The following is a 129,939-nucleotide window of genomic DNA, read 5'->3' as shown; positions in this document are numbered from 1 at the left end:
AGTGCCATTACGTATTGCTATATCATAATCAATTGACAACCCAATGGTAGGTCCAACAGTGAGGTTGATCAGGTACATCTACTACACTGTGTGGTAATACCTAAACACGACAACACAGTCGTGGGTCAACATTGGGGTTGATCAAGGTACATGTGCTACTGTATGTAAGGCAATATCAGACTGAGATCACGACAACCCAATGGTAGGTCAACAGTGAGGTTGATCAGGTACATGTCCCACTGTACGTGACAATATCAGAACACGACAACCCAATGGTAGGACAACAGTGAGGTTGATCACAGTACATGTCCTACTGTATGTGGTAACATCAGAAGATCACGACAACCCAATGGTAGGTCAACATTGAGGTTGATCAGGTACATGTCCTACTGTATGTGTCAATATCAGACTTGAGATCATGACAACCTCAATGGTAGCTTAACAGTGAGGTTGATCAGGTACCATGTCCTGCACCACGTGACAATATCAGAACACGAGAACCCAATGGTAGGTCAACAGTGAGGTTGATCAGGTACATGTCCTGCACCACGTGACAATATCAGGAACACGAGAACCCAATGGTAGGTCAACAGTGAGGTTGATCAGGTATTACGTCCTACTGTGTGTGACAATATTAGACTGAAATCACGACAACCCAAATGGTAGGTCAACAGTGAGGTTGATCAAGTACATGTCCTGTACTGTATGTGACAATATCAGAACACGACACCCCAATGGTAGGTCAGCAGTGAGGTTGATCAGGTACATGTTTCCCACCACGTGACAATATCAGAAAACGATAACCCAATGGTAGGTCAACAGTGAGGTTGATCAAAGTACATTTCCAACACCACGTGACAATATGAGAACACAACCCAATGGTAGGTCAACAGTGAGGTTGATCAGGTACATGTCCTACTGTATGTGGCAATATCAGAACACGACAACCCAGTGGTAGGTCAACATTGGGGCTGATCAGGTACATGTCCTACTGTATGTGCAAATATCAGACTGAGATCACGACAACCCAATGGTAGGTCAACAGAGAGGTTGATCAGGGTACATGTCCTACTGTACGTGACAATATCAGAACACGACAACCCGATGGTAGGACAATAACAGTGAGGTTGATCTGGCGCATTTCTACTGTATGTGGCAATATCAAAACACGACAACCCAATGGTAGGTCAACAGTGAGGTTGATCTGGTACATGTCCTACCGTATGTAAGCAATATCAGAACACAACAACCCAATGGTAGGTCAACAGTGAGCTTGATCAGGTACATGTTCAACACCATGTGACAATATCAGAACACGACAACCCAATGGTAGGTCAACAGTGAGACGTTGATCAGGTACATGTCCTACACCTACGTGACACTATCAAAACACGACAACCCAATGGTAGGTCAACAGTGATGTTGATCTGGTACATGTCCTACTGAATGTGACAGTATCAGAACACGGACAACCCAATGGTGGGTCAACAGTGAGGTTGATCAGGTACATGTCCTGCACCACGTGACAATATCAGAACACAATAACCCAAGGGTAGGTCAACAGTGAGGTTGATCAGGTACATGTCTTCCACCACGTGACAATATCAGAACATCGACAACCCAATGGTAGGTCAACAGTGGGCTTGATCGGGTGTATCGTCACCAGGTACATGTCACTACTGTATGCGTACGCGACAATATCAGACTGAGATCACGACAACAACCAATGGTAGGTCAACAATATCAACAGAGGTTGATCAGGTACATGTCCTACTGTATGTGGCAACATCAGAAACACGACAACCCAATGGTACGGGTCAACATTGGGGTTGATCAAGTATATGTTCCCACCATATGTGGCAATATCAGAACACGACAACCTAATGGTAGGTCAACATTGAGGTTGATCAGTACATGTACATGTCCTACTGTATGTGTCAATATCAGAACACGACAATATCGGAACACAATGGTAGGTCAACAGTGGGTTGATCAGGTTGATACTGTATACATTGCAGTCCACATGGTAGGTTAACAGTGAGGCACCAGGTATCAGAACACTCATACAGAACACAACACCCAATGGTAGGTCAACAGTGAGGTTGATCAAAAGCATGTCCTACTATGTCCTAATATCAGACCACGACAATACTGATAGGTCGTGAGGTTGATCATATACATACATGAGATAATATCACGAGATCAACCCAATTAGGTAACAGTGAGGCTCAACAATCCTGAGGTTGATCAGGTAATGGTGTCCTGCACCACATGTGACAATATCAGAACACGACAACCCAATGGTAGGTCAACAGTGAGGTTGATCAGGTACATGTCCTACTGTGCGATAACATTAGACTGAAATCACGACAACCCAATGGTAGGTCAACAGTGAGGTTGATCAAGTACATGTCCTACTGTATGTGATAATATCAGAACACGACAACCCAATGGTAGGTCAACGGTGAGGTTGATCAGGTACATGCTCTGCACCACGTGACAATATCAGAAAACGACAACCCAATGGTAGGTCAACAGTGAGGTTGATCAAGCTACATCCAACACCACGTGACAATATGAGAACACGACAACCCAATGGTAGGTCAACAGTGAGGTTGATCAGGTACATGTCCTACTGTATGCGACAATATCAGAACACGACAACCCAATGGTAGGTCAACAGTGAAGTTGATCAGGTACATGTGCTACTGTATGTGGCAATATCAGAACACGACAACCCAATGGTAGGTCAACAGTGAGGTTGATCAGGTACATGTCCCACTGTACGTGACAATATCAGAACACGACAACCCAATGGTAGGTCAACAGTGAGGTTGATCAGGTACATGTCCTACCGTATGTGACAATATCAGAACACAACAACCCAATGGTAGGTCAACAGTGAGATTGATCTGGTACATGTCCTACCATGTGGCAATATCAGAACACAACAACCCAATGGTACTGGTCAACAGTGAGGTTGATCAGGTACATGTTCAACACCATGTGACAATATCAGAACACGACAACCCAATGGTAGGTCAATGTGATGATCAGTACATGTCAACATCAGAACACGACAAGACCCAATGGTAGAGTCAACAGGCATGGTACATGTCCCACTGAATGTTACGACACATCAGAACAGGACAACCCAATGGTAGGTCAACAGCTGAGGCTTGATCAGGTACATGTCCGAGGTTGCACCACGTGACAATATCAGAACACGACAACCCAATGGTAGGTCAACAACAGGTGATGTTGATCAGGTACATGTCCTATTGACCACGTGACAATATCAGAACACGACAACCCAATGGTAGGTCAACAGTGAGGTTGATCAGGTACATGTCCCACACCACGTGACAATATCAAAACACGACAACCCAATGGTAGGTCAACAGTGAGGTTGATCAGGTACATGTCCTCCACAACGTGACAATATCAGAACACGACAACCCAATGGTAGGTCAACAGTGGGGTTGATCAGGTACATGTCCTCCACTGTATGTGGCAATATCAGAACACGACAACCCAATGGTAGGTCAACAGTGAGTTTTGATCATGTACATGTCCTACTGTATGCGGCAATATCAGAGCACAACAACCCAATGGTAGGTCAACAGTGAGGTTGATCAGTACATGTCAACACCACGACAACATACTGTATGTGGCAACATCAGACAACAACCCAAAGGTAGTGGTCAACAGTGGGGTTGATCAGGTACATGTCCTACTGTATGTGGCAATATCAGAACACAACAACCCAATGGTAGGTTAACAGTGAGGCTGAGCAGGTACATGTCCCACACCAAGTGACACTATCAGAACACAACAACACAATGGTAGGTCAACAGTGATGTTGATCTGGTACATGTCCTACTCTATGTGATAATATCAGACCACGACAACCCAATGGTTCGGTCAATTGTGAGGTTGATCAGGTACACGTTCTGCACCAAGTGACAATATCAGACTGAGATCACGACAACCCACTAGTAGGTCAACAGTGAGGTTGATCAGGTACATGTCCTGCACCACGTGACAGTATGAGAACACGAGAAGCCAATGGTAGGTCAACAGTGAGGTTGATCAAGTACATGTCCTACTGTATGTGACAATATCAGAACACGACAACCCAATGGTAGGTCAACAGTTAGGTTGATAAAGTACATGTCCTAATGTATGTGGCAATATCAGAACACAACAGCCCAATGGTAGGTCAACATTGAGGTTGATCTGGTACATGTGCTAATGTATGTGACAATATCAGACTGAGATCACGACAACCCAATGGTAGGTCAACATCGAGGTTGATCAGGTACATGTCCTACTGTATGTGGCAACATCAGAACACGACAACCCAAGGGTAGGTCAACATTGGGGTTGATCAAGTATATGTCCTACTGTATGTGGCAATATCAGAACACGACAACCTAATGGTATGTCAACATTGAGGTTGATCATGTACATGTCCTACTGTATGTGTCAATATCAGACTGAGATCATGACATCACAATGGTAGGTCAACATTGAGGTTTGCTAGTACATGTCCTGCACCACGTGACAATATCAGAACACAACAACCCAAAGGTAGGTCAACAGTGGGGTTGATCAGGTACATGTCCTACTGTATGTGGCAATATCAGAACACAACAACCCAATGGTAGGTTAACAGTGAGGTTGACCAGGTACATGTCCTACACCAAGTGACACTATCAGAACACAACAACCCAATGGTAGGTCAACAGTGATGTTGATCTGGTACATGTCCTACTCTATGTGATAATATCAGACCACGACAACCTACTGGTAGGTCAATTGTGAGGTTGATCAGGTACATGTTCTGCACCAAGTGACAATATCAGACTGAGATCACGACAACCCACTAGTAGGTCAACAGTGAGGTTGATCAGGTATATGTCCTGCACCACGTGACAATATGAGAACACGAGAAGCCAATGGTAGGTCAACAGTGAGGTTGATCAAGTACATGTCCTACTGTATGTGACAATATCAGAACACGACAACCCAATGGTAGGTCAACAGTTAGGTTGATAAAGTACATGTCCTACTGTATGTGGCAATATCAGAACACAACAACCCAATGGTAGGTCAACATTGAGGTTGATCTGGTACATGTCCTACTGTATGTGACAATATCAGCCTGAGATCACGACAACCCAATGGTAGGTCAACAGTGAGGTTGATCAGGTACATGTCCTGCACCACGTGACAATGTCAGAACACGACAACCCAATGGTAGGTTAACACTGAGGTTGATCAGGTACATGTCCTCCTTTGTGTGACAATATTAGACTGAAATCACGACAACCCAATGGTAGGTCAACAGTGAGGTTGATCATGTACATGTCCTACTGTATGTGGCAATATCAGAACACGACAACCCAATGGTAGGTCAACAGTGGGGTTGATCAGGTACATGTCGTACTGTATGTGGCAATATCAGAACACGACAACCCAATGGTAGGTCAACAGTGAGTTTGATCAAGTACATGTCCTACTGTATGTGGCAATATCAGAACACAACAACCCAAAGGTAGGTCAACAGTGGGGTTGATCAGGTACATGTCCTACTGTATGTGGCAATATCAGAACACAACAACCCAATGGTAGGTTAACAGTGAGGTTGAGCAGGTACATGTCCTACACCAAGTGACACTATCAGAACACAACAACACAATGGTAGGTCAACAGTGATGTTGATCTGGTACATGTCCTACTCTATGTGATAATATCAGACCACGACAACCTAATGGTAGGTCAATTGTGAGGTTGATCAGGTACATGTTCTGCACCAAGTGACAATATCAGACTGAGATCACGACAACCCACTAGTAGGTCAACAGTGAGGTTGATCAGGTACATGTCCTGCACCACGTGACAATATGAGAACACGAGAAGCCAATGGTAGGTCAACAGTGAGGTTGATCAAGTACATGTCCTACTGTATGTGACAATATCAGAACACGACAACCCAATGGTAGGTCAACAGTTAGGTTGATAAAGTACATGTCCTAATGTATGTGGCAATATCAGAACACAACAACCCAATGGTAGGTCAACATTGAGGTTGATCTGGTACATGTGCTAATGTATGTGACAATATCAGCCTGAGATCACGACAACCCAATGGTAGGTCAACAGTGAGGTTGATCAGGTACATGTCCTGCACCACGTGACAATACCAGAACACGACAACCCAATGGTAGGTCAACAGTGGGGTAGTCAAAAGTACATCTCAAGTGACAATATCATCCTACTGTATGTGGCAATATCAAAACACGACAACCCAATGGTAGGTCAACATTGAGGTTGATCAGGTACATGTCCTACTGTATGTGGTGAGTCAATATCAGAACACAACAATCAGAACACAACAACCCAATGGTATTTCAACAGTGAGGTTGATCATGTACATGTCATACTGTATGTGGCAATATCAGAACACGACAACCCAATGGTAGGTCAACAGTGAGGTTGATCAGGTACATGTCTCCCACAACGTGGACAATATCAGAACACGACAACCCAATGGTAGGCCAACAGTGAAGTTCATCAGGTACATGTGCTACTGTATGTGGCAATATCAGAACACGACAACCCAATGGTAGGTCAACAGTGAGGTTGATCAGGTACATAATCCTACACCACGTGACAATATCAGAACACGACAACCCAAAGGTAGGTCAACAGTGAGATTGATCAAGTACATGTCCTACTGTATGTGGCAATATCAGAACACAAGAAACCAATGGTAAGTCAACATTGAGATTGATCAGGTACATGTCCTACTGTATGTGACAATATCAGACTGAGATCACGACAACCCAATGGTAGGTCAACAGTGAGGTTGATCAAGTACATGTCCTACTGTATGTGTCAATATCAGAACACGACAACCCAATGGTAGGTCAGTAGTGAGGTTGATCAGGATATGTATCCTGCCACCACGTGACAATATCAGAACACGACAACCCAATGGTAGGTCAACAATGGGGTTGAGCAAGTACATGTCCTACTGTATGTGGCAATATCAGAACACGAGAAGCCAATGGTAGGTCAACAGTGAAGTTGATCTGATACATGTCCCACTGTATGTGGCAGTATCAGAACACGACAACCCAATGGTAGGTCAACAGTGGGGTTGATCAAGTACATGTCCTACTGTATGTGACAATATCAGAACACGACAACCCAATGGTAGGTCAACAGTGAGATTGATCAGGTACATGTCCTGCACCATGTGACAATATCAGAACACGACAACCCAATGGTAGGTCAACAGTGAGGTTGATCAGGTACATGTCCTGCACCACGTGACAATGTCAGAACACGACAACCCAATGGTAGGTTAACACTGAGGTTGATCAGGTACATGTCCTCCTTTGTGTGACAATATTAGACTGAAATCACGACAACCCAATGGTAGGTCAACAGTGAGGTTGATCATGTACATGTCCTACTGTATGTGGCAATATCAGAACACGACAACCCAATGGTAGGTCAACAGTGGGGTTGATCAGGTACATGTCGTACTGTATGTGGCAATATCAGAACACGACAACCCAATGGTAGGTCAACAGTGAGTTTGATCAAGTACATGTCCTACTGTATGTGGCAATATCAGAACACAACAACCCAAAGGTAGGTCAACAGTGGGGTTGATCAGGTACATGTCCTACTGTATGTGGCAATATCAGAACACAACAACCCAATGGTAGGTTAACAGTGAGGTTGAGCAGGTACATGTCCTACACCAAGTGACACTATCAGAACACAACAACACAATGGTAGGTCAACAGTGATGTTGATCTGGTACATGTCCTACTCTATGTGATAATATCAGACCACGACAACCTAATGGTAGGTCAATTGTGAGGTTGATCAGGTACATGTTCTGCACCAAGTGACAATATCAGACTGAGATCACGACAACCCACTAGTAGGTCAACAGTGAGGTTGATCAGGTACATGTCCTGCACCACGTGACAATATGAGAACACGAGAAGCCAATGGTAGGTCAACAGTGAGGTTGATCGGCAGTACGTCCTACTGTATGTGACAATATCAGAACACGACAACCCAATGGTAGGTCAACAGTTAGGTTGATAAAGTACATGTCCTAATGTATGTGGCAATATCAGAACACAACAACCCAATGGTAGGTCAACATTGAGGTTGATCTGGTACATGTGCTAATGTATGTGACAATATCAGCCTGAGATCACGACAACCCAATGGTAGGTCAACAGTGAGGTTGATCAGGTACATGTCCTGCACCACGTGACAATACCAGAACACGACAACCCAATGGTAGGTCAACAGTGGGGTAGTCAAGTACATGTCCTACTGTATGTGGCAATATCAAAACACGACAACCCAATGGTAGGTCAACATTGAGGTTGATCAGGTACATGTCCTACTGTATGTGGCAATATCAGAACACGACAACCCAATGGTAGGTCAACAGTGAGGTTGATCAGGTACATGTGCTACTGTATGTGGCAATATCAGAACACAACAACCCAATGGTATTTCAACAGTGAGGTTGATCATGTACATGTCATACTGTATGTGGCAATATCAGAACACGACAACCCAATGGTAGGTCAACAGTGAGGTTGATCAGGTACATGTCTCCCACAACGTGGACAATATCAGAACACGACAACCCAATGGTAGGCCAACAGTGAAGTTCATCAGGTACATGTGCTACTGTATGTGGCAATATCAGAACACGACAACCCAATGGTAGGTCAACAGTGAGGTTGATCAGGTACATGTCCTACACCACGTGACAATATCAGAACACGACAACCCAAAGGTAGGTCAACAGTGAGATTGATCAAGTACATGTCCTACTGTATGTGGCAATATCAGAACACAAGAACCCAATGGTAAGTCAACATTGAGATTGATCTGGTACATGTCCTACTGTATGTGACAATATCAGACTGAGATCACGACAACCCAATGGTAGGTCAACAGTGAGGTTGATCAAGTACATGTCCTACTGTATGTGTCAATATCAGAACACGACAACCCAATGGTAGGTCAGTAGTGAGGTTGATCAGATACATATCTGCCACCACGTGACAATATCAGAACACGACAACCCAATGGTAGGTCAACAATGGGGTTGAGCAAGTACATGTCCTACTGTATGTGGCAATATCAGAACACGAGAAGCCAATGGTAGGTCAACAGTGAAGTTGATCTGATACATGTCCCACTGTATGTGGCAGTATCAGAACACGACAACCCAATGGTAGGTCAACAGTGGGGTTGATCAAGTACATGTCCTACTGTATGTGACAATATCAGAACACGACAACTCAATGGTAGGTCAAGATTTAGGTTGATCAGGTACATGTCCTGCACCATGTGACAATATCAGAACACGACAACCCAATGGTAGGTCAACAGTGAGGTTGATCAGGTACATGTCCTACTGTATGTGACAATATTAGACTGAGATCACGACAACCCAATGGTAGGTCAACAGTGAGGTTGATCAGGTACATGTCTTGCACCACGTGACAATATCAGAACACGACAACCCAATGGTAGGTCAGCAGTGAGGTTGATCTGATACATGCCCTACTATATGTGACAATATCAGACTGAGATCACGACAACCCAATGGTAGGTCAACTGTGAGGTTGATCTGGTACATGTCCTGCACCACGTGACAATATCAGAACACAACAACGCAATGGTAGGTCAACAGTGAGGTTGATCAGGTACATGTCCTACTGTATCTGGCAATATCAGAACACGACAACCCAATGGTAGGTCAACAGTGACGTTGATCAGGTACATGTCTCCCACCACGTGACAATATCAGAACACGATAACCCAATGGTAGGTCAACAGTGAGGTTGATCAAGTACATTTCCTACACCACGTGACAATATGAGAACACAACCCAATGGTAGGTCAACAGTGAGGTTCATCAGGTACATGTCCTACTGTATTTGGCAATATCAGAACACAACAACCCAATGGTAGGTCAACAGTGGGGTAGATCAGGTACATGTCCTACTGTATGTGGCAATATCAGAACACGACAACCCAATGGTAGGTCAACTGTGAGATTGATCAGGTACATGTCCTACTGTATGTTGCAGTATCAGAACACTACAACCCAATTGTAGGTCAACAGTGGGGTTGATCATGTACATGTCCTACTGTATGTGGCAATATCAGAACACGACAACCCAATGGTAGGTCAACAGGGAGGTTGATCAGGTACATGTGCTACTGTATGTGGCAATATCAGAACACGACAACCCAATGGTAGGTCAACAGTGAGGTTGATCATGTACATGTCATACTGTATGTGGCAATATCAGAACACGACAACCCAATGGTAGGTCAACAGTGAGGTTGATCAGGTACATGTCTCCCACAACGTGACAATATCAGAACACGACAACCCAATGGTAGGTCAACAGTGAAGTTCATCAGGTACATGTGCTACTGTATGTGGCAATATCAGAACACGACAACCCAATGGTAGGTCAACAGTGAGGTTGATCAGGTACATGTCCTACACCACGTGACAATATCAGAACACGACAACCCAAAGGTAGGTCAACAGTGAGGTTGATCAAGTACATGTCCTACTGTATGTGGCAATATCAGAACACAAGAACCCAATGGTAGGTCAACATTGAGATTGATCAGGTACATGTCCTACTGTATGTGACAATATCAGACTGAGATCACGACAACCCAATGGTAGGTCAACAGTGAGGTTGATCAAGTACATGTCCTACTGTATGTGTCAATATCAGAACACGACAACCCAATGGTAGGTCAATAGTGAGGTTGATCAGATACATATCTGCCACCACGTGACAATATCAGAACACGACAACCCAATGGTAGGTCAACAATGGGGTTGAGCAAGTAGATGTCCTACTGTATGTGGCAATATCAGAACACGAGAAGCCAATGGTAGGTCAACAGTGAAGTTGATCTGATACATGTCCCACTGTATGTGGCAGTATCAGAACACGACAACCCAATGGTAGGTCAACAGTGGGGTTGATCAAGTACATGTCCTACTGTATGTGACAATATCAGAACACGACAACTCAATGGTAGGTCAAGATTTAGTTTGATCAGGTACATGTCCTGCACCATGTGACAATATCAGAACACGACAACCCAATGGTAGGTCAACAGTGAGGTTGATCAAGTACATGTCCTACTGTATGTGTCAATATCAGAACACGACAACCCAATGGTAGGTCAGTAGTGAGGTTGATCAGATACATATCTGCCACCACGTGACAATATCAGAACACGACAACCCAATGGTAGGTCAACAATGGGGTTGAGCAAGTAGATGTCCTACTGTATGTGGCAATATCAGAACACGAGAAGCCAATGGTAGGTCAACAGTGAAGTTGATCTGATACATGTCCCACTGTATGTGGCAGTATCAGATCACGACAACCCAATGGTAGGTCAACAGTGAGGTTGATCAGGTACATGTCTTGCACGACGTGACAATATCAGAACACGACAACCCAATGGTAGGTCAGCAGTGAGGTTGATCTGATACATGCCCTACTATATGTGACAATATCAGACTGAGATCACGACAACCCAATTGTAGGTCAACTGTGAGGTTGATCTGGTACATGTCCTGCACCACGTGACAATATCAGAACACAACAACGCAATGGTAGGTCAACAGTGAGGTTGATCAGGTACATGTCCTACTGTATGTGGCAATATCAGAACACGACAGCCCAATGGTAGGTCAACAATGGGGTTGAGCAAGTACATGTCCTACTGTATGTGGCAATATCAGAACACGACAACTCAATGGTAGGTCAAGATTTAGGTTGATCAGGTACATGTCCTGCACCATGTGACAATATCAGAACACGACAACCCAATGGTAGGTCAACATTGAGGTTGATCAGGTACATGTCCTACTGTATGTGACAATATTAGACTGAGATCACGACAACCCAATGGTAGGTCAACAGTGAAGTTGATCAGGTACATGTCTTGCACCACGTGACAATATCAGAACACGACAACCCAATGGTAGGTCAGCAGTGAGGTTGATCTGATACATGCCCTACTATATGTGACAATATCAGACTGAGATCACGACAACCCAATGGTAGGTCAACTGTGAGGTTGATCTGGTGCATGTCCTGCACCACGTGACAATATCAGAACACAACAACGCAATGGTAGGTCAACAGTGAGGTTGATCAGGTACATGTCCTACTGTATGTGGCAATATCAGAACACGACAACCCAATGGTAGGTCAACAGTGAGGTTGATCAGGTACATGTCTCCCACCACGTGACAATATCAGAACACGATAACCCAATGGTAGGTCAACAGTGAGGTTGATCAAGTACATTTCCTACACCACGTGACAATATGAGAACACAACCCAAATGGTAGGTCAACAGTGAGGTTGATCAGGTACATGTCCTACTGTATGTGGCAATATCAGAACACAACAACCCAATGGTAGGTCAACAGTGGGGTTGATCAGCAACGTACATGTCCTACTGTATGGCAATATCAGAACACGACAACCCAATGGTAGGTCAACTGTGAGATTGATCAGGTACATGTCCCACTGTATGCTGCAGTATCAGAACACTACAACCCAATTGTAGGTCAACAGTGGGTTGATCATGTACATGTCCTACTGTATGTATCAGCAATATCAGAACACGACAACCCAATTGTAGGTCAACAATGGTGAGGTTGATCAGGTACATGTGCTACTGTATGTGGCAATATCAGAACACGACAACCCAATGGTAGGTCAACAGTGAGGTTGATCAGGAACATGTCTCCCACAACGTGACAATATCAGAACACGACAACCCAATGGTAGGTCAACAGTGAAGTTCCCATCAGGTACATGAAACACGACTACCCAATGGTGGCAATATCAGAACACGACAACCCAATGGTAGGTCAACAGTGAGGTTGATCAGGTACATGTCCTACACCACGTGACAATATCAGAACACGACAACCCAAAGGTAGGTCAACAGTGAGGTTGATCAGGTACATGTCCTACTGTATGTGACAATATCAGAACACAAGAACCCAATGGTAGGTCAACATTGAGATTGATCTGGTACATGTCCTACTGTATGTGACAATATCAGACTGAGATCACGACAACCAAATGGTAGGTCAACAGTGAGGTTGATCAAGTACATGTCCTACTGTATGTGTCAATATCAGAACACGACAACCCAATGGTAGGTCAGTAGTGAGGTTGATCAGATACATATCTGCCACCACGTGACAATATCAGAACACGACAACCCAATGGTAGGTCAACAATGGGGTTGAGCAAGTAGATGTCCTACTGTATGTGGCAATATCAGAACACGAGAAGCCAATGGTAGGTCAACAGTGAAGTTGATCTGATACATGTCCCACTGTATGTACTATATGCAATATCAGAACACGACAACCCAATGGTAGGTCAACAGTGGGTTGATCAAGCACATGTCCTACTGTATGTGACAATATCAGAACACGACAACTCAATGGTAGGTCAAGATTTAGGTTGATCAGGTACATGTCCTGCACCATGTCAGAACAACAACCCAATGGTAGGTCAACACAGGTACATGTCCTACTGTATGTGACAATATTAGACTGAGATCACGACAACCCAATGGTAGGTCAACAGTGAGGTTGATCAGGTACATGTCTTGCACCGACGTGACAATATCAGAACACGACAACCCAATGGTAGGTCAGCAGTGAGGTTGATCTGATACATGCCCTACTATATGTGACAATATCAGACTGAGATCACGACAACCCAATGGTAGGTCAACAGTGAGGTTGATCTGGTACATGTCCTGCACCACGTGACAATATCAGAACACAACAACGCAATGGTAGGTCAACAGTGAGGTTGATCAGGTACATGTCCTACTGTATGTGGCAATATCAGAACACGACAACCCAATGGTAGGTCAACAGTGACGTTGATCAGGTACATGTCTCCCACCACGTGACAATATCAGAACACGATAACCCAATGGTAGGTCAACAGTGAGGTTGATCAAGTACATTTCCTACACCACGTGACAATATGAGAACACAACCCAATGGTAGGTCAACAGTGAGGTTGATCAGGTACATGTCCTACTGTATGTGGCAATATCAGAACACAACAACCCAATGGTAGGTCAACAGTGGGGTTGATCAGGTACATGTCCTACTGTGTGTGGCAATATCAGAACACGACAACCCAATGGCAGGTCAACATTGGGGTTGTTCAAGTACATGTCCTACTGTATGTGGCAAGATCAGACTGGGATCACGACAACCCAATGGTTGGTTAAAAGTGAGGTTAATCAGGTACATGTCCTACTGTATGTGTCAATATCAGAACACGACAACCCAATGGTAGGTCAACAGTGAGATTGATCAGGTACATGTCCTACACCACGTGACAGTATCTAAACTCGACAACCCAATGGTAGGTCAACAGTGAGGTTGATCAAGTACATGTCCTACTGTATGTGACAATATCAGACTGAGATCACGACAACCCAATGGTAGGTCAACAGTGAGGTTGATCAGGTACATGTCCTACACCACGTTACAATATCTAAACACGACAACTCAATGGTAGGTCAACATTGAGGTTGATCTGGTACATGTCCTACTGTATGTGACAATATCAGACTGAGATCACGACAACCCAATGGTAGGTCAACAGTGAGGTTGATCAGGTACATGTCTCCCACCACGTGACAATATCAGAACACTACAACCCAATTGTTGGTTAAAAGTGAGGTTGATCAGGTACATGTCCTACTGTATGTGACAATATCAGACTGAGATTACGACAACCCAATGGTTGGTTAAAAGTGAGGTTGATCAGGTACATGTCCTACTGTATGTGGCAATATCAGAACACAACAACCCAATGGTAGGTCAACATTGGGGTTGATCAAGTACATGTCCTACTGTATGTGGCAATATCAGACTGAGATCACGACAACCGAATGGTTGGCCAACAGTTGGATTTATCAGGTACACCCTCTATACTACGTGTCACACTGAACACACGACAACTCAGTGTTGGGTCAAAATAGGTCCTCAGCATTAGCCTTGGTCGATAGAGACGATCGGGTTGTCAGGCCTATTACTTTGGTTAATAGCATGTCTTCGCAAGCAGAAAAATACAACATGCAAATACTTTGCCTACGTCAAAGCATCTATGTTCTTGAAATGTAACCTTTAGACTTTCCAGCGCTTGATCTATAAAGGACCTTTGAAGATTTAACTTCCACAGACGCAAATGTAAGGTGTCAATTCAAAAGATGCAGCATATTCCTACGAAACACTTTGGCAGAGGATTGTACATGTTGTTGATTTCAGTGTAAAGAAATTGATTTGCCTTTACGCTTGATAGTCAACATTGATTGATATGATGTGCAGTTTACAGTTTAGTATTTATACATTTTGAACGTAGATATGTTTTTTCTTGATTCAAGTAACATTTTCAGTATTAATAAGAAACCTCTCATACTCTCACAGCACTGTGACCGTTTCTGCGTCGGCATCTGCCGCTACTGGGGACGAATTCCAGTTCGATGTCGTAATTGTCTCCACAGAAGAGCGTGTGGTCAGGGTAAGTGTGACACCTGCAGGAACGGTTTGTCAACGTCATGACCAACAGACGCTTGTCAGTCTAAGCACCAACGTGTGCTTGTTAGTTTAAGCACCAAGAGATATTTGTTAGTGTAAGCACCAACAGATGTTTGTCAGTGTAAGCACCAACAGATGTTTGTCAGTGTAAGCACCAACAGATGTTTGTTAGTGTAAGCACCAACAGATGTTTGTCAGTGTAAGCACAACAGATGTTTGTTAGTGTAAACACCAAGAGATATTTGTCAGTGTAAGCACCAACAGACGTTTGTTAGTGTAAGCAACAACAGATATTTGTCAGTGTAAGCACCAACAGATGTTTGTTAGTGTAAGTCAATGTAAGGGCCTATAGATAATTGTCAGTATATGCACCAACAGATAATTGTCAGTATGTGCACAGATTTTTGTCAGTTTAAGCGCTACAGAATAATGATGTATGTCGGTTGTAGTTGTTGGAAGAAAGATACTTGTCGAAAATGTTTCCGAGACGTTTAGGGTTACATGCATTTTCAGGAAGAAGATGACACCATCCCTTTCTGCAACGTCACCTCGGTGACAGGTAGTTGTGACGTCACAATGCTTGACCCTTGTGTGTGCAGCCAGTACAAGTGGTCAGGGTCTGCTGAAATCAGAGACGATGGGTTCGGACTCTACCAAGTGACCGCTTCTATTAATGCAACAGGATCGTTCCGACACGACAATTTCACCCTTGGTTACAACGGCACCGTATCAGCTACCATCACGTAAGCAAAACCCAATTATTGGCAGTCTGTTTAATATGACGAAAAATGAAACATACAACCTTATTGATGACAACTTCTTGTTTATTGCATGAAGCGACGTTTCGATGTAGATTGCTTTACCTTGATAACGATGTAAGAATCTGCATCGAAACGTCGCTCTATGCAATAAAGAAGTTGTCATCCATAAAGTTGTATGTTTCATTTTTCGACTCACCAACTTCTAGAAGGCCGATCAAACAATGTTTCACATGTGATCACAGGGATCTCTTTGTCCAGATTGTTTCACAGGAATAATGATATGTCCAGGGCAGCCATTACTGGTCACTTGTCATCAATGCCAATTTCTCACTCGAAGACATACTCCCAACAGTGAAGTGACTGGACGTTTTAATCATAAATATTGAAACAAGTGCTTTTTCCGGCAGGGGCGACTGTTGTAAAGCACTTGTCTACATCATCGCTGTCGACCTCGCCAGCAACACCGGTCAGTGTGTGTTTGATCTCGCCCCAGGACTGACGAAGCCATTTCAGTCCTGCAAGCCAACAACTCAGGTTCGTCAACCAAGTAAATCCAGTAGAAATAGATTGTTTTATTTCCTCCTAAATCAACATTCATATTATTGATGGAAGGAGATACTTATATAGGCGTTTTATCAATACATTGTTCAAAAGTCAGGTCCAAATAAATGATGAAGAATATGAATTTACATTATAACAATGTGCGTATATTCATGTAATACAGATATGTATGGTTCTGTGTGTCCTGCTCTACAGCCCCCCGACGCCCGGTCCAATGAACTTGTTACCATCGTCGCTGCTGTCGGAGGTGTTGGACTCATCATCCTTGTGCTTGTCATCACTGTGGTCATTGTCGTCATCAGAGGCAGAGGAAGGAAGAAGACCGCTGGTTGATTTTATCACCACAGTCTTTGAGTAACGGGTTTACCGACCTACAAACCTACTGACTTCATGTAAATATGCTTACAACTTGATAGACTTCTACGTGTCTTCCTCTTTTAAATCTGGATTGTTTCCCTTCCGGACATCCTGGGAATTTACTTTTAGACCTGTTTACACTTTCTGTTTGTAATGTTTGTTTTAGATCTACTTATGCAGAGAACATTTGTTCTATTCTGATCATTATTACATTCTTAAAGATTTGTATGCAGTATATATATACTTCTTGACGGATTAAATTCTTATCTATACTGTAATTCATTTGTTGTCATTAATATTGGAAACATCTTTCATTACCAGTAGTGTGTCGCAACTGTCAGTCAAAAGGATAATGTATAGGATAAGGTATTCTGTGCTTGGTTACCCGGAGAAAATGTACACCTGTGTGAAATCAGAGTTGTGTAAAGCCATATCCAACAATATTTCAACAATATGGACAGTGAAGTATGTGAGTATGGACCAGGTAATCCAGTGATAGTTGAAATTAGCATCCATCTGCTGAATGACCTGGTGAATGACCTGGTGAAAGACATGGTGAGTTACCTGGTGAATAACAGGGTGAATGACCTGGTGAATGACCTGCATAAGGTCAGACTGACCATTTAATCCCGTTGGTCACTTCTTAGGACGCCCTTGGGTTGTTGAATATGTGAACCGTACGGTGTGAAAAGTGGACGAGTGAGTGGGTTGTTATATAAAAGGTTATGATAAATGTGTAATACAAAGTTTATGATATGACAGTTTCCCTTTCTCCAGTCATATCAACCCGAGACTACCATATCAGGCCTCGGGTAGTCTCTGGCTGATATACCTGACGAGAGGGAAACTGTCATGGCATAACTGTTTTATCATATACCACATGAGGGGACGTTACTCTTAAATAGACTAGGCTCCGTCTATTGAAGTTTCGAGCGTTTGCGTGTATTCATTCCATACCTTTTAGTAGCCAGACAGTACGGCTGATATGGATTTTCATCCCGGGAGGTCAGTGTGGATCTATTCCGACAGCCAGTATTGTATGTGCAAAATGGTCCATATTATGTATTCATAGGTATGTGATAAAGAAGTTACTGCACCAATACCAGGGTATTTTACCAGAATAATCTCAACAAATAAGATTCTGTATGAGTGAGTGAGCGAGTATGGTTTTACGCCGCTTTCAGCAATATTCCAGCAATATCACCGCGTTTACACCAGAAATGGGTTTTACACATTATACCCATGTAGGTAATCCAACCCATTTCATACGCTGTATGAGAAACCAGCGTGTGAGAAGCCAGTTCACTGTGTTGAACCATAAGGCTGACCAAGGCTAGAACCGACTCAGCGACATGAAATAACACTTTACAATTAACTAACGCGTCAATCCCCCACGAAGCGTCATCTACACATAAACCGCAAGTCTGCGGATACGGACTCTACTCTGCAATACAGGAACACACATTGCCATTTACTTACAGTAACATTAGCAGGTGAACACTGCGATCCCCTCCCCTTTTTACATTGTTTCTGGTGAGATTCAGCAGTGTTGAGTGATGTTACTCTGTTCACATTCAGAGTCAAGACGTGTAGAGGTTTCTAGAACAGTCAAAATATCTAGCGTAGTCTAACCCAGAATGTTAGGGAACGTTCTGGACCAGAAACTTCTGAAAGCTTTGACAAATATGACTCAATGGCGCTGTGACACACTGACGTCAATATGACTTCACAGATCAATCTTTCTGTATCTCGCTAGTGGACGTGGTAATGGCCTTTAGAGATATTGCATATAGTCAAAATAGTGGCTTCAGCAAGCTCTTCAGTACTTTAGGCAGAACACAATCTTGTATTTAAACGCTCAGTGAACGTTTGGTTCATCGTCAGATATAAGAGATGGACATGTTGCTGAGGATGGACAAGGTGATGACACCGACCTTTCCATCGTGCGACCACTGACTTATATTGAACCGAAGGAACAAGATGACAACGCAGGACTGACCCAACCACGTCAAGGTCGTTCTGCTCAGTGCAAACATGTGTATAGTCTCAAGTAAGCAAGAATAATTACGAAATGCGGCGGCCATCTCAGCCTGTTACGACGTGAACCAAAAGAGAATCGTCGCTCTTCAAAACCAAATGCAAGATTTTGTTCATACAAAATGGTGTTTTTGTAAGATTGTATCTTTTTATCAACATGTTTTTCAATCCAATTTCATAGTTATTACCAACATCAGTGTGTTTTCTGATGAAAAAGCATATCGACCAAACGCACCTAAAATGGCAGACGTGGTAAAAGGTTCCGTATGACATTCGTGAAAATGAAAATGCACGTGCATATCGTGACAACTCTAGCAATGAGAGCGAGTCCCAAACTAGTCAGAAATCAGTTTTGCTTTGACACAATTGCCATGGCACGACTTACGAGAGTTCAGAGGAACGAAAACGATTGCAAGCTGGCCAGACTGCACGGAGCGTAGCCAATCATTTTAATGTTCACGTTAGGACAGTTTACCGACTGCAGTGGGCGACCTTCAGTAACATCATAACGTCAAGACCGACACCATCTGCAGGATCGTTTCCTCAGAGAGGCGGAAACAGCACGCCATACCATTGGGACTTACAACAGACCCATCAGTGCCGATACAATGCGTCGACGTTTGCGCGGGTGAAACCTCTGCTGTCACAGACCATATCGTATCGTAGACCATATCCAGTCCTCACTGCTCATCATCGCTAAAACCGACTGCAATGGGCAACAAGTCAGCATCGAAATAGGCGTTATCTACAATGGAGAACTGTGCTTGTTATCTCACAAAAGCCGATATTGTGTTTCGACAGTTGATGGCAGAGTGAGAGTATGGTGAAGGCGTGGGGAACTGTTTTTCAGGAGTATTGTTGAAAGAGACCCATGGGGTGGTCCAAGCATAATGGTTTTGGGGTGCAATCGGTCTGAACCAGATAGTTAGACTGTGGTGTCCCAGAATCTCGGTCCAGGATGAGGAAATAACGTGACAGCTGCTCGCTATACTGGTCATATCATAAGACCCTACGTTGTACCACAGTTTGGACGTTACAGAAATCACATCTTTCAGCGAGACAACGCTCGTGCCCACACTGCCAGAGTAGCATTGGACTTCCTAAGACAACATGGCATTCAAACCCTACAATAGCATGCACTCAGTCTTGATTTGAGTCCCATAGAATAGAGAACAGAGATTCAAAGAGGGCTGAATGACCTCCACCCAAGGCCGACAACTGAGGCTGGACTCGATCAGGCATTTCACAGAGTATGGACCCAAGTGCCTATGGCCTCCATCAACAGGGTAATTCATTCCATGTACAGACGATGCAACGCTTTCATTGATGCCCATGAGGCCACACACACTTTGGGGTATCGGAATGGTACCATGTTTGGTGATTTTGTTTGTGTGAACTCTAAATGTGATTACCGAAAATGTGTTCACCATAATTGTCAAGTTTGAACTCAGTCCTCTGTTTTGGTTGTTAATTAGAGTGAATTAAAGTGTCTGCTTTAAGAAACCGCTGTCGGTGCGACATTTCTTTTTTGGGGTTCAGTAAACTTGCAGCCGTTTGACGTGCACCTAGATACAGAATTACTTGTAAAATCAGACAAAAAATGTCTTCGTACATCATAACAAGCCAACACACTTGCAGTGTGAAAACATTCATATCACATTCACTGGATTGTCTGATATGTCACGCTTTGAGCTTGCAATGTGCATGGATAAACGTGCAATATAAATGGACAATTATTAACATTATTATATAACATGTTCGCAAAAACGGGGTTCATTTCTTTACTGAAGTATGCTTTCTCAAGAATTGTTGATCTGCCGATCGATTGTACTTATCTACTCTATGGTTCTGAAATACGTGGGTTGGACTATTCTAAAGTTATAGGCTTTCCTTAAGCTTACCTCAGAGCTAAAATCTCCAACACCCAGCTTCATGGTACACGAATGAAGAGAGTGCCATTAAGTCTTCAAACTGCCAAAGGAATTGCATATATGGCATAATATTGTATTGAAAGTTATTCGATATAGATAAACGTATTGTACAAAATTTATGATGGCTGTATAGAGCGATTACCGGAGTATTTCTCGCACCTGAACATTTTCATAACGAATGGATTGCCCTAAGTGTTGAACGACAGCTTAAGGGGTGATTTTACACAAACTGAGGAGCGCAAACTTAACTAGCCCGAAAGATAACCAATATCAATTTGTCAAACAACTTCCATCTCCCAGCAAATATTTGTTGTGTCCAAGATTTCATACTGTATTTCAAGATACATAACCACAAGTAATAATTTCCCTGTCCATTCAGCCCTTTGTCAGGGACCTCCAGAAAGCGAACTAGAGTAATACATGTAATGTATGTAAACCAGCAACTGCAGTCGATTTCCCTTCCGTCGAGGTATTCAAAGAAGAACGAAATTAGGACAAGTAAAGATACTTGTGCTTGGCAATATTACATTTGAATGCATCGCTCTTGTACCGTTAGTGGTGCTTTATGGAGAAACATAACGTTCTCAAGTTAGACATGCTATCAAAACGTGAAGACAATTTAACGCATGCTTGTAAGAGGCGATTAACGGGACCTTTTGGTTAGGCCCGCTGACACACGTCATCGTATTCCAAATGAGTAGATCGATGATCAAGTTGTTGATCACTGGATTGTCGGGTCCAGACTTGCTTACTTACAGACCGCCTCCATGTAGCTGGCATTTTGCTGATTGCAGCGTTAAAAATCAATCAATCAGTCATACCTAAAACTGTTGAACGTAGAACCAAACATTACGGCGGTCTGTAAATAATTGCGTCTTGATAAGACAATGCAGTGATCAACAGCAAGAGCATTAATCTACGCAATTGGGATACGATTATAGCAGAGTCAAGGTGAGGCAAAGGTTACCAAGACTCTGCTGGGGTGTTAGGTTGTTTATTTCTGTAGCCTGAGATTGATAAACCGACACCCTGTAAGAATCAATATAATAATTGACTATACATCTCACACAATTCATACAAGATCAATACAATTCCATACACGGGTTGATACATATGGATAACTACCAATAATACTGTAGTTACTCAAAGCATGAATACCACTACTTACTACACATATGAAATATTGGAATTACGATATTACATCATTACGAATAATGTAATGATAATACATGCATACAATGTAATACACACAAGATTGGCAATAATACACCATTACGCATTAGTCGTAATGTGAATGTACACATGATTCGTCACCACGCATTACGTGATGGTACTATATACAAATACATGTATATATAAATTATACATATACACATACCCTGTGGGTGGTACAAGGGTGCACAGCATTCGGGCACAGCACCAGTCTTATGGACGGAGACTTATCTGTTATAAATAACAATAGAAAATAATATAAAATGAAAGATAATGTGGAGTGGGTTGAGGGCCACCATTCATGAACATAAAATTAATTCCACATTACTGATAATTATACTTTTATAGTTATCATGAAGTTAAAACATAGCAACTTATATTAAAACACATTCTCTCATCTCCACACATTCCAGTGAAAGGGTGGTAAAGATAAGAAAATATTAGTGATACATATTGATGTTTATAGCTTAGGATTGGAAAGCTAGCATACTCAGTGATTACATATAGCGCACTAACATGCTATATACAATATAATACCTATTTAACTGATAGTAAATAGATATATTTTACTATAAAGATACTGCAAGGATTAAATGCACATTACTTTGTTTAAAACAAATACTAACCTTAATGTTACACTGTGTGTCTGTCCAAGCTGTCTTTACGTGGCAAAGAGTCAGTGCAGAATGAATGAAATTTTGCATTGAGTTAGTGAGACCAATCAACCAAAAAGCGTCATAGCTTGGGCAAATAGTGAGAGGCCAAGCTCTAAGCTTTAACCCTTAAAGTGCATAATGATAACATAGCTAAAAGGAGAATATTAAGAAGATTAAAATGATATATTTACACTAAAATACATCTGTCACAAAAATATGTTCAGCACAACACGCACGTCATATATATGCACCCGCAGCGCTCCTGTGGCACTGTAGTCTCCTAGACCCTTGTGTTGCCTGTATATAATTTGTTGCGGTAATAAATATGGTAAACAGCTTTATGTGGCTGAGATACTAAGGAAATACAAATTGTCAAAACTATCCATGCACATCTGTCTGTCGTCTTTGTCTGTGCTGGAAATCCATTCTGTCGATAAGGCACCACATTTAAAGTAAATCTATTCACCAAAGTGTTCAAGTAAACTCAAGTTGTTGAAAATCGCATCCGTGATAACTAAGCTGGATGCTTTGACCGTAAATTGGTATCATTTAACTTTCTTCCATGTTTCAAACAATAATTCGTTATGCATCACTATGTCAACTGTGTAAGGTATATATTGATCCTAGGAGTACACACATTATGTGTAGTGTGTGCCTTTCGCTGCACTGGCTTTGAACTTGAGATATTATCAAGTTGACTTACACAAGTGATAAAATAACCTTTCAAGTAAACTGCGGACATGTCATGCGTATCTCCTACAACCAAGTAGGACGGGCGTTAGTGCTGCTGTCTCACAACCCCGGGATACAGATAAGGTGTGTAAAAGAGGAAAAGACCCCCACTTGTTGGACATGCGTTTAACAGTACATGTACATGACGTCATGTAAGTCAATATAATAAGGACCTGTATCTTTCCATAAATTCAATTTTTGTGTGTGCGTGTGCGTGCGTGTGCGTGCGTGCGTGCGTGTGTGTGTGTGTGTGTGTTTTCAGACACTAAGCGTCAGCCTATGCAATGGGGTAATGAAGGTTTTAGAATGGTACGTCACCTCCGTAGTAGCCATGGCACAGTTTCCTCTTTGTCATGTTCTTCATCTCCGTCAGATGTCCGTCTGCATGGGTGGTGTTGGGTCTCGGGTTGGCCTCAAAGTAGGCGACTACAGCCTTCAGAATCCCCATCTCTGTAATGTCTGCATGAGTCCATGTTCCATCTCCTATGTCGACATTTGACAGTCTACTGGGGAAAAAGGAGTATACTCCGTCAGAACAGAGAACCAACAACAAGCTTGTTACGAGACGCATGTCGACGGGTGTCTTCAAGAGCACAAGAAGGTTGGTGTGCAGCCATCCGATGTGGGTAGCTGTATGGGTCATGTAAACTGGGTCACTGTAGTTTCGCCATATACTCGAGTAATTACAAACTCGAACGTGAAGTAAATATCGTTTATTTGTTAACCCTTCCTTGCCTAAAATGATTCCTACATGGCATCAATCACAAACTCATTTTCACAATTACCCATCACGCATTCTCTCTCCCATTATTCAGCAATCTCGCACATAATACCCCACCATTCACATACATTCACACCAACACTCAAAATATTATAACATCACAAATGGCTTAAAACAATGATATGCACCAAACAAGCCAACGAGTCTGACCAGATTTTCTGCTATATTCGCTTCTTACGATAGGGTTGCTAAACACCAGAGAAGACAGCTATTTCAACATGCGTCTCATAACTAGCTTCTTGTCGATTGTCTGCTCTGAGGGTAAACTCCGTTGCCCCAGCAGACTGCGAGGTGTCGACATGGGAATGGAACATGATGAGAGAGTGAGTTAAATCTTACATTGCATCGGCAATATTGGACCCATGCAGCAACGAGAACAAGTTGACTATAAATAAATGTCTGTCTACAAAGGACAGTAAAACAATATGTTTCGTATCACAGTTTTGGTATAAAAGAAACCTTCCAGTAATAGGCCTCTAATACACCTTCCTGGGCTCAAGGGGAAGATGGACTCATCCTGACATTGAAGCTGTGCCTTTGGAATATACGGTCATCCAATATCGCGGGAGGCGCAAGCACTTTTTATTATGAGACCGGATTTGCACGAATTTCCTAGCTTGAATTCAACAGTTGATACCTTAAAATGCTTGATCATTGAGTGTTTCCATTACATTCCTTTTATTTGTAATAAGTGCTGACATTTCCGACTGCTTTCTAAGTTTAATAGCGTTTGAAATATGGACATTTTCTGTGACCGGGAAATATTTGTAAGTTTAAGAAAATTTGCAAACGTTTTCATGCCTCATAACATAGATACCCGTGATTTCTGGAATGACTTGTGTGTTCATATAACAGGTACAAAACATGATGTTCATAGATATGAAATACTTGTACATTGTACTGGGGGTATACTGACATGATGTATTTTCACAAATTCTGGAACCTTTGCCATCAAGGATCATATGACCTCATTAAAGGAAAGTACTAGAATATTGCCATAATTGACTGGATTAAAGTCATCAGAAATATGCACACCAATTTTTAATGCAAAAATTATTATTTATAATTGAATCGCGAAAACCGTTACTGGTATTTTTGCTTCGGCCATTATGCATATTCCGTTGACCAGTCCCTGGCTTTTTTCGCTCGTAACGTTCTATGTGACAAGGTCTAGTATTTTATAATTCACCTGTTTTCGGAACAAAGATTATCTGCGACGATATATTATCTCTACTCGATCGGACTTGGATCTGGCATGGAGACAAGATAATTGTTAATTAGAACTAAACTACCGGGCAAAAGAAAGTTATCACTGACGTCACATGACCACAAAACAAGAAGCAAAGATATTGTGATGGTAATTCTTTTACCAAACAGAAATCATTTTCCAGTAATTTGGCTGAAAAGACATTGTAATTCTGGTCTTGCTTTTGCCGCAGTTCATTAAATTAAAAATATACACAAATCAGAGTTTATTCACGCAGTGCATGAAGGGTCGAATTGTTCATTTTTTATGCAATTACTTTAAAAGTGATAAGTTTCTTTTGCCCAGTAGTTCAGGATCCTAAATTTTTCAATTAAATAATTCCTTGATTTAAACATATTTTATTCATTGAAGAAAAAGATTATCCAACGTAATGAAGCCCTTTCCAAATATGTACAACAGTTATGTTTACATGCATAAAATCAAATATGCATGAAACAGAGAAACAGAGAACATATACATGAGAGATCGTGAGTCTGAGAATATGACAGATTAAGATGAACAGAGGAATCGTTTAGTTTCATCGATGTAATGATGCACATGTTTGAAGATATTCAGATTTTCTTCAGTTTGGAGGTCTGCATTGCAAGAGGCTGAATATTTTAGTCTTGTTCTGGGCACAGTTTAACTTTCAGGAGGGTGTGAGTGTGGGTGTTAGTGTTGGGGTTGGTGTGAGTGTGGGTGTTGGTGTGAGCGTGGGTGTGGTGGTTGGTGTGAGTGTGGGTGTGGATGTGGGTGTGGGTGTGGGTGTGGATGTGAGTGTGGTTGTAGATGTGGGTGTGAGTGTGGGTGTGGGTGTGGGTGTGGGTCTAGTGTGGTAGTTGGTGTGAGTGTGGTTGTTGGGTTGAGTGTGGGTGTGGGTGTTGGTGTGAGTGTGGGTGTGGCTGCGAGTGTGAGTGTGGATGTGGGTATGAGTGTGGGTGAGGTTGTTGGTGTGAGTGTGGATGTGGGTGTGAGTGTGGATGTGAGTGTGGTTGTTGGTGTGAGTGTGAGTGTGGGTGTGGGTGTGGGTGAGGATGTGGATGTGAGTGTGGGTGTTGGTGTGAGTGTGGGTGTGGTTGTTTGTGTGGTTGTGGGTGTGGATGTGAGCGTAGGTGTGGTTGTTGGTGTGAGTGTGGTTGTGGGTGTTGATGTGGGTGTGGGTGTGGTTGTTGGTGTGAGTGTGGATGTGGGTGTGGTTGTGGTTGTTGATGTGGGTGTGTGTGGTTGTTGCCGTGAGGGTGGGTGTGGGGGCGGGTGTGGATGTGGGTGTGGGTGTGGTTGTTAGTGTTGGTGTGAGTGTGGGTGTTTTGTTGGTGTGAGTGTGTGTGGTTGTGTGTGTGTGTGTGTGTGTGTGTGTGTGTGTGTGTGTGTGTGTGGTTGTCGGTGTGGGTGTTGGTGTTGGTGTGGGTGGGGATGTTGGTGTGAGTGTGGGTGTGGTTGTTGGTGTGAGTGTGTGGGTGTGTGTGGGTGTGGTTGTTGGTGTTGGTGTGGGTGTGGGTGTGGTTGTTGGTGTTTGTGTGGGTGTGGGTGTGGTTGTTGGTGTGAGTGTGGTGGTGTGGTGAGTGTGTGTGTGTAGGTGTGTGGAGTGTAAGGTGTTGATATTTGGTGTGGGTGTGGGTGTTGGTGTGAGTGTGGGTGTGGGTGTGGGTATTGTGAGTGTTGGTGTGGGTGTGGGTGTGGGTGTGGGTGTGGGTGTTGGTGTGAGTGTGTGTGTGGTTGTGGGTGTGGGTGTTGGTGTATGTGTGGTTGTGGTTGTGGTTGTGGTTGTGTGTGTCTGTGGGTGTTTCTGTTGGTGTTTGTGTGGGTGTGGTCGTTGGTGTTGGTGTGTGTGGGTGTCCGTGTGGTTGTTGGTGTTGGTGTTGGTGTTGTTGTGGGTGTTGGTGTTGGTTTTGGATGGGTGTTGGTGTTGGTGTTGGTGTTGGTGTGGGTGTAGAGTGTGGTTGTTAGTGTGGGTATAGGTGTGGATGTGGATAGAAATTGTGGGTGTGGATGTATGAGATTTATGTAGGTGTTGTTGTTAGTTATAGTTATAGTTGGATATTTAGTGTTGGTGTAGGTGTTGGTGTGTATATTAGTGTAGGTGTGGGTGTGGAAAAGTGTGGGTGTGGGTGTGGGTGTTGGTGTGGGTGTGGGTGTGGGTTTTGGTGTTGGTGTTGGTGTGGGTGTGGTTGTTAATTGTAGTTGTTGATGTGTGTGTGTGTGTGTGTGGTTGTGGGTGTGGATGTGAGTGTGGGTATGGGTGTGGGTGTGGGTGTGGGTGTGGGTGTGGGTGTTGGTGCGGGTGTGGGTTTGAGTGTGGGTATTGGTGTGAGTGTGGGTGTGGATGTGGATGTGACTGTGGGTGTTGGTGTGGGTGTTGATGTGGGTATGAGTGTGGGTGAGGTTGTTGGTGTGAGTGTGGTTGTTGGTGGGATTGTGGATGTGGGTGTGAGTGTGGGTGTGGGTGTGGGTATGAGAGTGGGTGAGGTTGTTGGTGTGAGCGTGGTTGTTGGTGTGGGTGTGGGTGTGAGTGTGGGTGTGGGTATGAGTGTGGGTGAGGTTGTTGGTGTGAGTGTGGATGTGGGTGTGTGTGGATGCGAGTGTGGGTGTGAGTGTGGGTGTGAGTGTGGGTGTGGATGTGAGTGTGGGTGTGGGTGTGGTTGTGGGTGTTGGTTTGAGTGTGGGTGTTAGTGTCAGTGTGGGTGAAGTAACTGTTGAAACATAGGTACAGCGTCACCGACAGGCAACTGGTTTTGGACGCTCCCCGACGGGTGATAAATGATCACCGCCACTGACTTAGTTCAAAAGTGCCTATGTTCACACGCGGTACGGTATCCTGGGAATGAGTGAGGTTATTGTTGAAACATTACAGCGTAACCGACAGGCAGCTTGGTTTGTCGCTCCCAAGCGAGGTAAGAATGATAAACGGAAAGCATACGATGCGGATAACTGATCAGCTTTTGATTTGCAGATACGGTTACCTGGTTCCACATGAAGTAACACCCTCTTGAGTAGCGCTATCATTGGGTGATATTTATGAACCAGGAAGTTGGGCGAATGTTAAACATAAAAAAAGAAAGTTGAGCAGAATGTATATAAAGAAATGCTCGTCTAACAAGGATCAGCTTTCATCATGCGTCTCGCAACAAGCTTGTTGTTAATTCTCTGTTCTGACGGAGTATACTCCTTTTTCCCCAGCAGACTGTCAAGTGTCGACATAGGAGATGGAACATGGACTCATGCAGACATTACAGAGATGGGGATTCTGAAGGCTGTAGCCGCCTACTTTGAGGCCAACCCGAGACCCAACAGCACTCTTGCAGCTGGAGATCTGTCACAGATGAAGAACATGACAACGAGGAAACTGTTCCAAGTCTACTACGGAGGTGACGTACCATACTAAAACCTTCATCAAATGTGAAACTTTTGATGCTCATGTGTTACCAATATACATTTCTCTACCAAGCATAATGTGGCAGTAGCTATTGTTTTACATCAGGACCTAATAACACGCTTGTACATGGAAATACGTACACGGGAAGTTCATATTCACCAGTTACAACACAACGTGAGTACCCTCTACAAGTCGCTAATACCGTTGATGGTGGCTAAATCTAAAAAAAGGGATAAGAAATTGTGACCTGTATTAAATGAGGAATTGGAATCTTTATACTACAAACCAATTCCTTATAATGGTTTCTTGATGCAAGATGATGTTTTTTGTGGTTACAGAAGGAGTGTCAGAATCACGGTTTCGGGACGCCATTAACAGCATCATCAAAGCCAATAACCAGGTGAATCTGGATCAGTTCCGGACGGCGGCGTGACACTGTAACGGGGAGACAATCAGGGAAGGTAAACCAGATGCGTGGTGCTCTTGAACATGCGCTGACGGTGATTTGAGTTGTTTACACTGTGTTTCGCTGAACTCAATTACGCCATTACTCAACATTCTTGAATGTGCAAGAGAAGCGACAAAACTATTTCCACATTCATAAGAACTCTCTGCCCAAAGCAGAGTCGATTGTGACTATATCATGAGCAGATATTTGTTTCAGCAGCATTACAGCTGTATGGCGTTGCCTGTAAACAAATCGGGTCCGAACCAGACAATCCAGTGATTGTCACCATTCGATACGATGACAGCATGTGTTTATGAATCACTATGAAATGGTGATGATACCAGGTGTTCGCGAAAAGGCGGGCAATCAATATTTAAATATGATTTATCAATGACATATGTTTCAGTGATCAGTATATGGCTGAAACTGTTAATGTGGGGATTCATGTCACGGTGTACGTCATACAACCATTACGTTTACGTCACACATTCGAACCTCATTCAAATTCTGTCCCTCCGTACTCTGTTTCAGCAAACCAGAAGATGACGAATCTAAGAGAACAGGCCATCTTCGTTTTGTCACAAAACAATACCAACTTTGACCTGGCCAGGATTTTGATTGGTCAGTTTCTGCACATTATGCAAATGTTCTACAGTAACACAAACTGGGTTGAGTTCAAAGGAGCTGTTCCATACTACTCCCTCGGTAAGTCTCACTTTATTTATAACGCCGCGTGTCATTGAGACATTTGATCTCCACGTGAACATCAGATTACAGGTTATACTTTAAACCAGGAAATAACCTAACCCGCCGTGAGGTAGACGGATGCGTACCCACCCTTCATTCTCTTTACATAATGCAAGACCTAACTATTGAGTTATACAGTTAATACCTGCCAGTGGAATTAGTAGACACACGGGACCAAAGACAGATTTTACACCATTGAAATCAACGCAAATACAGTAACCGTGGGATATACTTGTTATGAACTGATTTTCATATGTGACTCTATATTATTATATATAACCTACTAAGATCATATGTAATACTGAATTGGTGATAGTCGTATTCAAAAGATATCAAAACAGGTACACTATTTATATATCCCACAAGGAACAGAGGCTGAGAAAGGTTTAACTGAATACGCCATGATATATACTTAACCCCAGAAAATTTTCAAATGTGACCTTTGTATGTTATCGTTAACAATATTAATAAGTTGTGAGTGCACATGATGTAATGGCATACATTATTTGCACTTACGAAATCGTTTGCGCCAAAGCAGCCACAATGCGTAAAATCATCTATTTTGCACGTGCGCGCACGTTTGCACTGAGATGTATCCTTTATAAAGTGAGATCCGTGAAAGTCCGGGTTAGAACTGGCCCTCAGTAACCCATGTTTGTCGTAAGAGGCGACTAACGGGGTCGGGTGGTCAGGCTCGCTGACTTGGTTGACACATGTCATCGGTTCTCCATCGCGCAGGTCGATGCACATGCTATTGATCACTGGATTGTCTGGTCCAGACTCGATTATTTACAGACCGCCGCCATATAGCTGGAATATTACTGTGTGCGGTGCAAAACTAAACTCTCTCATTCACTCACTCACTCACGTTATAAAGTGGCCCGTCACCAAACAATTCATTCTGTGGATGTAACGTGAATATTGTTCATGATAAACTATGCCACGACCAACACAGTGGCAGAGAGGAATGACCCTTGGGAGTTTGCAGGAGGGTACGTTCGACTCTCCTACCCAGAGTTCTATGCGGCAAGCCACAGGCCAGAAAGATGTGACGATTCATATACACCGTCCATTCAATATAATCTACATATTCCTTAACTCTTTTATTTTTGACGACTCGACACATCTAATGAAACATCTTTGTTAGAATGGTTTAGTTTCACTGAATAAATATCCTAAAACATGTAAGACTATTTCCATTTGCGTAGCGATACTTTGTTTACATAGGTTGTACTGCTCCACCAGCTGTCATCGAAGCCAACAGAGAGCAAACGATGCATCCAGTTTGATATCTAAATATGTACTGTTATAAATGTTATTGTCGCAGTTGTGGAGGAATATATATGTGACAATGTAAAACATTGTGAAGAGCGCCGAAAAGCTTGCGTAAGGCCAGTCTCTTCTTATTATGAATATGCGCGTTTGTTTACAAACAAGAGAAAAGTCCGGTCACGTGATATGCAAATTAGCCTGTGGCAGTGATGTTATGCTAAGTCATCACTGTGCCGGAGTGTGGGTACCTTCGCCACTAATGTCGCCAGGTGCTGGGGATGTCACGTGAAGCCTATCAGAAGGGTTGCAAGGACGGGGGCGGTGGGGTAGCCTAGTGGTTAAAGCGCTGGCTCGTCATGCCGAAGACCCGGGTTCGATTCCCCACATGGGCACAATGTGTTAAGACCATTTCTGGTGTCCCCCCGCCGTGATATTGCTGGAATATTGCTAAAAGCGGCGTAAAACTAAACTCACCCATACAGTCAGTCAGTTGCAAGGACGCTGTCAACGTACGGGTGCCATTGCTGGCCATCCTCGTTTCGATACAGATTCTTGTACGTGCAGCAACGGTACAAGAATCTGCATCGAACCGTCGCACTCTCGTAATAAAAAAAGGCGTTATCCATATGGTTTGTCTATATTGTACTTCCCATCACATGTATTAGGTCATAACTGAGTTTATTGTATGGATAACATTATCATCGTTATTTTTTTGTTAGGAATACGAGACAAACCTCTCCTCGGTCAAGCACCGCTGGCAATGGACACCTGTCTATCATGTGGGTATGTATAAAACATGTGCAAGACAGTTATCATAAATTTGCTCTTGGAACGAATCATGTTTTATGCAGCACCAAAGTAATCTTTCATTGAACGTGATTCTTTCATAATAAGTGATGGATAAGGGAGGATACTCACTTTTTAATAAATATCCCATGAACACATATTGTATGACCAATACGACGTCATTGCATAATGACCTTTTAAAATCTGGACTGACAGGTCTAACCCACAGGTCTAACCGATAGTTGGTTTTATTTGACGTAATTTTTTTATTCCTACTAGGGTGTCCCACGTCTTTTGCATTAGATCACGGATGTAAGATTTAATTACGGCTTTGTAATCAGAGTATGGGATGAGAAGCTGTTATTTGGTAATCAAGAAGCTATTGTTCTGATGCGATGAAAGTGGCACAAGTGAAACTGCGTCACCATCCTTGGGCGTGTTTTAGCATTACTTTGGAATGAACCTTCCTCTTCCAGCAAAACTAGCCTTTAATTTCGGCAATATAAACGAAACACGAAGAAAAGTTATAAATGAAAAAAAAGACAAACAAAGGGCATGTTACACGTAATGCGTACATGATACTAAGGGGCTAAACCGACAGGTCTGTCCACAACTGAGATACCTTCTAAAAATAACGTCTTATCTACTTTTTGTACATCACGCAATTCTTGACCAAAATGCAAGGTTTTGTTGCCCATGTAAGTCTCACTTACCTTTTCATATTACGCATAACTTCTCAAATGCCTGGGCGGTGGGGTAGCCTAATGGTTAAAGCATTGGCTCGTCACGCCGAAGACCCGGGTTCGAATCCCCACATGGGCACAATGTGTGAAGCCCATTTCCGTTGTCCCCCGCCGTGATGTTGCTGGAATATTGCTAAAAGCGGCGTAAAACCAAACTCAGACAGTCAGTCTCAAATGCCAGTTAAACAGACAAACGTAGAGGTGAAAGACTGTCTAGAATCCTCGCTTACAATATCAGAATCGTATCGACGTTGGCTACAAAGTTCGCACATTAACGTATCATGTGTCTTTTTTTTACAGTGAAGAGCTAGACATAAAGTGTGAAGACAATATGATTGTGGATGGCTTCATTCTGACAAGTGGTTATAGAAGCGGACAAGATGTTACCAAACCTTACAGTAAGTTTTACATTTGCTTCTTTCAACAAATTCCTACTGTTAAAGGCTGATCAACCAAAAATCATGAGTTGTTTCGTAGTACATGGAAAAGTAAATTAGACCAATCCCATGTTTGTCTTATTGAGTCTAAATGTGGGTGTTCAGTCAGCATTCACAAGTGTTCATTTACTTCACGTGTGAATAAACCATACGTCCTCTGTGGCTATATTGAAATACGAAATCGAATTGTTTGCACATATTAAAACATTTCTTTCAACAAAATATTTGACTTTGTACAAACTACAGTTCAAATGACAATCGTATTTCAGAAGACCCTAGTGTCTACAGAACGGGCAAATGCAGTCATGGCGGTCCGAGGGACGAGAGCAGTTCATCAGTGGCAGCCCTGGGGGGAATCAACAAAGACTCCACCCTCGTGTCCCTGTCTCCCCACAGTCATCTCCACCAGGTGGCAGCACAGGCAGCCATTGAACACACCTCGTACTTCTTTGATGACGAAGGTAAAACAGTTCATGAACCTGAGCATCCGTGTGTTGCAACACGCTCAACAATGTATACATATTTCAGTTGCTACTGTCGATTATTTCTCTGACACTTTGGTTCTTCCCAGAATACGGAATCAGGGGTATCATCGGGACCGACAAGTTCAACAATTTACTTCAGCTGAAATCTGGAGCCTCGCTTGCATTCATCATAGACTATTCTGGTTCCATGAGCAATGACATTGCAGGAGTTAAGTCTGTCTCTCGGGGTATCATATCAAGTAAGGTTGGGACCTTGGAGGAACCAGCAAACTTCATTTTCTCCCTCTTCAATGACCCGTGTAAGTATGAGACGGTTCTATATGTCCTCAAAATCCTAACATCACGTCCAATGAAATTATATCAAGCTTTTACGTGAAACCTTTTGTGAATATATATTTGGATTATAAACGTTTGTTTATTGAACAGTGTCATTGAACATGATTTACACGACTTCTGATGGGGATGATGCTCTACGGTATCTGGACGAGATCAGGGTCTCTGGTGGCGGCGATTGCCCAGAATACGCTATGACTGGACTCGTAAACGGTAAGGTGATAACGATGTCACGCTGATAGCTGAAATACCTACGACAGTGTCCACACTATAGGATGAAGTGGTTTTGTTACTCAGAGATTAAACTGTTTGTCATTTTACTGACATACGTGTCAGTGAATGTTGGATCTAACAGGAATACATGTACCCCATACCCATGTTTATGGTGACTTCATATAATCCACGACACCATCAGTGCCTACTATCTAGAAATATCGGTTAAGTGCATCAACAGTGCGTCAAGTATTCAGATTCAGAATCAGTCTCAAGGAACACTTTGGAATTTGCTGCATTTAATGACGTTGTGCCCATGTGCTGCCAAGGTCTGCAGTTTTAGTAATCCCTTTTCGCCTTAAACCCGATCTATTTAGTTATTGCTAAATTGTCAGATTAAAATGCTGTAACTGCATGGTTTCCCTGCAACAACTGTAGAAATGATTATCTTAGCTTGAAAACATTACAATTACCATTCGGATTTAAGTATTTCAAAAAAACTAATCTTTTTCAGCGCTGGCTGTCTGCAATTACAACTCCGAACTATACCACTTCACGGATGCCTCTGCTAAAGATGCAAATTTAGGAGTCACAGTATTGTCACTGGCTGTCTTGAAACGAGTTGAACTGGAGTTTGTATTGACCGGTGATTGTGCTCGGCGGAAGCGCTCGACAGGTGCTCAATATGTATATTTTTTCAGTATCGCGAGTTCTTTTAGTAGTATTATACTTTTTCACAATCAAGCGCCCTCTTAGTAGTTCTTTACTTTTATACTTATACTATATACTTTAATGCTGAGCAGTAAACACACATTATATAAAACAATTGCAACGTTCAATGAAAGCGATGAAACATTAAAGGCATTGCACGATTACATCATGACGCAGTATGTAATAACGATGACACCGGGCCGGGTGTTCCCGCTACGGTGAGCATAATCTGTCTTTCCGATTGCACTTGTAATAAAGACACGTAACGAAAAGAGAACTGTTTTTTCTAAAATATCCTACAGTATATGGTACTGTCCAATATATGTCAGGGAATGTTGTAACATGGTAAGATTGGCCTTCGTCTATCTGAAACTCTTACAGAGGGCGGTGATAACAGGAACCGCAGGAACAGACGTTCCACGAACGGTGAGGATTTATACAGGAGGCTAGCCACAGCTACTGGAGGCTCCATCTACGTCACAAGCAAGGCAGGCATCGCCAAGGTCGCTGAGATTATAAAGGTACAATGAAGTGAACATCAAGTGACTGTACACATTCACCCGAACTACAGTATACTATTGTTTGTAATATATGGTCTATTTAAACTGGCTATCAAACAAATACAGCTGACTTCACAAAGGTTAATCCAGCCTTGTTCCATCAATTCAGCTATTGTTCCAGGAATCAGTTAAAACGTCTTCTGTCACTATCATCAAAACATCTCTACCAGCTTCTGACGAGAACGTCACCTTTCCTGTGGACCAGACCATTCGCCAAGCTACAGTCAAGATTATAGCATTGGACAGAACGACGCCCATGTATAAACTATATACACCTGACAGTAAGTATAGTTGAATCACATCACTGGTCACACCAGACTGGTCAGCCTGTATGGACAGCATGATGTCATGAATTCTTTGACGTCATATCAGATTGTTCACAGTGATAGTATGCAACCCGTGAGCTGACCGAGACCACGGTATTGTCGATTGGTTACGTTACAAAATTCCTCTGAAAAGAGAAATGTGAACACTAAAGGAACACTATAGGAACAGCGCAAAAAGCGAGATGCACGTGCGTTAACGGGTTCTCAACAATTTTGTGAGCTGGCGAGATGACACGTACTCCAGCTACAAAGGCAGTGCGCTGTATGTACTTACAACTTTTTTTATTTTTGTGACAAAAATTATGCAATTCTTTTCTAGAGTTTGACTGTTGTTTTTATTGCATTCCGTTGGTTTGATATTGTTATGTCTTTTTGTTTTTGTGTTAGATTCCAATTCATCGGTATCATTTTGTCTAAAAAAAACTGTAGATTAGATCACCACGATGATGTTTCAGGTTGAGGAGAGTGACGTATATATCACTATAGATGGTCAATAGATAGCCTTTGATAAGCCAATAGATAACTTTTTGAACGAGAAATGGTAAAAACAAATTAGGCAGGTACAATCACTTGCATTCAGCAATGATTCCCAATATCCAAAGTTCTGGTCTGGAGAAATGGTCGTTAATGTCAACGATCAGAGATCTTGAATGTGTTTATGAGTGACGGAATCATTTTAGGATCAGAATACTTGTACATATCACAGTTGTTGGAACTACTCCGTGTATTGTCCACTGTCATTTCAGATACAGAGGCTACGTCCAATGTAACTGTGTATGATCTTGGAGATGGAATACTTTTGGTCAAGGTTGAGGTGTGTACATTTATCCTGTAGTTTGTACGCTATCAGGTCACTACTACACGAAACACGCTTTGTCCACACTGTGGATATATCAAGCGCCGTGACCAATAACTGAACTTATTTGCCAACCAAAATGAGTGAGTGAGTCAAAATGGAAGGTAATGGCGGCACTATTTATTGCAGTAAATGTATAAATATATGATATATCTTACAATATATTTATATCTTGCCTGTGAAGCAACTAGTACATCATCAGTTTTCATTTACGACTAGTGAGAAACTGTAAAACTACAACATAACGGTTCATAATACAACTTTGTGATAGATCGACAGCAACAAATGTTAATCATTCTATATGGCCCGTAGTGACTTCCGGTATGTCACCATGGTACCCAGGTCGTATTAAACATGGAACAATCACTTGGATGGGATTATAGGAACATTTTGACAATTATTACAGTATCGTTACAAGACACAATTAAAGAGATACATGGCCGTGAAAGAAGCATTTGTTGATGTGATGAGTCACGTGACACTTGCAGAACTCACAATGATATGACAGAAAGCAACTAAATGTAAAAAGAGTTCTTATCAATTGATTTCAAACCTTGATATCAGATGCAGTCAAACTATCACACGTTAACAATTATTATAATTATATTGCCAATTAAAATACACTTCTCATGCTCATTCTGAGAGATGTAGATTTTCGTCGTACTGACGTTTTCAGAGCCCAACAACGGGTGTGTGGAGACTAGCCCGCCAGGGTTCCAATACCTGGGAGGTGGAGGTGACAGGTCAGAGTACCCTGGACGTATCTACAACCTTTGTGAAGCTGGACCCTATCTCTGGCTTTGAGTATGAGATCAGCGGACGACCTATAGCAGGTTTGTAAGTGGTCACGCATCACAATGACAAGACACACCTCCCAAGTCCCCTACACTTCCCTGTAACCTACCCATTGTACAACTCGGGTAAAATATCCTAATATCGGAATTTGAAATGTTTTAGCATGCAGTGCCGGATAAACATCAATGGAAGCTGGCACTATGTTTAATTGTGTGGTTAAGTAGTCTCCTGTTTCATCTACATGCACCTTTAACTAAATTGTATCAGTGCTATTAGCTGAAGTCTCTGCTTTTTTAACAGGTGAAAATGCCACAGTCATCCTTGGCATTCCTTCGTCAGATGATGTTGGCAAAGTAGACAAGGTTATCTTAACTGACACTCAAGGAGTTGAGCTGGCAAGACATGGCGGAGTGATACAGGTGGCGTCACGAGCTGATTCACTGACCTACAGGACCACGTTCTCACTGCCTGTGAAGGTAAAACCCTGGATCAGTTGACACTTGATCATTTCACACATCCAACTGCTGCGCCCGGGGCATCTGGGACACCCGTGCCCCCTCGGTGCTCCCCCAAAAAACTTCCCACCTTATAATTAATCATTATCATTTGTTATCACTAAGCCCTGGGCAGACTATGTGATAAGCATGAATGGTGCACTCATCATGACATGTAATTATCTTGGGAGTATTTCCTGCTTCTTTCCTGCATATTCAGTGTGTGCATGGGTAACCCACTTGTCCATGGCGGCATACTCCGCTGTGCAGAGTATCGTCCCTTGAGTACACCAGGAACTTGTAATCGCGGGTTCACATCATATTAATGTGAAACCTGTAATCTTGGGTTCGTATCCTATTTATGTTTCTAAGATTGTAGCCACCAAACCCATGTTTCCGGGTTTTACTAGATTGGAAAATGCCCGAGAGTTGTATAATATCTGGTTTTCCTCTCCCATGAAGCTGACATGCTTTAAACTCAGCCCACTCACTCACTCACTGTTTGCATACCCATAATGAATCTTCCGGTCATCGTTACTCTGAAGGTAAACATTAACCAGCTGATCACTATGCCATGAGATATTAGGGATGTCATCTTTCACCTCAAATGCGGTATTAGTTCAAGAGTGATGGATTTATGTTATGTGCCAGAATGCTGGTATAAGTATTTAAGTACTACAACCACCGAGATCTGTACACAAGGCAGCTCCCCTCAGGCCTGCGCCCCGAGCTTCCACGATCACCCCCATAAAGCATGCGTGTGATTCCCCAAAAACAACAGCGGCAACACAGCCTCAGTTGAAATATGACGGCTCCTTTTCTCATGATGCAGGCATTCCAAATAGCAATAGAAGGCACTGACAAGGAGGGAAACCAATTTCTGCGTCTTCGGGCAAGAAGAATTGTACCTGTCAGCATCGATCTGAGACTTCTCACCCTTAATGGTAAGAGACAATAAAAGGCATAGCTTTGAAGTATGTTTGTCGGCGATGTTGCCGAATCATAATCGCTGGGTATTGTCACATTTTCATTCCTAACTCGTTGTTATAAGACGATACAAATTGTCTTTGTGAAACTATATTTGAAGTTGACAATAAAATTTGCTTCGTTAAATGTTTTGGTAGCCTTGACAGCATAGTCTATTTCTGGTTCATGCACGTTCAGGAATGAATTTCTAGGATCGCAGTTTAGTCTCGTTACTCAATCAGCTGTACAACATGATTCTTCGTCTTATTACAGGAAGTCTGTACATCAACGAACAGTTGTCAGTACCATTCCTGGTTGTCAACAAGGGTGACGCTGGATCCAATGTAACTGTCACAATCAGAGACGATCAGAACTTTGCATCGACAAACATACCACTGGAGTACATGCTTGAGCCTGGGCAGAGTGCATCTGGAGACTTTACACTGCAAGCTGGGTCGGTGGCAGGGTTGATCAGGTACATGTCCCTCACCACGTGGCAATATCAGATAGATCACGACGCCCCAATGGTAGGTCAACAGTGAGGTTGATCAGGTACATGTCCTACTGTATGTGGCAATATCAGAACACGACAACGCAATGGTAGGTCAACAGTGAGGTTCATCAGGTAGATGTCCTACTGTATGTGACAATATCAGACTGAGATCACGACAACCGAATGGTTGGCCAGCAGTTGGATTTATCAGGTACACCCTCTATACTACGTGTCACACTGAACACACGACAACTCAGTGTTGGGTTAAAATAGGTCCTCAGCATTAGCCTTGGTCGATAGAGACGATTGAAAAAGATCGGGTTGTCAGGCCTATTACTTTGGTTAATAGCATGTCTTCGCAAGCAGATAAATACAACATGCAAATACTTTGCCTACGTCAAACTATTTATGTTCTTGAAATGTAACCTTTAGACTTTCCAGCGCTGGATCAATATCGGACCTTTGAAGATTTAACTTCCACAGACGCAAATGTAAGGCGTCAATTCAAAAGATGCAGCATATTCCTACGAAACACTTTGGCAGAGGGTTGTACATGTTGTTGATTTCAATTTAAAGAAATTGATTTGCCTTTACCCTTGATAGTCAACATTGATTGATATGATGTGCAGTTTACAGTTTAGTATTTATGCATTTTTTAACGTAGATATGTTTTTTATTGATTCAAGTAACATTTTCAGTATTAAAAAGAAACCTCTCATACTCTCACCAGCACTGTGACCGTTTCTGCGTCGGCAACTGCCGCTACTGGGGACGAATTCCAGTTCGACGTCGTAATTGTCTCCACAGAAGAGCGTGTGGTCAGGGTAAGTGTCAGACCTGAAGGAACGGTTTGTCAACGTCATGACCAACAGACGCTTGTCAGTCTAAGCACCAACGTTTGCTTGTTAGTTTAAGCACCAAGAGATATTTGTCAGTGTAACCACCAAGAGATATTTGTCAGTGTAAGCACCAAGAGATATTTGTCAGTGTAAACACCAACAGATGTTTGTCAGTATAAGCACCAAGAGATGTTTGTCGGTGTAAGCACCAAGAGATGTTTGTTAGTGTAAAAACCAATTGATATTTGTCAGTGTATGCACCAACATCTGTTTGTTAGTGTAAGCACCAACATATGTTTGTTAGTGTAAACACCAAGAGATATTTGTCAATGTAAGCACCAACCGACGTTTGTTAGTGTAAGCAACAACAGATATTTGTCAATGTAAGCACCAACATATATTTGTTAGTGTAAGCAACAACAGATATTTGTCAATGTAAGCACTAACAGATAATTATCAGTATGTGCACAGATTTTTGTTAGTGTAAGCGCTACAGAATAATGATGTATGTCGGTTGTAGTTGTTGGAAGAAAGATACCTGTCCAAAATGTTTCCGAGACGTTTAGGGTTACATGCATTTTCAGGAAGAAGATGACACCATCCCTTTCTGCAACGTCACCTCGGTGACAGGTAGTTGTGACGTCACAATGCTTGACCCTTGTGTGTGCAGCCAGTACAAGTGGTCAGGGTCTGCTGAAATCAGAGACGATGGGTTCGGACTCTACCAAGTGACCGCTTCTATTAATGCAACAGGATCGTTCCGACACGACAATTTCACCCTTGGTTACAACGGCACCGTATCAGCTACCATCACGTAAGCAAAACCCAATTATTGGCTATCTGTTTAATATGACAAAAAATGAAACATACAACCTTATTGATGACAACTTCTTGTTTATTGCATAAAGCGACGTTTCGATGCAGATTGCTTTACCTTGATAACGATGTAACAATCTGCATCGAAACGTCGCTCTACGTTTTAATCATAAATATTGAAACAAGTGCTTTTTCCGGCAGGGGCGACTGTTGTAAAGCACTTGTCTACATCATCGCTGTCGACCTCGCCAGCAACACCGGTCAGTGTGTGTTTGATCTCGCCCCTGGACTGACTAAGCCATTTCAGTCCTGCAAGCCAACAACTCAGGTTCGTCAACCAAGTAAATTCAGGAGAAATAGATCGTTTTATGTCCTCCTAAATCACCATTCACATTATTGATGGAAGGAGATACTTATATAGGCTTTTTATCAATATATTGTTCTAAATTCAGGTCCAAATAAATGATGAAGAACATGAATTTGACATTATAACAATGTGCGTATATTCATGTAAAACAGTTGTGTATGGTTCTGTGTGTCCTGCTCTACAGCCCCCCGACGCCCGGTCCAATGAATTTGTTATCATCGTCGCTGCTGCGGGAGGTGCTGGATTCATCATCCTTGTGCTTGTCATCACTGTAGTCATTGTCGTCATCAGAGGCAGAGGAAAGGTGAAGACCGCTGGTTGATTTTATCACCACAGTCTTTGAGTAACGGGTTTACCGACCTACAAACCTACTCTCTTCATGTAAATATACTTACAACTTGATAGACTTCTACGTGTCTACCTCTTTTAAATCTGGATTGTTTCCCCTCCGGACATCCTGGGAATTTACTTTTAGACCTGTTCACACTTTCTGTTTGTAATGTTTGTTTTAGATCTACTTATGCAGAGAACAATTGTTCTATTCTGATCATTATTACCGTCTTAGAGATTTGTATGCAGTATATATATACTTCTTGACGGATTAAATTCCTATCTATACTGTAATTCATTTGTCGTCATTAATATTGGAAACATCTTTCATTACCAGTAGTGTGTCACAGCTGTCAGACAAAAGGATAATGTATAGGATAAGGTCTTCTGTGCTTGGTTACCCGGTTACCCGGAGAAAATGTACACCTAGTAGTAGCGACGTGCCTGAAATCCAACAATATGGACTGTGAAGTATGTGAGTATGGACCAGGTAATCCAGTGTTAGGTGACATTAGCATCCATCTGCTGAAAGACCTTGTGAATGACCTGGTGAATGACCTGGTGAATGACCTGGTGAAAAACCTGGTGAGTGACCTGGTGAATGACCTGCATAAGGTCAGACTGACCATTTAATCCCGTTTGACACTTCTTAGACGCACTTGGGTTGTTGAAGATGTGAACCTTACGGTGTGAAAAGTGGCCGAGTGAGTGGGTTGTTATATGAAAGGTTATGATAAATATATAATACCTGACGAGAGGGAAACTGTCATGGCATAACTGTTTTATCATATACCACATGAGGGGACTTTACTCTTAAATAGACAAGGCTCCGTCTATTGAAGTTTCGAGCGTTTGCGTGTATTCATTCCATACCTTTTAGTAGCCAGACAATACGGCTGATATGGATTTTCATCCCGGGAGGTCAGTGTGGATCTATTCCGACAGCCAGTATTGTATGTGCAAAATGGTCCATATTATGTATTCATAGGTATGTGATAAATGAAGTTATTGCACCAATACCAGGGTATTTTACCAGAATAATCTCAACAAATAAGATTCTGTATGAGTGAGTGAGCGAGTATGGTTTTACGCCGCTTTCAGCAATATTCCAGCAATATCACCGCGTTTACACCAGAAATGAGTTTTACACATTATACCCATGTAGGTAATCCAACCCAGTTCTTCAGTTCTGTATTAGAAACCAGCGTGTGAGAAGCCAGTTCACTGTGTTGAACCATAAGGCTGACCAAGGCTAGAACCGACTCAGCGACATGAAATAACACTTTACAATTAACTAACGCGTCAATCCCCAACGCATCGTCATCTACACATAACCTGCAAGTCTGCGGACACGGCCTCTACGCTGCAATACAGGAACACACATTGCCAGTTACTTACAGTAACATTAGCAGGTGAACACTGCGATCCCCTCCCCTTTTTACATTGTTTCTGGTGAGATTCAGCAGTGTGGAGTGATGTTACTCTGTTCACATTCAGAGTCAAGACGTGTAGAGGTTTCTAGAACAGTCAAAATATCTAGCGTAGTCTTAACCCAGAATGTTAGTCAACGTTCTGGACCAGAAACTTCTGATAGCTTTGACAAATATGACCAACTGGCGCTGTGACACGTAGACGTCAATATGACTTCACAGATCAATCTTTCTGTATCTCGCTAGTGGACGTGGTAATGGCCTTTAGAGATATTGCATATAGTCAAAATAGTGGCTTCAGTAAGCTCTTCAGTACTTTAGGCAGAGCACAATCTTGTATTTAAACGCTCAGTGAACGTTTTGTTCATCGTCAGATATAAGAAATGGACATGTTGCTGAGGATGGACAAGGTGGTGACACCGACCTTTCCATCGTGCGACCACTGACTTATATTGAACCGAAGGAACAAGATGACAACGCAGGACTGACCCAACCACGTCAAGATCGTTCTGCTCAGTGCAAACATGTGTATAGTCTCAAGTAAGCAAGAATAATTACGAAATGCGGCGGCCATCTCAGCCTGTTACGACGGGAATTGTAATATACTGAACCAAAACAGATTCGTCGCTTTTCAAAACCAAATGCAAGATTTTGTTCATACAAAATGGTGTTTTTGTTATGATTGTATCTTTTTATCAACATGTTTTCCAATCCAATTTCATAGTTATTACCAACATCAGTGTGTTTTCTGATGAAAAAGCATAACGACCAAACGCACCTAAAATGGCAGACGTGGTAAAAGGTTACGTATGACATTCGTGAAAATGAAAATGCACGTGCATATCGTGACAACTCTAGCAATGAAAGCGAGTCCCAAACTCGCATGAAATCATTTTTGTTTTGACACAATTGCGAGAGATCAGAGGAACGAAGAAGATTGCAAGCTGGCCAGACTGCACGGAGAGTAGCCAATCATTTTAATGTTCATGTTAGGACAGTTTACCGACTGCAGTGGGCGACCTTCTGTAACGTCAAGACCGACACCATCTGCAGGATCGCTTCCCCAGAGAGGCTGAAACAGCACGCCATACCATTTGGACTTACAGACCCATCAGTGCCGATACAATGCGTCGACGTTTGCGCGGGTGAAACCTCTGCTGTCACAGACCATATCGTAGTCCAGTCCTCACTGCTCATCATCGCTAAAACCGACTGCAATGGGCAACAACTCGTTATCGGCAATGGAAATCTGTGCTTTTTTTCTCATGAAAGCCGATAATTTGTTTCGACAGTCGATGGCAGAGTGAGAGTATGGTGAAGGCGTGGGGAACTGTTTTCCAAGAGTATTGTTGAAAGAGACCCATGGGGTGGTCCAAGAATAATGGTTTGGGGTGCAATCGGTCTGAACCAGATAGTTAGCACTGTACGTGGTGTTCCAGATTCTCGGTCCAGGATGAGGAAATGACGTGACAGCTGCTCGCTATACTGGTCAAGTCATAAGACCCCACGTTGTACCACAGTTTGGACGTTACAGAAATCACATCTTTCAGCAAGACAACGCTCGTGCCCACACTGCCAGAGTAACATTGGACTTCCTAAGGCAACATGGCATCCAAACCCTACAATAGCATGCACTCAGTCTTGATTTGAGTCCAATAGAATAGAGAACAGAGATTCAAAGAGGGTTGAATGACCTCCACCCAAGGCCGACAACTGAGGCTGGACTCGATCAGGCATTTCACAGAGTATGGACCTAAGTGCCTATGGCCTCCATCAACAGGGTAATTCATTCCATGTACAGACGATGCAACGCTTTCATCGATGTGCATGAGGCCACACACACTTTGGGGTATCGGAATGGTACTATGTTTGGTGATTTTGTTTGTGTGAACTCTAAATGTGATTACCGAAAATGTGTTCATCACAATTGTCAAGTTTGAACTCAATCCTCTGTTTTGGTTGTTAATTAGAGTGAATTAAAGTGTCTGCTTTAAGAAACCGCTATCGGTGCGACATTTCTTTTGTGGTTCAGTATACTTGCAGCCGTTTGACGTGCACCTAGATACAGAATTACTTGCAAAATCAGACAAAAAATGCCTTCGTACATCATAACAAGCCAACACACTTGCAGTGTGAAAACATTCATATCACATTCACTGGATTGTCTGATATGTCACGCTTTGAGCTTGCAATGTGCATGGATAAATTTGCAATATAAATGGACAATTATTAACATTATTATATAACATGTTCGCAAAAACGGGGTTCATTTCTTTACTGAAGTATGCTTTCTCAAGAACTGTTGATCTGTCGATCGATTGTACTTATCTACTCTATGGTTCTGAAATACGTGGGTTGGACTATTCTAAAGTTATAGGCTTTCCTTAAGCTTGCCTCAGAGTTAAAATCTCCAACACCCAGCTTCATGGTACACGAATGAAGAGAGTGCCATTAAGTCTTCAAACTGCCAAAGGAATCGCAAGTATGGCATAATATTGTAATTGAAAGTAATTCGATATAGATAAACGTATTGTACAAAATTTATGATGGCTGTATAGAGCGATTACCGGAGTATATCTCGCACCTGAACATTTTCATAACGAATGGATTGCCCTAAGTGTTGAACGACAGCTTAAGGGGTGATTTTACACAAACTGAGGAGCGCAAATTTAACTAGCCCGAAAGCTAACCAATATCAATTTGTCAAACAACTTCCATCTCCCAGCAAATATTTGTTGTGTCCAAGATTTCATACTGTATTTCAAGATACATAACCACAAGTAATAATTTCCCTGTCCATTCAGCCCTTTGTCAGGGACCTCCAGAAAGCGAACTAGAGTAATATGTAAACCAGCAACTGCAGTCAATTTCCCTTCCGTCGAGGTATTCAAAAATGAACGAAATTAGGACATATCTAAAGATACTTGTGCTTGGCAATATTACATTTGAATGCATCGCTCTTGTACCGTTAGTGGTGCTTTATGGAGAAACATAACGTTCTCAAGTTAGACTTGCTATCAAAAGGTGAAGACAATTTAACGCATGCTTGTAAGAGGCGATTAACGGGACCTTTTGGTTAGGCCCTCTGACACACGTCATCGTATTCCAAATGAGTAGATCGATGATCATGCTGTTGATCACTGGATTGTCGGGTCCAGACTTGCTTACTTACAGACCGCCTCCATGTAGCTGGCATTTTGCTGATTGCAGCGTTAAAAATCAATCAATCAGTCATACCTAAAACTGTTGAACGTAGAACCAAACACTACGGCGGTCTGTAAATAATTGCGTCTTGACAAGACAATGCAGTGATCAACAGCAAGAGCATTAATCTACGCAATTGGGATACGATTATAGCAGAGTCAAGGTGAGGCAAAGGTTACCAAGACTCTGCTGGGGTGTGAGGTTGTTTATTTCTGTAGCCTGAGATTGATAAACCGAGACCCTGTAACAATCAATATAATAATTGACTATACATCTCACACAATTCATACAAGATCAATACAATTCCATACACGGGTTAATACATATGGATAATTACCAATAATACTGTAGTTACTCAAAGCATGAATACCATTACTTAGTACACATATGAAATATTGGAATTATGATATTAAATCATTACGAATAATGTAATGATAATGTAATGATAATACATGCATACAATGTAATACACACAAGATTGGTAATAATACACCATTACGCATTAGTCGTAATGATTATGTACACATGATTCGTCACCACGCATTACGTGATGGTACTATATACAAATACATGAATATATAAATTATACATATACACATACCCTGTGGGTGGTACAAGGGTGCACAGCAATCGGGCACAGCACCAGTCTTATGGACGGAGACTTATCTGTTATAAATAACAATAAAAAATAATATAATATGAAAGATAATGTGGAGTAGGTTTAGGGCTACATTCATGAACATAAAATTAATTCCACACATTGATAATTATACTTATAGTTATCATAGTTAAAACATAGCAACTTATATTATAACACATTCTCTCATCTCACACATTCACAGAAAGGATGGTAAAGATAAGAAAATATTAGTGATACATATTGATGTTTATCGCTTAGGATTGGAAAGCTAGCATACTCAGTAATTACATATAGCGCACTTACATGCTATACAATATAATACCTATTTAAGTGATAGTAAATAGATATACTTTACTATAAAGATACTGCAAGGATTAAATGCAATATTACTTTGTTTAAACAAATACTAACCTTAATGTTACACTGTGTGTCTGTCCAAGCTGTCTTTACGTGGCAAAGAGTCAGTGCAGAATGAATGAAATTCTGCATTGAGTTAGTGAGACCAATCAGCCGAGAAGCGTCATAGCTTGGGCAAATAGTGAGAGAGGCCAAGCTCTAAAGCTTTAACCCTTAAAGTGCATAATGATAACATAGCTAAAAGGAGAGAAAAATAAGAAGATTAAAATGATATATTTACACTAAAATACATCTGTCACAAAAATATGTTCAGCACAACACGCACGTGATATATATGCAGCCACAGAGCTCCTGTGGCGCTGTAGTCTCCTACACCCTTGAGTTGCCTGTATTTAATTTGTTGCGGTAATAAATATGGTAAAACAGCTTTATGTGGCTGAGATACTTAGGAAATACAAATTGTCAAAAACTATCCATGCACATCTGTCTGTCGTCTTTGTCTGTGCTGAAATCCATTCTGTCGAAAAGGCATTACATTTAAAGTAAATCTATTCACCACAAGTGTTCACGTAAACTCAAGTTGTTGAAAATCTCATCTGTGATAACTTTCATCGTAAGCTGGATGCTTGACCGTAAATTTGGCATCATTTAACTTTTTTCCATGTTTCAAACAATAATTCGCTATGTATCATTATGTCAACTGTGTAAGGTATATATTGATCCTAGGAGTACGCATGTGTGTGTAGCGTGTGCCTTTCGCCGCATTGGCTTTGAACTTGAGATATTATTAAGCTGACTTACACAAGTGATAAAATAACCTTTCAAGTAAACTGCGGACATGTCATGCGTATGTCCTACAACCAAGTAGGACGGGCGTCAGTGCTGCTGTCTCACAACCCCGGGATACAGATAAGGTGTGTAAAAGAGGAAAAGACCCCCACTTGTTGGACATGCGTTTAACAGTACATGTACATGACGTCATTTAAGTCAATATAATAGGACATGTTTGTCTCTATAATTCAATTTGTGTGTGTATGCGTGTGCGTGTGTGTGTGTTTTCAGACACAAAGCGTCAGCCTATGCAATGGGGTAATGAAGGTTTTAGAATGGCACGTCACCTCCGTAGTAGCCTTGGAACAGTTTCCTCGTTGTCATGTTCTTCATCTGTGTCAGATCTCCAGATGCAAGGGTGGTGTTGGGTCTCGGGTTGGCCTCAAAGTAGGCGGCTACAGCCTTCAGAATCCCCATCTCTGTAATGTCTGCATGAGTCCATGTTGCATCTCCTATGTCGACACTTGACAGTCTGCTTGGGAGAAAGGAGTATACTCCGTCAGAAGAGAGAATCAACATCAACTTTGTTACGAGACGCATGTCGACGGGTGTCTTCAAGAACACACGACGATTGGTGTGCAATCATCTGACGTAGGTAGCTGTATGGGTCATGTAAACTGGGTCACTGTAGTTTCGTCATATATTACAAACCCGAACGTGAAGTAAATATCGTTTAGTTGTTAACCCTTCCTTGCCTAAAATGATTCCTACATGGCATCAATCACAAACTCATTTTCACAATTACCCATCACGCATTCTCTCTCCCATTATTCAGCAATCTCGCACATAATACCCCACCATTCACATACATTCACACCAACACTCAAAATATTATAACATCACAAATGGCTTAAACAATGATATGCACCAAACAAGCCAACGAGTCTGACCAGATTTTCTGCTGTATTCGCTTCTTACGATAGGTTGCTCAACACCAGAGAAGACAGCTCTTTCAACATGCGTCTCGTAACTAGCTTCTTGTCGATTGTCTGCTCTGAGGGAGTAAACTCCGTTGTCCCCAGCAGACTGCGAGGCGTCGACATGGGAATGGAACATGATGAGAGAGTGAGTTAAATCTTACATTGCATCGGCAACATTGGACCCATGCAGCAACGAGAACAAGTTCACTATAAATATATGTCTGTCTACAAAGGACAGTAAAACAATATGTTTCGTATCACAGTTTTGGTATAAAACAAACCTTCCAGTAATAGGCCTCTAATACACCTTCCTGGGCTCAAGGGGAAGATGGACTCATCCTGACATTACAGAGATCGTAATTCTGAAGGCTGTAGCCCAGCTTTTGTTACTATTATTACAGTCTAACGTCTGTACATTACCCCCTCTGAGTTATTGAGACATCACGACTTGGCGCCCCACTAAGTAATGATTACGCTGCCTTTCAGTCGTTTGGTCGCCGAGTGTACATTACAGGAGATGGTCACTCACATCTCATGCCTTGCATCTTATGTCTTGCATCTAATGCCTTGCATCTCATGCATGCCTCCGCATGAATACGGGTAGTAACCCACCCTGTCATTGCCTGCACTTGTCCTTTACACGATGCAAAACCTAATTGTTAAATTGTACGGTTAATACCTAGAAATATATACACGGGACCAAAGACAAATTTTACGCCACTGACATAAACGCAAGATAGTTACTACAGGAAATACGTGCTATGACTATATTTTCATTTTGTGTCCCGATAATTATTTCATTTGAAGCTATGCCTTTGGAATATACGGTCATCCAATATTGCGGGAGGCGCAAGCACCTTTGTCATGAGACCGGATTTGCATGAATTTTCTTAGCGTGAATTCAACAGTTGATACCTTAAAATGCTTGATCATGGAGTGTTTCCAGTACATTCCTTTTATTTGTAATAAGTGCTGAAATTTCCGAATGCTTTCTAGGTTTAATAGCGTTTGAAATATGGACATTTTCTGTGACCGGGAAATGTTTGTAAGTTTAAGAAAATTTGCAAACGTTTTCATGCCTCATAACATAGGTACCCGTGATTTCTGGAATGACTTGTGTGTTCATATAACAGGTACAAAACATGATGTTCATAGATATGAAATGCATGTACATTGTACTGTAGTCCAGGAGGAGAATCTCAAAAGAGGCCTAGAAATAGGATTTCGTAGCCTCCCCAGTACTGATTTTGTTTGACACTATTTTCAGTTAGTATGATGTCTTGGGCTCATGAAAAGGCCTGTAATACTCTCAGATTGTGGTATCAGGGTTTTTTTACAGGCCATTATATGTGGTGGGGGTCTGCGAGCATTTTCGTCACATTTCGTTTGCTGCCCGACAACACCTCAAAGTTAATCATTAATAGTTTTACTACTATCGATCTGATCACTTTCATTTTGACTTTTGTGTACGGCTAAAAGATGTAGAAATTGTTTGACATAATTTTGTTTTGAAATTTTTTTTTAAAATGGCCACCATTTTGGCCGCCATTTTGTTTTGTCGTGTGTTGCCTTCTCAGCACTTCAATCTACGTAAAAATGAACACTGAATGTTTCCATTTACATCCAAAATTGATACTTTTGATGTGTTTTGACACTTCTTTCTCCTAGAGTGATGGCTTGGGCACAAAACAAGTCATTTGGTTGGTCATATCGTGGTAATTTAATGTTTTACAGCTTATTCTTTGAGTCAGGGGTATTTTAGCGATTCTCCGACTTTTCATGGAAATGTGTGAGGGTGATTTATTTAATGGCAGTTGACATTATTTTTGTTACTAAAACAAGTTCTTTTTGTTTTCTCTTTACTTCTAGAGTGACGGCATATTATTAGGGATTTTTATATATTACCCAGAATTCAAAATGGCCGCCAAAATGGCCGCCATTGTAGTTTAACTACATATACTTATTAGAAGACTAAATTTGTACTGATATGAAATCCAAACATATCATTTGGTGTCTAATGTTTAATACAGTATAGGAATAGAGCTAAATTTCAATGATAGGGCCAGTCAAAGCTTCACACTCCTAAAATATTTGATGAAATAACATTATCCAAAATGTTTGAAAACTATGCTTCATGGCCGATAACTACGTATAAGCTTTGGTTGTAGGTATTCAAATTGTTCTATCAGATAACTCTTAATCAATTTTGATACATCCATAAGCTTACAATTAATCCTCCCTTTCACTTTCTTTCATTTCATATGTTACTTCATGTCAGAATCGGACCTGTAGAGATCCGGGTTAGAATTGATCTTCAATAACCCATGCTTGTCGTAAGAGGCGACTAACGGGATCTGGTTGTCTGGCTCGCTGACTGGGTTGACACATGTCATCGTATCCCATTTGCGCAGATTGATGTTCATGCTGTTGATCCCTGGATTGTCTGGTCCAGACACGAGTATTTACAGAAGACCGCCATATAGCTTGAATATTGCTGAGTGCGGTGTAAAACTAAACTCACTCACTCACTCATGTCAGAATCGGAGTCATCTACTGGCAACAAGTCAAAGGTGTTCAGGCAACAAGCATCTGCCATACAAAAAGACATGCCCATGTGCACACTATATCATTCTTTCTGCTGGCATGCTGACCTTTTGCTTTTACACGATGTCAGTTCAACTAATCCACGGGGAGCAGGATCTCTCGACACCAGAATAGGGATAAGCTGACCATCACATATGCTCCAACCATGGTCAACTGGTGAAAGAATGTTCATGATTGGTTGCAGAGACTGTTCCCAAACATGGACTTTGTAGTTTACTCGTTCAATGTGATGTTTTAGACTGTTGGATGTTGGATGGAGGTTTTCATTCAATATCTTGTGTCATCTACAGACATCACTGGATTATTTGGTACATGCATAGAACTCACAAACTGGCCACCAGATTTAATGAGTGTTTCTTGAACATCCAAATTGTCATCCATTTGTTGTGTGAAGCTTCTCATCCCTGGGCTTTACAGCCTTTTTGGGAATCAATGTAGAAAAGGTTTTCAGGTTCAGTCGATGTAAAGGTGACCACAAGTTTGTCCTGGAAGAGTTCAATCGACTACTTTACAAGTTATCCCTTTGCTCTGCCCCAATCTGTTTAACATGCAAGAGGCTGTGAATCATATCCTTTGGGACAACAACTCCACTTCCAATGTTCACAAGATGTAGACATCATTCATTTGGAAGATTGAATGGATTTGTCATCAACCTTGATGTGAACATGGACATTTCTAGTGTTCATTTTACAATGGCTCATTCAGATGGAACATTAAGAAAGAACATCAAAAGCGGTTTGTTAAATGAACTTTAAAAGGAAGCTTTTGGTCCTTCGCTGCTTATCCTAGCAGAAGAGAGAATGTTGCCAGTTCATATAGTTGATGGAATTGCAAAATTGCAAATGTTCAGAAAGGAAGCTGCTTCCACATTTGGACACTTGGCTGATATGCATTGGGACAACTTCACTTCAATTCTGAATCGAACAGACTGCATTAGAGTTGATGTTGTTTGGGACTAAAGCAGGGGAGCAAATCAAAATAGGATCGCTAACGGAGCTAGAAGTCAAGATTGTTGGCAAAAACAAACCACTGCCAAGACAATGGGACAAACCCATCAGCAGTCCTGTCAACAAGTCTAGTCTTGTAGCATGTATGAACGAACGATGGTGTTCTGTTGGTCCAGCCATGCTACCTGTTGGTAAAGCCTGAGTCACACTAATGTTGTTCTTAGGACGTCCTGCCCTGTCCAAAGAATAACTGTAAAGTGAGCTTGAACGGGATAGAACGTGTAACTGTGTACGTCTGTCACGTCTTTACCCCGTCCCCAGACAGTTGGTGCTACGTTTAGAGTGGGTAAAATTGCCCGTTCAACCCGTGTGGACAACGTTTTCAAGCAGTCCAATCCCGTCCATAGTCACTTTATATCCCTTCTGAACTAAACCTATCTCGTTCTTAATACGCACAACCCCGTTCTAACTCATTCTTCTAAACCAACTCATTTTCAGGCACTTCTTCCCATTCTCACTACTTTCTCATTCCGTTTCTAGTGCGTGCAATCGTAATAGCAATCACTTCCTGGTTCGATTTATATAAATACCCTGCCCATTCTTATTCCGTTCTCAGTTTCAAGGTGGAAACATTGACATCACCATGCCTCTAAGGAAGAAGAAGGGTGAACATCTAAGTTATAAAGGGGTCAATGCGTTCAAGAAGTTCATCAAACATGGGAAGGGTGATTCTCAAGAAATTGTAGAAGGACTCATGATCATCAAGGCGGAGCTCCTCCATCAGGTGATGATAATGTCCCACAGCTATTCACCTCTCAGATTTAAGCCAGTTCCTCACCCAACACGTTCTTGTGTTTTCCTTCTTTCTTGCTCTACCAACTCATTGTACTCTTGCTCTGCTTCCGATAAAAATTGCAGGAAACCAGCATTCAATATTTTGACAGCTGCAAACGTGTTCATAGAAACTCTATCCCAAATGACGACCATGTTAAAAACGCATGTATATATACCCTACCTTGTCATATCGTAATGCACACAGAGTTGACATAGTAAGAACTGCATGAGAACTACATAAACATACTAACAACGAGAAGAACGTGATGAGAACCCATTGCAAACTGTTAGAACCATGTAATACAAGTTTCTTCAGAACGATTCATTTTGTTTTGAACATATTTGCTTGGAATAGCGACTAACTAGAGTTCAGTAGAGTTCTGCAAACGGGATGGACCAGGTGGAAACTGTGTACAAACGTATTGCAATTGATGCCGGACTGCACTACGTCCGCACACGTACCCAGTAAGATTGAAGTGCCACGATTCCGTTCGTAGTATTGCAATTCCGTTCTTAGTATGGCAATCTCATTTTTAGTACGTTATTACTCCGTCCCATTTTAGAACGTGTAGAACGTTCGACATGGGGAATTGACTTACAGGAGTCCTCTGAAAATCACTAACAAACATTGACACAATTGGGTGACAATTTGGATGTTCAAGAAACATTCATTACATCTGATGGCCAGTTTGTGAGTTCTATGCATGTACCAAATAATCCAGTGATGTCTGTAGATGACACAAGATATTGAATGAAAACCTCCAACCAACTACCAACAGTCTAAAACATCACATTGAACGAGTAAACTACAAAGTCCATGTTTGGGAACAGTCTCTGCAACCAATCATGAACATTCTTTCACCAGTTGACCATGGTTGGAGCATTTGTGATGGTCAGCTATTCTGATGTCAAGAGATCCTGCTCCCCGTGGATTAGTTGAACTGACATCGTGTAAAAGCAAAAAGTCAGCATGCCAGCAGAAAGAATGATATAGTGTGCGCAGAGGCATGTCTATTTGTATGGCAGATGCTTGTTGCCTGAACACCTTTGACTTGTTGCCAGTAGATGACTCCGATTCTGACATGAGTGAGTGAGTGAGTTTAGTTTTACGCATTCGGGAATATTCCAGCTATATGGTGACAGTCTGCAAATAATCGAGTCTGGACCAGACAATCCAGGGATCAACAGCATGAACATCAATCTGTGCAATTGGGATACGATGACATGTGTCAACCCAGTCAGCGAGCCAGACAACTAGATCCCGTTAGTCGCCTCTTACGACAAGCATGGGTTATTGAAGGTCAATTCTAACCAGATCTTCACAGGTCCAATTCTGACATGAAGTAACATATGAAATGAAAGAAAGTGAAAAGAAGGGGTAAATTGCAAGCTTATGGATGTATCAAAAGTGATTAAGAGTTATCTGATAGAACAATTTGAATACCTACAACCAAAGCTTATACGTAGTTATCAGCCATGAAGCATAGTTTTCAAACACTTTTGGATAATGTTATTTCATCAAATATTTTAGGAGTGTGAAGCTTTGATTGACCCTATCATTGAAATTTAGCTCTATTCCTATACTGTATTAAACATTAGACACCATATGAGTTGTTTGGATTTCATATCAGTACAAATTTAGTCCTCCAATAAGTATATGTAGTTAAACTACAATGGCGGCCATTTTGGCGGCCATTTTGAATTCTGGGTAATATGTAAACATTCCTAATAACATGCCGTCACTCTAGAAGTTAAGAGAAAACAAAAAGAACTTGTTTTAGTAACAAAAATAATGTTAACTGCCATTAAATAAATCACTCTCACACATTTCCATGAAAAGTCGGAGAATTGCTAAAATACCCCTGACTCAAAGAATAAGCTGTAAAACATTAAATTACCACGATAGGACCAACCAAATGACTTGTTTTCTGCCCAAGCCATCACTCTAGGAGAAAGATGTGTCAAAACACATCAAAAGTATCAACTTTGGATGTAAATGGAAACATTCAGTGTTCATTTTTACGTAGATTGAAGTGCTGAGAAGGCAACACACGACAAAACAAAATGGCGGCCAAAATGGTGGCCATTTTGATTTTTTTTTTCAAAACAAAATTATGTCAAACAATTTCTACATCTTTTAGCCGTACACAAAAGTCAAAATGAAAGTGATCAGATCGATAGTAGTAAAACTATTAATGATTAACTTTGAGGTGTTGTCGGGCAGCAAACGAAATGTGACGAAAATGCTCGCAGACCCCCACCACATATAATGGCCTGTAAAAAAAACCTGATACCACAATCTGAGAGTATTACAGGCCTTTTCATGAGCCCAAGACATCATACTAACTGAAAATAGTGTCAAACAAAATCAGTACTGGGGAGGCTACGATTTGAATTATTTCAGCTGCCTCCTCCTGGACTACTGGGGGTTAACTGACATGATGTATTTTCACAAATTCTGGAACCTTTGCCATCAAGGATCATATGACCTCATTAAAGGAAAGTACTAGAATATTGCAATAATTGACTGGATTAAAGTAATCAGAAATATGCACACCAATTTATAATGCAAAAATTATTATTTATAATTGAATCGCAAAAACCGTTACTGTTATTTTTGCTTCGGCGATTATGCATATTCCGTTGACCAGTCCCTGGCCTTTTTCGCTCGTAACGTTATATGTGACAAGGCATGGATCTGGCATGGAGACAAGATAATTGTTAATTAGAACTAAACTACCGGGCAAAAGAAAGTTATCACTGACGTCAGTAGTATAAACAATGGGGCTACGGGACCAGCCTATATAAGGCAAGGAATCAATAAGTATCTATTCCTAACTCATATTAATTTTAAAATACATAACACAACTACTTTTCATCTCCCATGTAAAAAAAAGTAGTCATAGTCTTACACGAAAGACTATGTGGTACAGGACCATAAACCAATACAAAAATACTTTTTATCTGACCTGTAAAATAGTTTCCATAGTCTTACTCGAAAGAGTAAGACTGTGGAGTATGGGGTCATCCCTATATAAGACAAGCAATCAATAAGTATCTATTCCTCAATTTGTAAACCCATAAGATCACATCAATTTAAAATATTGACTTCAGCGAAACATTTTAACGTGTATCTTCTATGATGTCTTTGGTTTTCGTAATAAATGCTTGTTGGGCTTGTTGTATCCCTTGTTGTATGTATTTTTTTTTCTCGTTCTCGCAGATAGCAGAACTTTTTTTATGAAACTTTGATCGAATCTTTTCTTTCATTTTTTTTTTTATTTTTCGAGTTCACATAGGATCAAACGAAACTCTTCCTCTGAGATTTTATTATCATTGAGTGCGGTGGAAATATGGTCTTCTATCGTGTTTAACTTTGTTTCAGCAAGAATTCTAATTTCATCGTGTTTCTTAGCTTTACGATTCAATTTGCGAGATACCAATTTAAACACTGACCCAGCTATTCCTGTCACTACAGCTGTTATTTCAAGGCATAACACCATTGGTGCGGCTACGATGGTGGTCAACAATCCAACTCCTACTGCTCCTAATCCCATGATAGTTGTCATAAGAGTGGTATCAGCCCCATCCATGTAGTTTAAAGCTCTATTGTGTTTTTTGTGTTGCGATGCCCGAATATCACGGTCTTGTTCTAGCTGACGTTTTATTTCACATATCTGTTTAAGTCGAAACCCTTCTACACTTCCCTTTATATTTCCATCTTCATCTATGGCTGGGTATAGCCCCATTTTATGTGTTTATAATATATTTCATAAATTATTTTTTAATTATATGTCATTTAATTTTTTATCAATATATTTGAGGCTTATAAGGTTTAGATTATTGTACATGTAAATGGGTGAGACATTAATAGGTATGTTTTCGTCTAAAATACTAACCCCATCTAGGCTTATTAATGGTTTATAACCTTGTCTTATTATGATTCGGCAACGTTTATTCTCGTGTCTTTTAAACCAAATTATTCTCAGGCCGTCTAAAAGTATTCTTGGACTGGACATCTCTGCGAGATATATGTCTATAACTAGCGTGGTGTGTGATTTCATTCCATAATTTGAATCTGAAAACAAATCACGTTGGTAATCGTAAATTCCGCGAATGAATAAACTAGCATTCAAGCCGACTGGAGCTAACATGTTACCAGTGTGCCCTGGTATTCGTAATACTTGAACAGTATTTTCTTTGAAAGGATTAAAGGACGTGAGAAGAATCCCGTTGTTTGTAATTTTGGAAACGAAATCATATTGATTACAAAATATGCAAGGTGAGGTTAGTGTTATTTTAATTAACCATTCAAGCTCTGAAAAATCTGCTAGTAGCATTCGTTCGTATACGTCGTCTTTATAGTATAGTAGGTACGGGGTGTCTTCCTCACCAGGTAAATTGAACCGCTTTGTGTCTCCTAGATCACCGAGTGTTACATTGGTGTGATGACTTACCATTGTTTATATAACTGTTATAAAATAGTTTCCAATTGTTTTTCTGATAATTTCTCAGTTGTTAACTTCAATTTAATAAAATGTATGTTCTCGGATAGAAAAATACTGGCTGGAGATATAGTGTCTTCGACGTTAACGGTGACACCCCGCAGACTGGTGTGTGAATCGTCTCCCACCCGCACGTAAATAGAGCAAACGCGATACTGGTGTTTTTTAGCCCACTGGAGTTTGATTCCCTTCACGGTCTCAATCTCACTCTGCGTTGGTTGACCTAGGTAGACTTGTATGAACAGCGTGGAATTCTCCGGTAGATTTTGCAAGATGTTGAGCACGCTGTCGAATTCAGACACCAACTTCAATACCGCGTTTTTCTCCCCTTGTTTAATCGATAGCATGTGGGCTGGCATAGCCGAGAGTGGGCTGATGATTACACTACGTCTCTCTGATGGGACGTAAGCCACGATTAGGGTTCCGTTGTTAACGACTTTGTTTAGTAAGTGGTCTTTGTTTTCCGTGAATACGTATTGGGAACTTAGTGTGATGTTGAGAAGCCAGTTGATTCGAGATGGTAACATCATCCACTTGTTATCGTTAGTGAGCATTAGATAGTACGGTTTGTTTTGATCAACGTTCGTTCTGTCAAAGTCTTCTAAATCGAACAATTTACCACCAAACAATGGGTATATTCTCCATTCATCCTCGTCGTTGTGAACTATATCGTATCGAGTGTTGCTGACAGATCTTGATGTATCTAGGTTAAAAGTACTACCAGATCCACCGACGACGGGAACTTCAACTCGTTTGTAAATGCTGTTTACAAACTTTAAAGCATAAATTTTACCATCTATCCCTGATTCATCAAACCCTCTAGTATCACCTAGGTCTGATAATCCTACATTACTGCATCTTTTTAATCGCATTCCTGGGCCTTGATTGCTAGCCATTATTGTATATGTAGTCTTACGCTGAGGTATCCTATATTTATATTATTATTTTTTATATCTAAAATTGATATTTTTTAATTCAGAAATATTACCATTTATCAATTTTTTATACTGTCGTGATGAAAACGACTCGGTGCGTCCGTCATTGTATTTTTCTGTTTTAACCGGGACAACCCTCAACAACGTGGAACGACGTTCACTTTGTACATTATCTGTTGTGCTAAGCTGATCGAGATGAACTCATAGCTCGCGGTATGGAACTAGCTCTGGTAACTTTGTACCAGTGACGGTAATCTTAGGGTTAATCAACACCACTGTTCCGTTTGGGTCATTTATTTTGAGTTCAGCTCCTAAGGGTTTGAAAACTTCATCATTGAGAGAACACACGCTGTAGTATCCATCTGTTATTTTACGTAGGAATCCACCAAAGAACACCTTATTATTATTGCTGTTGATGTTTGTCCATCGGGGGTAGTAGGTTATATCGCATAGTGCTATTTCGAGTTGACCAGACGTGTTATCAATAACGTGCATAAGTTGAACGGCCTCACCACTAGTTACACCCGGAAGCGTAATGTACATATTTATATATATTTATATATTATATAATAATATGTATAAACCCGAAGTACGTTACCCAAAAAACGATATAAAGGCTTATGACTTCACACACATGAAAATAGTGGCGGACGCGGCTGGTTCGTACTTCAACACCCAGTTTATAGATTTACTGTTACTAATGTTAAAACGGTGCACGATTTGTTTCATAATCCTATGCAGTTCTGGCAGAATCAATTCAATTTCGCCGTGTGGTGTGCTATGACTGGATGCGGTTTGACGTTGACTGATACTAGGCGTAATGAGCTAAGTAAATCCATTTTCGCTTTCCACGTGTATTACCAGATAAGGCGTATACTCAAAGAAATAACTGCCCCAGTACCACAAGAAAGGCGTGGGACGCGGTAAACAACCCGTACGATAGACGAGCGTACGACCGCATTTGTAATGAATTCGAATTAGATCCGAAGACGGATTGGCGCTTGCCGGGGCCTAACCACGGATTGGGCATTACGTACGACGGGGCGCGCACGGTGAAAGAAGTTAGCGATGATTTATTGAAACGAGATATACTACGTTGAGATTTTGCTTTGTCGAGTAATGAATGGAGAGATGATCGTATGAACTTTAAAGGCGGCGTCGCTTTCACCGTACAGAAAGTAGAACAGTCAACCGCTAACGATTGGAAAATATTTATGCTGGACACGTCGAAGGGTTTTACTCGTGCTGGTGTTATCAGATTGAACGATTCGATTCGAACGTACGTGTGGGCTATTCTAGGGTCTCAATCACAGACGCGTTATAATATTATAGGAAAGGGAACAGCTTACGATTCTCAAAAACAGTTCGTGGCTAATGTTGAGGACGCTATCGCATCACCAGTAGATTTACCTAGTGCTATAAAACGATATCAGGATACGTTGCAATACGCCAGGTCAAAAGTCGACTACGTGTACGGTGTTGGATTGTTCATGGCTCCGAGTGATATGCGTCTGATAATCAATAAAATAACAGGCTACAACAATGAAATAATCATCGCCACGGCCGACCAAAAATTGGGTGTTAAGGCCGACGTCAACGTCTCCCATGTACCACCACGCACGCATACTGGTGAAACGGGTATAGTGGCATCACCAGCAGAGTCTAGGGTTAAGTCCACACCACCACAACCCCCACCACCACACGTGCAGGTGTCTAATCAGCAGCACATCGACCGTAAAACAGCGCTGGTGGTGGTCTACTCCCATTTGTGAGAACTCCCAGTTGTGAGACTCCCAGTTGTGAGACAGTGGAGTAGGTATTTAGCAAAGAAAACACACCTTACCCCCCTATCTGATAGAATGGATTAACTCCAGCTAATTATGGATTAGCTATTTAACTGATTCTTGTGGAGGCAACTTAATGAAACTCTAAAAGATAAAGTAATTAACCTACTCGAGATAAATGGCTTTAAAAACAAACACTTTGTGTAGGTAACTTCGTGATCATATGATCATGATCATATTTACCTACTCAGATTTACGTGTTTGAAAAATCTAGCAATAACTGTTGTAACTATAATTCATCCAAATGTATTTATTAACCTTTGACTGCTCTTTCCGATCACCATTATGGCAGGCCTTCAACAAGTAGAATATATCACCAGTTCACGATAATCTTTTTCAGTATTTCAGTATCTATTGAAAATAATAAATGCTCTTCAACGAACAATGTCTTCTGTGTTAATTAACTCATTAATGAACTATGCCTCCTGCGGGTACTCTTCAGCAACAGGGCTGTTCCCACTTTCATCGTAGGGATGGGGAAGCACCACTTGTGTGCACTGAACCATTAATTAATGTGTCTCACAACTGGGAGTTCTCGCAAATGGGAGGACACCCTGGTGGTTGTTGGGATCGCGGTTGGCTTGGGTTTCATCTGGTTAAAAATTCCTTAGCGACCACGTACACCAACCCGGCAACAGCGACGATGAACACCCACAGGTTTTGACTGAGCCACGTGACTGTTTTCGAGAGAGTGCTAAGCAACCACGAGACGATGCTACCCAGGATACCTAGCAGGGCTTCGGCGGCTTTACCTGCGAGTTTAGCCAGAGCTTCCCCTAGTGATTTTAGATGTTTTTTTATCCAGTCTCTGACGTCATCACCACTCGGTGGTTTTGGTGGTGTTGGTGTTCCTCCACCACCCGTCAGCGATACGACTAGGGTTGATATGATGAAGCCAAATGCTGTTATAACGCTTGCAATGGTGATGCCTTGCTCTCGGAACAATATTCGGATCCTTTCAGCCAACGTGGTATCCTCGTTCAGTACTAGATCGATGGTTTCCCGCACGCGGCTGATCTGAGATCGAAGCTGTTCTCGATTCGAGGAAGCGGATTCCAATCGGGTCTGTCTCTCTTCTTGTAAATTACGTAGTCGTTCTGTGATACGACGCTTCATATCATCGTCTTCAGTTTCGGTGCGTTTGGTTTTTTCACTTGTGATGTGCTCGTCGAGTTCGTTCAGTTTACCCATGTTGTTCACGAGTTCTCCACGTACATGTTTCAAGGCTTCATCTAAGCCGTACAGTTCCCTCATTGGAAATTTAAAACCAGGCAACGGTTTGTCCCAGTATATACCCAACAGTTTTTCGATGCTGTCCGACGCTTCTGTAGCACGCTGTGTCATGTCACCAACACTACTGAGTTCGGACCTGGTAGCTTGCAGATCTTGAACTACCTTCGGAGGAATCTTAGGTTTTGCACCACCATAATCCTGCATGTTTAGTTTATTACGGATAAATTCAGTACCATGGCGACTGGCTAGCGTTGACAAGGCAAGTGGTTTTCTAGTGCGTGTGTTCATGATATCAACCTCCGGGTTATCCTTAATGCGTAGAATGCCCTTATCATCTATGGTAAACTTCGAATAGTCTTTGTACTGAGGCTCGACGTAGTTTCTATCGTTTTTTAATCCATCGTAATAATCGTCTACTGTTGTTTTAAGTAGTTGGCTGCTCAATGATGAGCTAGTAAACGAAATGTCTTCATCGTAATCAACATCATCAGAGGCCATAGCTCCAAAATGATCCATCGGAATATCATCCATATTTTTTAAATTATATTTTATTAATATAAATATATAACAATGTCATATGGTAGAAAACTAAACCCTTTTCGAAGATTAAGAGAACCACTAGGCGTCAAAGCCGTGCGTCAGTCGGTGACTATTACAAACAACCCCAGCAAGATAGACCAGAACCAAGTACTGTTGGTAAGATTCCCCAACTTGGGGGAGAACGACGTCATAGTACCAGGTACGGTACGATTGGCAATTAACATCACGTTGAAATCAGACAACGACAAACGTGAGCTAGTGAATAATGTGGGCCGTGCTATAGTCAAGAGGACCTCCATAAAAATTAGTGGTAACGAGGTGCTTAGCATAGACGACAGCGATGTATATTACTGTTACATAGACCTATGGAAAAGTGAGGGAGAACGCGCCAACGACGTGTACCAGGGAATAAGTAAATCGACTAGGTTACGTATCGGGTACGCCTTCACACAAGACGAGACAGCCAAACTATCGAATAGTGAAAAAGCCATCGCCGAAGCGTATGGAAACAGGTTCTGTATCCCGCTAGACTTTGAGTTGCTAACGGGGCACGCACCATTTTACCAAGCCGCATTAGGTGACAGGTTGGAGTATGAACTCACGTTCAATGATTACAGCAAAGTCGTGTATACACCGAACGGTGAAGAGGGTAGTTACGAGATCGATAACATCTCGTTGGAGTTCGACATGGTGACTAATCCTGATCTCGCCCGACAGATTCGAAATCAGTACTCTGGGAAAATAACCATCCTGTACGATAGGATACTGCGACATAGAATGATATTACGTGACAAGAGCGACACGGCATGGAATATCAACATGAACGTGCCGGCGCGATCGATGAAAGGTATATTAATCATACCCGAGGAGGAACACGACCCATTCGAAAGAGACAGCGAGAAATTTTTCAACCCAGGGATCACCAAAGCGGAAGTGACTATAGAGGGAGTGCCTAATCAGCTATTTAGCCATGGGATGAAGGCATATCAGCAGTGGGATGAAATAATGAAGCTACCGGCTATCAAACGAAACTCAATAGTCAACAACGTAGTCAATGACCTGGATCTATCCTCCGTGCACATCGGGGATTACCTAACCACAAAGTACGCGCTATGGTTGGATATGAGATCGACAGATGACCACACTCTACACGGTAGTGGTCGTCGCATCGACAACGGAAGCGAGGGTATAACCATTCAAATAATGAAGAAGGCTCAGCCAACTGGTAAATTAAAATTATATTTATATGTAATTATGGATGCGCAACTTAATATAGAGAATGGGAGATTTGTGCAAGCTATCTATTAATTTACCACGAGATCCGCACTGTGCCATAATATGTGGGCAGACGGGTTGTGGCAAGACAGTTTTCGTACTAGATTTGTTGGAGGGGTACTATAAAGACATATTTGACAATATCATTATCTTATGTCCTACTAAAAATATGAACAAGACTTACACGGATAGATCTTGGGTGATGACGGATCCCGATGTATATAAAATCGATCCGGGAACACACCTGCAGGAATATTTGAAAGGGAAGCCGACGCTATTCATCCTGGATGACTGCTGCGCTAATAGAGAGATATGCTGTCCTACCTAGCGTCTGGGTGCTGACACAAAAATTCAACTCTGTGTTAAAGGATTTACGTGAACAGACGCTATGGGTAGTTCTATTTCACTGCAAGGACAGGGATTCGTTCGAGGAATGCTTGAGAGAGAACGATGTGATGAGTAAACTAGACCGGGAACGGGTTAAGAATCAGCTCGCCAAAACTAAACATGCTAAGCTCGTGTTGAAAACCGACCAACCAGTGGATTACCAAGTAATGTTTTAGTAATTTTAGTAAATTTTAGAAATGTTTTAGTAATTTTTAGTAAATCTTAGTAATGTTTTAGTAATTTTAGTAAATTTTAGTAATGTTTTAGTATAAATGTCGGTTTTTGAAGTTATAGTCGTGTGTAACCTAACCTTCATCTCTCTGTATTTAGTGTGGGTTGGTAATTATTTAAAAAAAATTAAAACTAGATTACTATATTATAAAATGGATTGTGATGTATTACTAGAACAGATATTAGTTTCAGATGAACAAAAGGACGACAAGCAGCGAGACAGACTGGTAACACTAGTTGTGGGTGGTAAGGCAAAACAATATTTAGGAGATAATATAACTACTGATAAAATTCAGAAAATGTCAGATGAGGAAATAAATAAATTATACGCCAGGTATGAGTCAAAACTCGGGGCTGAGATGACAAAAGTTATAGGTTCTACTATTACCCAGATTTAAACAGGTATGGCGTCATTATTTTTACCCATCCCACCGGAACGTCGACTCTATTTGTGGGAGGACCTAGAGAAAGACCCGTTTATTGAACACGCCTTGAGCTCTATCAGCTGCGTGTTGTACCACAAAGAAATAACCAAGATTCCAGAGGAGGAAACACCGAAGACGGAGCCAGTGACGCATGTCACAAAGAAGAACAAAAAAAGAGTTGAAGCTGGTAGAAAAAACGCCTTAGCCAGGCACCATAAAAATAATTACACATTGTGGTTTACCGTAGGTGGTGTAGTAGCCACTGCAGTTGTTTCATTATTTATGTTATTTAAACCAAAACAAACACTACCACAGCCATCACCAACACCTCCAGAGGAGATCAACCCTCATATTATGTTATAATTAAAATTATATTTCTATTAATATATATTATGTCTGAGGGAAAAACACTCGTTAATGATGCATACCACGCCTTAGTGGTTTCCTGATTAGCAATAGGATACGCTCGGTTGACTAAAATGATTATAAAACAACCGACTATAAAACTAGACTTCGATCTGCAGGATATTGCTATGCTTACCATGAATATTGGTATGGCGATGGCCACCAAGGACGTTCTGATAAAACAAGGTATTATACCTGAAAATATTTTAAAGTAATATACATGTATATAATATGGCCACGATAGTAATGATGGTTGGTGGAGCTCTTGTGAATGCCCTAGCATTTTCCGGGAGTAATTATCTATTTTCTAAATTACGAGAGTCAATCGCAGCTGAGGTAGAAGCGGAGAGAAAACGACACGATATAGCTATAGAAAAACTGCAGACCGCACAGGCTGAATACGCGAAGAGACGCATGAAGAGATTAGATTTTATCAATAATCAACTACAACGCGAAAATCATTCTGTTAGAACTTTCAAGTACGTTTACGAAGCTATGAAAGAATACTACGTGATAACAGGTAAACAACTAGAACCATTAGGCAATGCACCAACGATTTCTCAGTATTACACTCCTTCCGAAGGACAAAAAGATCGTGAGTTGGTATTCATGGCACTGGGTTTAGCATCGATAGTGTTAATTGTGAAACAATTAGACTAATCACACAAATTATTATATCAAAAATGAGATACGCACCATATCTTTGTCAATGGGTTCTTATGGGGAAAACTGAGATTTGTGGTAATAAAAGCCACATTGAGGGTTATTGTTGTTTTCACCATAAAGGTTATACTAACTATACGTGTTCGGTGTGTAGTATAGGAGTTAAAGGTCATTACCGATTATGTAAAGCACATGGCGTTGATAAATTACGATTTAAACTTATTTATGATAAGAAAAAAGACTACATCTTCGAAGTTAAACGTTTGTTAAAGATAATGGTATAAGTATATATTTTTTTTATCCCTGTGGTATGATTTGTAATTCCTCACGTACGAATCCTCTACGTGGTCCATCTTTCAAGAAGTATAAGTTAGGTTCCCAGTCTTTGATATCCACTCGACTGATATTGTACGTTTTCATAGACCATATAGGATCTGTAGCACGTTTATGGGTGTCTCCCTCGTATTCACCTGGTTGATATAAATATCTAACAAGCGCGCGATCTGGAATTTTTTTGTCCTTTTTACGACGGGGTGCTGCTGCCTCTGATACAACGGATTTCATACGGATTGCTTCGACTGATCTCTTATCAAGTAGTCTTGTTATTTCATGATTCATGAAGTCAACCACCCGTGGAAGTCGTTCTACCCATTCAGTGTTTCTGTTATTAGGATCCGCCAAATCACGTGAATATTGGTGTGAAAACAAACGTTCGGCTATGGAGCTTGACTTCGATGGGCTCCTACCTCACCGCGTCTAACTTCTACGTTCTGCTTGGTTAGCAGTTTCGACACTGATCCCATGAATTCCAGGCCTGGATCGACTTGCAGTAAATCAGGCCATGTAAGCCGACTACGCTAGTATATTCTCTTAAACGCCTGTGCTACTTGATCCGAGTCTTTCGTGGTTAATGGTTCAGCTTCCTTGTAGCGGCTGGCTACGTCTACAACTGTCAGGGCGTACTTATAGGTTTTACCTCTAACCCTGTCGTGTGGAAGAAACAACAGGTCGGCCTGGTGAACTTGATTAGGTGTATGTATACCGAATTTTCTCCTCGGTATATATTTTGGTGCTGGTAAGTATATTTGCCATATAGCTTGTTTTTGTAACCAGGCTTTGGCTTTTTCTTCCGAAACACGTGCGGCTTTAGATAATTTTGTAATAGCGTCTACCCCTTTCCTAAATCTCGAGGGCTGTAGTAAATTTTCTCCATTATATATATAAATTTTATTTTTTTTATGACCATAAGCAAAGGTTTTGACACCATCTGAAGCTATCCATCGTTTTGTATCCATTGGTGATAGAGATGTTTTATTTATAGTCATCCCGTATATTTTGTGCCCGTCACTACGAAGTATGTTCATCTGGTGTTTGAACGTTTTCTTCTCGACCAGGGTCTGTTTGTAGAGAGTATGTTTAATATGTCGTTTCACCACGTTCTTTTTCACACCTTTAGCCTTTCTTATTTCAGCGTCATCTGCTTTTTTAATATAATACATCTTAGGTCGCAATCCAACGTATTCCGTGATTGGTGTGCCAGCACATTCATCCGTCATCTTACCTAACACCTTTTTGTTGACTTGGCTATGCATGGGGTGGTCTTTTGGGTAATGGCTGGTATCGTATAGGTGCATATTGTTTTTAATATCCTCGTACACGTCCTCGGTTTGAATTTCCATGAGTAATGAATCTGTATCCGTGTACAACACCTCACACCCTTCACCGTATTGTTTCTTGAGCTCGTTATAGTAGAAGTAATACATGAGATGTTTGGATAGGTCTAGAATGCTCATACCAACATAAACCGGTCGATTAAGTATAATGTGGCTCTTTTTCATATGTATCGCTGCCAAGTCATCATCGAATATAATACTTCTATTGTACGCCGGGCTGGATATCAATTTCCTGAGTTTGGTTTCCTCACTCGACCGGACTAGCTTCACATTCACGCGTTTTCGTAAATTCTCCATCGTTTTGCCAAATACAGAGTTGTTCATGAGTATGTACAGGTTTTTCTCGAAGTCGCTTGTGGTTATCTTACGTAAATCCGTGTTCATTCTGATGTACGGTTCCATCCACTTACTTTGATTGAATTTTAGTACCCTATGTATTTTAGTCAGCTTCATACCCAACGACAGATATAGTTGTAAATTTCGATAGTGAATGATGTACTTGGTTTTATTCATCAAGTTAGGTACGAGTTTTTCAACGTTTACCACCCGTCCTGTAGGACCCAGCAAATGTCGTTGGTAGTCAGACATCCATTCCATATTCACCTTCAAACGCTCTGGAGCCAGGGGATAACTGTTGTGTGAAGTGTGTAAATCCTCCGGATATTCTAAATCCACTTCGAGTATATAATCCTTGTTAGAATCCGGTGCGATACTCATAACATCATCGATCTCAGATGTCCACTCGAAACTACAGGTAGGTAGATACTGGCTCATGGCCCAACCGTACAGGTTGTTGGCATCGAGGTATAGTAGATAGTTTGTAGGTTTTTTAGGGTTGTAGCCTTTCACATACTCGTTGTTAGCTTTGGCATAACGTTTTGATACCATAGAAATACCACCGCGTAACCCTTTCTCTATAAACAGATGCATATCGTAATCGGTGAATAATTCTAATTTCACACCGGTTTTCTTCAGTAGGGCATCCCACGAGAGCCCAGGACTTGAATAATACCATGCCGGGTCCAACCCGTATTGCTTCGAACACGTTTTTCTGAATATCTCGAAAACATCAGCCAGCAATAACACACCTGTTTTCAAATACAAATCGTGATAATCACCTAGATTCTGACAACCCAGTTTTTCCCATACTTTTTTCGCATGTTCGTAATCGTCTTGTGTGATAGACGCGTCAGACAGCTTGCTATAGAAGCGGTCAATAGGAGGTAACTGTGTCTCATTAAACTTGGACCAGTCATCCATGTATTCATATGGGTAGATACCCTTATGTAACAGCAAAGCTCGAGTTTCCTCTTCTGTGTAACGATTAGTTACAGCTAAGTCGTTCGGGTTATTAGCCTTAACCAAGCTGCCTAAAGACGACAACAGAAACGGAACACTATCTATGAATCTCAACCCATTTAGCGAAAAGGATATATATCTTTCCATATTGTTTGGGATACAGGATATGTTGCCTTTTACCTTTGCAATAACTTGCATAATAAAGTGTGAATCATACCTGCGAAAATTGTGAAACACCACTGGTATATGAATAAGTTTAGGATTTATTCTTAGCTTCAAGTTACATTCATTGTGAGCCGCACCTCTGTATTTACCAGTAATGTGACAGTGATCTCTAACTGAATCACCATTCAGAGGTTTACAGCACACATGACAATGTGTGCTTTTGTTGTGGGCTTCCTTGTCTGCTTGGGTCATACGTATTGGTGTATTGTTACATAGTTTTTTAATAATATTTTTTGTATCTGAGAGATAGGGGTGGGTTCGTCTATACCTTCCCAATTGATCCCGTCATCTTCTGGATAACTGGAAAGTCTATTGGAATGTTTTTCAACTGGAAATTTAGCAGATCTTATCACTATCCTCATACAATTGTTGTCTCGGTTTTTAACATTAACCATAGCTTGTTTTTTCTTGAAATACTCAGAAAGGGGTAAGTACGATCCACCTTTCAACGGTATATAGTTTGCTATATCCAGGTAGACCATATTAATCTTGTCAACAACCCAACTAGAACCCATATTAGTGTAACGTTCTAGTGTTTCTCGCATTTTGATAGAAAAAAATTAATAGATACTTATTGATTGCTTGTCTTATAGAGGATAACCCCATACTCCACAGTCTTACTCTTTCGAGTAAGACTATGGTTACTTTTTATCTCCCCTGTAAAAAGTTTCCATAGTCTTACTCTTTCGAGTAAGACTATGGAAACTTTTCACAGGCCAGATAAAAAGTATTTTGTATGGGTTTATGGTCCTGTACCACATAGTCTTTCGTGTAAGACTATGACTACTTTTTTTACATGGGAGATGAAAAGTAGTTGTGTTATGGATTTTAAAATTAATATGAGTTAGGAATAGATACTTATTGATTCCTTGCCTTATATAGGCTGGTCCCGTACCCCGATTGTTTATACTACTACGTCACATGACCACAAAACAAGAAGCAAAGATATTGTGATGGTAATTCTTTTACCAAACAGAAATCATTTTCCAGTAATTTGGCTGAAAAGACATTGTAATGCTCGTCTTTCTTTTGCCGCAGTTCATTAAATTAAAAAAATACACAAATCCGAGTTTATTAACGCAGTGCATAAAGGGTCACATTGTTCATTTTATTATGCAATTACTTTAAAAGTGATGTTTCCTTTGCCTAGTACTTTAGGATCCTAAATTTTTTAATTAAATAATTCCTTGATTTAAACATATTTTATTTATTGAAGAAAAAGATTATCCAACGTAATGAAGCCCTCTCCCAATATGTACAACAGTTATGTTTACATGCATAAAATCAAATATGCAGGTGTTGGTGTGGGTGTTGGTGTGGTGTTGTTGTTGTTGTTGGTGTTGTTGTTGGTGTTGGTGTTGTTGTTGGTGTTGGTGTTGGTGTTGGTGTGGGTGTTGGTGTTGGTGTTGGTGTTGGTGTTGGTGTAGGTGTTGGTGTGGGTGTGGGTGTGGGTGTGGGTGTGGGTGTGGGTGTGGTGTGTGGGTTGGTGTGGTGGGTGTTGGTGTGGGTGTGGGTGTTGGTGTGGGTGTTGGTGTTGGTGTGGGTGTTGGTGTTGGTGTGGGTGTGGGTGTGGGTGTGGGTGTGGGTGTGGGTGTGGGTGTGGGTGTTGGTGTGGGTGTGGGTGTTGGTGTTGGTGTGGGTGTGGGTGTGAGGTGTGTGTGGGTGTGGGTGTGGGTGTTGGTGTTGGTGTTGGTGTGTGTGTGTGTGTGTTGGTGTTGGTGTTGGTGTGGTGTGTGGGTGTTGGTGTTGGTGTTGGTGTTGGTGTTGGTGTTGGTGTTGGTGTTGGTGTTGGTGTGGTGTTGGTGTAGGTGTTGGTGTTGGTGTTGGTGTTGGTGTTGGTGTGGGTGTGGGTGTGGGTGTGGGTGTTGGTGTGGGTGTGGGTGTGGGTGTTGGTGTGGGTGTTGGTGTGTGGTGTTGGTGTTGGTGTGGGTGTTGGTGTTGGTGTTGGTGTTGGTGTTGGTGTTGGGTGTTGGTGTGGGTGTGGGTGTGGGTGTGTGTGTGTGGGTGTGGGTGTTGGTGTGTTGGTGTTGGTGTGTTGGTGTGGGTGTGGTTGTGTGGTGTGGGTGTGGGTGTGTGGGTGTGGGTGTGGGTGTTGGTGTTTGTGTTTGTGTTGGTGTTGGTGTTAGTGTGTTGTTGGTGTTGGTGTGTGGTGTTGGTGTGTTGTGTGTGTAGGTGTTGGTGTTGGTGTAGGTGTTGGTGTTGGTGTAGGTAGTGTGTGGTGTGGTGTGTGTGGGTGTAGAGGTGTTGGTGTTTGGTGTTGGTGTTGTTGTAGGTGTGTTAGTGTTAGTGTTGTGTATGTGTGGAGTGTTGGTGTGTGGGTGTGGGTGTTGGTGTTGGTGTTGTTAGTGTTGTGTGTTGTATGTTGTTGTGTGTTGGTGTTTGTGTTGGTGTAGAGTGTAGTTGTGTTGTGTGGTGTTGGTGTAGGTGTGGGTGTGGGTGTGTGGAGTGTTGGTGTTAGTATTGGTGTGTAGGTGTAGCTATAGTGTAGAGTGTTCTTGTTGGTGTTGGTGTTAGTATTGTGTTAGTGGTATTGTTGTGGTAGTGTATTTAGTGTTGGTATAGTGTGGTGTGTGGTGTAGGTGTTGGTGTATGGTGTGTAGGTGTGGAGTGTTAGGTATTGAGTGTTGGTGTTGAGTGTTGGTGTATAGTTGTTGTTTATTGGTGTTGGTGTTGGTTAGTGTTGGTGTAGTGTATTGTAGTGTGGAGTGCCTTGTTGTGTTGTGTTATTGTTAGTGTATTATAGAGTGTAGTATGTTAGAGTGTTGGTGTGTGGGTATTGTTGTGTGTTAGTGTTAGTGTTAGTGTTGAGTATTTAGTGTTGAGTATTGGAGTGTTGAGTATTGGTGTAGAATGTGTTGAGTGTGTTGTAGTGTGTTGGTATTTGAGTGTTGGTGTAAGTGTGGAGTGTGAGGTGTGGAGTGTAAGGTGTTAGTGTGTAGTATTAGTGTGTAGTATCAGTGTATTGGTGTGTATTGGTATTGAGTGTTAAGTGTTGGTATTGGTATGTGGAATGTTGGTGTAGAGTGTTGGTGTGAAGTGTTAGTGTAGTGTGGAGTATTGGTGTTGAGTGTTAGTATTGGTATTGGTATGTGGTATTGAAAGTGTTGGGTATTGTGAGTGTTGGTGTGTGAAGTGTAAGGTGTGGTGTATGGATGTGGTGTAGAGTATTGAGTATTGTAGTGTTGGTGTTGGTATTGGGTATTGTAGAGTGTTGGTGTGGGTGTATGAGTATGGTGTAGGAGTATGTGTTAGTGTAGGTAGTAGTGTTGGTATTGGTATTGGTGTGGAAGTATGGGTGTGGGTATTGAGTATGAACATGTTGGTGTATGTAAGGTGTTGTGGTAGAAAGTGTAGAGTGTTGGTGTGGGTATGGAGTGTAGAGTGTTGGTGTAGAAGATATGTAGAGTTATTGGTGTTGGTATGAGTGTGTTAGTATTGGTGTTGGTGTTGGTGTAAGGTATTTATGCAGTGTTGGTATGTGTGTAAGTGTTAGGTGTAGGAGTGTTGAATGGAGTGTTGGTATGGAAGTATTAGGTATAAGTGTTAGTGTGGAAGTGTTAGTGTTGGTATTGTAGTGTTAGTATTGGTATGGAAGTTATTGGTATTGTATTGTTAGTATTGGTATTGGTATTAGTATTTAGTATTGGTATTGTAGTATTTAGTATTGTAGTATTGGTATGGTGTAGTATTTGTATGTTGATGTATTGGTATTGTGTGAGTTATTTAGGTATTATGTGTATTGAGTAGAGTGTTAAGTATTAGAGTATTGTTATTGTTAGTGTATTGTGTATTTAGTATTTAGTATAGAGTATTAGTATTGGTATTTAGTATTTAGTATTTAGTGTTATTATTAGTATTTAGTATTTAGTATTGGTATTTAGTATGTAGTAGTTAGTATTGAGTGTTGGTATTGTATTATTGAGTATTTAGTATTAGTAGTATTGGTATGTAAAATGTGGAAGTATTGTTGTAGTATTGTATTAGTATTGAATTGTTAGTATTAGAGTATTGGTAGTATTTAGTATTAGTATTGAGTATTGAGTGTTATTTAGTATTTAGTATTAGTAGTAGTTTAGTATGGGTATAGAGTATTGTATGAGTATTAGCATTAGTATTTAGTATTAAATATTAGTAGGTGTAGGTAAGTGTAGTGTTAGTATTAGTATGGTTAGAAATTGTATGGAAATTAGTGTAGATTGTGGAAGTATGGAAGTTATGGAGTATTTAGGTGTTAGTATTGTTAGTATGTAATTGTAGAGTGTGAAATTGTGGAAATTGTATGGGTATGGAAATGTGAGAGTATGTAGTGTGAGTGTTTAGTATTAGTGTTAGTATTGGTATTGTTGGTATTAATTGTGGAAGAGCATTGGTATTGGTATTGAGAATTTATGTTAGTTTTATGTTGGTAGTAGTATGGTGTAGGAGTGTAGAGTAGCTGAAGTGTGTGGAATTGTAGGTGTATTATGGAAATTGTGAGTATGGTATTTTTGTGGTATTGTAGTGTAGAGTGTGGAGTATGGAAATTGTGATAATGGAGTTGTTACTATAGAAGTATTGGTATGGAGTATGGAAGTATTGGTACAGATGTGGATGTAAATAATGAATTAAAATGTAGCTGTAGCTGTGAAGTATGAAATTGTGTGGAGAGTTAGATGTCCCAGTGTGAGTGTGGATGAAATTATGTTTAAGTGTGGAAATTATGAAGTATGGTTGTAAGATATTGTATTGGTAGTGTAGACAAGAATTGTGTGTGTGTAATGTGTCTAGAGTGTAGCAGAGGATGTGGAATAATGTATGTGGAGTGTGGGTGTAGTAGTGTGAATGTAGATATGGGTGTATTAGGAGTGTGAATGATGTAAGATATGAATGTAGAATAGTGGGTGTGGGTATGAAATTGTGAAGTGTAGATATAGGAGTGTGGGAGTGTGAATGTGGGTGTAGGTATGAAGTGTCCATATGGATGTGGGGTGTAGAATTGTAGATATGGATGTAAGTATTGGTATGGACATGAATATAGATGAGAGTCATAGAAGTATGTGTGTAAGTAGTATGGATGTGGTAGTAGGTGTGAATGTAGATGTGAAGTGTTAGGTATTAGATGAAATTGTGGAAATTGTAAATTGTGAAATGTGTGAGTGTGAAATGTATGATATGGTATGTTGGTATGTAGAAATTGTAGGTGTGAAAGTGTATAGATGTGAATATATAGAGTAGTAGGTATGTAAGTATGGAATTAAGAATGTGGATATGAATGTAGGAATGTTGGTATGGAATGATAAGTGTGAAAGTATGAAATGTGTAAGTATGAATGTAGATATGGTATTGGTATGGATAAAAATTGTAGAAGTATGAAATGTGGAATATGAATGTGAAAGTATGAGTGTGAAGTGTGAGATATAGAAGTATGGATGTGGAATGTGGAAGTATTGGTATGGAGTTTTAAAATAAGGTGTGAATGTCCAATATGAGAATGTAGTCTGTGTGTAGAGAGTTAGAGTGTGTGTGTGTGTGTGTAAATTTGGATACTAGTGTGGATATGCGTGTGAATCTAGATATAGATATGAAATGTAGAGTATGAATGTGATATGTGTATGTGTGTATAGATGTGAAGTATGTGTAAAATATGTGCATGAGGAATTGTGTAGATGTGAAGTATGGGTATGCAAGTTTAGAGATATGAATGTATGAAGTATGTATGTAGATGTGAGATGTAAAATTGTGAAATGTGTAAGTATAAATAGAAATTGTGGGTGTGAATGTGAGAGTATGTGTGTAGAATATGAGATTAATAAGGTGAGAAGATGTGAAAGTATGTGTGTAAATGCTGAATGTAGGTATTGTTAGAATGTTAGTATGGATATTGTGATGAGATGTGAAGTATGTGTATGTAGTTGTGCGTGTGGTAGAGTGTTGAGTAAGATGTTGATGTGAATATGAAATACAGGTAGCAGATGTGAAATGTATGTGTGAATATGAGAGTGTAGTGTTAAATGTGGAGATGTAATACTGAAATGTGACTAGTAAATATGCATATGAATATAGATATACATGTGAAAGTGTAAAATGTGGATGTAGAGTGTAGAGTGTAAAATGTCCAGAATTGTATGTGTAAGAGTATGTATGAAGTTGTAGATATGGATGAAGTTTGTGGGTGTGAGAGTGTGGATGTGGATGTGGGTAGGTGTGGAAATGTGGAGTGTGGATATGTGGATGTGGGTATTGTATGGATTGTAGATGAAATTTATAGGTGTGAGATGTGGATGTAAGGTGTGGTTCTGGATAATAGGTGTTGGTATGGATGAAAGTGTGGGATGTGAAGAGTGTGGATATTTGTTTTAGAGTTTAGATAGTGGGTGTGGATGTCCAATATGGATGTAAGGTGTGGTCTGTGTGTGTGGAAGGAGTTGGAGTGTGAAGTGTGTAGAATGTGGATGTGCGTGTGAGTGTGGATGTAGGAGTTGGAGTGTGAGTGTGGATGTGAGTGTGTGTAGATATGTGAATGTTGAGTATTAGTGTTGGTATGGATATGGATGTGGATGTGGGTGTGAGTATGTAGATGTGGATGTGAGAGTGTGGCTATTATGTAAGATGTGAATATGGATATGCGTGTGAGAGTGTAGATGTGGATGTGTGTGTGTGTGAATGTAGATGTGAAGTGTGAGTAGCAAGTGTGAGTGTAGATGTGGATGTAGGTGTGGGTGTATGATGTAGGTATTATTGTATGTATTTTATGTATTACAAGTGCAGTTGTGTGTGTGGGTGTAGGTATTAGTGTGAGTGTGGGTATTGAGTGTGAGTGTTGGTGTGGGTGTTTATGTGGATGGGGATGGGGGTGTTAATGGGGAGGTGCTGCTTCTACAAATTCATGTTTGAGAGTTAAGAGGCAATAAATTACGAGAGACAGAGCCCATTAAACGCGAGAGATAGAATACATAAGATCCTTTATAAAGGTTACTGGTAAATGGAGAATCACCGGTAAGTAGTTTCCAGTGATTCTCCGATCACTAGGCAAACATTGGTTCAAAGTGCCATGCGGCATGCACATACATCAAACATCAAACATCATTTAAATGTGCCTATGTTCACATGCAGTACGGTATCCAGGGAATGGGGGAGGTTACTGTTGAAACATAGGTACAGCGTCACCGACAGGCAACTGGTTTTGAACGCTCCCCGACGGGTGATAAATGATCACCGCCACTGACTTGGTTCAAAAGTGCCTATGTTCACATGCGGTACGGTATCCAGGGAATGGGTGAGGTTATTGTTGAAACATTACAGCGTGACCGACAGGCAGCTTGGTTTGTCGCTCCCCAGTGAGGTAAGAATGATAAACGGAAAGCATACGCTGGGGATAACTGATCAGCGTTTGTTTTGCAGATACGGTTACCTGGTTGCATAATGTGTTATGCATTCCCCATGAAATAACACCCTCTTGAGTAGCGCTATCATTGGGTGATATTTGCGAACCAGGAAGTTGGGCGAATGCTAAAAATAAAAGAAAGTTGAGCGAATGTATATAAAGAGCTCGTCTAACAAGGATCAGCTTTCATCATGCGTCTCGTAATAAGCTTGTTGTTGATTCTCTGTTCTGACGGAGTATACTCCTTTTTCCCCAGCAGACTGTCAAGTGCCGACATAGGAGATGGAACATGGACTCATGCAGACATTACAGAGATGGGGATTCTGAAGGCTGTAGCCGCCTACTTTGAGGCCAACCCGAGACCCAACACCACCCTTGCAGCCGGAGATCTGACGCAGATGAAGAACATGACAACGAGGAAACTGTTCCAAGTCTACTACGGAGGTGACCATACTTAAACCTTCATCAAATGTGAAACTTTTGATGCTCATTTGTTACCAATATACATTTCTCTACCAAGCTTAATGTGGCAGTAACTATTGTTTTACATCAGGACCTAATAACACGCTTGTACATGGAAATACGTACACGGGAAGTTCATATTCACCAGTTACAACACAACGTGAGTACCCTCTACAAGTCGCTAATACCGTTGATGGTGGCTAAAGCTAAAAAAAGGGATAAGAAATTGTGACCTGTATTAAATGAGGGATTGGAATCTTTATACCACAAACCAATTCCTTATAATAGTTTCTTGATGCAAGATGATGTTTTTGTGGTTACAGAAGGAGTGTCAGAATCACGGTTTCGGGACGCCATTAACAGCATCATCAAAGCCAATAACCAGGTGAATCTGGATCAGTTCCTGACGGCGGCGTGGCACTGTAACGGGGAGACAATCAGGGAAGGTAAGCCAGATGCGTGGTGTTCTTGGACATGCGCTGACGGTGATTTGAGTTGTTTACACTGTGTTTCGCTGAACTCAATTACGCCATTACTCAACATTCTTGAATGTGCAAGAGAAGCGACAAAACTATTTCCACATTCATAAGAACTCTCTGCCCAAAGCACAGTCGATTGTGACTATATCATGAGCAGATATTTGTTTCAACAGTATGTTACAGCTGTATGGCATTGCCTGTAAACAAATCGGGTCCGAACCAGACAATCCAGTGATTGTCACCATTCGATACGATGACAGAGCATGTGTTTATGAATCACTATGAAATGGTGATGATACCAGGTGTTCGCGAAAAGGCGGGCAATTAATATTTAAATATGATTTATCAATAAGATATGTTTCAGTGATCAGTATATGGCTGAAACTGTTAATGTGGGGATTCATGTCACGGTGTACGTCATACAACCATTACTTTTACGTCACACATTCGAACCTCATTCAAATTCTGTCCCTCCGTGGTCTGTTTCAGCAAACCAGAAGATGACGAATTTAAGAGAACAGGCCATCTTCGTTTTGTCACAAAACAATACCAACTTTGACTTGGCCAGGATTTTGATTGGTCAGTTTCTGCACATTATGCAAATGTTCTACAGTAACACAAACTGGGTTGAGTTCAAAGGAGCTGTTCCATACTACTCCCTCGGTAAGTCTCACTTTATTTATAACGCCGCGTGTCATTGAGACATTTGATCGCCACGTGAACATCAGATTACAGGTTATGCATGACTTTAAACCAGGAAGTAACCTAACCCGCCGTGAGGTAGACGGATGCGTACCCACCCTTCATTCTCTTTACACAATGCAAGACCTAACTATTGAGTTATACAGTTAATGCCTGGAATAAGTGGACACACGGGACCAAAGACAGATTTTACACCATTGAAATCAACGCAAATACAGTAACCGTGAGATATACTTGTTATGAACTGATTTTCATAAGTGACTCTATATTACTATAGATAACCTACTAATATCTTATGTAATACTGAATTGTCGTATTCAAAAGATATCAACACAGTTACACTATTTATATATCCCACAAGGAACAGAGGCTGAGAAAGGTTTAACTGAATACGCTATGATATATACTTAACCCCATAAAATGTTCAAATGTGACCTTTTTATGTTATCGTTAACAATATTAATAAGTTGTGAGTGCACATGATGTAATGGCATACATTATTTGCACTTAAGAAATCGTTTGCGCCAACGCAGCCACAATGCGTAAAATCATCTATTTTGCACGTGCGCGCGCGTTTGCACTGAGATGTATCCTTTATAAAGTGAGATCCGTGAAAGTCCGGGTTAGAACTGGCCCTCAGTAACCCATGCTTGTCGTAAGAGGCGATTAACGGGGTCGGGTGGTCAGGCTCGCTGACTTGGTTGACACATGTCATCGGTTGTTCTCCATCGCGCAGGTCGATGCACATGCTATTGATCACTGGATTGTCTGGTCCAGACTCGATTATTTACAGACCGCCGCCATATAGCTGGAATATTGCTGAGTGCGGTGCAAAACTAAACTCTCTCATTCACTCACTCACTCACGTTATAAAGTGGCCCGTCACCAAACAATTCATTCTGTGGATGTAACGTGAATATTGTTCATGATAAACTATGCCACGACCAACACGGTGGCAGAGAGGAATGACCCTTGGGAGTTTGCAGGAGGGTACGTTCCATTCTCCAACCAAGAGTTCCATGCGGCAAGCCAGCATAGTACCTCTGTCACAGGCCAGAAAGATGTGATGATTCGTCACATCTTGCACCGTCCATTCAATATAATCTACATATTCCTTAACTCTTTTATTTTTGACGAGTCGACACATCTAATTAAACATCTTTGTTAGAATGGTTTAGTTTCACTGAATAAATATCCTAAAACATGTAACACTATTTCGATTTGCGTAGCGATCCTTTGTTTACATAGGTTGTACGGCTCCACCAGCTGTCATCGAAGCCAACAGAGAGCAAACGATGCATCCAGTTTGATATCTAAATATGTACTGTTATAAATGTTATTGTCGCAGTTGTGGAGGAATATATATGTGACAATGTAAAACATTGTGAAGAGCGCCGAAAAGCTTGCGTAAGGCCAGTCTCTTCTTATTATGAATATGCGCGTTTGTTTACAAACAAGAGAAAAGTCCGGTCACGTGATATGCAAATTAGCCTGTGGCAGTGATGTTATGCTGAGTCATCACTGCGCAGGAGTGTGGGTACCTTCGCCACTAATGTCGCCAGGTGCTGGGGGTGTCACGTGAAGCCTATCATAAGGGTTGCAAGGACGGGGGCGGTGGGGTAGCCTAGTGGTTAAAGCGTTGGCTCGTCACACCGAAGACCCGGGTTCGATTCCCCACATGGGCACAATGTGTTAAGCCCATTTCTGGTGTCCCCCGCCGTGATATTGCTGGAATATTGCTAAAAGCGGCGTAAAACTAAACTCACCCATACAGTCAGTCAGTTGCAAGGACGCTGTCAACGTACGGGTGACATTGCTGGCCATCCTCGTTTCGATACAGATTCTTGTACGTGCAGCAACGGTACAAGAATCTGCATCGAAACGTCGCACTCTCGTAATAAAAGAAGGCGTTATCCATATAGTTTGTCTATATTGTACTTCCCATTACATGTATTAGGTCATAACTGAGTTTATTGTATGGATAACATTATCACCGTTATTTTTTGTTAGGAATACGAAACAAACCTCTCCTCGGTCAAGCACCGCTGGCAATGGACACCTGTCTATCATGTGGGTACGTATAAAACATGTGCAAGACACTTATCATAAATTTGCTCTTGGAACGAATCATGTTTTATGCGGCACCAAAGTAATCTTTCATTGAACATGATTCTTTCATAATAAGTGATACAAAATGGAGGATACTCACTTTTTAATAAATATTCCATGAATACATATTGTATGACCAATACGACGTCATTGCATAATGACCTTTTAAAATCTGGACTGATATGTCTAACCCATCGGTCTAACCGATAGTTGGTTTTATTTGACGTAATTTTTTATACCTACTAGGGTGTCCCACGCCTTTTGCATTAGATCACGGATGTAAGATTTAATTACGGCTTTGTAATCAGAGTATGGGATGAGAAGCTGTTATTTGGTAATCGAGAAGCTATTGTTCTGATGCGATGAAAGTGGCACAAGTGAAACTGCGTCACCATCCTTGGGCGTTGTATAGCATTACTTTGGAATGAAACTTCCTCTTCCAGCAAAACTAGCGTTTAATTTCGGCAATATAAACGAAACACGAAGAAAAGTTATAAATGAAAAAGACAAACAAGGGGCATCTTACACGTAATGCATACATGATACTAAGGGGCTAAACCAACAGGTCTGTCCACAACTGCGATACCTTCTACAAGTAACGTCATGTCTATTTTTTGTACATCACGCAATTCTTGACCATAATGCAAGGTTTTGTTGCCCATGTAAGTCTCACTTACCTCTTCGTATTGCGCATAACGTCTCAAATGCCAGTCAAACAGACAAACGTAGAGGTGACAGGCTGTCTAGAATCCTCGCTCACAATATCAGAATCGTATCGACGTTGGCTACAAAGTTCGCACATTAACGTATCGTGTGTCTTTTACAGTGAAGAGCTAGACAATAAGTGTGAAGACAATATGATTGTGGATGGCTTCATTCTGACAAGTGGTTATAGAAGCGGACAAGATGTTACCAAACCTGACAGTAAGTTTTACATTTGCTACTTTCAACAAATTCCCACTGTTAAAGGCGGATCAACCAAGAAATCATGAGTTGTTTCGTAGCACATGGATAAGTTAATTAGACCAATCCCATGTTTGTCTTATTGAGTCTACATGAGATGTTCAGTCAGCATTCACAAGTGTTCATTTACTTCACGTGTGAATAAATCATACGTCCTCCGTGGCTATATTGAAATACGAAATCGAATTCTTTGTTCATATTAAAACCTTTCTTTCAACAAAATATTTGACTTTGTACAAACTACAGTTCAAATGACTATCGTATTTCAGAAGACCCTAGTGTCTACATAACGGGAAAATGCAGTCATGGCGGTCCGAGGGACGAGAGCAGTTCATCAGTGGCAGCCCTGGGGGGAATCAACAAAGACTCCACCCTCGTGTCCCTGTCTCCCCACAGTCATCTCCACCAGGTGGCAGCACAGGCAGCCATTGAACACACCTCGTACTTCTTTGATGATGAAGGTAAAACAGTTCATGAACCTGTGCATCCGTGTGTTGCAACACGCTCAACAATGTATACATATTTCAGTTGCTACTGTCGATTATTTCTCTGACACTTTGGTTCTTCCCAGAATACGGAATCAGGGGTATCATCGGGACCGACAAGTTCAACAATTTACTTCAGCTGAAATCTGGAGCCTCGCTTGCATTCATCATAGACTATTCTGGTTCCATGGGTGATGACATTGCAGGAGTTAAGTCTGTCTCTCGGGATATCATATCAAGTACGATTGGGACCTTGGAGGAACCAGCAAACTTCATTTTCTCCCTCTTCAATGACCCCGGTAAGTATGAGACGGTTCTATATGTCCTCAAAATCCTAACATCACGTCCAATGAAAATTATATCAAACTTTTACGTGAAACCTTTTGTGAATATATATTTGGATTATAAACGTTTGTTTATTGAACAGTGTCACTGAACATGATTTACACGACTGCTGATGGGGATGATGCTCTACGATATCTGGACGAGATCAGGGTCTCTGGTGGCGGCGATTGCCCAGAATACGCTATGACTGGACTCATAAACGGTAAGGTGATAACGGTGTCACGCTGATAGCTGAAATACCTACGACAATGTCCACACTATAGGATGAAGTGGCTTTGTTACTCAAAGATTAAACTGTTTGACATTTTACTGACATACGTGTCAGTGAATGTTGGATCTAACAGGAATACATGTCCCCCATACCCATGTTTATGGTGACTTCATATAATCCACGACACCATCAGTGCCTACTATCTAGAAATATCGGTTAACAATGTGTCAAGTATTCAGATTCAGAATCAGTCTCACGGAACATTTTGGAATTTGCTGCATTTAATGACGTTGTGCCCATGTGCTGCCAAGGTCTGCAGTTTTGGTAAGCCCTTTTCCCCTTAAACCCGATATATTTAGTTATTGCTAAATTGTCAGATTAAAATGCTGTAACTGCATGGTTTTCCTGCAACAACTGTAGAAATGATTATCTTAGTTTGAAAACATTACAAATACCATTCGGATTTAAGTATTTCAAGAAACCTAATCTTTTTCAGCTCTGGCTGTCTGCAATTACAACTCCGAACTATACTTCTTCACGGATGCCTCTGCTAAAGATGCTAATTTAGGAGTCACAGTATTGTCACTGGCTGTCTTGAAAAGAGTTGAACTGGAGTTTGTATTGACCGATGATTGTGCTCGGCGGAAGCGCTCGACAGGTGCTCAATATGTATATTTTTCAGTATCGCGAGTTTTTTTAGTGGTATGATATTTTTTCACAATCAAGCGCCCTCTTAGTAGTTCTTTATGTTTATACTTATACTATATACTTTAATACTGAACAGTAAACACACATTATATAAAACAACGTTCAATGAAAGCGATGAAACATTAAAGCCATTGCACGATTTCGACTACATCATGACGCAGTATGTAATAATGATGACACCGGGCCGGGTGTTCACGCTACGGTGAGCATAATCTGTCTTTCCGATTGCACTTGTAATAAAGACACGTAACGAAAAGGGAACTTTTTTTTCCTAAAATATCCTACAGTATATGGTACTGTCCAATATATGTCAGGGAATGTTGTAACATGGTAAGATTTGCCTTCGTCTATCTGAAACTCTTACAGAGGGCGGTGATAACAGGAACCGCCGGAACAGACGTTCCACGGACGGTGAGGATTTATACAGGAGGCTAGCCACAGCTACTGGAGGCTCGGTCTACGTCACAAACAAGGCAGGCATCGCCAAGGTCGCTGAGATTATAAAGGTACAATGAAGTGAACATCAAGTGACTGTACACATTCACCCGAACTACAGTATACTGTTGTTTGTAATATATGGTCTATTTAAACTGGCTATCAAACAAATACAGCTGACTTCACAAAGGTTAATCCAGCCTTGTTCCATCAATTCAGCTATTGTTCCAGGAATCAGTTAAAACGTCTTCTGTCACTATCATCAAATCATCTCTACCAGCTTCTGACGAGAACGTCACCTTTCCTGTGGACCAGACCATTCGCCAAGCTACAGTCAAGATTATAGCATTGGACAGAACGACGCCCGTGTATAAACTATATACACCTGACAGTAAGTATAGTTGAATCACATCACTGGTCACACCAGACTGGTCAGCCTGTATGGACAGCATGATGTCATGAATATTGTGACGTCATATGAGATTGTTCACAGTGATAATTTGCAACCCGTGAGCTGATCGAGACCACGGTATTATCGATCGGTTACGTTACCAAATTCCTCTGAAAAGAGAAATCTGAACAAATTTGAAACACAAAATTGAATTAAACACTCGTAAAATATGACATAACTCTCCATGACATATTCCAATGACATACATATGTCTCCAGGTTGAGGATAGTACAAGAACGTTCAGGCAGCAAGCTGATACACGTTGCATGTTATCAGATGATAACTCGAAGAGTGACGTATATATCACTATAGATGACCAATAGATAGCTATATTTTTTGAACGAGCAATAGTAAAATACTTTTAGGCAGGTACAATCACTTACATCCGGCAATCATTCCCACTATTCAAAGTTCTGGTCTGGAGAAATGGTCGTAAATGTCAACGATCAGAGATCTTGAATGTGTTTATGAGTGACGGAATCATTTTAGGATCAGAATACTTGTACATATCACAGTTGTTGGAACTGCTCCGTGTATCGTCCACTGTCATTTCAGATACCGAGGCTTCGTCCAATGTAACTGTGTCTGATCTTGGAGATGGAATACATTTGGTCAAAGTTGAGGTGTGTACATTTTCCCTGCAGTTTTCAAGCTCCGTGACCAATGACTGAACTTATCTATCAACCAAAATGAGTGAGTGAGTCAAAATGGAAGGTAATGCCGGTATTACTTATTGCAGCAAATGTGTAAATAAATGATATATCTTTCAATGAATTTATATCACATTTGAAACATATACATGTATCTTGCCCCCGAAGCAACTAGTACATCACCGGTTATTTACAAGTGAGAAAACGGTACCTGTAAAACTACAACATAACGGTTCATAATAAAACTTAGGGATAGATCGACAGCAACAAGAGAAAATCATTCTATGTGGCCTGTGGGTGGGTGCATTGGATTATTGAAGAATTTTGCAAAATTAATAGTTAAAAAATAATGATATGTGGCCGTGAAACAAGCATTTGAACTGAATGGGTTACATGACACATGCAGAACCCGCAATGATATGACAGTATGACATGTGAAACTAAAAGGTGACATGGATTCTTATCAATTGTTTTCAACTCTTGTTGTATCAGATGCAGTCAAAATATCAAACTATGTCAACTTATAAAACTATATTGCCAGTTTCAATATACTTCTCATGCTCATTCTGAAATGTAAATTTCGTTGTACTGACGTTTTCAGACCCCAACAACGGGCGTGTGGAGACTAGCCCGCCAGGGTTCCAATACCTGGGAGGTGGAGGTGACAGCTCAGAGTACCCTGGACGTATCTACAACCTTTGTGAAGCTGGACCCTATCTCTGGCTTTGAGTATGAGATCAGCGGACGACCTATAGCAGGTTTGTAAGTGGTCAAGCATGACAGTGACAAGACACACCTCCCAAGTCCCCTACACTTTCAGGTAACCGACTCATTGTACAACTCGGGTAAAATATCCTATCGGTATCTTAATTTAAAATGTTTTACCAGTGCCTCAGTGCCGTATAAAGACTGATGGAAGTTGGCACTATGTATAATTGTGTTGTTAAGTAGTCTCCTGTTTGATCTACATGCAACTTTAACTAAATTGTATCAGTACTATTAGCTGAAGACTCTGTTTTATTAACAGGTGAAAATGCCACAGTCATCCTTGGCATTCCTTCGTCAGATGATGTTGGCACAGTAGACAAGGTTATCTTAACTGACACTCAGGGGAGTTGAGCTGGCAAGACATGGCGGACTGATACAGGTGGCGTCACGAGCTGATTCACTGACCTACAGGACCACGTTCTCACTGCCTGTGGAGGTAAAACCCTGGATCAGTTGATACTTGATCATTGTACACATGACAGACATGTCCTAGACAGCTGAGACACCCGTGCCCCCTCGGCGCTCCCCCAAAGAATTTCCCACTTGATAATAAATCATTATCTTATCTTATCACTAAGCCCTGGGCACAGTATGCGATCTTTATGAATGATCCACTCATCATGACATATGATCAGCTTGGGAAGGTGTATTTCCTGTTTGTTTACTACATGTTCAGTGGGGGCATGGGTGGCCCAGTTGTCCATGGCGGCACACTTGGCTGTGCAGGGTAGCGTTCCTTGAGTCCACCAGAAACTTATAATCTTGGGTTCGAATCCTATTCATGTTTGTAACCACCAAACCCATGTTTGCGGGTTTCACGAAATTGGAAAATGCCCGACACTGGTATAACATCTGGTTTTCCTGTCCCATTAAGCTGAAACGCCTTAAACCCAGCCCACTCACTAACAACAGCCTCAGTTGAAATATGATGGCTCCTTTTGTGATGATACAGGCATTCCAAATATCAATAGAAGGCACTGACAAGGAGGGAAACCAATTTCTGCGTCTTCGGGCAAGAAGAATTGTCCCTGTCAGCATCGATCTGAGACTTCTTCCCCTCAATGGTAAGAGACAATAAATGGCATAGCTTTGAAATTTATCAGCGATGTTGATGTTAGTACAACAACCAGCTGAACAATATGATTCTTCGTCTTATTACAGGAAGTCTGTACATCAACGAACAGTTGTCAGTACCATTCCTGGTTGTCAACAAGGGTGACGCTGGATCCAATGTAACTGTCACAATCAGAGACGATCAGAACTTTGCATCGACAAACATAGCACTGGAGTACATGCTTGAGCCTGGGCAGAGTGCATCTGGAGACTTTGCACTGCAAGCTGGGCCGGTGGCAGGGTTGATCAGGTACATGTCCCCACCACGTGACAATATCAGATAGATCACGACGCCCCAATGGTAGGTTAAAAGTGAGGTTGATCAGGTATATGTCCTACACCACGTGACAATATCAGAACACGACAACCCAGTGGTAGGTCAGCACTGAGGTTGACCAGGTACATGTCCTATATGTGACAATATCAGACTGCGAGCACGACCAGCCAATGTTAGGCCAGCAGTGAGGTTGATCAGGTACATGTCCTACTGTATGTGACAATATCAGACTGAGAGCACGACCAGCCAATGTTAGGCCAGCAGTGAGGTTGATCAGGTACATGTCCTACTGTATGTGACAATATCAGACTGAGAACACGACCAGCCAATGTTAGGCCAGCAGTGAGGTTGATCAGGTACATGTCCTACTGTATGTGACAATATCAGACTGAGAGCACGACCAGCCAATGTTAGGGCCAGCAGTGAAGTTGATCAGGTACATGTCCTACTGTATGTGACAATATCAGACTGAGAACACGACCAGCCAATGTTAGGCCAGCAGTGGAGTTGATAAGGTACAAGTCCCACACCACGTGACAATATCAGACTGAGAACACGACCAGCCAATGTTAGGGCCAGCAGTGAAGTTGATCAGGTACATGTCCTACTGTATGTGACAATATCAGACTGAGAACACAGACCTTTGAAGCTTAAACTTCCACAGACGCAAATGTAAAGCGTCAATTCTAAAGATGCAGCATATGTTGTTGATTTCAATGTAAAGACATTGATTTGGGTTTACTCTTGATAGTCAACATTGATATGATGTGCAATTTACACTTTAGTTTTTACAAATTTTGAGCGTAGTTATGGCTTTTATTGATTCAAGTAACATTGTCAGTACTAATGTCACTTCTCACACTCTCACCAGCACTGTGACCGTTTCTGCGTCTGCATCTGCCGCTACTGGGGACGAATTCCAGTTCGATGTCGTAATTGTCTCCACAGAAGAGCGTGTGGTCAGGGTAAGTGTGAGACCTGCAGGAACGGTTTTTCAACGTCATGACCAACAGACGCTTGTCAGTCTAAGCACCAATGTTTGCTTGTTAGTTTAAGCACCAAGAGATATTTGTTAGTGTAGGCACCAAGAGATGTTTCTCAGTGTAAGGACCAACAGATGTTTGTCAGTGTAAGCACCAAGAGATGTTTGTCAGTGTAAGCACCAACAGATGTTTGTTAGTGTAAGCACCAACAGATGTTTGTCAGTGTAAGCACCAACAGATGTTTGTCGGTGTAAGCACCAACCTATGTTTGTCGGTGTAAGCACCAACATATGTTTGTCGGTGCAAGCACCAACAGATGTTTGTCAGTGTAAGTACCAACCTATGTTTGTCGGTGTAAGCACCAACAGATGTTTGTCGGTGTATGTTTGTCGGTGTAGCACCAACAGATGTTTGTCAGTGTAAGCACCAACAGATGTTTGTCAGTGTAAGCACCAACAGATGTTTGTCAGTGTAAGCACCAACAGATGTTTGTCGGCGTAATCACAAACAGATGTTTGTCAGTGTAAGCACCAACAGATGTTTGTCGGTGTAAGCACCAACAGATGTTTGTTAGTAAAAGCACCAACAGATGTTTGTCAGTTTAAGGACCAACAGATATTTGTCAGTGTAAGGACCAACAGATGTTTGTCAGTGTAAGGACCAACAGATGTTTGTCGGTGTAATCACCAACAGATGTTTGTTAGTGTAAGCACCAACATATGTTTGTCGGTGTAAGCACCAACAGATGTTTGTCAGTGTAAGCACCAACAGATGTTTGTCAGTGTAAGCACCAACAGATGTTTGTCAGTGTAAGCACCAACAGATGTTTGTCAGTGTAAGGCACCAACAGATGTTTGTCAGTGTAAGGACCAACAGATGTTTGTCAGTGTAAGCACCAACAGATGTTTGTCAGTGTAAGCACCAACAGATGTTTGTCAGTGTAAGCACCAACAGATGTTTGTCAGTGTAAGCACCAACAGATGTTTGTCAGTTTAAGGACCAACAGATGTTTGTCAGTGTAAGGACCAACAGATGTTTGTCGGCGTAATCACCAACAGATGTTTGTCAGTGTAAGCACCAACCTATGTTTGTCGGTGTAAGCACCAACAGATGTTTGTCAGTGTAAGCACCAACAGATGTTTGTCAGTTTAAGGACCAACAGATGTTTGTCAGTGTAAGGACCAACAGATGTTTGTTAGTGTAAGCACCAACAGATGTTTGTCGGTGTAAGCACCAACAGATGTTTGCTAGTGTAAGCACCAACAGATGTTTGTCAGTGTAATCACCAACAGATGTTTGTCGGTGTTAGCACCAACAGATGTTTGTCAGTGTAAGCACCAACAGATGTTTGTCAGTTTAAGGACCAACAGATGTTTGTCAGTGTAAGCACCAACAGATGTTTGTCAGTGTAAGCACCAACAGATGTTTGTTAGTGTAAGAACCAACAGATGTTTGTCAGTGTAATCACCAACCGACGTTTGTTAGTGTAAGCAACAACAGATATTTGTCAATGTAAGCACCAACATATGTTTGTTAGTGTAAGTCAATGTAAGGGCCTATAGATAATTGTCAGTATATGCACTAACAGATAATTGTCAGTATACGCAGATTTCTGCCAGTGTAAGCGCAACAGAATAATGACGTATGTCGGCTGTAGCTGTCGGAAGAAAGACACCCGTCGAAAATGTTTTCGAGACGTTTAGGGTTACATGCATTTTCAGGAAGAAGATGACACCATCCCTTTCTGCAACGTCACCTCGGTGACAGGTAGTTGTGACGTCACAATGCTTGACCCTTGTGTGTGCAGCCAGTACAAGTGGTCAGGGGCTGCTGAAATCAAAGACGATGGATTTGGACTCTACCAACTGACCGCTTCTATTAATGCAACAGGATCGTTCCGACACGACAATTTCACCCTTGGTTATAACGGCACCATATCTGCTACAATCACGTAAGCATGTCAAAACTCAATTATTGGCAATCTGTTTCACATGGGTAAGAAGGGTTGCCTTTTGTCTAGATTGTTTCACAGGAATAAATATATTTTCAGTAGCAGTCATGACCGGTCACTTGTCATCAATGCCAACTCCTCACTCTAAGAAATACTCCCACTAATGAAGTGACTCCACGTTTTAATCATAAATAATAAAAAAAAGTGTGTTTTCTGGCAGGGGCGACTGTTGTAAAGCACTTGTCTACATCATCGCTGTCGACCTCGCCAGCAACACCGGTCAGTGTGTGTTTGATCTCGCCCCAGGACTGACGAAGCCATTTCAGTCCTGCAAGCCAACAACTCAGGTTCGTCAACCAAGTAAATCCAGTAGAAATAGATTGTTTTATGTCCTCCTAAATCACCATTCACATTATTGATGGAAGGAGATACTTATATACGCTTCTTATAAATAATTTGTTCTAAATGTAGGTTCAAATAAATGATGATGAATATGAATTTGACATTATAACAATGTGCGTATATTCATGTAATACAGATATGTATGGTTCTGTGTGTCCTGCTCTACAGCCCCCCGACGCCTGGTCCAATGAACTTGTTATCATCGTCGCTGCTGTCGGAGGTGCTGGACTCATCATCCTTGTGCTTGTCATCACAGTGGTCATTGTCGTCATCAAAGGCAGAGGAAGGAAGAAGACCGCTGGTTGATTTTATCACCACAGTCTTTGAGTAACGGGTTTACCGACCTACAAACCTACTGTCTTCATGTAAATATGCTTACAACTTGATAGACTTCTACGTGACTTCCTCTTTTAAATCTGGATTGTTTCCCCTCCGGACATCCTGGGAATTTACTTTAAGACCTGTTCACACTTTCTGTTTGTAATATTGGTTTTAGATCTACTTATGCAGAGAACATTTGTTCTATTCTGATCATTATTACATTCTTAAAGATTTGTATGCAGTATATATATACTTCTTGACGGATTAAATTCCTATCTATACTGTAATTCATTTGTTGTGATTAATATTGGAAACATCTTTCATTACCAGTAGTGTGTCGCAACTGTCAGTCAAAAGGATAATGTATAGGATAAGGTATTCTGTGCTTGGTTACCAGATGTGGAGAAAATGTACACCTGTGTGAAATCAGGGTTGTGTAAAAGCCATATCCAACAATATTTCAACAATATGGACAGTGAAGTATGTGAGTATGGACCAGGTAATCCAGTGATAGTTGAAATTAGCATCCATCTGCTGAATGACCTGGTGAATGACAGGGTGAATGACAGGGTGAATGACCTGCATAAGGTCAGACTGACCATTTAATCCCGTTTGACACTTCTTAGTACGCCCTTAGGTTGTTGAAGATGTGAACCTTACGGTGTGAAAAGTGGCCGAGTGAGTGGGTTGTTATATAAAAGGTTATGATAAATGTGTAATACAAAGTTTATGATAAGAAAGTTTCCCTTTCTCCAGTCATATCAACCCGAGACTACCATATCAGGCCTCGGCGTAGTCTCTGGCTGATATACCTGACGAGAGGGAAACTGTCATGGCATAACCGTTTTATCATATGCCACATGAGGGGACGTTCCTCTTAAATAGACTATGCTCCGTCTATTGAAGTTTCGAGCGTTTGTGTGTATTCATTCCGTACCTTTTAGTAGCCAGACGATACGGCTGATATAGATTTTCGTCCCGGGAGGTCAATATGGATCGGGACATATTCCGAGAGCCAGTATTGTATGTGCAAAATGGTCCATATTATGTATTCATAGGTATGTGATAAATGAAGTTACTGCACCAATACCAGGGTGTTTTACCAGAATAATCTCAACAAATAAGATTCTGTATGAGTGAGTGAGCGAGTATGGTTTTACGCCGCTTTCAGCAATATTCCAGCAATATCACCGCGTTTACACCAGAAATGGGTTTTACACATTATACCCATGTAGGTAATCCAACCCAGTTCTTCAGTTCGGTATGAGAAACCAGCGTGTGAGAAGCCAGTTCACTGTGTTGAACCATAAGGCTGACCAAGGCTAGAACCGACTCAGCGACATGAAATAACACTTTACAATCAACTAACTGGTCAATCCCCAACGCAGCGTCATCAACACATAACCCGCAAGTCTGCGGATACGGACTCTACTCTGCAATACAGGAACAAACATTGCCAGTTACTTACAGTAACATTAGCAGGTGAACACTGCGATCCCCTTCCCTTTTTACATTGTTTCTGGTGAGATTCAGCAGTGTGGAGGGATGTTACTCTGTTCACATTCAGAGTCAAGACGTGTAGATGTTTCTAGAACAGTCAAAATATCTAGCGTAGTCCAACCCAGAATGTTGGGGAACGTTCTGGACCAGAAACTTCTGAAAGCTTTGACAAATATGACCAACTGGCGCTGTGACACATAGACGTCAATATGACTTCACAGATCAATCTTTCTGTATCTCGCTAGTGGACATGGTAATAATGGCCTTTAGAGATACTGCATATAGTCCAAATAGTGGCTTCAGCAAGCTCTTCAGTACTTTAGGCAGAACACAATCTTGTATTTAAACGCTCAGTGAACGTTTGGTTCATCGTCAGATATAAGAGATGGACATGTTGCTGAGGATGGACAAGGTGGTGACACCGACCTTTCCATCGTGCGACCACTGACTTGTATTGAACCGAAGGAACAAGATGACAACGCAGGACTCACCCAACTACGTCAAGGTCGTTCTGCTCGGTGCAAACATGTGTATAGTCTCAAGTAAGCAAGAATAATTACGAAATGCGGCGGCCATCTCAGCCTGTTACGACGTGAATTGTAATAAACTGAACCAATAAAGAATCGTCGGTTTTCAAAACCAAATGCAAGATTTTATTCATACAAACTGGTGTTTTTGTTAAGATTGTATCTTTTTATCAACATGTTTTTCAATCCAATTTCATAGTTATTACCAACATCAGTGTGTTTTCTGATGAAAAAGCATATCAACCAAACGCACCTAAAATGGCAGACGCGGTAAAAGTTTCCGTATGACATTCGTGAAAATGAAAATGCACGTGCATATCGTGACAACTCTAGCAATGGCAGCGAGTCCCAAACTGGCCTGAAATCATTTTTGTTTTGACACAATGGCCATGGCACGACTTACGAGAGATCAGAGGAACGAAGACGATTGCAAGCTGGCCAGACTGCACGGAGCGTAGCCAATCATTTTAATGTTCATGTTAGGACAGTTTACCGACTGCAGTGGGCGACCTTCAGTAACATCATAACGTCAAGACCGACACCATCTGCAGGATCGCTTCCCCAGAGAGGCGGAAACAGCACGCCATACCATTGGGACTTACAACAAACCCATCAGTGCCGATACAGTGCGTCGACGTTTGCGCGGGAGAAACCTCTGCTGTCACAGACCATATCGTAGTTCTGTCCTCACCGCTCATCTTCGCTAAAACCGACTGCAATGGGCAACAACTCGTTATCGACAATGGAAAAGTGTGCTTTTTTTCTCATGAAAGCCGATATTGTGTTTCGACAGTCGATGGCAGAGTGAGAGGATGGTGAAGGCGTGGAGAACTGTTTTCCAAGAGTATTGTTGAAAGAGACCCATGGGGTGGTCCAAGAATAATGGTTTGGGGTGCAATCGGTCTGAACCAGATAGTTAGCACTGTGGTGTTCCAGAATCTCGGTCCAGGATGAGGAAATGACGTGACAGCTGCTCGTTATACTGGTCAAGTCATAAGACCCCACGTTGTACCACAGTTTGGACGTTACAGAAATCACATCTTTCAGCGAGACAACGCTCGTGCCCACACTGCCAGAGTAGCCTTGGATTTCCTAAGACAACATGGCATCCAAACCCTACAATAGCATGCACTCAGTCTTGATTTGAGTCCAATAGAACAGAGAACAGAGATTCAAAGAGGGCTGAATGACCTCCACCCAAGGCCGACAACTGCGGCTGGACTCGATCAGGCATTTCACAGAGTATGGACCCAAGTGCCTATGGCCTCCATCAACCGGCTAATTCATTCCATGTACAGACGATGCAACGCTTTCATCGATGTGCACGAGGCCACACACACTTTGGGGTATCTGAATGGTACCATGTTTGGTGATTTTGTTTGTGTGAACTCTAAATGTGATTACCGAAAATGTGTTCACCATAATTGTCAAGTTTGAACTCAATCCTCTGTTTTGGTTGTTAATTAGAGTGAATTAAAGTGTCTGCTTTAAGAAACCGCTGTCGGTGCGACATTTCTTTTGTGGTTCAGTATAGTTGCAGCCGTATGACGTGCACCTAGATACAGAATTACTTGCAAAATCAGACAAAATACCTTCGTACATCATAACAAGCCAACACACTTGCAGTGTGAAAACATTCATATCGACGTCAGCTGTTGGGTGTACGTCACCCGTGAAGATCTGCGTTAGAATTGATCTTCAGTAACCCATGCTTGTCGTAAGAGGCGACTAACGGGATCGATGATCAGGCTCGCTGACTTGTGACACGTGTCATCGTATCCTAATTGCTCATGCTGTTGATCACTGGATTGTCTGATATGTCACGCTTTGAGCTTGCATTGTGCATGGATAAATGCGCAATATAAATGGACTATACGGGGTTCATTTCTTTACTGAAGTATGCTTTCTCAAGAACTGTTGATCTGCCGATCGATTGTACTTATCTACTCTATGGTTCTGAAATACGGGGGTTTGAATATTGTAAAGTTATAGGCTTTCCTTAAGCTTGCCTCAGAGTTAAAATCTCCAACATCCAGCTTCATGGTATACGAGTGAAGAGAGTGCCATTAAGTCTTCAAATTGCCAAAGGAATCGCAAATATGGCATAATATTGTAATTGAAAGTAATTCGATATACATAAACGTATTGTACAAAATTTATGATGGCTGTATAGAGCAATTACCGGAGTATTTCTCGCACCTGAACATTCTCATAACGAATGGATTGCCCTAAGTGTTGAACGACAGCTTAAGGGGGTGATTTTACACAAACTGAGGAGCGCAAATTTAACTAGCCCGAAAGGTAACCAATATCAATTTGTCAAACAACTTCCATCTCCCAGCAAATATTTGTTGTGTCCAAGATTTCATACTGTATTTCAAGATACATAACCACAAGTAACAATTTCCCTGTTCATGCAGGCCTTTGTCAGGGACCTCCAGAAAGCGAACTAGAGTAATATGTAAACCAGCAACTGCAGTCGATTTCCATTCCGTCGAGGTATTCAAAGAAGAACGAAATAAGGACATATCTAAAGAGAATTGTGCTTGGCAATATTACACTTGAATGCATTGCTTTTGTACCATTAGTGGTGCTTTATGGAGAAACATAAAGTTCTGAAGTTAGACGTGCTATTAAAACGTGAAGACAAGTAAACGCATGCTTGTAAGAGGCGATTAACGGGATCTTTTGGTCAGGCCCGCTGACACACGTCATCGTATTCCAAATGAGTAGATCGATGATCATGCTGTTGATCACTGGATTGTCGGGTCCAGACTTGATTATTTACAGACCGCCGCCATGTAGCTGGAATTTTGCTGATTGCAGCGTTAAAAATCAATCAATCAGTCATACCTAAAACTGTTGAACGTAGAACCAAACACTACGGCGGTCTGTAAATAATTGCGTCTTGACAAGACAATGCAGTGATCAACAGCAAGAGCATTAATCTACGCAATTGGGATACGATTATAGCAGGGTCAAGGTGAGGCAAAGATTACCAACACTCTGCTGGGGTGTGAGGTTGTTTATTTCTGTAGCATGAGATTGATAAACCGACTTCCTGTAACAATAAATATAATAATTTACTATACATCTCACACAATTCATACAAGATCAATGCAGTTCCATACACGGGTTAATACATATGGATAAGTACCAATAATACTGTAGTTACTCAAAGCATGAATACCATTACTTACTACACATATGAAATATTGGAATTATGATATTACATCATTACGAATAACGTAATGATAATACATGCATACAATGTAATACACACAAGATTGGTAATAATACACCATTACGCATTAGTCGTAATGATAATGTACACATGATTCGTCACCACGCATTACGTGATGGTACTATATACAAATACATGGATATATAAATCATACATATACACATACCCTTTGGGTGGTATAAGGGTGCAGAACAATCAGGCACAGCACCAGTCTTAAGGACGGGGACTTATCTGTTATAAATAACAATAAATAATAAATATAATATGAAAGATAATGTGGAGTAGGTTTAGGGCTACATTCATGAACATAAAATTAATTCCACACATTGATAATTATACTTAAAGTTATCATAGTTAAAACATAGCAACTTATATTAAAACACATTCTCTCGACACATTCAGTGAAAGGATAGTAAAGATAAGAAAATATTAGTGATACCTATTGATGTTTAAAGCTTAGGATTGGAAAGCTAGCATACTTAGGAGATAAACGTATTGTGTTGGAAAATTAGATGAATGTTAGGCAGAATTGATAGTCTCTAAATTAATCATTTGAAACTTCACGCTACGCGTTCGGTTCCAAATGAAATATTCGGTTCCAAAATGAAATTTAGAGACCATCAATTCTGCCTAACATTCATCTAATTTCCCAACACAATACGTTTATCTCCATTCTACCATAACCGATTTAAAATCGAACTCCTTCCTTCCACGGAAGACACAACGAAATCCGGCATGGTGCGAGAGGCGAATTGAACTCGTCTGTGAAAGGAGTAGAAGGTGCCGTTCGTATTTTTTTAAGCATTGCAACATATATAATATTCTGTCCAAAGAAAACTAACTACTGTTTATTCATATCAATGCAATAATGTAATACCTAAGAGCTTGGTTTATATAATCCCAACTCCACACGACCGAAACCAGCCTATGGTTTTGCGTGCCGTGTTAATCTAACCCCCTGGCCACACTATAATGGAATCGTCCTACCTACTTATGTTTCTTGGAAGTGCAGTGTGTAGTTGTTGACAGTTACGCAACAGTTTGATATGGCGGACAGCCAGTGTTTACATTTTGAGTGACAGAGGAAAATACTTGACTGACTATCGAATCTGAACCCTGCAGAATCGAAGAAAAGATCCTTTTCTGATCGACCTACGACCTGTAACTATTCAAAGATTTGTATAACCAGCGAGTGTGGCTCATGATTTCACTTACATAGGCTGTAGGTGCCTCCACCCCGACATGCGACGAAAAGAGTGAGAGGGCTGCTTTGTGTACATGCGACTAACTTGGGATTCCCTGGAACATTGTTTTCATCATTTGGGACTGGATTGTTGCCAAACTTTTTTCGAAGTGTACGAACATAGATCACCAGCAGTGACAGCCTTGTGGGGAAGCTGGCAGAGAACAGAATTCTGGTGGTTCAATTTTTGACATGTATTTTTTTAACAATGCAACGGGACATGATGGAGTGTGAGTGGCATAAATTTTGTGTTTCGCCTGACAGTTATCTTGCGAGTTTCCTAAATGGAAACAAATATACCATTTACCAGGTAGGTGAATGTTTAGTACGGATTTGCTGCACATTTTGTATAGATAGGGATGAAATTTACAAGGCTTTCTGATTTACATGTTAGATATTGTTTGTTTATGTTTGGGGCTGTGTATTGTAATTGAGTTTGAATATTTTTATTTTAGAAGGTTATATGATAGTGAGGTTCCCTAATAATTGTGGAGGAAAAATCATATAATAATTGTATTTTTCGAGTTTTAATAAATGTTTTATCAGCATTTCCATCACGTCTGTTGTGTTGATATTAGCCATGTTGGTGGTCAAGCTGATGCGACAGTGTTGTATACGTGCGCAGTGAAGCAGTCATGAAATCAGACGAATTATCAATCCAAAATTGATAGCGTCTAATTTTATTGATTGACCAATCAAAATCGAGCATTTCAGGAAGCCATGGTAGAATCAGTAATTACATATAGCACACTTACATGCTATACAATATAATACATATTTAAGTGATAGTAAATAGATATACTTTACTATAAACATACTGCAAGGATTAAATGCAATATTACTTTAATTAAACAAATACTAACCTTAATGTTACACTGTGTGTCTGTCCAAGATGTCTTTACGTGGCAAAGAGTCAGTGCAGAATGAATGCAATTGTGCATTGAGTTAGTGAGACCAATCAGCCGAGAAGCGTCATAGCTTGGGCAATTAGTGAGAGAGGCCAAGCTCTAAAGCTTTAACCCTTAAAGTGCCTAATGATAACATAGCTAAAAGGAAAGAATAATAATAAGATTAAAATGATATATTTACACTAAAATACATCTGTCACAAAATATGTTCAGCACAACACGCACGTCATATATATGCAGCCACAGAGCTCCTGTGGCGCTGTAGTCGCCTACACCCTTGTGTTGCCTGTATTTAATTTGTTGCGGTAATAAATATGGTAAAACAGCTTTATTGTCAAAAACTATCCTTGCACATCTGTCTGTCGTCTTTGTCTGTGCCTAAATCCATTCTGTCGATAAGGCACCACATTTACAGTAAATCTATTCACCACAAGTGTTCACGTAAACTCATGTTGTTGAAAATCTTATCTGTGATAACTTTCATCGCAAGCTGGATGCTTGACCGTAAATTTGGCATCATTTAACTTTCTTCCATGTTTCAAACAATAATTCGCTATGTATCACTATGTCAACTATGGAAGGTATATATTGATCCTAGGAGTACACATGTGTGTGTAGTGTGTGACTTTCGCCGCACTGGCTTTGAATTTGAGATATTATTAAGCTGACTTACACAAGTGATAAAATAACCTTTCAAGTAAACTGCGGACATGCGTATCTCCCACAACCAAGTAGGACGGACGTTAGTGCTGTCTCACAACCCCGGGATACAGATAAGGTGTGTAAAAGAGGAAAAGACCCCCACCTGTTGGACATGAGTTTAACAGTACATGTACATGACGTCATTTAAGTCAATATAATAAGGACCTGTTTGTCTCTAAAAATTCAATTTGTGTGTGCGTGTGTGCGCGTGCGTGTGTGTACGTGTGTGTGTACGTGTGTGTGTACGTGTGTTTGTACGTGTGTGTGTGTACGTGTGTGTGTGTGTGTGTGTGTGTGTGTGTGTGTGTGTGTGTGTGTGTTTTCAGACACTAAGCGTCCGCCTATGCAATGGGGTAATGAAGGTTTTAGAATGGCACGTCACCTCCGTAGTAGCCTTGGAACAGTTTCCTCGTTGTCATGTTCTTCATCTGTGTCAGATCTCCGGCTGCAAGGGTGGTGTTGGGTCTCGGGTTGGCCTCAAAGTAGGCGGCTACAGCCTTCAGAATCCCTATCTCTGTAATGTCTGCATGAGTCCATGTTCCATCTCCTATGTCGACACTTGACAGTCCGCTGGGGAGAAAGGAGTATACTTCGTCAGAACAGAGAGTCAACAACAACTTTGTTACGAGACGCATGTCGACGGGTGTCTTCAAGAACACACGACGATTGGTGTGCAGTCATCCGATGTAGGTAGCTGTATGGGTCATGTAAACTGGGTCACTGTAGTTTCGCCATATACTCGAGTAATTACAAACCCGAACGTGAAGTAAATATCGTTTAGTTGCTAACCCTTCCTTGCCTAAAATGATTCCTACATGGCATCAATCACAACTCATTTTCACAATTACCCATCACGCATTCTCTCTCCCATTATTCAGCAATCTCGCACATAATACCCCACCATTCACATACATTCACACCAACACTCAAAATATTATAACATCACAAATGGCTTAAACAATGATATGCACCAAACAAGCCAAAGAGTCTGACCAGATTTTCTGCTATATTCTCTTCTTACGATAGGTTGCTAAACACCAGGGCCTAAATTTTCGAAGCTCTCTTAGCGCTAAGACTGTCGTAAGTTAATGTTAATGTATGGCACTTACGACTATCTCAGCGCTAAGAGAGCTTCGAAAATCTAGGCCCTGAGCAGACAGCTCTTTCAACATGCGTCTCGTAACTAGCTTCTTGTCGATTGTCTGCTCTGAGGGAGTAAACTCCGTTGCCCCCAGCAGACTGCGAGGTGTCGACATGGGAATGGAACATGATGAGAGACAGAGTGAGTGAGTTAAATCTTACATTGCATCGGCAATATTGGACCCATGCAGCAACGAGAACAAGTTGACTATAAATAAATGTCTGTCTACAAAGGACAGTAAAACAATATGTTTCGTATCACAGTTTTGGTATAAAACAAACCTTCCAGTAATAGGCCTCTAATACACCTTCCTGGGCTCAAGGGGAAGATGGACTCATCCTGACATTACAGAGATCGTAATTCTGAGGGCTGTAGCCCAGCTTTTGTTACTATTATTACAGTCTAACGTCTGTACATTACCCCCTCTGAGTTATTGTGACATCACGACTTGGCGCCCCACTAAGTAATGATTACGCTGCCTTTCAGTCGTTTGGTCGCCGAGTGTACATTACAGGAGATGGTCACTCACATCTCATGCCTTGCATCTAATGCCTTGCATCTCATGCATGCCTCCGTATGAATACGGGTAGTAACCCACCCTGTCATTGCCTGCACTTGTCCTTTACACAATGCAAAACCTAATTGTTAAATTGTACGGTTAATACCTAGAAATATATACACGGGACCAAAGACGAATTTTACACCACTGACATAAAGGCAAGATAGCTACTACAGGAAATACGTGCTATGACTATATTTTAATTTTGTGTCCCGATAATTATTTCATTTGAAGCTGCACCTTTGGAATATAAGGTCATCCAATATCGCGGGAGGCGCAAGCACCTTTGTCATGAGACCGGATTTGCATGAATGTCCTAGCATGAATTCAACAGTTGATACCTTAAAATGCTTGATCATAGAGTGTTTCCAGTACATTCCTTTTAGATGTAATAAGTGCTGACATTTCCGAATGCTTTCTAAGTTAAATAGCGTTTGGAATATGGACATTTTCTGAGACCGGGAAATATTGTAAGTTTACGAAAATTTGCAAACGTTTTCATGTCTCATAACATAGATACCCGTGATTTCTGGAATGACTTGTGTGTTCATATAACAGGTACAAAACATGATGTTCATAGATATGAAATACATGTACATTGTACTGGGGGTATACTGACATGATGTATGTTCACAAATTCTGGAACCTTTGCCACCAAGGATCATATGACCTCATTAAAGGAAAGTACTAGAATATTGCAATAATTGACTGGATTAAAGTCATCAGAAATATGCACACCAATTTTTTTATTCAAACCTATTATTATATATAATTTAATCGCGAAAACCGTTACTGGTATTTTTGCTTCGGTCATTATGCATATTCCGTTGACCAGTCCCTGGCCCTTTTCGCTCGTAACGTTCTATGTGACAAGGTCTAGTATTTTATAATTCTCCTGTTTTCGGAACAAAGATTATCTGCGACGATATATTATCTCTACTCGATCGGACTTGGATCCGGCATGGAGACAAGATAATTGTTAATTAGAACCAAACTACCGGGCAAAAGAAAGTTATCACTGACCACAGGGGCGTGTCACGCTTAGACACAGCGTTAGAAAGACATAAAGGTATATAGACCCTACCCTAGTACTATATAAAAGGAAAGGGATGTAACGACGGAACCACCCCCTCCTCAATCAAAGTTAGATTTCACCAGGTAAACTATTTTTAAGGCCCCGTCGAAGCCTACGGATCGAAAGCGAGATGATTTCCCTACATTATGAGCAATAAATGGTCACAATTGGATCATTATTTCAAAAGTTATACGCCACGACTCACCGAAAACAGCTACCTCCGCAATTCCAAGCCAAAATCATGGATCACCCAAGACAGCGAAAACTCACCTTTTAAATTCGTTTATTAATTCCAGCCACGTTGACAAGATTCGATCGGCAGCGGCAGTCCACCGGTCTAAAACTTATTGCAACATCTACAAATCATTTCCTCGACAGTAAGCGGCAATCAAACTAACTTGTCGGCCATATGACCACAAAACAAGAAGCAAAGATATTGTGATGGTAATTCTTTTACCAAACAGAAATCATTTTCCAGTAATTTGGCTGAAAAGTCATTGTAATGCTGGTCTTGTTTTTGCCGCAGTTCATTAAATTAAAAAAATACACAAATCAGAGTTTATTCACGCAGTGCATGAAGGGTCACATTGTTCATTTTTTTATGCAAAAAGTGCTAAGTTTCTTTTGCCCAGTAGTTTAGGATCCTAAATGTTTCAATTAAATAATTCCTTGATTTAAACATATTTTATTTATTGAAGAAAAAGATTATCCAACGTAATGAAGCCCTCTCCAAATATGTACAACTGTTATGTTTACATGCATTAAAATCAAATATGCATGAAACAGAGACACAGAGAACATATACATGGGAGATCGTGAGTCTGAGAATATGACAGATTAAGATGAACAGAGGAATCGTTTAGTTTCATTGATGTAATGATGCACATGTTTGAAGATATTCTTCAGTTTAGAAGTCTGCATTACAAGAGGCTGAATATTGTAGTCTTGTACTGGGCACAGTATAATTTTCAGGAGGGTGTTGGTGTTGGTGTTGGTGTTGGTGTTGGTGTGGGTGTGGGTGTATGTGTGTGAGTGAGTCAGTGAGTGTGTGTGTGCGTGTTGGGTGTGTTGGTGTGGATGTGGGTTTGTGTGTGTGTGGAGGGGATGTAGGCGTGGGTTTAAGTGTGAGTGTGCATGTGGATGTGGGTGTGTGTATGGATGTGGGTGTGGATGTGGATGTGAGTGTGTGTGTGTGTGTGAATGTGGGTGTGGATGTGAGTGTGTGTGGGTGTGTGTGGGTGTGGATATGGGTGTGTGTGGGTGTATATGTGGATGTGGGTGTGGGTATGGATGATGATGTGGGTGTGGATGTGAGTGTGGGTGTGGATGTGGATGTGAGTGTGGGTGTGGATGTATGTGAGTGTGTGAAATTGTGTGGATATGGGTGTGTGCGGGTGTGTATGTGTGTGTGTGTGGGTGTGTGTGGTGTGGATGGGGGATTGGATGTATATCTGGGTGTGGGTGTGAGTGTGGGTGTGGGTGTGTATGTAGGTGTGGGTGTGGATGTGGATGTGGGTGTGGGTGTGGGTGAGGGTGTGGGTGTGGGTGTGTATGTGGATGTGAGTGTGGGTGTGGGTGTGGATGTGGATGGGGGATTGGATGTATATGTGGGTGTGGGTGTGGGTGAGGGTGTGGATGGGGGATTGGATGTATATGTGGAAGTGGATGTTGATGTCGGTGTGGGTATGGATGATGATGTGGGTGTGGGTGTGGATGTGGATGTGAGTGTGTGTGGATGTGTGTGTGGATGTGAGTGTGTGTGTGTGTGGATGTGGGGGAGAGGTGTGTATGTGAGTGTGTGGATGTGGGTGTGTGTGGGTGTGTGGGGGTGTGTGGATGTGAGTGTGTGGGTGTGGATGTGGAATGTGTGTGTGTGGATGTGGATGTGGTGTGGGTGTGGTAGTGGATGTGGATGTGGTGTGATTGGATGTATATATGGGTGTGGGTGTGGGTGTGGGTGTGGTTGTGGGTGTGGATGGGGGATTGGATGTTTATGTGGAAGTGGATGTTGATGTCGGTGTGGGTGTGGATGTAGATGTGGATGTGAGGGTGTGTGTGGATGTGGGTGTGGATGTGAGTGTGTGTGGACTGACTGACTGAGTTTGGTTTTACGCCGCTTTTAGCAATATTGCAGCAACATCACGGCGGGTAACACTAGAAATGGGCTTCACACAATGTACCCATGTGGGGATTCGGCGTGACGAGCCAACGCTTTAACCACTAGGCTACCCCACCGCCCGAGTGTGTGTGGATGTGTGTGGATGTGGGTGTGTGTGGATGTGGGTGTGGGTGTGGGTGTGTATGTAGGTGTGGGTGTGTATGTGGATGTGAGTGTGGGTTTGGGTGTGGGTGTGGATGGGGGATTGGATGTACAGTCAAATCCCGATGAGTCGAATGCCTGTGTCTCGAATATTATGCATAACTCGAAGTACCTGTCGGTCCCGACCATTCCCTGTTATAGTTGTCATCATTTGAATACCGGTTACACGAATTCGTCTCATAAATACACACGATGACTCGAGAAGGAAATTTGGTCCTATGAGATTCAAACAACAGCAATCTTGTATACATAAGCCGAAGTCAGTCAATGAGAAGTTGATTGGTGTAGCAAACTGATCCAATTATTAAAACAGCGCTGCTCACACCTTTCCGCCATTGACGGGTGAGTTCAAGAGGCAGATTAGTGATTTTACGGAAATCACTGTCTGTGCTAATGAGACTGGAACTGATAAGGTGCCCCTATTAGTGATATGGAAATCATTAGATAAACGAATGCTTAGGCGGAGGAAATAGGACTGCATCATCTTTTTTTCTACCCTCATAGACATACCTATGTCTCGAATACATCGATAAGTCGAATTTATTACTTGGTCCCCAGCGATTCGACTCATCGGGATTTGACTGTATATGTGGGTGTGGGTGTTGGTGTAAGTGTGAGTGTGAGTGTGGGTGTGGGTGTGGGTGTGGGTGTGGGTGTGGGTGTGGGTGTGGGTGTGGGTGTGGGTGTGGGTGTGGGTGTGGGTGTGGGTGTGGGTGTGGGTGTGGGTGTGGGTGTTGACGGGGGATTGGATGTACATGTTGGTGTCTATGTAGGTGTGGGTGTGGGTGTTGATGGGGGATTGGATGTATATGTGGGTGTGTATGTAGGTGTGGGTGTGGGTGTGAATGGGGGATTGGATGTGCTATGTGTGTGTGGATGTTGGGTGTGGGTGTGGGAGTGTGTATGTAGAGTGTGGAGTGGGAGTGTGGATGTATATGTGGGTGTGTATGTAGGTGTGGATGTGGGTGTGGAATTGGGATTGGATGTATATGTAGGTGTGTATGTAGGTGTGAATGTGGGTGTGGATGGGGGATTGGATGTATATGTGGAGGTGTATGTAGGTGTGGGTGAGGGTGTGGATGGGGGATTGGATGTATATGTGAATGTAGGTGTGGGTGTGAATGGGGGATTGGATGTATATGTGGATGTGGATGTGGGTGTGGGAATGGATGTTGATGTGGGTGTGGGTGTGTATGTAGGTGTGGGTGTGGAGTGTGGATAGAGATTAGATGAATATGTGGGTGTAGGTGTGGAGTGTGAAGTGTGGAGTGTGGGTGTGGGTGTGGGTGTGGATGTGGATGTGGATGTGGATGTGGGTGTGGGTGTGGAGGTGTAGATGTGAGGTGTGTGGAGTGTGGATGTGAGTGTGGATGTGTGGATGTGTGTGTAGGTGTGAGTGTGGATGTGGATGTGGTTGTGAGTAGAGGTGTGAAGTGTGGATGTGGATGTGGATGTGGATGTGGAGTGTGTGGTGTGGGTGTGAAGTTATAGAGTATCTCAGTGTTAGTGTGGATATTGAATTTGGATATGGAATATAGGTGGAATGTGGGGTGTGAATATAGAGTATTAATAATAGGTGTGACTGTCTACAAAGAGTATATGTATGGTATAGGTGTGGATGTGAGTGTAGGAGTATTGGTGTAGAAGTGGATGTCACTGCGAATGTAGAATGTGAAATAATAGGTGTGACTGTGGGTGTGGATGTGGAATTTGGATGTGGAATGGAATGTAGGCAGGGTGTAAGGTGTGGAGTATGAATATGGATATGCATATGGATATGGATATGAGATGTGTGTGTGTGGAATGTGGAATATAGATACACATATGGGTATGGATATGGGAGTGTGAATGTAAAAGTGTAGAGTGTGGATGTGGAATTTGAAGTGTAGAGTATGGGTAGTATGTGTAGATGTAGAGTGTAGAGTATTGGTGTGGGTATGTAGGTATTAGGTGTAGAGTAAGTTGGATATATATATTAAGTATGTATATAGAGTGTGAAGTATGAATATGTGGATAGAGATTGGATATATATGGAAATATGTAGAGTGTGGGTGTGGTTGTGGATAGAAATTGGATATATATATGGATATGGGTGTGGAATTGTAAGAATGGGAATTGGATGGATATATTAGATATGGATGTTAAGGTATGGATATTGATATGGAGTGTAAGAAGTATGTATGTAAGAGTGTGGATATGTAGATGGAAATTAAATGAATATATGGGTGTTAATAGGTATGGAAATTGTGAAATAAGAGTATGGGTGTAAGAGTGTATGATGTGGATGTGGGTATGGGGTGTGGAGTGTGGGTGTGAAGTATGGTGTGGTATGAATGTGGATGTAGATGTGGTGTGTGAAGTGTGGGTGTGAATATGGGAATGTGGATGTAGTTGTGAAGTGTGGGTGGGTGTGCGTGTGAGATGTAGATGTGGTTGTGTAGCTTGAGGGTGTGAGTATGTGAGATGTTGATGTGGATGTGGATGTGAAGTGTGAGAGTGTGGAATGTATGAGTGTAGGAGTGAGTGTTGTATTGTGGATATGGATGTAGATATGGAGTATGGATGTAGAGTGTGTGAATATAGGTATTGAAATATGGATATGTGACTATCTGAGTAAGATGTGGGTATGAAGTATGGAAAGTGTGAGATGTGGATGTGGATGTGAATGTGGATGTGGGTGTGGGGTGTAGGTGTGGGTATTGTTGTGAGTATGTGAGTAGTGAAATTATGAGTAGTGTTGATGTAAGATAATGGATGTGGATATGTGGGTGTAGTATGTGGGTTGTGAAGTGTAGAGTATCTAGTGTTGAAATGTGGATGTTGATTTAAGATTTAATTGTATAGATGTAGAGTGTGGATATGGAATATTAATAATGGGTGTGACTGTCTAGTAAGATATGTGGTTATAGGTGTGGATGTGAAGTATGGGTAATAGAGTATTAGTGTGGAGAATGTAGATATCCCTTTAGTAGAAGTATGGAATTGTAATGTGAGTGTGACTATGTAGAGTATGAATGTGGATTTGAATGTAGGTGTGGAATGTAGGCACTGTACAGAGTGTAGAGTGTGGAAATTATGGAAATTATGAATATAAGATATAGATATACATATGGAAGTGTATGAATGTAGATATGAATATGAAGATGTAGATGTGTGTGTGGGGTATGAATATAAGATACACATATGGGAATTGTAAAATGAATGTGAGATTTGAAGTGTGAAAGTAGTGTAGGTGTGGAATATGTAGATATGGGTGTATATGTGGGTATTGGTATGGAAGTATGGAGTGTAGATGTGGGAGTGTAGTATGAATTAGGATTAAGATATATAGAAGTGTGTATATAGAATTGTAGTGTGGGAGTAATTGGATAGAAGATTAGATATATATATTAGTATGAAGTGTATATAGGAGTATGGGGTGTGGATATTGTGGAATTTAGTATGGATGTATGAATGTGGATGTAGAAAGTGGGTGTGAATAGGGGATTGGAGATATATATATGGATATGAATGTAGAAATTATAAGATATTGATATGGGGTATGGAGTATGTATGCTTAAGAATTGTAGATATGTGGAATGAGGGATTGGAAATAAAATATGTAGAGTGTGGGTATGTGGATGTAGGTGTGAAATGTGTAAGTAGGTAAGGGTGTGGATGTGGGTGTGGGTGTGAATGTGGATGTGGAAGTGTGGGTGTGGAAATGTGGGTGTGGATGTGGATGTGAGATGTGGATGTAGATGTGGGTGTGGGTGTGAATGTAGGTGTTGGAAATATGTGGAATGTGGATGTGGATGTGGAGTGTGGGTGTGGATGTGGATGTGGATGTGGATGTGAGTGTGGGTGTGGATGTGGATGTTGTGTGATGTGGATGTGGATGTGGATGTGGGTGTGTGTGGGTGTGGGTGTGGATGTATGTGTGGTGTGGATGTGGATGTGGATGTGGATGTGGGTGTGGATGTGGGTGTGGGTGTGGATGTGGGTGTGGGTGTGGATGTGTGATGTGGATGTATGGTGTGGGTGTGGGTGTGGGTGTGGGTGTGGGTGTGGGTGTGGGTGTGGATGTGGATGTGGGATGTGGGTGTGGGTGTGGGTGTGGGGTGTGAATGGTGTGGATGTGTAGATGTGGGTGTGGATGTGGATGTGGTAGATGGGTGTGGATGTGGTTGTGGATGTGTGAATGTGGGAATATGTGGATGTGGATATGGATGTGGGTGTAGGTGTGGATGTGGATGTGTGGATGTGGATGTGTATGTGGGTGTAAGGTGTGGATGTATGAGGGTGTGATGTGGATGTGGATGTGGTGGAGTGTGGTGTGTTGTGTGGGTAGTAGATGTGGGTGTGGAAATGTGGATGTAGATGTGGATGTGAATGTAGGTGTGGATGTAGGTGTGGATGTATAGTGAGTGTGGATGTGAAAGATGTAAGGTGTGGGTGTGAGTGTGGGTGTGGAGTGGGTGTGGGTGTGGGTGTGGGATGTGGGTGTAGGTGTGGGTGTGGGTGGTGTGGATGTAAGGATGTGGGTGTGGATGTGGGTGTGGATGTGGATGTGAGGGGTGTGAGAGTGTAGGTGTGAAGATGTAGGTGTGGATGTGGGTTGGAAATGCTTGGATGTTGGATGTGGATGTAGATGTGAATGTGGGTGTGGATATAGTGTATGTATGTGTGGGTGTGACTGTGGGTGTGAGATGTGGAGTGTGGAATTGTGGGTGTGAATATGGATATGAGTATGGTTGTGTGATGTGAATGTGGATGTAGATATGGAGTGTGAAGGTGTGAAGGTGTGGATGTGACTGTGGATGTGGTGTGGATATTGAGATGTAGATGTGGAGTGTGGATGTAGTGTGAGGTGTAGAGTGTGAATGTGGATGTGATATGTGGGTGTGGATATGGATGTGGATGTGGATGTAAGATATGTGTGTGTGGGTGTGAATATAAGATACACATGTAAGGTATGAATGTGGGAGTATGAGAGTGTGAATACATGAATTTGAAGTGTGAAGTGTGGAGTGTGAATGTAGGAATGTGTGAATGTAGGTGTGTGAGTGTAGGAGTGTAGGTAGTAGGTATGGAGTATGAATAATTAGGATTGAATGTATATGTAGAGGATGTGTATGTAGAGTGTGAAGTGTAAGGTGTGGATAGAGATTGGATGCTATATGTAGAGAACATATATATGTAAGAGTGTAAGAGTAATGGAGATAGAAATTGGATATATATAGATGTAGGTAATAAGAGTGTAAGAATAGTGGATATATAGATATGAATATAGATGTAAGATATGGAGTATGGAATGTAGGTATTGAAATGTAGAGTGTAGAGTATGTATACTTAAGTGTAGATAGAGTGAATGAAATTTAGAATAAGAATATGCATGTAAGAGTGTGAATGTGTATAGTGTGAGATATGTAGGTGTAGGTAATGAGTATGGATATTGTAAGGTACATGGAGTGTGGGTGTGTAGAGTGTGAAGTGTAAGGCATGTAATGAATGTGGATATGTAGTATGGGGTATCTGTGAGTGTAGGTATGAATATGGGAATAGAATATGTAGATGTAATACTTGTAATGCATGTGAATATGGGAATTGATGTAAGATGTGGTGTGAAATTGTAAAAATATGAATATTAAATGTGGATATGTGAATGTAGAGTGTGAAGTATGGAAATTGTGAATTATACGAAGTGTGAAGTGTTGAGTATGAATGCTGAATACTTAAAATGTAAGAATTGTGAATGAAATTGTGAATGTATATATGTGAAATGTAGAGTATGAAATGTAAAGTAGTGAAATTGTAGGATATGGATATAGTGAATGTAAGAAGGTATGAATGTAAGAGTGTGGAATATAAGAGTATGAAATAATAGGTATGACTATATAAAGTAAGATATGGAAAGTGTGAAGTGTAAGTATGTAATTATGAATGTAAATATGAATATATGTAAGATTGTAAATGTAGAGTATGGGAGTGTGAATTTAATATGAAGTATGAATATGAATGTAAAATGTAGATATGAATGTAAATTGTATAGAGTGTAAGAGTATGAGTAAATTATCCCAATGTAAGGTATGAATGTTGATTTAGGATGTAAAAGTATGTGAATATGAGAGTATGAATATAGAGTATTATGTGAGAAGTGTAACTATCTAGTAAGATATATGTATAGAGTATGAATGTAAGTATGAATGTAAATTATAGAATTGTAGTAGTATAGAATTGTAAGAAGTAATTTATGAAGTATGAAGTGAAAAGTGTAAGTGTAGAGTAGGACTGTAATAAGTATGAATATAGAATTTAAGAGTATGTAGAGTATGAATATGTACTAGAGTATGGAGTTGTAGAGTATGAATATAAGATGTACATGTAAGAGTGTAGAATGTAGATATGATGTGTAATATGAATATGTGTGTGTATAGAGTATGGAATATAGATACACATATAGGAAATTATGATATAGATGTAGAATATAAGATATGAATTTAAGTGTAAATATAGATAGAGTGTGGAAGTAAGTAAGTAATGAATTATGAATGTAAGATATGTAGATATAGAGTATGGAAGTATATTGTAGTATGGAAGAGTGTAGAGTGTAGAAATTAATAGAGTGTAGAGTATGATGGTAATAGATAGTAGGAATTGGATATATATAGTGTAAATTATGTATAAGAGTGTAAGATATATATGGAAATTGTAGATAGAAATTAGATATATATATGAAAGTGTAGATAGAAATAAGTATGCTATGTAGAGTGTGGATATTGAGATTGAATAGATATATATGAATGTAGAGTATGCAGTATGAATGTTGATGTAGAGTATGGAAATTGTGTGTATGTAAGAGTGTGGGTTGTAAGATGAATGTTAGATGAATATATGGGTAGAGTATGGGTGTGGATTATGAAATGTAGTGTGGGTGTAAGGTAATGGATGTGAATGTAGGTATGTGGGTGTAGAGTGTGGTTGTGAATAATGAAATTGTGAAAGTGTGGATGTAGATGTGGATGTGGATATGAGTATGGATGTTGTAGATGTGGGTGTGGGTGTGTATGTAGGTGTGGGAAATTATGAGTAGGGATAAGATGAATATGTATGGGTGTAGAGTGTGGAAATGTGAGTGTGAGTTAATGGAGTGTGGAGTGTGGATGGGGGTGGATGTATATATGAATGTAGAGTATGGAAGTATGGATGTTGATGTATGTGTAGGTAATATGTATGTAGGAAGTATGTGAATGAGAGATTAGATGAATATGTGGGTGTGGGTGTAGAGTGTGAAATGTGAGAGTGTGGGTGTGGGTGTGGATATGGATGTGGGTGTGGGTATGGGTGTGGTTTGTGAATGAGTGATATGTGAGTGTGGATATATATATGTGGATGAATGTAGGGTGTGAAATTGTAGAGTGTGAGTGTAGGTGTAAGAGTGTGAGTATGTGGATGTGGATGTAAGAGTAGGTGGGGTGTGAGTAATGTGAGTGAAATTATGAAATGTGGATGTAAATATGAATGTGGATGTAGGTGTAAGTGTAGGTTGTGAAATGTAGGTATCCAATGTTGGTGTGAGATATTTGATTTAAAAGGATGTAGAGGTGTGGAATGTAGAGTGTGGAATATAGAGTATTAATAATAGGTGCTTGACTATCTGTAGTAGATGTAAGAGTATGGAGCATGTAGATGTAAGTGTAGAGAGTCAGTATTGGTGTGCAAAGTGGATATCACTACGAAAGTATGAGAGTGTGAAATGTGTAAGTGTGACTATGAAGTATGGATGTGGATTTAAGATATGTAAGAGTATGAATGATATGAAGCACAGAGTGTAGAGTGTAAGAGTAATGGAATATGGATATAGCATGAATGTAAGATATGTGAATGTGGATGTATGAATATGAATACACACATAGATATGTGTGTGTGAATTTGAGGTATGAAGTAATATAGTATGGATACATTAATGATAAGATTAATAGAATATGAATATTAAGGTATGGTGTAGGTATGAATGTGAATTTAAGAGAGTATGAAGTGTGGTGTATATAAGTGTAGAGTGTATATATAACTAAGATATGAATATAGAAATTATGGGGTATTGTAGGTGTAGGATGTATATGAAAGTGTGAAATATGGAATTGAGTAGCATGAATGTATAGATATGAATGAGTAAAATGAATAATAGAATGCATTGTAAGTATGAAAGTATGGAAAATATGAGAATAAAAAGATATGAATGTAATTTGTGAAGTGTGGGAGTATGCATGTATGAATGTGTATGAATGTAGTTGTGAAAGCAAGTGTAAAAGTATGAATGTTATATGTAAGAATGTGAATGTGGGAGTGGGTGTGGGTGTAATGTAGAGTATGAAATGTATGGGGGAATGGATGTAAGTGTATTGGTGTGGATATGGATGTTGATGTGGGTGTGGATGTGGAGTGTGGGATGTGGAGTGTGAGAGTGTGGGTGTGAGGTGTATGTGTGAGTGTGAGAGTGTTGGTGTGGATGTGGATGTGGATGTGGTGGAGTGTGGATGTGGGTGTGGATGTGATGTGGATGTGGATGTGGGTGTGGATGTGGGTGTGGGTGTGGGTGTGGAATTGTGGATGTGTGGGTGTGGGTGTGGATGTGGATGTGGATGTGGGTGTGGGTGTGGGTGTGGAGTGTGGATGTGGAGGGATGTGGGTGTGAGTGTGGGTGTAGATGTGGATGTGGATGTGGGTGATGGGTGTGGGTGTGAGTGTGGGTGTGGTGTAGGTGTTGTGTTAATGTGGATGTTGGATTTGGATGTAGGATGTGGATGTAGGGTGTGGATATATGTTAATGTAGGTGTGACTGTCTGAGTGGATGTGTGGGTATAGGTGTGGATGTGAGTGTAGGAGTGGGTGTTGGTGTAGAAGTGAATGTGCTGCAGATGTGGTGTGTGAGGTGTGGGTGTGAGTGTGGAGTGTGGATGTGGATTTGGATGTGGGTGTGGATGTGGGCACAGGTGTGGGTGTGTGGGTGTGGATATGGATGTGCATGTAGGTGTGGATGTGGATATGGGATGTGGATGTGGATATGTGTGTGGGGAGTATGGATATAAGATACACATGTAGGTGTGAATGTAGGTGTGGGGTATGGATGTGAGATTTGAAGTGTGAAGAGTGTAGGTGTGAATGTAATGTAGGTGTGTAAGTTAGTAGGTGGATATGGGAGTATGAAGTGTAGAGTGTGGAGTATTGGTGTGGAGTGTAGGTAATAGGTGTGAATGTGGTGTAGAGGTAGTGGGAAGTAGGATTGGATATATATACTTAGAGTGTGTATGTAGAGTGTGAAGTGTAAGGTATGGATAGAAGATTAGATGTATATATATATGAGAATGTTATGTAGAAGTGTGGGAGTGTGGAATTAGTGGATAGGAGATTGTGGATATATATGTGAATGTGGAAGTATTATAGGTATGGATATTGAAAGTGTAGAGTGTGAAATGTACTATGTATGCTTAAGAGTGTAGAGTGTATGGGTGAAGGTTAAAATGAATATGTAAGAGTGTGGTAGGTGTAATAGAAGTGGAGTGTATGAAGTATGGGAGTGTGAGTGTGGATATGAATGTAGGTGTGGTGTATGTAGTATGTTGAGTGGAAATTGTGAATTTGTATGAAGTGAAATTGTGAGGTGTAGTGTAGGAATATAAATGTGAAGATATGGATATGAGTATAGATATTGATGTGGAATGTAGAGTATTGAATGGGTATGTATATAAGAGTAGATGTAGAAGTGGTAGAATTAAATGAATATGTAGAGTGTAGAAGTGTGGAGTTAGTGTAAGTGTGAAGTGTGAGTGTGGATGTGTGGATGATAGAGATTGGAATGTATATATGAGCATGTAGAGTATGAAGTATGAAGATATTGATATGTAAGATGTAGTGTAGATGTATGTATGTAGGTATGGAAAGTGTGAATGAGAAATTAAAATAGAATATGTAGAGTGTGGGAATGAAATTGTAAAATTGTGAAGTATGAAGTATGGAGTGTGGAGTATGAATGTGGATGTGAGTGTAGAGTGTAGGTTAGTGAATTTGTAGTAAAGTGTGAAGTGTGGATGTATATATATATGAATAGAGGTGGATGTATATAGATATTTAATGTAGAGTATGGGAAGTGTGTATATAGAGTATGGAAATTATGAATGAAATTAAGAATGAATATTGTGTAGAGTGTAGGTATGTAGTGTAGGTAGATAAAGTTGTAATATGTATGAGGTATGTAGAGTAGTAAAGTATAGTAGTGTAGGTGTGAATTAGTGGGAAATTGATTGAAGAGTAAATTTGTAGTAAGTGAAATAGTATGAAATGTGAATGCTGGATATGAATGTAAGATATGAAGTGTAAGTGAAGAAGTGTAAGTAGTGGCAGAAATATCCTTGCTTGGTATGGAGTATGAGGGGTGGATATTGAATTTGTGATATGTAAGTGTGGGTATGAATGTAGGTGGGTGTGGAATATAGGTATTATGTAGGTGGAACTATCTAAAAGTAGAGTGTGGGTATAGAAGGTGTAAGATGGTGTGGAGTGTAGAAGTCAGTATTGAGTATATAGAAAGTAGATGTCACTACGAAGTGTAAGAGTGTGAAGTGGATGTGGGGCTGTGACTGTGGGTATGTGGATGTGGATTTGGATATGGGTGTGGATGTAGGCACTTAGGTGTGAGGTGTAGGTGGAATTATGGATATACATGTAGGTATGTGGATGTGGATATGGATGTGGATGTGTGTGTGGGTATGAATATAGGATGCATATGGGAGTGTGGAATGTGGGTGTGGGTTGTGGATGTGGATTTGAGTGTGCTGAAGTGTGGAGTGTGGGTTATGTGGGTGTGGAGTGTGGATGTAAGAGTGTGAATATGTGGGTGTAGGTGTTGAGGTGTGGGTGTGGGTGTGTATGGTGTATGGGTACATGGAGTGTGGGTGAGTATGTGTGGGTGTGGGTGTGGGAGTGGGATTGGATGTATATGTAGGTGTGTATGCTTAGGTGTGAAAGTGTGGGTGTGGATGGGGATTGGATGTATGTAAGTGGAGGTGTATGTAGAAGTGTGGGTGTGTAAGAGTGTGGATAGAAATTGGATGTATATATATGAATGTAGGTATGGGGATTGTGAATAGAGGATTGGAATGTATATATGAATGTGGATATGAAGTATGGATGTTGATGTAGGTGTAGAGTGTGTATATAGAGTGTGGAGTGTGGAATGAAGTTTAGAATGAATATGTGGAGTGTAGGTAGGAATTGTGAGAGTGTGAGTGTGTAAGTGTGGAGTGTGGTAGTGTAGGTGTGGAATATGGATATGAAGGTGTGGAAATTGTAGGTGTAGGTGTGAAAGTGTGAGGCATGAGGAGTAGGGATGCGGATGTGGTGTAGGTGTGAAGTGTGCGTGTGAGATATGGAATATGGTTTGTGAGCACGAAATTATAAAGGATATGGATATTGATATGGATATGAATGTAGAGTGTGAAGTGTAAAGGTGTGAAGTGCTTAGTGAGAGTAATGTTAATTGTGGATGTGTGATGTAAAATATGGAGTGTGAATGTAGGTATGTGAATATAGAGTGTGAATGTAGGTGCTTGACTATCTAGTAGAGTGGATGTAGAGTATGAAGTGTAGGTGAAGTATGAATGTAAGATATGAATGTAGGTGTGGGAAATTGTGGAGTATGTAGGGAAATTGTGAATTTGTAGTGAAATTGTGGAGTGTGGATATGGAAATGTGGATATGGAATGTATATGTGTGAAGTGTAGAGTATGAAATGTAAGAAGTATCCCAATGTTAGCAGGTATGGAATGTTGAATTTAAGATATGGAGTATGTGGATGTAGGTAGTAGAATATAGGTATTAATAAGGTGTGACTATCTAGTAAGTGGATATGAGTATAGAGTATTGATATAAGAAATGGTAGTGTCAGTATTTAGTGTAGAAGTGGAATGTCACTACGAAGTGTAGAAGTATGAAATATGGGAGTATGACTATGAAATTGTAGATATGAATTTAAGATATGGAGGTAGTGTAGATGTAGAGCACCAAGAAGTGGAGAGTGTAAGAGTATGAATATTGATGCATGTATGATGTATGTATGGAATGTAGATGTGAAATGTGAATGTGTGTGTAGAGTATGGATATAGATACACATATAGAGTGTAGATATGGAAATGTAGAAGTGTATATGAATTTGAAGTGTGAAGTGTGAGTATAGAATTATGAATGTAAGAGTTATGAATATGGAAATTAATAGAAGTATTGTGTATGGAGTGTAAGTGTAGGTGTGGAGTGTGTAGAGTAGAGATTGGATATATATGTAGAGTGTGTATATAGAATGTGAAGTGTAGAAGTAGTGTGGATAGAAATTGGATGTATATATGGAAAAGTGTATATATAGAATTGTAGGTGTAATGAGTGTGGATAGAGATTGGATATATATATGAATGTAGAGTGTGGAAATGTGAATAGAGATATTGGATATATATATGGATGTGGATGTAGTATAGATATTGATGTAGGTGTAGAGTATGTATAAGAGTGTGGAGTATGTGAAGTATGAGTATTAGAAGTATGAATGTGGATATGTAGAGTATTGATAATTGTAGAGTGTGAAGTGTAAGGTGTGGGTGTGGGTGTGGGTGTGAGTGTGGATGTGGATGTGGATGTGGATGTGGATGTGGATGTGGGTGTGGTGTTGGTGTGGAGTGTGGGTGTGAGTGTGGGTGTGGGTGTGGGTGTGGGTGTGGATGTGGGTATGTGGTGTGGGTGTGGATGTGGGTGTGGTGTGGGTGTGGATGTGGGTGTGGGTATGGGTGTGGGTGTGGGTGTGAGGTGTGGATGTGTGGGTGTGGATGTGGATGTGGGTGTGGATGTGGGTGTGGATGTGGGTGTGGGTGTGGGTGTGGGTGTGGGTGTGGGTGTGGGTGTGGGTGTGGGTGTGGATGTGGGTGTGGGTGTGGATGTTGGTGTGTCAGTGTGGGTGTGAGTGTGGGTGTGGGTGTGGATGTGGATGTGGTGTGAGGTGTGGGTGTGTAGGTGTGGGTGTGGATGTGTGTGTGTGGGTGTGGGTGTGGGTGTGTGGTAGTGTGGGTGTGGGTGTGGATGTGGGTGTAGGTGTGGATGTGGTGTGGAGTGTGGATGTGGGTGTGGGTGTGGGATGTGGATGTGGATGTGGTGGATGTGGGTGTGTGAAGTGGAGGTGTAGTTTGTGGTGTGGATGTGGGTTGTAGCTATTGGTGTGGATATTAGTGTGGATATTGATATAGGTGTGTGTAGTGTGTATATAATGTAGGTATGGAGTATGGATTAGAGGATTGGATATATATATATATATGTAGGAGTGTAGGTATGTAGATATGAGTGTGGAGTGTCAGTGTTGGTGTGAAGTGGATATCACTTTATGAAGTATGAGTTGTAGAGTAATAGAGTGTAACTGTAAGAGTATGGATAATAATTTAATATGTAGAATTGTAGATATGGGTATAAGAGTGTGGAGGTGTAGAGTATGAGAGTGTGGAATATAAGGATATACATATAGAAGTGTAGAGTATGGAATGAGATGATATAGATATGTGTGTGGATATGTGGGTAGTATTGAGTATGGAATATAAGATATGCATGTATGAGTGTGAATATAGTTGTAGATATTGGAAGTATGAATGTAGAGTGTAGAGTTGTGGTATATGAGATGTAGAATTTAAGAGTGTGAAGTAATAGGTATGTAGTAATTGTAAGTGTATGAATGTAGGTATGGAATGTAGAGTGTAGAGTATGGAGTATGAAGGTGTAGAAATGTAGAGTGTAGGTATAGAGTATGAGATGTAAGTATGTGTAGAGTATAGAAGTAGAAGTAAAATGTAGAGTATGGATGTAGAGTGTAGGATATGGATATGAGAGTAGAAGTATAGGTGTGGGTATGAATGTAGAGTGTAAGTATGTGGGTATGAATATGGATGTAGGTATAGGTGTAGGAATTAATGTATGAATATAAAATAGTGGATTGTATGAAATATGAATATGAGATATAGAGTGTAGAAATAGAAGTATGGAGCATTAAGAGTTTAGAATATGGAATGTAAGATTAGGTATAAGTTTTAAGTATTGAAATGTAGAAGTATAAAGTATGAGATGTGAAAGTGTAGGTATGGATATGAATGTTGATATTGATATGAATGTAAGTATGCGTAATAGTAATTAGAGTGTGAATTTGTAGAGTATGGATATGGGTAGAGTATGGCTATTGGTATGTAAGATATTTAAAATATGGAATGTTGATATGTAGGTATGATAGAGTATGTATATAATATGTAGAGTATAGAATATGGAATTAGAGATTGGATATATATATATGTATATGGAGTATTGAAATTATGTTAGAGATTAAGATATTATATATAGAAATTATATATAGAAGTATTGGTAATGAGTAGTATGGATAGGAAATTGAATATATATAATAGGTGTAGAGTGTGTATACAGGAGTTCTAGAGTATCCAGTATGAATAGAAATAATGAATATATATATGCATGTGAGTGTATAAGTGTAGAATAGTAGGATTGGATATATATATAGATGTGAATGCAAGGTATGGAAGTATGTATACTAAGAGTATGTAAAGTGTGAGAGTGTAGATAGAGATTGAGATATATATATGTATATGGTGTTGGTGTAGTGTATGAGTGTGAATATGGATATGGATATAGATATGGATATGAATATAGATATTTATATGGAAATGTAGTTGTAGAGTAGTAAAAAGAGTATGGATAGAAATTTGATGTATATATATAGAAAGTAAGATATGTATATGTATATAGGTAATAGGTGTGGAAAGTGTGAATAGAAATTCAATGTATATATTAGAAGTAGATGTGATATGTAAGAGTATGAATAGAGATAGAGATATATATAATAAAAGTGATATTAGTTGTGGATGTGAAATATGAATTTGGATATGGTGTAAGAGTGTATAATTATGTAAGAGTGTAGATAGAGATTAGATATATATATGTAGAAGTAGGTATGAAAATATTTCTATGAATATGGCTATTAGGTAAGTATGAATATGAATGTAGAGTGTGGAGTTTAGAGTATAAATTGTAGAAGTATAAAGTGCTAAAGAGTATTGTAGTATTGTAGTATTGAGTATTTAGTATTGTGTTTGAGTATTTAGTATTTAAGTAATTGAATCTAGATATAAAATATAAATTATAAAATGTGAATTTATAAGAGTATGTATAGATATTGAAATGTTAATGTAAGATATGAATATAGAAGTATAGATATATAGAGTATTTATGTATTATATAGTTTATGAAATGTAGATATGATATTGTGTAAGTGTAGATGTAATGAGTATGTAGATGTAAATTGTAAGTAGATATAGTATGAAGTATATAGTATGGAAGTGTAGAATGTAAGTATAAGTATGAGAGTGTAAGTATAAGAGTATGAATGTAAGAGTATTAGTGTAGAGTATGAGAAGTATGAATGTAGATATGGAATGTAGATATAGAGTATTTAGTATTTAGTGTAGGTATGCATGTAGATGTATGAATGTAAGAGTATGAAGCATGTAAAGTATAGAAGTATGGAATATAGAGTATGGAAGTGTAGGAAGTAGATGTAAAATGTAGATATGAATGTAAGATATGAATGTAGATATGTAATGTAGATATGAAATATGAATATGGATAAGTAGAAATTGTAAGTAGATGTAAGAGTATGAAGTGTAGAGTATAGAGTGTGGATATGTAGATGTATGAAGTGTAGGTAATAAAATTGTGAATACTGAGAGTATTGTTAGTTATGAGTGTAAAGTGTATGAATATGGATATATGAATGTGTAAGATGTGGATATGGGAGTATTGAGTATTGGTGTGGAGGTATTACATGTAGATATGAATGTAGAGTGTGAGCATGTAAGAGTGTAAATGTGAATATAGGTGTAGAGTGTAGGAGTAGATGTAGATAAAATAGATGTGAGATATGAATGTAGATGATATGGAATATGGATGTAGATGTGAATATGAAATATGAAAGAATGTAGTAAGTGTAGAGTGTGAAAGTATGAATGTTGAGTATTTATGTATGAGTAGATATTGATATGGTGTAGCAAGTGTAAGAGTATGAAATGTGAATGTAGAGTGTAGAGTGTGAGAATGTAGTTACGCAGGTGTAAGAGTATGTGGAATGTGAATGTAGGTGTGGAGTGTGGGTATTAATAAGAGTGTAGGGTTTAAGATATGAATGTGGATATGAATGTAAGATAATAGGTATGAATGTGAATAATGTAGATTTAAGATAATAGAGTATGAATATGATGGATGTAAGAGTATGGGATTTAGAGTGTGAGGTGTAGTAGGTATGGAGAGTGTAGAGTGTATGGTATTTAGGTATTTGAGTATTTAGTATTAGTATTGTAAGTATTTAGTATTGAGTATTTAGTATGGAGATATGTGAATCTGAATATGAATGTAGGTATAAAATGTGATTTGTAAGAGTGTGTGTATGGATATTGTGTTGATGCTTAGCTGTAGATATAAGGTATGAATATGTAGAGTATTTATATTATGTAGTTGTAAAAATGTGAGATTGTATGGATGTAGATATGGAATGTGAATGTAGAGTATATGTGTAGAATTGTAGAGTGTGAAGTATATAGATATGAATTGTAGGAAGTGTAGGTGTGTGCATGTAGATATGAAGATGTAATTTGTGAAAATGTAGAGTATGAGTGTGGATATGAATGTTAATATGATGTAAGTGTGAGATATGAAAAGTAATGTAAGATATAGAGTATGAAGTAGATGTAGGTGTGAAGTGTAAGAGTATAGAGTGAGGATATGAATGTAAAGTGTGAAGTGTAGGAGTGTGGAGTTGTGTTGATGTGAGTGTTGGTGTGGGTGTAGAGTGTGAATGTGGATGTGGATGTAGATGTGGATGTGGATGTGGGTATTGATGTGAGTGTTGGTGTAGGTGTACATGTAGATGTGGATGTAGAGTGTGGGCATAGGGTGTAGGAAATTGTGAATATAGGTGAGGAATGTAGAGTGTGGATGTAGATGTGGATGTAAGATATGGATATGAGATGTAGATGTGAATATCAGTGTGAAAAGTGTGAATGTTGTGTAGAGTATGGGAAATTGTGGATGTTAGTGTTTATGTAGGAGTGGATGTTGAAATGTAGAGTGTAGAGTGTAGAGTGTGAGAGTGTGGATGTAAGGTTGTGGAGTGTGAAGTGTAAGAAGTGTAGTGTGGAGTGTGAAATGTGGATGTAGGTATGGAGTGTAGGTGTAGGTGTGGATGTACATGTAAAGATGTGGATATGCATGTAGGTGTGTAGAGTGTGAGTATGGATGTGGATATAGAGTATGAATGTAAGTCTGTATGTTGAAATGTAGAGTTATGGATGTTAAGTATGGATATTGAGGTATGAATGTGAATGTAGATATGGATGTAGATATGGATATTGAGGTGTAGAGTATGAATATTGAATATAGATATGTATATGTATATGTAATATTATGATTGTGGTATGTAGATGTGAATATGGAGTGTGAAATGTGGAGTATTGGTAGTGTGAATGTATGGTGTGAAATGTGGAGTGTAAGGTGTTAGGTGTGCTAGAAAGGATATGGAATATTAATATGTGTGTAGGTGTAAGGTGTGGATGGTGATATGGATAGAAAGTGTGTAAGAGTATTTATTGTAGAGTGTGAATAACAGGTGTGGAAGTGTATTAGTGTGAGCGTGGTGAGTGCAGAGTGTGATGGATAGACGTTAGTATGAAATATGGATGTTGATATGGAGTGTGGGTATGGGTTGTGAATGTAGGTATGAGGTATCCCAATGTAGGTATGAATGATAATGTATGTGTGTGTGGTTGTGGAATATGGTTGTTGATGTTAGGTATGGATATGGATATGTGGATAAGAGTAGTGGATGTGAAGTGTGGAGTATTGGTATGTGGAGTGTGAAGTAGGTATTAGAGTACAGATGTGGAAGTATGAAATTAATGGTGTGTATATGTATGTGAGGTGTGGGTACAGAAGGTGTAGAATAGAATTATTGGATATAGGTATGTGGAATAATGGATATGGATATGAATATGAATATATAAGGTAATGTATTTATAGGTATGGCAGTATTGAATTATGTATATAAGAGTGTAGGTGTGGATGTGGAGTGTGGTCATGTATATATAGAGTGTAATAGAGTGTAGGTGTCGATAAATGGATATATATATATGGATGTGGTTGTAGGTGTGAATGTAGGTATGGAAGTGTGGGAGTGTAGGTGTGTGTGTGTGAATATAGATATGAAATGTATAGTGTGGTAATAGATGTGATTGTAGATATGAGAGTAAAATGTGAATGTAAGAGTATGAATGTAGAGTATAGGTATGAATATAGAGAGTAAGAGTATGTAGATGTAGATGTAGGAGTATGAATGTAGATGTAGAATGTGAAAGTGTGGGTATGAATGTAGAGTATGAAAGTAAAAGTAGAAACTTGTGAAGTATGAAGAAGTATGAATGTGAATGTAGAGTGTAGAGATTTTAGTATGAAAGTGTAGAGTATGAAGTGTGAAAGAGTAATAGGTTGTAAAATTTGGATATGAATGTAAGATGTGAAATTATGAAACATAGAATTATAGAGTGTGAATATAAATTGTAGCTATAGGTAGTATGAATGTAGTAATAAGAGTATGTAGATATGATATGTAGATATGAATGTAAGATATAGAGTATATTAATATAAATTGTAGATATGTGTATTTGTATTAATATGAATTTATAAGTATGAATTTGTGAATGTAGATATGTAGATATAGAATAGAGTATATATGTAGAGTATGAAGTATGGTATATGGAATGTAGTTGTATGAAGTAATAGGTATGCATGTAAATATGGATGTGAATGTATGAAGTATGTAGAGTATAAGAAGTAGAGATATGAATGTGAATGTGTGAAGTGTGGAGTATGTATGGAATATGATATGAGTGTTGAGTGTGAAAGTATAGAGTATGGATATGAATGTATGAATATAGATATGGAGATGTAGAGTATTGAGTATTGGTATTAGAAGGTACATATGGATATGAATATGTATGAATGTAAATATATGAAACGTAGGTAGTATTAGAATTAAGTGTGAATATAGAGTGTAGAGTATGGAGTATGAGATATAAAATATGGAATGTAAGATATGTAGATATGGAATATAGAAGTATGTAAGATATAAGATATCAGTATGAAATGTAATGAGAGTGTAGAGTATGAATAGTATGAATATTATCAGTATTTATATAGTGAAGTAAGATATTGTGAAATGTAAGAATTGTAAAAGTGTGGGTGTATGTAGATGTAGTGTAGCCAAGTGTGAAGTGTGAAAGTATGAAGTGTAGAAGTGTGAATATAGATATGGAAATTAGATGTAAGTGTAGAGTATGGAAATTATGGATATGCATATGAGATGTGAATATGCATGTAGGTATGAAAATTATGAAATGTAAGATATGTAAGATGTGAATGTAGAGTGTGAATATGAAGAGTCTATGTGTTAATGTTAAGGTATGAATATTGAGTGTGCTAGATATTAATTGTAGATGTAAAGTATGTGTGAATATAGATATAGATGTGAGATATGGAGATATTAATGTAAGTGTATGGAATATTAATATAAGATATATATATGTATGTAAGAGTGTGAGAATTATGAGATGTGAATATGAATATGAATTGTGAGTGTGGGGTGTAGAGTGTGAATATGGGTATGAAGTGTGGAGTGTGGGTGTAGGTATTACTAGAGATATGAATATTAATATATGTGTAAGAGTGTGGGAAATTATGGATATGATGTAAGATAGAAATGTAGGAGTTGTTGTTGTGTGAAGTTGTGAATATGTGGGTGTGAAATTATGGAGTGAAAGCATGTAGAGTACAGAATGTGGATGTGGACATTATGTGTGAGTATGAAATGTTGATATGGGTGTAAGAGTATGGAAATGAATGGATGTGGGTGTGTGGAGTGTCCCAATGTAAGTGTATGAATGATGTGTGTGTGTATGGTTTATGGAATATGTGGATTTAATAAGAGTATGAGTGTGGATATGAATATGAATATGGAGTGTGGATGTAAGTGTAAGAGTATTGGTGTGGAAGTGTGAAAAGTGGGTGTAAAGTACAAGATGTGGGTGTGAAGTGTAGAGTATGTATATGCTTATGTAGAATTGTGGAGTACAGAGTGTGAATAGAGGATTGGATATGTATGTAGAAAGTAGATATGAGATATGAGATGTGGATATAGAGTATGGGTGTGTAGAGTAATAGGCATTAAGAGTATTGAATATGTATATAGAGTGTGGGTGTATAGATATAGAATTGTAGTCGTGTATATAGAATATGTGAAATGTGGGTGTCGAATGGAAATTAGGATATATATATGAATGTGGTTGTAAGAGTGTGAAATGTGAGTGTGGGTGTGGGTGTATGGGGTGTGGGGTATGTGTATGTAAGTATTGGTGTGGGTGTGAATGTTAGAGTGTAAGAGTGTGGGAAATTGTGGAAATTGTAGGAATTGTAAGTATGAATATAGATATGAATGTAGAGGTGTGGATGTGGAATATGATTGTAGATATGGAAAGTAAAAGTGTAAGATGTAAGGTGTGAATGTGGAAGTCATGTGAAAGTATGAATATAGAAAGTGAAGTATGGATGTGGATGTGGAGTGTGGAATGTGGATATGAATGTGAAGTATGGATGTGGATGTGGGTGTGGAAGTTGTGAAAGTAAGAAAAGCAGTGTAAGTGTAGAGTGTGAATGTGGATGTGGAGTGTGAGAGTTTTAATTGTGAAGTGTAGGTGTGAAGTGTGAAGTGTAAGAGTGTAGGATTTACTTGAGATATGGAAATATGGATGTGGAGTGTGAAACATAGAGTATAGAAATATGGAATATAGGTGTAGCTGTAAGAGAGTATGGATGTGGAGTGTGAATGTGGATATGAATATGGAGATATGAATATAAGAATATTGTATATAGATATGAATATGGATATGAATATGGATGTGAAATATAGAGTATGAAAGTGTCAATTGTAAGAGTATGGAATATTTAGTATTTATATAGGAAGTAGAAATGAATATAGAGTATAATTGTAAAATTATGAAATGTGGATGTGAGAGTGTGGTGTGTAGGGTGTGGGTGTGGAGTGTGGATGTTGACGTGAGAGTGTGGATGTAGGGTGTGGATATGGATGTTGATGTGGGTGTGGATGTCAGTGTGGGTGTGTTTACTAGAGTGTGGAGTGTGGATAGGGATTGGATGTATATATGGATGTGGATATGGAAGTGTGAAGTGTGGGTGTGGGTAGTGGGGTGTGTGTGGAGTGTAGGGTGTGGTATGGAAAGTATGGATATTGTGACATGAGGATTTGGATATGGAGTATGGAATGTGGATGTGGATATTGATGTGGAGTGTGGATGTGGGTAATGGGTGTATTTGCTTAGAAATGTGGGGTGTGGATGGAGGATTAGATGTATATAGATGTGGATGTGGGTGTGAAGCGTGGAAGTGTAGAGTGTGGGTGTGGAGTGTAGGTGTGGAAATTGTAAGGAGTGTGTAGGTGTGGAGTGTAGGTGTGGATGTGAATATGGATGTGGAAGTATGGGTATGGGTGTGGATGTGGATGTGGATGTTGATGTGGGTGTGGGTGTGGATGTGGGTGTGGGTGTGTATTTAGGTGTGGGGTGGGTGTGGAATGGGGATTGGATGTACATGTGGATGTGGATGCGGGTGCGGGTGCGGGTGTGAGTGTGGGTGTTAGTGTGGAGGTGCTGTTTCTACACGTCTTCACTGATGTCTGTTTCATAATGTTGTTCCACAGTGCTTATTTCATGTTACATACTTATATCACTGTGCTCTTTGTGCTGAGAACACCCGTCGGTTATCAAAGACTAAATCTAGCCTGAATATCCGTGGGTAAATTGAAATAGTGATACTTATCAATGTTTCATGCCCACACTAGGTCCAGGCGTAATGTAATAATGTAAGAATACATCCCTAAAACATTAGAAAATTACAACAAATTCATGTTTGAGAGTTAAGAGGCAATGAAGCACGAGAGACAGAGCCCATTAAACGCGAGAGATAGAATACATAAGATCCTTTATAAAGGTTACTGGTAAATGGAGAATCACCAGTAAGTAGTTTCCAGTGATTCTCCGGTCACTAGGCAAACATTGGTTCAAAGTGCCATGCGGCATGCACATACATCAAACATCAAACGACACTGGACTTTAAATGTGCCAATGTCCACATGCAGTACTGTATCCAGGGAATGGGTGAGGTAACTGTTGAAACATAGGTACAGCGTCACGGACAGGCAGCTTGGTTTGAAGGCTCCCTCCGAGAGGTGATAAATGGAAAGCATACGCTGGGGATAAATGATCAGCGTTTGTTTTGCCGATACGGTTATCTGGTTCCGTGCGATACTTGAGAACATAATGCATTATTTATTTATTCCCCATGAAATAACACCCTTTTGAGTTGCGCTATCATTGGGTGATATTTGCGAACCAGGAAGTCGGGTGAATGTATATAAAGAAATCTCCGTCTGACAAGGATCAGCTTTCATCATGCGTCTCGTAACAAGCTTGTTGTTAATTCTCTGTTCTGACGGAGTATACTCCTTTTTCCCCAGCAGACTGTCAAGTGTCGACATAGGAGATGGAACATGGACTCATGCAGACATTACAGAGATGGGGATTCTGAAGGCTGTAGCCGCCTACTTTGAGGCCAACCCGAGACCCAACACCACCCTTGCAGCTGGAGATCTGACGCAGATGAAAAATATGACAACGAGGAAACTGTTCCAAGCCTACTACGGAGGTGACGTACCATACTAAAACCTTCATTACCCCATTCTACTTCAGAGTAAATGACTTCATGTACACATGCTGTTAACGCGTGTCTAACAAGAGGGGGCATTTTCTGTGTCCATCTCTACCAGGAAGCAGTGAAACTCCCTCATCTGAAATTATTACGTTTCAATTTACTTCTTACAGTACACATATATACTCACCAACCTTTCGAACTTATCCTTGTTTGTCTTGAACAATATCTTTGCATATGATGCATATACCTCAATTTCGGCTCTGTACTTATATATTTTAAATTTGATTCTGAGCAGACGTTACTGAAGAAGAGTTTTGATGAAGTATATATTCAGATATGAAGCTGGCAATATTGCCTGTTACTTGTTGTTCGTGTATGTCGTTAAAACCGGTCGGTAATAGAATATGAAACTCTTTATGCCCATTTGTTACCAATATACATTTCTCTACCAGGCATAATGTGGCAATAACTATTGTTTTACATCAGTGTTTTGCGACAGGCAAATACGTACACGGGATATATTTCATATTCACCTCTTACAACATGACGTGAGTACCTTGTACAAGTCGCTAGCACAAAGGTTGGTGGGTAAAGTCCATTAAAGGAATAAGAACTTGTGGCCCGTATTAAATGAATGATTCAATTCTTATCAAATACTAATTCCACATAATGATTGTTTTAAATACAAGATGATGTTTTTGTCGTTACAGAAGAAGTGTCAGAATCCCGTTTTCGGGAAACTATTAACAGCATCATCAATGCCAATAACCAGGTGAATCTGGATCAGTTCCGGACGGCGGCGTGGCACTGTAACGGGGAGACAATCAAGGAAGGTAAATCAGATGCGTGGTGTTCTTGGACATGCGCTGACAGTCATTTGATTTGTTTTGTAAATATTGTGTTTCGCTGAACATGCCATTATTCAACATTCTTATTTCCACATTCATAAGAAATCTCGGCCAAAAGCAGAGTTGATTGTACAGTTGTGACTATATCATGGGCAGAAATTTGTTTCAGCAGTCGTAAGACGCTGCCTATAAACAAATCCAGTGATTGTTAGCATTCGATACGATGACAGAGCATGTGTTTATGAATCACTATGAAATAGTGATGATACCCTGTGTTCGCGAAAAGGCGGGCAATCAATATTTAAATATGATTTATCAATGATATATGCTTTAGTGATTAGTATATGTGTGAAAGTGTCAATGTGGGGATTCACGTCACAGTGTACGTCATACAACCATTACTTTTTATGTCACACATTCGAACCTCATTCAAATTCTGTCCCTCCGTACTCTGTTTCAGCAAACCAGAAGATGACGAATCTAAGAGAACAGGCCATCTTCGTTTTGTCACAAAACAATACCAACTTTGACATGGCCAGGATTTTGATTGGTCAGTTTCTGCACATCATGCAAATGTTCTACAGTAACACAAACTGGGTTGAGTTCAAAGGAGCTGTTCCATACTACTCCCTCGGTAAGTCTCACTTTCAGTTATTGCGACACCACGACTTGGCCCAACAATTATTTATAACGCCGCGTGTCATTGAGACATTTGATCACCACGTGAACATCAGATTACAGGTTATGCATGACTTTAAACCAGGAAGTAACCTAACCCGCCGTGAGGTAGACGGATGCGTACCAACCCTTCATTCTCTTTACACAAATTTGCAAGACCTAACTATTGAGTTATACAGTTAATGCCTGGAATAAGTGGACACACGGGACCAAAGACAGATTTTACACCATTGAAATCAACGCAAATACAGTAACGGTGGGATATACTTGTTATGAACTGATTTTCATATGTGACTCTTTATTATTATATATAACCTACTAAAATCATATGTAATACTGAATTGGTGATAGTAGTATTCAAAAGATATCAACACAGTTACACTATTTATATATCCCACAAGGAACAGAGGCTGAGAAAGGTTTAACTGAATACGCCATGACATATACTTAACCCCATAAAAACCCAAGTACATTTTCATGTCAATATTTTCAAATGTGACCTTTTGTATAATATCGTTAACAATATTAATAAGTTGTGAGTGCACATGATGTAATGGCATACATTATTTGCACATACGAAACCGTTTGCGCCAACGCAGCCACAATGCATGACTTTAAACCAGGAAGAAACCTAACCCGACGTGAGGTAGACAGATGCGTACCAACCCTTCATTCTCTTTACACAATGCAAGGCGTAACGGTTGTGCCATGCGGTTAATGCTTGAAATACGTATACACACGGGACCAAAGACAGATTTTTACATCATTGAAATAAACGCAAACACAATGACCGCATTTTCATATGTGGCTTAAAGTTATAATATATAATCTACATTGTACTAACATCTTATGTAATACTGAATTGATGATGGTCGTATTCAGAAGATATAAACACAGTTACACTATTCATAAATCCCACAAGGAACAGAGGCTAGGAAAGGTACGCCATGATATATACATAAAAACGCAAGTACATTTTCATGTCAAAATTTTCAAATGTGAACATTTGTATGTTATCGTTAACAATAATAATCTTAAGTTGTGAGTGCAGGTGATGTAATGGCATACATCATTTGCAAAAAGCAGCAACAATAATCATGAATTATGGTCTTACAGTCACTGGTATTGCCAGTGAACGAGAGTTTTCACTGAGATGTACCCTTTATAAAGTGGTCCGTCCCCAACAACATTCATTCTGTGAACGTGACGTGAATGATGTTCATGATGAACGATGCCACGAATAACACAGTTGCAGAGAGGAGTGGCTCTTAGGAGTTGGCAGGAGGTACCACCGCCACTAATGTAGCCAGACGCTTTGGATGTCAAGTGAGCACTATCACAAGGCT

At 40.6% G+C, this 129,939-nt stretch overlaps 3 protein-coding genes across 5 annotated transcripts; all 3 read left to right on the top strand.

Moving 5' to 3' along the window:
• The first annotated feature begins 15,570 nt into the window (after positions 1-15,570).
• On the top strand, positions 15,571-17,663 carry LOC124272301. Its single transcript, XM_046707474.1, has 4 exons — positions 15,571-15,689; positions 16,220-16,449; positions 16,875-17,001; positions 17,224-17,663. Exons 2-4 carry the CDS (start codon positions 16,283-16,285, stop codon positions 17,359-17,361), a joined length of 432 nt encoding a protein of 143 aa, XP_046563430.1. The 5' UTR covers positions 15,571-15,689; positions 16,220-16,282; the 3' UTR covers positions 17,362-17,663.
• Positions 17,664-29,080: 11,417 nt separating this feature from the next.
• LOC124272300 (von Willebrand factor A domain-containing protein 7-like) lies at positions 29,081-91,242 on the top strand. 3 transcript variants are annotated; one of them, XM_046707473.1, is made up of 20 exons: positions 29,081-29,345; positions 29,692-29,814; positions 30,333-30,506; positions 32,540-32,603; positions 33,650-33,747; positions 34,056-34,247; positions 34,358-34,570; positions 34,698-34,817; positions 35,332-35,493; positions 35,910-36,049; positions 36,210-36,369; positions 37,161-37,228; positions 37,947-38,103; positions 38,366-38,541; positions 39,392-39,503; positions 39,799-40,000; positions 40,749-40,842; positions 41,442-41,671; positions 41,875-42,001; positions 90,803-91,242. In XM_046707473.1, exons 3-20 carry the CDS (start codon positions 30,344-30,346, stop codon positions 90,938-90,940), a joined length of 2,616 nt encoding a protein of 871 aa, XP_046563429.1. In that variant the 5' UTR covers positions 29,081-29,345; positions 29,692-29,814; positions 30,333-30,343; the 3' UTR covers positions 90,941-91,242. The 3 variants fall into 3 exon arrangements, with proteins under 3 accessions (XP_046563429.1, XP_046563428.1, XP_046563427.1); XM_046707472.1 differs by lacking the exon at positions 90,803-91,242 and adding an exon at positions 42,225-42,664; XM_046707471.1 differs by lacking the exons at positions 40,749-40,842; positions 41,442-41,671; positions 41,875-42,001 and adding exons at positions 88,170-88,263; positions 90,003-90,232; positions 90,453-90,579 and having other exon boundaries at positions 29,082-29,345.
• Positions 91,243-126,778: 35,536 nt separating this feature from the next.
• Positions 126,779-128,681, top strand: LOC124272299 (von Willebrand factor A domain-containing protein 7-like; the record flags this gene model as incomplete). The annotated part of the gene is made up of 3 exons (XM_046707469.1): positions 126,779-127,061; positions 127,778-127,900; positions 128,376-128,681. Coding segments are annotated over exons 1-3 (682 nt in total), but the record flags the coding sequence as incomplete, so codon positions are not given.
• Positions 128,682-129,939: the final 1,258 nt, after the last annotated feature.

The sequence above is a fragment of the Haliotis rubra genome, unplaced genomic scaffold (genome assembly GCF_003918875.1).
Source record: "Haliotis rubra isolate DU_JTF1 unplaced genomic scaffold, ASM391887v1 Scf1680, whole genome shotgun sequence".
Lineage (NCBI taxonomy): Eukaryota > Metazoa > Mollusca > Gastropoda > Lepetellida > Haliotidae > Haliotis > Haliotis rubra.
This window is presented reverse-complemented; position numbering and strand designations above follow the sequence as displayed.

Coding starts and splice junctions, on each gene's coding strand:
- LOC124272301 (XM_046707474.1), top strand. CDS start 16,283: ATGCTTGACCCTTGTGTGTGCAGCCAGTACAAGTGGTCAGGGTCTGCT. Junction 16,450..16,874: donor ACCGTATCAGCTACCATCAC/GTAAGCAAAACC, acceptor TTTTTCCGGCAG/GGGCGACTGTTGTAAAGCAC. Junction 17,002..17,223: donor CCTGCAAGCCAACAACTCAG/GTTCGTCAACCA, acceptor CCTGCTCTACAG/CCCCCCGACGCCCGGTCCAA.
- LOC124272300 (XM_046707473.1), top strand. CDS start 30,344: ATGACGAATCTAAGAGAACAGGCCATCTTCGTTTTGTCACAAAACAAT. Junction 34,818..35,331: donor TATGACTGGACTCGTAAACG/GTAAGGTGATAA, acceptor AATCTTTTTCAG/CGCTGGCTGTCTGCAATTAC. Junction 41,672..41,874: donor ACCGTATCAGCTACCATCAC/GTAAGCAAAACC, acceptor TTTTTCCGGCAG/GGGCGACTGTTGTAAAGCAC.